The sequence below is a fragment of the Xenopus laevis genome, chromosome 9_10L (assembly GCF_017654675.1).
Source record: "Xenopus laevis strain J_2021 chromosome 9_10L, Xenopus_laevis_v10.1, whole genome shotgun sequence".
Classification (NCBI taxonomy): domain Eukaryota; kingdom Metazoa; phylum Chordata; class Amphibia; order Anura; family Pipidae; genus Xenopus; species Xenopus laevis.
Genome location: NC_054387.1, coordinates 117,384,265 through 117,493,603, shown reverse-complemented (window position 1 = coordinate 117,493,603; position 109,339 = coordinate 117,384,265). Strand labels below are relative to the sequence as shown.

The 109,339-nt window shown below is 41.3% G+C and overlaps 2 protein-coding genes across 5 annotated transcripts; one reads left to right on the top strand and one right to left on the bottom strand.

Annotated features, from left to right (window-relative positions):
- Positions 1-8,000: 8,000 nt before the first annotated feature.
- Positions 8,001-94,000, top strand: arhgap17.L (Rho GTPase activating protein 17 L homeolog). Of its 4 annotated transcripts, XR_001933206.2 has the most exons (22): positions 8,001-8,259; positions 49,996-50,035; positions 62,149-62,253; positions 63,967-64,043; positions 64,572-64,683; positions 67,741-67,817; positions 69,041-69,149; positions 70,188-70,256; positions 71,079-71,160; positions 72,030-72,157; positions 72,379-72,490; positions 73,394-73,475; positions 75,047-75,127; positions 75,572-75,685; positions 80,471-80,562; positions 81,210-81,372; positions 81,952-82,173; positions 82,921-83,060; positions 83,323-83,925; positions 84,323-84,346; positions 87,268-87,316; positions 91,018-94,000. XR_001933206.2 is itself a non-coding variant. In XM_018236561.2 (21 exons), the coding sequence occupies exons 1-20, from the start codon at positions 8,207-8,209 to the stop codon at positions 87,273-87,275; spliced, it is 2,469 nt and encodes an 822-aa protein (XP_018092050.1). In that variant the 5' UTR covers positions 8,002-8,206; the 3' UTR covers positions 87,276-87,316; positions 91,018-94,000. The 4 variants fall into 4 exon arrangements, 3 of the variants coding, with proteins under 3 accessions (XP_018092050.1, XP_018092048.1, XP_018092047.1); XM_018236561.2 differs by lacking the exon at positions 84,323-84,346 and having other exon boundaries at positions 8,002-8,259; XM_018236559.2 differs by lacking the exon at positions 87,268-87,316 and having other exon boundaries at positions 8,002-8,259.
- A 228-nt stretch (positions 94,001-94,228) lies between these two features.
- tex47.L (testis expressed 47 L homeolog) lies at positions 94,229-104,196 on the bottom strand. Its single transcript, XM_018236564.2, has 7 exons — positions 103,919-104,196; positions 102,274-102,346; positions 100,287-100,390; positions 99,834-99,898; positions 98,249-98,450; positions 96,900-97,053; positions 94,229-94,390 (listed from the first exon to the last, which is right to left on the bottom strand). Exons 1-7 carry the CDS (start codon positions 104,045-104,047, stop codon positions 94,353-94,355), a joined length of 765 nt encoding a protein of 254 aa, XP_018092053.1. The 5' UTR covers positions 104,048-104,196; the 3' UTR covers positions 94,229-94,352.
- Between the last annotated feature and the right edge of the window lie 5,143 nt (positions 104,197-109,339).

Below are 109,339 nucleotides of genomic sequence, written 5' to 3'. Positions count from 1 at the left end.
TTCTTTTTTTTTTATTCAAGGCTGAGCTTTGTCTATTTAGTAACTACTGGTGTGAAAGCTTTTTTTTTTTTATTAGTATTGGTTATTCCTGGTCCGTGGATAGCGCGTCGTAAATATAATGAGGGGAGAGGAAGGCTGGAGCCCCCATTTGTTGAGTGGGAGTATTAACCTGTAGCGCCTCCATTTGTTCTACAGCTTTAATATCATAGGTGTTTTAGTTCAACAATAGTTTAGCTAAAGGGCGGACTTAAATTTTAATCCACAATAATACCTCCCAACTGTCCCTTTTTCGGAGGGACAGTCCCTCTTTTGACTGCTCAACCTGCAGTCCCTCATTTGTACTGGAAAGTCCCTCTTTTCTCTGCACTGAACAGCCAGAAAAAGAAACAAAGTTTCTCACTTAATTGGCTTTTAGCAGAGAGCCCAGAACAGGTACCAGGTGCAAATAATATACTTTGTAACAATTTTGAGACACAAAAACACAGTTTAGATAAGGAGAAATATTTTCAAACTATCATAACCTGCCAAATTTTGTAAAACAAACATGGTAATTAGGGGGTGTGGCCACAGAAAGGGGTGTGGTCAAAAAATTGCTGCGCTACGTGCGGGAAAAAATTTTTTGTCCCTCTTTTTACTTCCAAAATGTTGGGAGGTATGGATAAAAAAGAGGGGCAGAAAAGTATGTGCTGCGAATTTCTTGACCACAGCCGTTTTTGTGGCCACACCCCCTAATTACCATGTTTATTTTACAAAATTAGGAAGGTGATGAAAGTTTGAACATATTTCTGTGTTTTTTGTTTCAGGTATTACAGTTTTGCTAATGAAGGCGAATTGCTCTTTACACTGCAAGTCACAGTTTCCCCAAGAGATCTGTATTTGCTTATCTCGAAATTGTTACAAAAATATCTGCAGCTGTGGCTGTTCTGGGCTGTCTGCCAAAAGCCAATCAAGTTAGAAACTTTGTTTCTTTTTCTGGCTGTTCTGTGCAGAGAAAAGCGGGACTTTCCAGTACAAACGAGGGACTGCGGGTCGAGCTGTGAAAAGTAGGGATGCACCAAATGCAGGATTCGGTTCAGGATTCGGCCAGGATTCGGCCGTATCCTTCTGCCCGGCCGAACCAAATCCTAATTTGCATATTTAAATTAGGGGTGGGGAGGGAAATCGTGTGACTTTTTGTCACAAAACAAGGAAGTAAAGAATTTTTCCCCTTCCCACCCCTAATTTGCATATGTAAATTAGGATTCGGTTCGGTTTTCGGCCGAATCTTTCGCGAAGGATTCGGGGGTTCGGTCGAATCCAAAATAGTGGATTCGGTGCATCCCTAGTCAAAAGAGGGACTGTCCCTCTGAAAACGAGACAGTTGGGAGGTATGAATATATGAAGCAGACTACAAAATCTGGACTTATAATATGTCCCCCCCTCTTCACTGCCAGGGCCCTATTTCATGTTGGGGACTCAAGAAAAAATATTTTCTGCTCTACCCATGCCCAATCTCCATTGATTTGAATAAGATGTGCTTGCATGAAGTCACATGCAGAGGTCAGCCTGAAAATGCCTGCTTTCACATATTTGGCCTGATCTCCACTCCGCTGAATGTGATTTTATGCAAGCAAATCTTATTCAAATAAATGAAGATGAGGCACAGAGTGGATTCGCTTCTCTCAGCCTGAAAAAAATACAAAGGCTGCACACACTGCTCTGTATAACACTGATACAGATCATAGAGCTTCTGATGATACAAATGTTTGTTGTGATGACCTGTCACTGCATCAACTGCTATATGCACTCCCCGGCCCAAAAACAAGTTACAAATGAGTTTCCAACCTGTCATTTGTATATTGTCCTAATGCTCTACATGGCTGGGACATTTCTTATTTAAAATATTCCCTTTATCCTCTAGATGGCGCTTATCCCACATTCATTTTTTCCACCTACTGCACTATGCTACTGCAGTCTGTATGAATATTTTTATTTGCTTGAGAGCAAAGCACTGTACATCAGAACAATAAATTAGTAGAACAAACAAGGGGGACATTGCAATAATAAGTACAAAAATACAATATACATAGATATAAAGTATCGTTACAATACCGTTTAAGTACTCCGTGTCAAGCACAGAGGTCCCTGCCCCATAGAGCTTACAGTCTAAATGGAAGGGTAACTTATAGACACAAGAAGAGGGATATTAAGTGCTGTAGGTTACAGTGGGCGACACTGCCATATATGTGCCAGTTCCTAGTTCATGGGTTATGCAGGTGCTCCAAGAAGTAATCTTTGAGTGTAGATCTGAAGACATTAAGGAAGTTTTCTCTCAGCAGAAATTCAGGAATGAGATTCAAATATAAGGAACAGCAAGACAGAATGGTTTGATGCGGGAAACGGCAGCAGTAGTGGGAGGTGCAACCAGTGGTTGCTCTGAGAGGAGCAGAGGATTCGGCCAGGAACATATAGAGAGACAAGAGATGAGATGTAGTTACGTGCAGAGGAGCGCAGGGCTTTGAAGGTTATGAGGAAGATTTTGTAATTTATTCTTTGCTTAATGGGAAGCCATGATAAGGACTTCGCCAGGGGAGGGGCCTGTACCCTTTTGGATGAGAGCAGGGCCAGATTTACATAGCGAGCACCCCTAGGTCCACTGCCATTCGTCGCCCCCCTCCCCTTTATTCGGGCAATTTTTTGTCATCTGGACCTGAGCAATTGGGATTGACGTACGGGAAATTAAAAAAACTATCTCCTGCTCATCCCCAGTGTTTCTGAACCAATGTGGGTGTGATTGGGCAGCATGCCGCCCACTGAAATCCTGCCACCCTAGGCCTGGGCCTTGGTGGCCTCTCTACAAATCCAGGCCTGGATAAGAGGAGTAGAATTCCGACAGCAGTATTTAATATAGACTGTAGATAGGGTTGCCAACTGGCCAGTAAAAATGATGGTTGATCCCAATGTTATTAATAGGAAAAAAAGATAAATATATAGGAAGGCCTGTATTTTTTCCCAGAAAAGGTGGCAACCCTAACTGTAGAGGGGAGAGATTGGAGTTAGGGAGGCCAGTAAGTAGAAGATTACAGTAATCTAGTCGGGATAGGATGAGAGCACCCATGAGCGTTTTGGCTGTAGCTGGTGAAAGAAAGGGACGGATGCTAATCATAAATTCTAATTTCTAAATAAACTGTACAAACCAATGAGAAGCTGAAAGGTGTTTTATATTAAAGCAGCATCAGTCAGGTAAAAATAACACACAAATATTCACGTAATACATAACATGGACAAGAGTGTTCAGTCTCACTATATCACCAAAAGCATCAGGGTACCCCTGCTGACCCTAGCAACCAAGCATTGATTTGAATAAGAGACTGGAATATGAATAGAGGGCCTTAGAGAGCATTTGTTTTTTAGATGGAGTCAGTGACCCCCCATTTTAAAGCTGGGAAGAGTCAGAAATAACTAAAAATCTATCAAAAATAAACAATGGAGACCAATTAAAAAGTTGCCTAGAATTGGCCATTATATAACACACTAAAAGTTAACTTTAAAGGAAAACTATACCCCCCAAACAATGTAGGTCTCTATAAAAAGATATTGCATAAAACAGCTCATATGTAAAATCCTGCTTCATGTTAATAAACCATTTTCATAATAATATACTTTTCTAGTAGTATGTGCCATTGGGTAATCATAAATAGAAAATTGCCATTTTAAAAAATAAGGGCCGCCCCCTGGGATCGTAGGATTCACTGTACTCACAAACATACCAACAAACCATACGTGTTAGGTCACATGAGCCAATTAACAGACAGAGTTGTGTCTTTTGCTTCCATACTTCTTCCTGTTACAGTTAGAGTTGTAGTATTTCTGGTCAGGTGATCTCTGAGACAGCACAGAAACCATCACGAAATGGTGGTTCAAGGCAAGAGATGTAAAAGGGCAATATCTACTTAAATATAAATTCCAGTTTGGTAAGATTCTTTAATATGCCACTTAATATGATATGAACTATCCATACCTCCCAACTGTCCCTTTTTCGGAGGGACAGTCCCTCTTTTGACTGCTCAACCCGCAGTCCCTCATTTGTACTGGAAAGTCCCTCTTTTCTCTGCACTGAACAGCCAGAAAAAGAAACAAAGTTTCTCACTTAATTGGCTTTTAGCAGAGAGCCCAGAACAACTAACAGGTGCAAATAAGATACTTTGTAACAATTTTGAGACACAAAAACACAGTTTAGATAAGGAGAAATATTTTAAAACTTTAATAACCTGCCAAATTTTGTAAAACAAACATGGTAATTAGGGGGTGTGGCCACAGAAAGGGGTGTGGTCAAACAATTGCTGCGCTACGTGTGGAAAAAAAAATTTTGTCCCTCTTTTTACTTCCAAAATGTTGGGAAGTATGCCTATCTGTTGCTTAAGTGTTCATTTTGGGGGTATAGTTTTCCTTTAAGGTGAACCACCCCATTAAAATGTGATTAGTAAGAAACATATTTTTTCGATCATTACGTATCCCCAATAAACTGAATACAAGTCAGCTTCTAATTGTGATAATGACTGCAATTGCAGCACCTCTGTGGTGATATAGGAATGATGTGGCACTGGCTGGTGTGTGTGACACTGGTTCCGCACATGTAGATGATTAATCACACGCGCACAAGTATATTACATTACACACATCACCATGTGTTTATTCTGTTTATAGGCCCTGTATGCAAGTCAGCACTCTGAGTCACCATGTGTTTAGGCTTAGTAACCTGCTGCTGTCACAGGCCAGGTCTGCTCCACCTCCCGTGTCACCCAGCCCTATGCCATTGGGTGCTCCAGTCACTTCCTGAATGGGAAAGGACACCAGTGTTCACAGGCTGAACATGTAGGAGTGCAGGGCCCAGGGAGAACAGACGTTAAAACTCTTAATTCAACATTTATTCCCTTTTTGCACCAAAGTGTAACTGTATTCTCCATAGGAATGGCATGTGGCTCGTCTCTTTTATATTAGCTTCCACCAATAAGATCTCATGACTTCTCCAGTAGTGTAACTAGACTTTGGACCTTAGCCCCAGCAACAAAAATGTTTTAATAGCCCCCCAAAACTACATAAAGGGAAACTGTACATCGGACAAATGGGGGTCACTGACCCCATCTAAAAACAAATGCTCTGTAAGCAGGGGCGCTTCGCTAATGAGGCGAGTTGAGGCTCTCGCCTCAGGCGGCAGCGGCCCACTAGGTACCAGGGGTGACAAAAATGCTGCTCCTGGTACTTTAAGAGCCGAATTACTGGTTTTCAAACCGGACATTTGGCTCTTCTAGCGCAAAGAGCGCTTTGCCACCCTTGTGGACCCCCCTGGACCCCCTTAGGTGCAAAAATGTAAGCGCATGGGGGAGGGGGGGTGGAAGCAACTGTTCCCTCAGGCGGCGGATGGGCCACGATCGCCCCTGTCTGTAAGGCTACACATTTATTGTTATTTCTACTTTTTATTAATCGTCTTTCTATTCAGGCCTCTCCTATCCATATTCCAGTCTCTTATTTAAATCAATGCATGGTTGATAGGGTAACTTGGACCCTAGCAACCAGATGGCTGAAATAGCAAACTGGAACATCTGCTAAATAAAAAGCTAAATAACTCAAAAACCACAAATAATAAAAAATTAAATCCAATTGCAAATTGTCTCAGATTATCCCTCTCTACTACATACTAAAAGTTAATTCAAAGGCAAACAGCCCATTTAAGTAAAAGCATAACACATTTCTGCCATGTGGCACTATGTATGTAAGGTCATGGTTGTCTCACCCCTAGCCCACCCACTTGCGGCCCCAATCCCGGCTCCAGCTGACCCACTATCTCTAAGACCATTATTTATGTTTGATCTGTCTGTTGCAGAATTGTGAAAGCAAATCTCTGGTTGCTACGGTTTAAGATGGCCATAGACGCAAAGATCCGATAGTACAAATTGAGGATTCGTACGGTTTTCGGACCGTGTGGGGAGAGTCCAGACATTGATCATCCAGGGGAGATTGTTTGTTTGGTCGATCGGACAGGTTAAAAGATTTCTGTCCGCTGCCGATAATATCTCTGCATGTATTGCCGATCGTGCGATTTTCAGTGGGAGACTGTCACCAGCTTTTGTCGGACATTACTTTCGTGCAATTGCTGTCAGGGGCAGAACATCAGCTGATCTGTTCTTTTACTACTTTTTTTGATCTGAATGGTTAGTGGCATGTTGGGAGATGGGGAAGTCCTCTAACGATCGGATCTTTGCATCTATGGCCAGCTTTATTGTACTAAGGCATTGGTAGATTTGTCCACGAGCCCCACTGTGTGTTATAGTCATGTGAGGAGCAAAGGAGTCCGGGGACAGACAGATTCAAAAAATATCCTGGCATTTTAAGTACACAGAGCCCCAATAAATAGTGACTGTCTAACTATGGTGTTTTACAGCAGCCTAGGCCTGATTTGGAGGTTTCCAGATTTGCTCAGAATTTTACAGGCCGGACTGGCCTCACAGTCTGAGAAACACTTATCTATGGGCAGTGGTATATGAGGCTATCGCCAGTGTCATGCTGCACACCTGATCTCCAACTAAGTAGGTGGGCGGTAAAACACTTCCAATTGCTACTCCATTGACCTGAATGGCAATTGCTGGGAGCAACAGTCCAGGCACAAATGCTGGGATTGCCCCAACTGACACTGCTAGGGTTGCCACCTGTTATTAATGTTATTAATAGGGGAAAAAAGATAAATATATAGGAAGTAGCGATGCACCCATTCCAGGATTTGGCTTTCTTCAGCAGGATTTGGCCGAATCCTTCTGCCTGGCTGAACCAAATCAGAATCATAATTGGCATATGCAAATAAGGGGCAGGAAGGGAAATCGCATGACTTTTTGTGACAAAACAAGGCAGTAAAAATTGTTTTCCTTTTCCCACCCCTTATTTGCATATGCAAATAGGATTTGGTTTGGCATTCAGCCGAACCTTTCGCAAATGATTCGGCCGAATCCTTCCCTAACAGGAAGGCCGATATTTTCTTCCAGGTGGCAACCCTAGACACTGCCGTTATTCCCACTAGAGGGTAAATAAACAACTACAGTAGAACCCCCATTTAGCATCCCCTGATTTAAATTTTTCTTTCATTTTACATTGTTGTTTTGTGTTCCCACCTATATACATTTTCCTGGAATTTACACTATATTTTTTTGGTCCCCTGAAAAACGTTAAATGGGGGTTCTACTGTATATAAAAAGCACTGTTCAATGGAAAAACGGGGGGGCGCTTCAGCTCTCCTTCATTCCCCCTAGCCAGGTGCTCATTGAGACAATACAACTAGGGTTGCCACCTTTTCTGGAAAAAAATACCGGCCTTCTTATATATTTATCTTTTGTCCCTATTAATAACATTGGGATCAACCATAATATTTACCGGCCAGATCTGTAAACTACCGGCCAGGTGGCAACCCTAAATACAACAAACTCCACAAATGGACGGCACTTCTGGACAAGGATTTATTAGCAGGTCGCTGTACAATGCCTAACGCGTTTCGGGAGTGTACCCCTTTATCATAGCCTATGTCCGAAACGCGTTAGGCGTTGTACCTGCTTATAAACCCTTGTCCAGAAGTGCCGTCCATTTGTGGAGTTTGTTATATAATAAGCAAAACAGAAAAGAAATCCTGTCACAAAGCTTACAATCTACTAAAAAACAGTAAGAAATGTTTTATTTTTCTTTGAGTGTGAAGGGTCTGAGGCAGGGACACCATTTTGTTTGCTTTATGTATAGGGTATTTTATTTCCTGTATAAACACAGACTGTACCACAGGGGGTAGGGGGGGGACGTTTTAGTCCAACAACATCTGGAGGGTCACACAGCAGGGCTTCTGTCTGTACCTGTGACAGCTCGCCCCTCCGCCCTAGGCTGTGTCTGACTGTCCTGTGGCCCAGGCTTTGCCCGCTGAGGTGCATGCTGGGAGTAGTAGTTTAGCCGCAGCTGGAGGGCCACAGGTTGGGAAGTTGAGAGCAGTAGGTAGGGAAGGAGAAAGAGGGAGGAGTGCGGGGAGGGAGGAGGCAGTTACAGGACTGGGAGGTGCCGCCTTCTCCCACTCACCGGGCTCGGGACGTAGAACCTAAAGTGTTGGGGGCTCCCTGAGTTCGAGCCTATGGATTAGCCGGAGGGGGAGGCGCCGGTTCCGAGTCGGTTGTCTGGCAGTGCGGGCACAGCACGAGGCGCCATGAAGAAGCAGTTTAATCGCATGAAGGTTCTGGCGAACCAGACAGTAGGGAGGTGAGTGTGCGGCTCCAGCGGCGGAACTTACTGGCTGCTGTGTCTGCGGCTGGGCCGGTGGGGGGCTGGGGAACTTTACAGTTCCTGACTCTGGGGCAAGTTCGGGGCTTGAGACTCAGACTTTGGAAGCAGTTGGGCGGGAGCCTGACTCTGGGGGAGTTGCTCGCTCCTGGCTGCCAAGTCTGGGACATGAGTAAATAAATCCTGGCCTGGGCCCCCGACTCTGGGGTCTCAACTCGGGAATATGTTGGGAATGTAGGGACATGTTTCTTGGGGCTCCTGAGGGCACAGTCTCGTTAGTATAGTGGGCTAGTCACTGTGTCCATGACTGGGGGGCCGATTATATATATAGAGAGAGTACAGTAGCAACTATATGGCAGTGATACACCGTAGTACTATATATAGTGGATAAAGTACCCCCTCTTGTGAAATATAAGGATATTATAAGTTACCGAGGAGTTGCATGAGCATGTTTTTATACAGACCATGGAACTCCGAGGTGACTTCTAATATCATGCAACTGGGGGTACTTTTTTTTTATATTTTATTTATTATAATACACAAGTTTCAGTGAGTCATGTGACAGAAGTGACATCAGAACTCACCGTTTATAAAGGATGACGTCAGAACTCACCGACCGTTTATAAGGATTTAATTTACAGGATATTCATGGCTTTTGTGTGTTACATGTTATTACTTGCATTCTATTAGACTTCACTGCTTGGGGGTAACCCTGAGGGCCCAGTGTGAGTACAGTGGATATCATTGGAGGGGTGGGGGTGGGGTCAGTGCAAAGTATTCTAAACTTAAAATTCCCTGGGGGCAGGTGCGGACTAAGAATTAAAATAGGCCCTGGTATTGCAGGTAAACAGAGGCCCAAAACAGTCCCTACCAGCCCACTAAATAGTAACTTTCTATGGCACCTTATAGCAGCCCCTCTGGCATTTGCCAGAACCCACAGATTGCCAGTCCGGGCCTGCCTGGGGGGCTGTGCATTTGTCGGTGATTAGGAATGTAGTGCTGGTTTAGTCACTGTGACCAGGTCCAGACTGAGAATTAAAATAGGCCCCGCCATTTCAGGTACACAGAGGCCCAAACAGCCCCCATCAGCCCACTAAATACTGACTTTCTATGGCACCGTATAGCAACTCCACTGACATTTGCCTGAACCCACAGATTGCCAGTCCGGGCCTGTGACTGTGACTTTGCTGAGAATGAATTATAGTTGGAGGTTGCACCAAGCATTGGCGTTAAAGGAGACATTTTGTGTAAAAAAAAAATAAGAATGTACCAGTGCGTTGTACTCATTTAGATATAGAAGAATTGTGCTTTAAAAATTAGTATTTCAGGCTGATTTATTGAATATTTCTGCAAAACCCTAATAATCCCTCCCTTCTCTTCCACTTCTTGCTCCCTGAATTCCCAGGCTGTGCAGGGGAGCCGGCAGCACTCGGCTCACTGCACTGTAGGACAGGAACCAATCAGCAGCTAGCAGGACCTGATAGGGAACTGAAGTCTGTCTATGCTTGTGTGACTGCAGGTCTCTGATTGGCTGTCCCCCTCCTACTGTGCTTCTGGCAGGGACCTTAGGACACACCCACCCCTCATTTGAAACACAGACAGGGACCAGAGAACATCTATAAGGGGGCAATTTTTTTTAAAGATAATATTAATTTTTAACACTATGTAAAAGCAACACCATATATTACTCATAATTGCCTACAAAATGAGGATTTTTTCATGTTTCCTATATGTCTCCTTTAAACTGGTTATATAGTTCCATACAAGGCTCGGAGGGTCACTTATGTCAAGGGTATTCCAACTCAGGCTTTGTGCTTTGATTCAGGACAGAATACAGAATCTCTGGTGGATTTCAGGCACAGAACTCCAAGTGACATCTGTATTTCAATCGGAGGGCTTGATCAGGGCGTGTATTATGCAGCTTCTGTCCATATTACTCAGTCAAGCCCCATCTTATGTTTGCTTGTCCCCCCCATGCTCTACAATGTATTCACATTTACCCACACGGCATCATCTTTACTGTGGGAAACCCTCAGCCTTTTGTCAGTCTTCATTTCTATGATATTGCCCCCTCTTTCCGCTGTGTGTATTGGCTGCAGTTATCTACTCATCCTGTTCTCGGATCATTTACACTTCTTTGGCTTCTCTTTGTATTGATGCTCTGAGGGCACATTATAAAGATCAGAGGGTCATATACCTGTCAGCTGGCTTCCAGGCTGTTCCTGCCTAACGCAACCATCATCATCCCTTAACATTTGGGGAATGCTGCTGTCCAGCTGTTAGCCTTTAGTGGATTGACCACAGTCCCCTGGCATTCAGTGGTGGAGAGCAAGATTGGCCTCCAGCCCTTGGAACAGCTTAGCCAACCTCTGTGACCATTTGTAAATACAGAGAAACCCTGAGACTCCTTAATGTTTCTGCCAGAATTCCAAATAGTAGCTGTATCCATAGAACTCTCTGCATATTCCAAATATTTGGTCTGGCCTTTCTGCAGTGTTTTGAATTGTGTTGGACATTTATTTAATATGTTTAGCCTGAGGTAGCTGCTGTTTTCATACCAAACAACAGAAAAACAGCCAGTTTCATAGCATTTTGTGGTGCACTCTTAAAGAGCCAGGATCTGCTATGTACTGTCACTCTTTCAGGCAGAAATAGCAGAGCTTGCAAAGTAATTCACCCTCAAATATTAAGCATAGTGGGCTGTCTATGGTTTGGTTGTATACTATTGTCAGTTATATGAATTGGCTAAAATCATATGGGTTGATACTGGATTGATGCTGGAACCCTGTTCAGGGTATGCGGTTGGATTGACTATTTCCAGTATTAAAGTGGCCATACACAATAACATCCACTCATTTGGCAAAGTTGCCAAACAAGAGGAACTTGACCACCAAAGACAGGGCTATGTCAGGTTAATCCGATAGTTCTGCCCTAGGGCCAATGATTAGATTGGAACAAAGAAAATGGTCTCCAATGGGAGCTAACCGAACACATATGAAATACACAGACTGCATGGCTAATTAGCAATTCATTTAGATGCATGCTGCAGACTTATTATGCATTATGCATTTATGTGCAGCCATGCATCTAAATTAATTGCTAATTAGCCATGCAGGCTGTGTATTCCATATGTGTTCAGTTTAAAAGGGGTGAGGTGGCAACACTATAACTAGCCAATGCAGTCCTCGAATCACCAAGAAACAAATTAAACCTGCCCATTTGATTTTTGGCCTATCAATCAGGGAGACCCATCGGGACGCCCCATACATGGGCAACTTTAATCTGCCCATCTATGACCACCCTAAAGGTGGCCATAGACTCCAAGATCTGCTCGTTTGGCGACATCGCCAAACGAGCGGATCTTTCCCCGATATGCCAATAAACTGCATGGCTATATCGGGGGTAATTCGAACGTTCGGCCGTATGGCCGAACGATCGAATTACGATGCGCCAAGCGGCTCCAACGGGTCGGTCGGGTAAAAATCCAACCTTCCCGATCGATATCGTGGCCAGATATCGATCGGAAGACCCGTCGAAAGCCCCAATACACGGGCAGATAAGCTGTCAAATCGGTCCAAACGACCGATATCGGCAGCTTTATCTGCCCGTGTATGGCCACCATTAGACTGTGTCTCCTAGAGCCCACCAAAGATGGTGCAAGATTGTGTACATTTTATTTAGAGGCCCATGTTGGAAATAAGAGTGGGCTTATGGGGATTGTCCTAAAGGGGAACTATTGCGAAAATGGAAAATGTACTGTAAACTCCCTTATTCTGAAGTAAGAAACTTTCTAAATACAATTAAATATAAAAATTGGGTGTCAGATGAATGATCCAATATATCTTATAGGGGGGCTCCCTTTCCTAGCAGATGTATTAGAGCTCATACAGATAACTGCCTTTTGCACAAATCGTGCATGTAGACATGATGTCTGGTGATTTTAATAGAATGAGCTTTAATACATATTCTAGGCAAAAGGAGCCCCCCTATAAGATATATTGGATCATTCATCTGACAACCAACTCCTGAATGAAGACAGATTGAGGAGAAACAGATGCTGAGAGAGGAATAGTGAAAATAAAGTTGATTAATTCGGAAACGGTACATACTTTTTAATAGGTTGTATATAGAAAGTTTCTTATATCAGTATGCTGAAGCTAATATTACATTTTAATTTTCGTGATAGTTCCCCTTAAGCTTGGGCCAGCTATGGCCAGGCCACCCCTGGCCCTTACGCATGGGTGTTTGGCATGTTGGGTGCTTTGTCTGCAGATGCTGTTGAATGAAATGCACCCTATCGGATGGAACCAGTGACAGGTGAACATTGGTGCCAAATCTTCTGGTGGTGAGGGGTGTCTTTCACAGGCAAAGAGGGGTATATATCAAATAGGGATGCACCAAATCCACTATTTTGGATTCAGCCGAACCCCCGAATCCTTAGCGGAACTTTTGGCCGAATACCAATCCGAATCCTAATTAGCATGTGCAAATTAGGGGTGGTTAGGGAAAACATTTTTTTAATTAGGATTCAGATTCGGTTCGGCCGGGCAGAAGGATGCGGCCGAATCCGAATCCTGCTGAGAAAGCCAGAATCCCGAACCGAATGGTGGATTCAGTGCATCCCTAATATCAAACACTGTTGTTCTCAACTGGAGGACAGAAGCAGTCAAAATGCCCCATGTGCTATTACCCTAAAGTGGAATTTCATATAAGAATCAAACTTTCTACAGTTCTGTCAACCAATCAGCAGGAAGCATTTACTGATCACCTTTTTCACAAGCAAACCTCTGGTTGGTTACTATGGGTCATCCATGCCTAGAGACCTATAGGGGAAATCAATCAACTCTAACCTATGTAATAAAAGGCATAACGTTCATAATAACTTTTATCACATGGGGGGGCAAGCGTTGACTGATTTCAGCCTCCCTTATAGGTCTCTAGGCTTGGACTGGGATTCAATATAGGCCATAGGCTCCTCAAAGGCCCATGTAATAGGCCCAATATACGTGCATTTCTTCTGTAACAATCCAAGTGGATTTATCTGAATAATTCCGACCATCAATCCCATGTATGTGTATATATAACTTTATTTGTATAGCACTGTACATTATATAAGTATACACGGGGAAGACAAATCACACAATAAATAATTATAGACAGTATTCATAGTCCTGGAACAGGGTGAACAGATATTTATTGGCATATTTAATCGCTAGATGCTGCTTAACACTGTTGTAGTGTTGGCTTACTTTCCACAGAATCCACGTGGGTTTCTTTATTACATATTACCTTGACCGAAATTGTTTAGGAATAGCCGAACATCATAAGTCCTGCGGCTTGCTAACAGCAGCTGCCCCTGACCACATTCCATTCTGGCAGCTGGAGAGTTAACTAGGCTTTCTATTGCACTTAAAGCTCATAAAAAAGGGCGTAAATATACATCTTCTCACGCCTCTCCCTATTAACCCCAGAATCACATTCTTTATGAAGTGTTATTCCAGGACTGTCACCAATTGTCGTTCTCTGGTATAGATCCCTGCAAGTTGAACTTCTTTGAGTGGTTTCTTATATGAGTCACATGACAGTAGGAAGGAACAGTAACAGCAAAAAATGACATTGCTTTAAAGTAATAGAAATATAATGCAGTGTTGCCCTGCACTGGTAAAACTGATCTGTTTGCTTCAAAAACACTACTATTGTTCATATAAACAAGCTGCTGTGGAGCAATGGTAGAAAACCAGTGGACCCTAGCAGCCAGATTGCTGAAATTGAAAACTGGAGAGCTGCTAAATAAAAAGCTAAATAACTCAAAAATCACAAATTATAAAAAATGAAAACCGATTGTCTCAGAATATCACTACTAAAAGTTTTAAAGGTGAACAACCCCTTTAAAGAAGACATTTTGTGTAAAAAATAAGAACGTACTAGTGCGTTATACTCATTTAGATATAGAAGAATTGTGCTCAAAAAAGTAGTGTCTCAGGCTGATTTATTGAATATTTCTGCAAAAACCCTAATAATCCCTTCCTTCTCTTCCACTTCCTGCTCCCTGAATTCCCAGGCTGTGCAGGGGAGCCGGCGGCTCTCAACTCACTGCACTGTAGGACAGGAACCAATCAGCAGCTAGCAGGACCTGATAGGAAACTGAAGCCTGTCTGTGCGTGTGTGTGACTGCAGGTCTGTGATTGGCTGTCCCCTCCTACTGTTCTTCTTGCAGGGACCATTAGGACACGCCCACCCCTCATGTGAAACACAGACAGGGACCAGAGAACATCTACAGGGAGCTCTAATAAAGGGACTATTTTTAAAAATAATATAAATTTTTAGCACCATGTAAAAGCAACACCATATATTACTTATAATTGCCTACAAAATTAGGGGTTTTTCATTTATCCTATATGTCTCCTTTAAGGCTTGTGTCACACAGGGCTGTTGGCTTGCAGATATATACAGGGCAAGAATTAGCCCCTCTGCTGGCATCAACCTTCTCCTGATATTGCTCTTGGAGCCATTTCATCATCATCATTATACACAGGCAGCATCCAATGTCAGCCCCTGCATGGCCACTTTCATACAGGAATCTGCCATTTACAGTTAAAAAACAAACAAACAGTTAAATGGTCATGCACTTCCCCATTCAGTCAAAAATATACTTAGAACTAAATTTTTACAAAAATATACCGCTTTACATAAAGTAACACAGATTTCATGTAGTAGTAAACCACAGTATCCTCCTTATTGTTCTTTGTGCAGATGTGAGACCTGTTATCCAGAATGCTTGGGCCCTGGGGATTTCCGGATAACTGATCTTGCCTTAATATGGATCTCCATACCTTAAGTCTAGGGTAGGGATGGGCGAATTTGACCTGTTTAGTTTTGCCAAAAATTTGCCGCCGGCGAAACATCGACAACGCCCATTAAAGTCTATGGGCGTCAAAAAAAAAAAATTGTTGCGCAGAGAAAAAATTTTGGCGCACGCCTTTTTATTTTGACGCACAAAGCCATACAAGTCTATGGGCGTTATTTTTTTGGCGAAAGAAGGCGAAAAAATTCGCCCATTCCTATCTACTAGAAAATCATGTAAACATTAAATAAACCCAATAGGCTTGTTTTTGCCTCTAAGAAGAATGAATTATTTCTTAGTTTGGATCAAGTACAAGGTACTGTTTTAATATTACAGAGAAAAAAAATTGGATTATTTGGAGTCCGTGGCCTTTCTGTAATTCGGAGCTTTCTGGATAATGGGTTTCTGGATAACGGATCCTATTCCTATACTAATATACAGTTTGATTATAAAGACTCGCATATGTTATGTATATGTTGGCTGCAGATTTTATTTGCATTCAAGATGGATAAATCATTGTGTGCCCGTGAAGTTTCAGCAGCCTCAGTGTTAACCTTTGCACCTCCACAGCTGCCAAGTCTGCATTCTGGCCACTTTCTGTGGAATGTGCAGCATCCTAGCAAGTATTCCAAATCTTTCCTCCCAAAAGACTCATACAGCTGAGAGAACATGTTTTAACATTCAGAGATGAAACTGTAATTTGCTAGTGAACACCAAGAAGAATCTTTGTTTCCAAGCCTATAGGGCGGTGATCCCCTCAAGCTCACTAGCATTGTGGTTGTCGCTGCCTCTTTAAATGTTGTGCTTCTAGGAGATAATCATCCTTAAAGTGGAATGTGGTCATAAATGAAGCATTGCCAATGCAAAGAAACGAGTGTGCAGCCATTCAGAAGATTCTCCAGACTTGTAGGTCACAAGGTCCGTTCATAGTGCTGATCTGACAACCCCCTCGGTTCTTCATTCCATTTTTTGTTACTCCTATTCTGAGTTTGAGTCACATGGCTAGAAAAGGTTGCATCCACAAAAAGGTTTGGCTATATTCAAACCCTAATTTGCTTCATTAGAATTTTAGAAAAATCTAAAAACTTCCAATGCCTGTTAAAGTGATACTGACACTAAAAAAAATATTAATCTACATTAAAAGTTACCTATAGGTCATGTTGTAAGTAATTGCTATTTGAAGTTCCTAAACCTGACAGTTTTGCCAACCTGACTGTCCCTTCTTAACCTGTCAGTTAGAGTTTCTCATGCTGACGGACTACTGCTGCACAAATAAGGCACAGGGTAGTAAGAAAGGTCATGTAAAAGCATCAGGCAAATACTTTTATGGCAAAGTTATAAATAGCATTCAAGGATAATGTTATGATAGATAATAAAAGTTATTTTCTGATGTAGGTATCTCTTTAAGAAATAGTCATTCAGAGCTTTTCAAGTCACATGCCTTTTATCGTTTCGGATTTGCTTCTGCTAGGCCTTCCTGATTGATAAAAGCCAATACTGGATTTGGTACATTCCTATTATATGATATTCAATTTGCATTGTTATTGGTTTAGTGTTATTTCGCTTTTTACCACAGCAACCGTGCATTGATTTGAATAAGAGACTGGAATATGAATAGGAGAGGGACTGAATAGAAAGACGAGTAATAAAAAGTAGCACTAACTATAAATGCGTAGCCTTACAGAGCATTTGTTTTTAGATGGGGTCAGTGACCCCCATTTGAGGCAGGAGAAGAAAGCAAATAATTCAAAAACTATAGAACATAAAAAATGAAGGCCCATTGAAAAGTTGGCTAGAATTATCCATTCTATAACATACTAAAAGTTAACTGAAAGGTGAACCACCCCTTTAAAAGACTTGGAAGAACACGGGGCAAACTCATCTTTGTTCAATAACGGAAGCCATAGCTTTGCTATGTTCATATGAATAGTACATTTCAAGGAACAGTAACACTATAAAATAAAATCGATTAAAAGTAGTTAAAATATAATGTACTGTTGCCCTGTACTGGTAAAACTGTTGTGTTTGCTTCAGAAAGACTACTATAGTTTATATAAACAAGCTGCTGTGTAGCCATGGGGGCAGCTATTCAAGCTGAAAAAGGAGAAAAGGCACAGGATACACAGCAGATAACATACACTCTGTAATAGAATACAAACGGATTCTGCAGATTGCAACTGTTTTCTGCTATGTAACCTGTGCCTTGAATGGCTGCCCCCATGGCTACACTGCAGCTTGTTAATATAAACTATAGTTGTGTTTCTGAAGCAAACACGTCAAATGTATCAGTACAGGAAAACCTTACATTGTATTTTAATTACTTTAAAACACTTTTTGGTGTTACTGTTCCTTTAAAAACAATTCTTACACAATTCTTTCTTATTTTAACAGATATATTATGTATTATATTAGTAATAATAGCCTATCGCAACCAGTTCAAAACCTTACCAGTGCAAGTATACTATAATGCAGCTCTTGCCAAGTTTTAGTCATTGCTATCCTGCTGTTGCTGAACTTGAAAAACAAGTTGTTAAGCAGTAACTAGATAGTCAAGAGTTCCACAGACTCATGACTTAAGGGCTTGTTCACATTGGGGATATTTTAGCCGCCCCCATGTGGCCTTCTGCACTGAGGAGAATGGCCTTGTCATTATTTGGCCATTTTTGTTGTTGTTTATCTAGTAAACACTCCACCCAGCACCATTCAACATTTTAAGTCAGGATTCCGTACCAGATTTTGTCAACACATTTTGGATGATGTGTGTGCCCTGACCCATAAGGGGGTTCTTCACTTTTAAATGAACTTTTAGGGCTCTTACTGACGAGCGGTTGAACCTGTGCTCCCCTGCGTTCCATTTTTCTGCGGTCAGCCGCAGGCGAGCGCAGGAATAGACGCATTAAGTTCTTTTCAATGGGGCTGTACTCACACAGGCGTGTGTAGGCACCGAACGCAGGAAAAATGCAGCATGTTGCATCTCAACCTGCGTTCGGTGCCTACACGCGCCTGTGTGAGTGCAGCCCCATTGAAAAGAACTTAATGCGTCTATTCCTGCGCTCCCCTGCGGCAGAACGCAGAAAAACGGAACGCAGGGGAGCGCAGCGTCAACCGCTCGTCAGTAAGAGCCCTTAGTATGATGCAGATAGTGATATCCTGAGACAATTTGCAATTGTTTTTTATATGTTGTGGTTTTTGAGTTATTTAGCTTTTTATCCAGCATCTCTCCAGTTTGAATGGTCTGCAATCTAGTTTATAGGGTCCAAATTACCCTAGCAACCTTAATAAAAAGCTGAGTAATAAAAAAAATAGCAATAACAATACATTTGTAGCCTTACAGAGCATTTGTTTTTAGATGGGGTCAGTGACTCCCATTTGAAAGCTGGAACGAGTCAGAAGAAGGCAAATAATTCGAAATCTATGAAAAATAAAAAAGGCCAATTGAAAAGTTGCTGAGAATTAGCCATTCTATAACGTACTAAAGGTTAACTTAAAGGTGAATCACCCCTTTAAGCTGAACCAAAACTGAAAGAGAGTCTGTTCCCGCACTACATGCTTTCATTGTTGGTGCAGCCCACAGTCCCACACATTAGTAACAAAGTTGCACCAAATCAAGTGTTTGGCTGGTGAGACTTGGTCCTAACTTGATCAGATTAAATCTGTTTCGGGTTTAGTAATCAGTGGTTCCTTTTTGAACCACCATCCTTTTAAGTAAGTCCTTTATGCAAAATGTCATTTCACTTGTTAGCACCTGCTTTCCTGTAAGAATAGCATAAAAAATAAGGCAACGTGTTTTAACAATTAATTGTCCATTAATAGAACTGCTATGCATGACTGCTCACATATACTTCATCTTGCCTGAACTTTTTGGAGCATTTTGGCCACGTACCTATTAAACCCCTATATGCCCCAGTTACCCTCAGTCATGTTACTAGTTCTGCACAATGTTACCTTTATCTCTCTTAAAGGTAAAGTAACGTCAAAAAATGTAAGTGTTTTAAAGAAATAAAAATATAATGCAGTGTTGTCCTGCACTGGCTAAACCGGTGTGTTTGCTTCAGAAACACTTCTATTGTTTAAATAAGCTGCTTTGTAGCAATGGGGGCAGCCATTCAAAGGAGAAAAGGCTCAGGTTAAACAGCAGATAGCAGATTAGCTCTGTAGAACATAATGGTGTTATCTGTTATCCACTATTTAACCTGTGCCATATAGCCTTTTTCAATTTCCACTATTGCTACACAGCAGCTTGTTTATATGAACTATAGTAGTGTTTCTGAAGCAAACACATCAGTTTTACCAGTGCAGGGCAACACTACATGATATTTTCATTACTTTAAAACACTTATTTTTTTAGTGTTATTGTTCCTTTAAGATGTCATAGGCAGTAACTATTTAGTGGGCCAGTGGGGGACTGGTCCACTAAATTGTTATTGCCTATGGCATCTTATAGTAGCCCCACTGGTCTTTGCCTTAATCCAACCCAGTCCGGGCCTGGAAAAACATAAACTGCTTTATTTGGAGCAATCAAGCCTAGGACAGCACTTCTAAAATTTAACTTAATATACACAATTGTGTTTGTGTCAGAGGCTGTGCTGAGGTTTATATAAATATTTACTTGGGATCTAAATAAGTCTGTTTCTGTGCAGTCTCTGCATCAAGCACAGATGGTGTTACTGTTCCTTTAAATTAGCTTTTTACACCTATTCAATGGCGGGTGTAAGTTTTGGTGCAAGTTGAGGGAGAGAGAGGAAAGACCAGGATAGTTGAAATGTCTGCACACATGAAGGCATAAGAATGCTTGTCTCATTGACACTTATTAGCCTGGGGACCCTGCCAAATTCCATAGACACCTTTCTCACATGCCTACTGGCCCTGCCTTTAAAACCTTTACTCTCTGGCTTCTCCTTCCATAGGGGAATATCATTCCATTCTATGTGTGGTGCTAAATCCTCCTTATCTGTAAACAGATCAAGCAGCATTAAGGCTGAGTGCAAACATAGTGATTTGTTTGACAATTGCAGCTTTCACCTGCTCGAAACACCACATTCTGGCTGCAACTGCTTTCTGCTGATTTCAATATGAAAGTGCCAGCAGAGGTGAATTTTTACAAGATTCTTTTTTCTGCTTGTTGCAGTGGAGCCAGTCTGTGAGTATTCTACCCTGCAGTGATCAAAAAGACCAAACACATTTTTTTTGGGAGTTCTGATGAAATACCTGGAAACATTGTGTGCAACTGTAGATACAATTGTTTACCTGCACAAAACTAATTATTTACAGATCCACCACTGCATTGTGATTGGCACATGAATGCAAGAAAATAATTTCAGACAAGGCTAACTGATAAAATGAAGCTACAACTAGGGATGCTCTGAATCCACTATTTTGGATTCGGCCGAACCCCTGAATCCTTTGCGAAAGATTCGGCCGAATACCGAACCAAATCCTAATTTGCATATGCAAACTAGGGGTGGGAAGGAGAAAAAATGTTGTCACGTTTGTCACGTCACGTGATTCACAAATTAGGCTTTGGTTGGCGACTTGTCCTTTTTTTAAGCGGTATTGCCTGCAAAAGTGCTAACTATAAAACATTTTTCCCCAGACATTTGATGGGCATGGCACATATGTTTTAGGGTGGGCTCATGTGTAGGGCATTAAAGGATCTCTTTTGTCTTTATTCAGGTTCCTTGGACATTAGTAATAAAAAGTGGCCACTTTAAGCATTTGCACCAACATCTCTAATAAAGACGTCCAAAGACACTATTTAGGATTCGTCTGAACCCCCGAATCCTTTGCGAAAGATTTGGCCGAATACCGAACCGAATCCTAATTTGCATATGCAAATTACTGGTGGGAAGGGGAAAACATTTTTACTTCCTTGTTTTGTGACAAAAAAGTCACGAGATTCCACTCTACCTCCCTAATTCGCATATGCAAATTAGGATTCAGTTCGGCCCGCCAGAAGGATTCGGCCGGATCCTGCTGAAAAAGGCTGAATCCCGAACCGAATCCTGCATTTGGTGCATCCCTAGTGAAAAGTCGCCATTGTTTGGCGCCCAGGATGCAACTTTGCATCTTAGTGAATTAGCGCAGTGGTAATGAATTCTCGCCTGGCGAAGTGTGTTGAAGCGTTCCTGTCGATAATTCACTATTTAGTGAATTTGCCCCATGCCCTTTGGCACCTTCCAGTATAGGGGGCATAGCCTGCACTTCTGGTGGGGGGAACGATTTTCCTACGATACGTGCCCTTTAACACACATTATAGAAAAATGAAAACCATACGTTAACCATAAGGCCCCTGCAATGATAGCCTCCCTTCTTCCCAATGGCATCAAGGAGATCCCCAGAAAACACTGTCCCCATATGGGTATTGAAAGGGCAAAATTAGAAGTCACGTAATGAATTTCCATGATCTGTTTTAAAAACTCTTCGACGGTGCCCTAACAGCTGTACAGAGATCATTCACATCAGTCCATTCCACCCGGCAGAGCTTGTAATCAAAGCTTCCTATCACATTCACACACGCTAAGAGGCCCATTTATCAAAGGTCGAATTTTGAATTCATTTGAATTTTTTTTCTTACACTGATAAATTTGAATATGCTCACAATTCGACTGGGAGGTTAAGAAAAAATTAGAACGTCTAAAACTCCAATCGAGTTTTTTTCTCCGAAAAAAAAAACAAAAAAAAACAAACTTGAATGTCAGGTTCACTGGACCTCTCTCATTGACTTATACATGAACTCAGCAGGTTTTAGATGGCGAATTGTCAAATTTGAATTGTTCCCAGGGTCCAGGTATGATAAATCTCGAATTTGAGTTTGGCTTATTTCCAACTCGAATTTGTAAGTTTTGACCAATAATCTAACTCGAAAATTAAAATTTTCAATTCGAAATCTATTAACCTGCCTGCATGTTCTTGGAGTGGAAGAATCCCAAACACATGCAGTAGTTGTATATGACAGCTGGAAAGCCACAGGCTGATGATAGCTGTTTTACATAGTGTAGAAAAAATGACTCTAGATCATATTGTAAGTGGCTGCCATATTGCTCCCTTATTAGAGATGATTTACCAGCAAGGAGCCTGGCCTAGAAACCTCAAGCAACCCAATGTGCAGAGCAGATGTATTGCTTACTGGAAAAACACCCTCTTACTGCTGCTTTCACTTTTATTTTCCTGTAAGTCACCTTGGTCCCATTGAATTCTCTGAATATTTTTTATTTTTCAGGTTATGTCCAGTTTTACACTCAGCTAAGGGCATTCCCAGAGGGACCTTTAGGTGCCAGGGGACCAGTGCCATTTGAAAAGTAGAATGTGCCTTAATTATCTTCAAACCCTACTTAAAGGGTTTGTTCACCTTTGAGTTAAAGGGGTTGTTCACCTTTAAATTAACGATTAGTATGACGTAGAGAGCGATATTCTGAGACAATTTGCAATTGGTTTTAATTTTTTATCATTTGTGGTTTTTGACTTATTTAGAGTTTTATTCAGCAGCTCTCCAGTTTGCAAATTCGGCAGTCTGGTTTCTAGGGTCCAAACTGCCCTAGCAACCATGCATTGATTTGAATAAGAGACTAGAATATGAATAGGCGAGGCCTGAGTAGAAAGATGAGTTATAAAAAGTAACAATAACAACACATTTGTAGCCTTACAGAGCATTTGTTTTTAGATGGGTTCAGTGACATCCCATTCAAAAGCTGGTTACAATCTACAAATTAAGTTAAATGTGAACCACCCCTTTAACCTGTTGTGTATTGCAACTAAGTACAGCAGCTTGTTTTGGTGGATTGTTTTTGAAGAATGGTCTTCTGGTTTTTGTTCCCTAATACAGACTTATTTCAGGTTTCATGTGTTGCTTGCTGGGCAGTATACTTAGTCATATAGTGCAGCTAATTGCTTCCGCTTTGTATCATAGTACAACTAGTATGTGATCCGTTATCCAGAAACCCGTCAGCTGGAAAGCTCCGAATTATGGAAAGACTGTTTCCCATAGCCTGCATTTTTATCCAAATAATCCAGATTTTTTAAAAATTATTTCCTTTTTGTCTGTAATAATAAAACTTGTATTTGATCCAAACTAAGATATAATTAATCCTTACTGGAAGCAAAACCAGCCTATTGGGTTTATTTAATGTTTATATGATTTTCTAGTAGACATAAGGTATGAAGATCCAAATTACGAAAAGACCCATTATCCGGAAAACCCCAGGTCCCGAGCATTCTGGATAACAGGTCCCCTACCTGTAATAATAAAACAGTAGCTTGTACTTGATCCAAACTAAGATATAATTAATCCTTATTGGAAGCAAAACCATTCCATTGGGTTTAGTTAATGTTTACATGATTTTCTAGTAGACTTAAGGTATGAAGATCCAAATTGTGGAAAGATCCGTTTCCTGGAAAACCCCAGGTCCTGAGCATTCTGGATAACAGGTCCCTTACCTGTACTTTTTTAGGCACTATGAATATCTTAAAGGAGAAGGAAAGGCTAAAATTAAGTAAGCTTTATTAGAAAGGTCTATATAAATACACCAGTAAACCCTCAAAGTAATGTTGCTCTGAGTCCTCCACATTTCTTTCCTTCTATTGTGTACACATGGGCTTCTGTATCAGACTTCCTGTTTTCATCTTAAACCTCCAGGACACAGGACACTTGAGCCCAGAGCTATGAGTGAGCAGGGAGAGGCTCAGGCAGGAAGTGATGTCACACCAAGCCAATATGGCAGCTGCTAGCCTAAACAAATATATAGAGCTTCTAGAGCTGTTTAATCAAGTATGGTAAAGCATTCTGCAGAATAAATATAGTCTTATAGCTTGCACTATTGTGACTAATCTATTGGCAACAAACTGCGTCAGTAGCTTTCCTTCTCCTTTAAAGAGCATACACTCTGTTGTGGTGATTGAAGGAGCACAGGGAGAGGAAACCAAGTGTTTAACAGAGGAACTGAGCTTGGCCACAGATAGCCGTTGGAAGAAACCAGCTGTGCTCCAGCTGCTCTTCTACTGCAACTCCTGTTATCCTCAGGCAGGTGGGGGACCGAAGGTCTCCAAGAAGTTTGAAGAATTAAAAAAACGTCCTAAAACTTCAGGGAATACTGTGGCCTTCTAAGAATTCTACATCTGTATGGCTTGCAACGTGTACAACAGGGTCAGCTGCATTTCAATGCAGCAAATACCCGTGGCCCTTCTGCAGAGGTGTGGGCTTTCCTTCAGAGCACTGAACTTTAACGGCAAGGAATCATCGATGTAGGTAGTTCATTGCATATGGAGTTCATATATTCCCATATAGTGTGAGGGACCGACATAAATGCACACGTTTACATTTTGGGGAAGGTCTGGACTGGGTTCCAAAATAGGCCCTGGCATTTCAAGTACAGGTATGGGATCTGTTATCCGGAAATCCATTATCCAGAGTTCCGAATTATGGAAAGTTTATCACCCATAGACTCCATTTTATTCAAATAGCTCAAATTGTTAAAAATTATTTTCTTTTTCTTTGTAGTAATAAAACAGTAACTTGTACTTGATCCCAACTAAGATATAATTAATTCTTATTGGAAGCAAAACCAGCCTATTGGGTTTATTTCATGTTTGCATGATTTTCTAGTAGACTTATGGTATGAAGATCCAAATAACAGAAAGACCGTTGTCTGGAAAACCCCAGGTCCCGAGCATTCTGGATAACTAGTCCCATACCTGTAGCCTAAACAGCCCCCCCAACCAGCCCACTAAATAGTCACTGTCTATGGCATCTTACAGCAGCCCCTCTGGCATTTGTCAGAATCCACAGTCCAGACCTCTTTTTGGGTCAAATAAAGGCACTTATATGTATGTTGTAAACATGCAAGAATTCAGTTATGACAGCGCTTGGTAATGAAACATTAGGCCAGAATTCTCCCCGAGGCTGCGGCTTCATGATGCTGGGTCACAGAACCCTCTTGAATGCCCGGCAGCATTTTGTTTTGATTCTAACACAAAAGGTCTCTTTAATGGACAAACAAGCCCGGCCTGTGCTTGTTGCCATTTCGGCGAAATTGCTGACTAAAGACATTTTCTCCTGAAACACTAACCAGAGAACTTTAATCTGCAGAGCCTGTTTCTTCCCTCCGAGGAATAGGGTTGCCACTTTGGCACAAAGTTACTATGTAAGCACCCATTTTACCGTAGAAATGGGGGATATTGTGTTTTTTGTTTTGTTTTGTTTTTTTTTTTTGCAGTATCCAGAATCCCTAATTGAAGCCAAATTATATAATTTTTGCTGAATAATGTTTTTTTTTTAATCTTGTTAGAAATGCCTCAGGTAATTTACGGGCTGCTGCTGCCTGAGGCAAGTTCCTCAACTCGGCTCATGGCAGCAACGCCCCTGAAAGGCCTACTTAGACTAAAAAAGACCCTGTCATTTCAGGTACACAGAGGTGAAAACAGCCCCCCACAAGCCTACTGTCTATATGGCATCTTACAGCCTATGAGTAAGTTCCCATTCAGGCACAAAACGCGTTAGGCTAATGTATGTCCTAATAAAGTCCTTTAAACTTTATAAATACTTGGGCTACTGTTTCACTAGTAGTGGATCTCTACCTACTTGAATTTTCCCGTACTTACAGCAGCCCCTCTGGTATTTGCCAGAACCTACAGATAGCCAGTCAATGGGCTATAATGGACATGCTGGTGCAGAAACCTTCTCTGATGACCCAAAGAAGAACTTAGGTACAGTGGGCCCATGGGAGCCATGGCCACTGCCGCTATACAGGCAAAGGTCAGAACATTCTGGTCAGTGTCATTCTGTGGCCACTAAAGCAAATAAAGTGCTGACTTTATGGCATAAAAAAGGGCATTAACTCAAGGGATGAAAACATAATTAAGTCTCTTTATAGGTCCCTGGTAAGGCCTCACCTTGAGTAAGCAGTGCAGTTTTGGCTGGCAGGGAGGCAGTTTGGGGAGATTAGTCGCTCGAAGAAGAGGCGATTTGTCGTCGAGGGTGACTAATCTTCCCGAATCTTCTCGTCTGTCTCTGCCCTAAGAGTGGCTTGGATGGTTTCTTGAACATACATGGTATCAAAGGCTATTGTCATACTAAACTCTATAGTTAGTTTAAGTATGGAGGGGTGTGTGTATGGATGCTGGGTTTTCATTTGGAGGGGTTGAACCTGATGGACTTTTTCAACCCGATTTAACTATGTAACTATCCTTTTAAATGTCCTTATTTTAAAGTATGGGGTGACCACTAAATGCTTGGCTATGAGTGACAGGACATGATCAGTCATTTTAGAGATGGGAATTCGATGTTTGTGCTCACATTTATTTATAGCATAGCTTCCCAAGCCCTGGAAGTGGCTCCCATGGGACAGGGGGCCCAACTTTGGGTGAATTACTTATTCACAGTCCTGATTATTTCTGATATTAATTCTGCTGTTTCTGTTACATTATTTTGTCCCCTTCGCAGTTGTCATAATAGTAACAGTGCTGGATATGGAAACTAGGAATCATTTTGCTTATTTCCTGGCGTTGATTGCAATGGAAAACATTGGAGCTTTGTTTAAAATACACATAAACACAATTACAGTAGAGGAAATCAGGAAAATCATCTGAAAAATCAAGATGTTTTGCTTTATATAATGTAGAAATGCACTCATTGGATTTCAGGTGTTATTTAAAATTAAAAAGCCTCTTTGGCTTGGTATGAGAAGTGGAAAGTGGGGTTTCCCTCTCTTTGCTGCCTACGGGTGCTGCATAGCTCTTGCAGCCAGGAGACCTCCTCGTTGTGAGATTAATGATCTGCAGCATGCAAAGGGAATTTGCGTCATAGTTCTCAGTGGGTCTCCAAAAGATTGAGAAATTACAGTAATTCAATTGTGTGCACTTTTCTAATGAGGTATCCCCCCCCCCCCAAATTAAGGAGCCTATTTATCATGCTGTGTAAAAAGAGGAGTGAAGCAATACCGGTGATGTTGCCCAGAGCAACGATTCAGCAATTAGATTTCAACACTGAAGTGGGCGATATCGGGCTAAACCGATACAGGGCCCTAAAGCCCAACGATCGGATCATAATGCATCCAATATGGGCGGTTGGATCACGGGACCGCATAAACGCACAGATGCGGCCGCCATCTGACAGGATTTTTTAACCTGCCGGCCAACTTTCAGCCAGATATTGATCGGAGAAGCCCGTTGGACGGGCCAATAAGCTGCCAACTCGGTCTGTCAGCAAGTTTTATTGGCCCTAGTATGGGGGCCTTTAGAAAACAAAAGCAAAGTTCTGATTGGTTGCTATGAGTACATCACCGGTAATGTTTGTCTTTTTAAACAGCATGATAAATAGACCCCTAAATGTCTGGTTAAGAGTGGGTAGAGAAACATAGCTTGGCTATATGTTATACAGGTTCTACAGTTCATATTGCCTGTAATGACCAACCAGCAGGTAGCACCTGTTTAAAAGCAAACATCTTATTGGTCGGTATGGGTTACTACATCTGGACCAACTCTGTGCCTTTTATTACACATCAGGACTGTTGAGCAGCTACCCCTGCCATCATTTCACAAGATAAATCTTTATAGATACAGTATATCTTTATGTATGAGACCTATATCCATACACTATGATTATTAATTCGTTTGGGGATTGGACAGTTTTTAAAAATGTCATCTCCTGATACAACATGAAGACTGGTCTGTTGACAGATGAAGAAGTGAAGGGGATCTGCAGTTCCTGTTTACTTGTCTGTGTTCGTTATCCAAACTGCAGACGCACACCCTGGCCCTCCTGAAAAAGATGGATCCCTGGTGATCAGCAAATAGGGTATCGGCAACCCAACGGCAAAACAGAGCAAAAAAGTTCACTGGCACACAGGTAATGCTGGCTGTGTGCCAGTGAACTTTTTTTACTTGTCTTTGTTCTCATTAGTTGGGCTCTTTGCTCAAACAATTGTTATAGTGATGTGTGGGCCAGGCTGAAACCCGTGAGTTTGGGCCGTCTTTCGCACATGATTTCCAGGTTGTGGGCAGGTTCGGGTTGAGCTCTTTATTCCACTCTCCCCATCTGAGACCTTACTGTGGCAACTGTCACATCCAGTGAGCTCTTTAAAGTCTTTAAATACGGAGGCGCTTTGGGTTAGGGTCGGGTGTGGGTCGACTTTTTGTCAACCTGCACATCACTAGAGTCTAACATTAGAAAGTTGGCCGTATCATCTGTGGCTTTTGGTATGTTCTCTCCATGTGGTTCGTCTCCATTGTCTCTTTGCACTAATGATCGAAACATTAGAAAGGTGACCATTCTGTATCCGAGTTCTCTCCAGGTCCAGTTTGTGTGCAGTCTTTTTAAGTTTCCTGTCCATTTGGCACGTCAGTAAATTGGTTGGAGAGCACACCAGATTGGCCTGTATATGGCTGCCATTAGATGGAGTTTCTTGTCCATGGCATCTGAAGAGCAGAAATCTGTGAATTTAAAATTTGTACACGATTTATAATCTGCTGTGTTCATAGTCTGGCAGTCTTGTTAGTAGGGGAGAGGATGCAGAAGTGTCTCATGCCCCCCCCCCCCAAGAAAAACAGGAGAAAGAAGGTTCCATTGTGTACTTGCACCAGTTCCTATCACCTCTCCAGTACTGGTTCATGTCACTGTTCCACAATGCGTGCCTTATCAGTAGGGAATGGGGCAGGCTCCACTGGCCCAGAATAAATGATTTGTGGCTTCAGGAAAGGAAAGTAGCACTAAAGGAAAGGGTGTCAGTTCCTGACCTTGTTGTATGCGATTTCTGGGCTGTTGGCAAAAGAACATTGCTGAGCTTTATTGTACATATGTTTTATTTTGCCACTTTCTTATACTTTGGAGATTAGAAGAAGGACGTTTTAAGGGGTTTTGGGAAATATCTAATTTTTTTTCATTCGTTTTCTACAGACTCTAAGGTGGCCATAGATGCACAGATAATATCGTACGAAACAATTTTCGTAAGGGTGTTATGCTCTTAATCTAATAGTGTCCTTGGGCTGTAGCTGTAGAGCAAGCAGACCCTGTGGCTGCTAGGCACATTTCTCAATTCCAGAGTGGGACCTAAAGTGATTTTACTGAATGTGCTGGTGACTTTCTCTGCAAGAGGAGGATGTGTGAGCCTTTCCAGATTGGTGGCAGATCTTGAGTAGTTAGTCTGTATGATGTCAGGACATCTCACTAATCGGAGGTTTCAAAAGGGAAAGTTGCACTCATTCTGGCTATTATTGAACAATAACACAGGAGGTTCAAAGAGGATGGGATAATCATTCATACAGACGGAAAATAGATAGATCAAATCGAAATATTAAATTTAATTATGGGACTTTGTGCACAATATCTTTAAGGAGAACTAAAGCTTAACAGAGACTTACGGCTGGAATGTCGCACATGTTTTGAGATTTTTGTACCAGCCCAAGGTGATCAGACCTTTAGCAGTAAAGATCAGTGAATCCAAAGGTGCCCCAGTAGCTCCCCATCTTCCTTTCTTCTTATTCATAGCACATGCTCTGGACTGCTGTCACTTACCTGCGCTTAGTGACCCACTCACAATATACTGTACAAAATAATAAAAAGCTGATTATATTGCAGCTCAGAAACCATTGCCTTCTGCGTCAGAATTTAATAGTCAGCCCGGTAGCATCAGGTTCTATAAAAGATAGACCTCATTTTCTGCTTGATGATTTGCAGCGACCCCCTAAGCTGCCCAGACCACACTGAGCATGTGCAGTGCATCTTTGAAGGCACCCAAACATCGGCCATTGTTAGTGCTGAATCGGTAGAATGTCATAAGCACGACAACAGTGCACAAAGCAGCCCCCATAGATTTTCATGTAAATTACCTGACAAGCCTACTGTCTTCTAGCCTCAGGCTCCCAGGTATCCCATGTGTGAGTTCAGACTTGGTACATGCACAGTACAGAGTATTTTCAAAAATATTCCACCTAGTCCAGAGAGCAACACCAGAAAACATAAGATATTAGTCACTAGTGGGTGCCACAACAAACTGGCACCTGAATGTTATTGATACATGCATGCCCTTTAAACTCTCTGGGCTACAAATAAAATTAATGAAAATAAAGGCACAGGAGAAATATCACTTTATGCCTTTACGTAGTGCTGTTCTGCTTGGATACGTACAGTTGACATACTTATTGTGCCTTTTGCAAAATGCTCTGCCAAAAGGAAACCGTGACTACGTTACATATAGTAGCCACTTATTGAAAGAAATCTTTCAAGTTCCGTCAGGGGATTTTATTTTTGTAATTTTGCATGTAACTCAGTAGTGTTTATTTTAAGCGATCATGTGAATGGTGCTGCTTCCTCCTCATGAAAACTTTTTAAAATGGTGTGTGGCAGATGTTTACTCTGTTTAAAGGGGCAGTTACATCATAAGAAAGAAAACCTCTGTATGTTATGGCTGAGATCTGCTGTAAAGCAATGTTATCTGGTAACGGCCGATCACCATCATCGACCAAATGGTCGTCTGAATTACAAACTCGATCAAAAAAAGCTATAGTCAAATTTTTGGCAAATCCAGAAAATTGTTCATTCTGGTGAATCTTTCAAAAAGTGCTGAGGTTTGCACAAATTCCCAAAATCTTGGATTCTAGGCATTGCAGCATGAAAAGGCAAATACCTCAACTACCATAGCCCTAAAGGTAATGACACAACATTTGTCACCCACTGTAAATCTGCACTACAATGGGCGACAACGTCCCTAATTTTCATCCCAACAAAGATTCGCATTACTGCCGGTAGGAAGGAAACTAGGGAGGTTTTGTCACCCGCTTCCACTTTCCAAAGTTGCCTCACGAGGAAACGATGGACTACTTTGTGACACATATGTTTGTTTCTTCTTTAAAGCTCCATGTTGTGCATGAGGCCTACAGATGAGGATATTTTGTTTCCTTTGGTTTTTTCATTTTCTCTCTCGGCGCCCAGTTAAACCCTCCCTCCGATCAGAGGTGCGCAAAGCAGTTGAAGTCATGAAGGCGGAATCAAGCTACTGTGTTTCTGAGAAACCTTTTGCTTTAGGACATTTTGACATTTTTCACCCTAGTACATTTCTTCCTTACAATTCTGGATTCCGCAGCTTGCCTTAGTTTTCCTTCCTCAGGAGAGTCTAATTAATGGCCCATGACGGTAATGTGAACCATGTGGCTGTGTCCTTTCTGCATGTTTTTTAGGGAATCCCATTTTCCACTATGCACTCAGGCAAACAGTAATACCATATAAGGCATTATATGTTTCTCCAGTTATCCTTCTTGCAGATGTTCTTTATCCTGCGCAACAGGCCGAAGGGCACTCCCACCATATTAAATGCTTGCCTTCGCCGCCATTCAAGGTCAGGCCATGCACTTGAGATTCTTATGAACACCAAAGCCTGTAAACACACTAAAGGGGTTAGGAGCCCCAGGCCAAGGGCTGGCGTGCTTTGTGCCTTTTTCTTTATTTCACCAAAAATCTGAACTATGAGAGAAGTCTTCAGAGGCTTGAGCATAACACAGATGGTTGTGGTTGATGTATAACTTTCAGCCTGGTTTAACTCAGGGAGGCAAAAGGAATACTTGTGTTAAGTAGTGGGCTGGCACAAACCGGACTTCACTCCAATACTTGATGCAGTTAAAAAGTAATCTATTTAACAAAAAAAACCCTCAAAAAGTAGCCATTGGCGTTTTGTGCCTTGTGGGGTGCCTTGTAGGCACTTCGTCGTTAGCCTATGATTAAGTGCCCACAAGGCATGAATCGCGTAAGGCTACTTTTTGAGATGTTTTTTGTTAAATAAATTACTTTGTTACTGCATTGAAGTAAAGTCAGGTTTGTGCCAGCCCCCGCTTGACTAAATCACCCTCCTGTTTCATGCTTTTCATTCAGATATTTATAATGTTAACGTAACATAACAAATAATTGTTTGTGAAATATAACAATATACATTTTCCCATAAATCAATGTTTAGGTAATATTTTTCATGGACCAGAATGCTAAGAATGCTTTTATGGATGTGGATCATCACTAAAAGTAGACTTCTCGATAGTAAAGTATGGGCACTCCTGCTGTAGCCTGTGCCCACATACATTGCTTTTGGCCTATCGCATAGTATGGAAAACTGTTCACTCACACAGTCTTTTTATGTGATGTTCTTAAAGGGGACCTGTCACCCAAAAAACTATTTAAAATCCTATTTTATCACATTAGTCAAGCAAAATGAATTTTAATTACACTATATCAATTATTTGAATCTTGTTTCCTTCATTCTGGGAATTCATAATTATAGCAAGGAGGCAGGAGCCATTTTGTGGATTTTAAGACAAGCCTTGTATCATCTCAGAATCTTGTTTGTGCACCAGAATGGGGGACCTGATGTCCAACCCCATGCCCTGGTTACACAATTAAACGGTGGAGAGCAGTGACATCGAGGAAGTGCTGTTTGGAAAATGAAAGTAATTGTCTGCCCTGCCTCTATGCCTAAGGCATAGAAGAGGGGCAGACAAAATTTGATTGACAGCTGAGATGTTTAAATAAGCTTACAACAGCTATGAATGCTTTAATAAAAAATAGAAATGGGATTCCATTTTTAATTTGAAAAGGACTTTTATTATGCAGATTCTTGTGTTTGGGTGACAGGTCCACTTAAAATGAAATTCAGATGGAAAGGGATGATCACACACAGCACTTTTTGATCACTGCATTTTAACTGGGAGATGGTTGGGCTTTGAAAGCAGTCTGTGACAAAAGGCTCTGCACAAACCCATTCATATGATCTGTTGATCCAGAGGCTCAGTTCTCCCACCACTTTAACTAGCCTTATGCATACGGATGTTATGTTTCAGTTTTGGTGTAGACGGTTCTGACTGACATCTATGTACCCTGGTTCATAGGGTAAACTACAACTGTGACCTGTCTGTTTATGGGGAGGCCTGAGGAAAGGTGTGCAGTTAGTACCTTTGATCCTTGAACAAAATTGAAAAATGCATCCCCTCCCTTGATTTTGGGCCAAATTCTGGTAAAAAAACATACTTATAAATGGTGCTTAGTTGTATCACGTTCTCATGAAAGTTTGCCTATTACAATTTGAGACTTAGTAGCGGACTCCTATTTGAGGTATCGGTTCCTTCAACATATAGGGACCCTATAGAGGAAGTCTGACCCTCTTGGTTGTTGCTTTTGATAATGGCTTTGGTTTGAAAGACACTGTGTGAGTTTCCAGCTTCTCCTTTTTTATTATTACTTTCTTGGTCCAAATCAGGAAATGCCTTGGAACCGAAATCACCCTAATCAGCTCTTAGGCTTTCCCATCAGCTGACTCATGCATTAGCTGTTGATGTGTTGAGTGGAAAATAGCCAGGGGAAATTCAAATATTTCAAACTACTAGTGCATTATGTCTGCCATACTGACTATCACCTAGTGTGTGGTCAGTTTTTGAGTCAAATTCTTCTTTAACCGAGCCACAGGTTGAAGTTCCACTCTCCTAACCTAACTTAGAAGGCTTTAAGGTGCCAAAAGGGCTCAGGCTCTGCCCCTAAACTGGATTTTGTGTATTATTTTGTGCTGTCTTTAGCCAAAGGAAGGCATCAGTGTAGGCACACATTTCATTCTGAGTTCAGAAAACCAGTCTGAAAGGAGAAGCACCTTGTATGAATATCCAGTATTCCAGTAAAAAACAATATCACTGGTCCTTTTACTTTGCAAAAGGGTTTGGGAGATCCCTGCTATGCTTCTTGTAAGCTACATTTTGTTCAGTCGAAGCCTAGCGATCATACAAGCTAATGGTGGCCATACACGGGCAGATAAAGCTGCCGATATCGGTCGTTTGGACCGATTTGACAGCTTATCTGCCCGTGTATGGGGGCTTCCGACGGGTCTTCCTGATCGATATCTGGCCACGACATCGATCGGGAAGGTTTGATTTTTAACCGACCGACCCGTCGGAGCCCCTTAGCGCATCGTAATTCGATCGTTCGAATTACCCCCGATATAGCCATGCCGTTAGTGGCATATCGGGGAAAGATCCGCTCATTTGGCGATGTCGCCAAACGAGCGGATCTTTGAGTCTATGGCCAGCTTAAGACTATAATGAAGTAGTTCCCAAACTGTTGTGCTGGTCCCCCAAAGGGACCAAAAGCAGTGGCTGTGGTTCAGTTAGGGTGAGATTTAGGGAGAATTCTTATTTGAAATAGTAGATAGTATTTTAAGCCCAGTTTGAATGTCATTTTTGGCCTGCTTGCAAACATTTGGACAATGGATACATTTCACCGATGTTGGACGAAAATCGATAGTTGCACGATTGTTTGGTACTCCACTAACCTCACAATAATTTGGACTTGTCAGATTGCATGAAAATTGGTCGAATCTTAATGTCAATGGCCACCCCCCCCCCCTGGGGCCCATACATAGGCAGATAAACTGACAGATTGGTCTGAAGGGGCTGAATATGTCCATTTATGGTCAGCTTTAGATATTATTGGATCAAACGGTTGCCAGAACATTTAGACTACATGCATTTAGTGTGGTTTTTAAACATAATTAGTTGTGTATAGATTTTTATGAAATCTCATGATAAATGGTATAATTTTAGTTGCCAAATGGGTAGTTAATTGCCCCGTTTATGGGGCCAAAACAACGGCCTACCTGACCATTATCTGCTGGAGTATTGACTGTATATTTATCAGGGAGGTTTAGAATTGGTGAAGTCCTCTCCAAACAGCCCATAATGACTTGCCAGTGTGCTTGGGGAGCCAAACATTCGGATGAGCCAGATTCAACCCACCACGTGCAGATTTGGTCATTTGGTAATCTCACCAAATGAGCATATATATTAAGATGGCCATAGACGCAAAGATCTGATCATTCGAATCCTCGTACGATCGGACTTCCCCATCTCCCAACCTGTCACTAACCTTCAGTTTAACTAAAGTAGTAAAAGAACAGATCAGCCAATGTTCTGCCCCTGACAGCAATCGCACAAAAGTTTATGTCCGACAAAGCTGGTAAGTCTCCCACTGAAAATAGCCAGATCAGCAATACATGCAGAGATATTATCGGCAGCCGACAGAAATCTTTTAACCTGGCTAATTGATTGACCGATCTCCATGGGACGAAAAATGTCGGGACTATTGTACGAATCGAGGGTTCGTATGATCTGATCTTTGCGTCTATGCCCAGCTTAAGTGTAAAGCCAAATTTACTTCTGATCTTCACTTAATACCCATTGTGACACTCTCTGTTAGCTGACATAATGTGATTCTGGGTAGGTCTGCAAGGGATTTGCATGCCTTGGTTTCTTGGTTGGAACATGAGTCTCCTTCATTTCATCCCTCCTATTCCTTGACTAGAGTTGGCAGCGAGTCTATACAAATATTTAACCTACAGTCTTCGTTGGTTTGCTTCCAGTATCATATTAGGGCAGTGATATGGGAATCTCTAGAACAACCTTCTCATACCATTTTGTTTGGAATCATGGAACAGCCGTGTTGACATAGCGTTCAAGTACCTTGGACTTTAATGAATGTTTTTTATTTTATTTTGGAACAGTCACCCTGTCATCAGGTGATATTGATGTGAACAAACGCGTTTTGTGCATATAGGCTTGTAGGCTGCTACAGTGTTATTTGCAGTAATTGAGGTAAGCAGTTGAGACATGCCCGTAGCACTCAAACAGCATGGAATTTTTCATTGGTGATGACTGATAACAGGGCTCATATAAATAAAAATAGACATAGGAAAAAAAACCCAGACTGCTTTGCTTTAAGAACCCATTTTTTTAACTGATAGGAGGAAATTTTCTGATTATTGTAGAACTGGTAAAAACTGTGCAGTTGGTAATTTTCCCTTTACCATTAGCATCTCCGAGATTTAAGGTTTTAGCTTTGTGATTTTTGCCTCGTAGACATTCACTGAAGGATCGATCTCGGCCTATATTGCTGCGAGATACTAAACCAATTTTAAAATGCGTTATGGATTCTATTTCCTGACTTCATACAAGTGCACTGAATTGTGGGCGGGGTGAAAGTGTATTGACTATTGCTTGGATAATTAGAGAAGTATAAAATTAGTTGTAGCGTGGGCATTTAAGGCTGGTGGCACATGGTAAAATTCAGGAGAGATTAGTCTACAACAAATGTCCTCTTCTTCGGGTGACTAATCTCCCCAAATGCCTTCCCGCCGGCAAGGATGTGAATAGCCGGCGGGATGGCATACGTAGCTTCATTTTCTGAAGTTGCCTCATGAGCATGTGCAGTGAATCCACAGAAAAGAAGATGGGGAGCTACTGGGGCATCTTTGGAGACACAGATCTTTACTGCTAAAGGGCTGTGGTTGCCTTGGGCTGGTACAGAAGCCCAATAACATTTCTAGCTACTTCTTTAGTTAAGCTTTAGTTCTCCTGTAACTGCGGCCTGGCTACAAGCTGCAGACTATATTTAGCGTGTTCCCTTGGGTTGCTAGCAGAGATGGTGGCTAAGAGCCTGAATCGCAGCACATTACATTGATGGATCCGGGCGTGCCCTTAACAGCAGTTCCTCAAAACAAAAACATTACAGCTGAGAGAATTGCATTGAACAGCTGCCCCTGCCTAAGGGATTCAGCTACACACACATAGTCAGCTTATGCATACATATGCAGGTTTTAGCATAAACGTGCAATAAAACTTATCTAAAAACTCATCAACCCTTTCATCTGTGTATACTAGCCTTAAGGGCTCTTACTCACGAGCGGTTGTAGCTGCGCTCCCCTGCATTCCGCTTTTCTGCGTTCAGCCGCAGGGGAGCGCAGGAATAGACGCATTACATTTTTTCCCAATGGGGCTGTACTCACACATGAGCGTGTAGGAGCCGTAATACAGCATGTTGCGTCTCAACCTGCGTTCGGCGCCTACACGCGCCTGTGTGAGTACAGCCCCATTGGAAAAAATGTAATGCGTCTATTCCTGCGCTCCCCTGTGGCTGAACGCAGAAAAACGGAACGCAGGCGTGCGCAGCTACAACTGCTCATGAGTAAGAGCCCTTAATCAAGTGCACCCCCAGGACCCATGATATTATAGCAGAGTCCCTTTTACATTTATTTTGCTATAGGTCCCTATTTTTGGACTGTGCAGCCTTGTTGTCAAAAGAGCTGCACGTTAGCAGACCTGGATATTTTCAGCAGGGAAAAAAAGTTTTTTTCGTAGTTTTGTGGTTCCTGAGAATTCAGTAGATCTCTGGACCCTTGGTAGAGTAGAGTAGAGTTCAGTTCAAGGTGAACATTGCACTTGCAGGATCTATGTCACCAAGGCAGTAATCTTTCAAATACAGACTCTCCTAAGTGTCAAACAAGCTTCCTTTCAGGTCTGGCCAAAAGGGCCCAGCAACTTCAGACACAAAATGAAAAAGGAAATGTGTTTTGTTTCACATCCCAAAACATGGAGAAAAATAAATAAATAAGATATATTGTTTCAAAGTCTTGGTTCCAAGATTAAAGGCTAAACATGGTTGTTCCAAAGCACCAAGTGCTGTGAGCATATTTGGAGCAGATGTACAGTATTGCTCAGATGTACAGTAATATGCACATATATGTTATATATATATATATGTTATATATATATATATATATATATATATATATATATATATATATATATATATATATATATATATATATATATATATATACTGATGTACAGTATGGCTCAGATTTACAGTAATATGCATATGTACAGTGGCTCAGATGTACAGTACTATACAGATATACAGTATGACTCAGAAGTACAGTATGGCTCATATGTAAAGATACAGATATACAGTATGGCTCAGATTTACACATATATGCATATGTACAAGATGGCTATGTATAGTAATATGCCTAGGTACAGTATGGCTCAGATGTGCAGTAATATACAGTATGGCTCATGTAAAGTGATATACAGTATGGTTCAGATGTACAGTATGCCTCACACATGCAGTATGGCTCCTGTGTACAGTATCAAGTCAAGTCAAGTGGATTTTATTGTCATTTCAGCCATATACAGTAAATAAAGTACATAGTAGAAACGAAATGACGTTCCTCCAGAACCCCCCGGTGCTATACAACAACTCTAGTACACGGTCATGCTGGGCAAAGTGGACATTTCAGTTCCTTATGAATATATTCAGTTCAGTCCTTGGGAGTTGAGATACCTGATGGCTTGTGGAAATAGACTGTTTTGCATTCTGGAGGTCAGCGCTCGAATATTGTGGTGTCTTTATCAGTATAGCTCATATGCACTGTAAGATACCAATATACATTATGACTTAGATGAACAGTTATGTGCAATAATATACAGTATGGCTCAGATGTTCAGTAATTTGCATATGCGCAGTATGACTCAGATGGACTGCTTCTGTTTTTACTTCACCCCCCCCCCCCCAATCAATAGTTGGCCCAGGGCAAAATTTCATTGGGGTGTGATCAGTTATAGCCCAGCTTGCTGCAGCATCTCTGGAATGTAGATAGTCACCAGCTAGAGACTACAGGTTGATTCGCCCTTATATAAAGTGTTACTGACCCTATCTTGCCTTACTATACACAAGATTACGATGCTGCAGCTGTGGAATCCAGCGGCGTTTCTTTATATTCCCTCTGGATGCAAATGCTTCATGGTGGGGCCCGACAATATTGAAATCAGATGCGAGTTCTGACTGTGCAGTTCCCTTCACACTGGCAGATGCTGCAAGGCAGTTCCCTCTTATCCTCATGTTTTAGTCAGTATTTTGAATGACATTTTTGTATGTAATCTCTGTCTTTGAATTCTACAGCTTTTAAATGCTTTATAATAATATGTGATTACATACAGTAGTCCAAACTGTGTTTACACACTCCATGTTTATGAACAGTAGGCTTTAGTAGCAGTGATTGGGGGTTCTAACGTACCAATCGGTGCACCCACCCTTTCCCAATTGCAGTCTGCCGAGAAGCGCTGCTGTGGCCCTTCATTTTACGTAGTTTCGCCAGAGATTTACATTTGCAATGTTCCAGTTGTTGACACCTGAAGGCAGGCTACCTTTTAAAAGTTCTGTTACCGAAATATCTTTGTTAAATTGCCTTAGACCTAGCCGTGCGGCACCTCTCACTTTTACGTATGAATGCAAATATGCAGGGAAGGCACGCAGTGCTCTTGTCTGTGTTTCAATGATAATAAATGGCAGCAAAATCCCACTTATAAATAGGTTATATTTGCCCTTTAAACAGCAATACAGAAGGCAGATTTGACTATGCACTGGTGTCAGATCACCTAAAATACCAAAGACTAATTAGAAATGTAACAGAATCTAAGGCCTTGGGATGAATGCCGCGCTTGTTCCTGGCCTCGTTCAGTGTTGACATACCGCTCTATAAACCTTTGCCCTATTAACTCTTTCATGATTGCAGCTGTGGTCATTTTCCACTGTGTGTGTTCACTCAAACTGTGTGTATGCGAATTCCTGACCAATGTAAATGGTTACATTCTCAAGGGTTTGGTGGTTTCACCTTGGTTTATAAGATCCCAAACACTTTGGTACAGTGCCACCTAACCTCACAATTTATTCAATCAGCTATGTTGAAGGATTGGCTGACTGCCTGCCAAATTCCTAGTATTCCAGCAGAAAAGTATAAACACTTTAAAGGGAAACTGCTCTTATTATAAAAAAAATTCAACTGTAGTAGACACTTAATCATTTGGTATTATTTTATAGTTTTTGAGCAATAAATGGGTTGTTAATGTGTCAATTCAACCTCCCTTTTTACCTACAACCAAACCATGCTGTCTGTCCGTTAGAATTGCAAACTTGCTGACTCCGCCAATTAGAGCAGGTGAAATCTGCCAGAGACTCCCCTGCATGAATGTGTTGGTTGCAGCCACAAAAAAAGTTTGGTTGAGGAACTCATTAAATATATAAACATCTCTAAGAAAGAAATAATACAGACTAGCCGTAAAACATATTTAACACCCACTGTAGTGAAATGTAGAGTTGTATATCTTTCAATGTAAATTCCCTTTAATTAAAGAGGTAGGCATGGTTCTAATGGGTGTTTGTGTTTACCGTTACTTTTTGTTATTGTCAAATGTTTGTATGCAATTTGGCACCCACCAGGACCCCTAAGCACAGATACATTTGTAAACACAGGGGGCAGTCTGGCACGTGTCCCCCATCTGTGTACCAACATCTTATTTATCGATGCCTACAGCCTCTGTCCAACTTGTAAATGGGGGTCACAAAAAGTGATTGCTCCGTGAGGCTACAATTTTATGATTTTACTTTTCTTTCTGGAAGTAATACAGAATGAATGTTATTCATTTTCCAGTCTTTCATTTAAGACCACTGTCTGGTTGCTAGGGAAAATTTGACCCTAGCAACCAGATCACAGCTGTATTGCCAAACTTGTGAGCTCCTAAATAAAAAGTTACAATATATATAATAATTCAAAACCCATAAACAAGAAGACCAGTTGCAAATTGCACCATGTCACAGACTACGATTGATCTAAGCCTGCCCAAATCTTTATTATTCTCTGATATCAGCTGATATTATTTTAACTGTAATAAAGTGTGGACCCCCCTCCCTTTCTGATAATTACATACAATATCTAGAATTGTTTTTCTGTGTTTCTGTTGATATGAAACACTTCTTTATGTATACAACGCTGCTGTATACCGGGACGGGTATTACAAAACTGCCTGCCATTGCTACTTATACCCAAGGGCTGATGTATGTGCACAAAGGTATACCAGCCCTTTAAGAACAGAAACCCCTCCTATAATCTCTGCTTCCCCCTCCCTCCGACCCTGCCCTCCCCTCTATTTCATGGCTTCTTAGGACAGTGGCCTAAAATAGCTATGAAACTGAAGAGGTACCAATATCCTTATTTGCTTTGCTTTGTTGCTATGGTTACATGCACAGGTTGCGGCCTAGTGCAGCTCCTGAAGCCTGAAAGCATTTCTCCACCCTTTATGTCAACATTTATCTGTAACAGGAACACTGAAGTCATTCTGGCACATACCTTCTAAGGTGGAGCAGGGAAAAAAAAGGGCAGAGGAGAGAGAAACATGTTTTGTATGTTGGGTATGTGCTGAATTGTTTTGTTCCAGTCTCTGACATATCCTGTGCTACGGTATAATGTGAGTCACCGATTAATAAAATAACATCATTAGAAACGTACTGTACTTTGTATATTTTCCTGGTTAGTCAGTGCTGTGTCCTCCCTTGTTCTGGTACCAATGAGAGTACAACATCATTTACTGTGGGGAAAAAATGTTTATCAGACAGAAATGTTGACACCCATGGTAGGGCAGAATCACTGATCCAATCATACAGCTGCTGATTTGTCAGGCCAGATGGATTCTTTAAGAATCACCCTGTTTCCACCTCTTCCCCACCCCAGTCACCCTCTCCTTGTGATCATATAGGCACCTGTGGGCCCATGTCTTGGGTGTCAAATTTGAAGTGGGATTGGGGGGCACAGTAGAGATGGCAACTAAGACAGCACCAAGCCTAAATACAACCCCGAATTATTAATACCTCACTGGAAAGCTGAATGGGTTGTGGCTAAGATACACCCAAAATATAAAACTGATGCCTTAGCATCTCTTGATGTTTGGTGGAAGCCAGAGGCACTTATACACTAGTGAGTTGTTCCGGTTTTTGTTTTGGGGAATCAAAGCTGATGTCATTTTACTAGAATCTGATGAATCAGATTGTTCATTATGGAATTTTCTTAACCATATGGTCGTCATCTGACTAAATTGTAGGCAGGATATGTGTATATAATAAGCAAAGTACAGCACGAGCCTGAACAATCTTCTTTATAGATGCTGTGATGTCACATCCTCTAAACATGTGTATTATATACTTTCTAGTGTAAAATATGGCAATATTAGTCAACCTCATGTTCTATTGTCTGTATAATAGTACTCACCCGGCAGCAAGGCGTTTTTATATGTTGGGTAACTCCTTGGTGACTTCCAATATACTTATATTTTACAAATGGGGGGGGGGGGTGTTTTTTTTTTTTCTGTGTGTATTTTGAACTAGTAAGTAATTCCTTATGTACCTGTAGATCCGTAAGAAAAGTGCGCCACTCTATGATCTACATAACAGATACATGACAGATACATTCTGCACATAGGTGCACGTTTCTCAGGCTAGGGCCTAGACTCACACTTAAGTGCCAGGTTGGACTATAGGGTCAGCAGTGTATTTAGGGACAAAAAGCACAGTTTGCTAGCAGCTCTAAAATAACATATTCATGTGACCAAAGCTAATGTAATTTTAGAACTGAACATTAGCTGGTATGCCGATATGCTCATCAAGCAGGCCCTCTCTCTGCTCTCCACATTCCCGAGCACTCATTAGTGCAGCCATTTCAATGGGAATATTAATTTTTAAAGAGCTTTGATGCCAGCATATTCTACTGAATAGCAAGCCAGAGAAAACACAGGCACAATACTCGGCAAGGCAATGAGTAGACAGAAACAAAAGCATTTTAAAGGGGTATAGACATCAAGTTTAAAGGTCAGTAACCCTCATCTAAAAGTTGGAATACAGGTTAATACAGGTATAGGACATGTTATCCAGAATGCTCTGTACTTGGGGTCTTCTTTATATACCTCCCAACTGTCCCGTTTTTTGCGGACAGTTCCGATTTTGACATCTCAACCTCCATTCCCGAATTGTTACTGAAATGTCCTGACTTTCTCTTTGATCTCATGCACTGAACCACCAGAAAAAAATACAAAGTTTCTAACTTAATTGGATTTTGGCAGAGGGCCCAGAATTCTGTATGTGGCAAGTGCACTTGGATACTTTTATAACAATTTAAGATAAGCAAAGAAGCAATTGTAACAATTTAAGATAAGCATGTTTCTGGGGCATACTGACTTGCAGCTTAAAGGGCAAGTCACCTTCATTAGTAAAACTGTAGTAACATAAAAACCACAGAACTTTCATAACCTGCCAAATTTTGTAAAATGAACATGGTAATTAGGGGTTGTAGCAAAACAATATTTTTGTCCCCCTTTCTATTTCTAAAATGTTGGAAGGTATGTTCTGTATAAGGCGGTCAGTAAATATTTATTATACCTTAGTTTGAATCAAGTACAAGGTACTGTTTTATTATTACAGAAAAAGGAAACATTTTTAAAAATTAATTATTTAAATTAAAATGGAGTCTATGGGAGATGGCCTTCCCATAGTTCAGAGCTTTCTGGATAGTGGGTTTCCTGACAAAGGATCCTATACCTGTTATGCAAGAACTGTTGAAAATGAGACCAGTTGAACGGTTGTTAAAAGCATGCCATTATGTTACATACTAAAAGTTAACTTAAAGTGCTTTTTGGCATTTCAGATTGTGTATATGCACCCTGTTTTACATAAACCCGAATGAACGAGTTGTTAGCTGGGCAATGATAAAGCTTTTTGTTTTCAAACAAATTATTGTAAAATACAGATGATTAAAATGGATTAAGAAATGATGTAATATATGAAAAATGTCAGAAAGTGACTTCCCAGCAACCAGGTAACATTTTAAATTGCGGAAAGAGGCAGAGGAATAAGGCGAATAAGGCAAATCATTCAAAAACTATACAAAATGAAGTTATACAAAACTATACAAGATAAAGGGTAGGGCTTTTTTATAACTTATTGTTAAAAGTTATCTTTCTTTACGGGTTTTGAGCTGATTAACAGTTGTCTTGCCCTAAGATCACATACCCAGTGATAACAATCAGGTCTCTGATACTGCTAGGCCTCATACATTGACTGTATTTTTGTAAGGAAGGATATTAGGAAGTTTGTGGTTGAGAAACAGTCAACAATGGAGTTTTATGCAAAGCTGAAAATGCAAGTGTTAATGACACATTATATCAAGATAATGGATCATTCTATTATTTTGATCCTGTAGCATTGTCACATTCTACGACTTCAAATTATGTGAGTATCACACAAGCCCTCCCAGGTCATTGTGATGGGGGGACATGCGGCTTCAGCATATAGACAGTCATTGTTTTGGGAACAAAATGATCTCTGCTCTCAGGGGCTGGGGGGAATAGCAAGGAAAGTGTTGCCATTACTTCTTGATTGTTTTTTTTTTTTTTTATAATGTTTGAAACTTTGTATTGTCCTTAAAACTTGGCGCTCGATATAACAAAGACCCATTCTCTGTAGAACCCCAGGTTTTCAGCAGTCTGGGTAATAATCTCAAACCTGTGGTAGTAACTAAATACAACATGTAGCTGTAAATCTGTTCACACTCTTAACATGGGTGAAAAGCTCTACGCGTCGTCATTTTCTTTTTGTGTTCTATTCTAGTCTTTAACTCTTTCCCTGCCAGTGACGTACATTTCCATGCTTGCAAGAGAGCTGGAGTGCCAGCGACGTGGTTTTTCCCATCCTCATTCTATTCCAGTGAATCGTTAATGCGTGGTTCTAGAGCACAAGCAGCTGCTGTCAAATAAATTGTTAAAGTGCACTAATTAAACCCTGTGTAACCAAATGGTAGGAATTACCTAGGGGCCTAAGGACCTGTTGCAAATCGCCCAGGGCCAAGGTATTTAGCATTAACTCTATTGCACCAGTTGCAGATGTCTTCTCATCTTTTTGCCACCAACACTGCTTCTTAGCGCAATCTATAACCTGTCTTTTAAAGCTATTGCTGAACTACAGCTATCACCATCTTCCTGTAACTGTTGCTGTGTTTAATGCAACAAGCACCATCACAACAGCTCTGTTTCATATACAGTACTATGGGAATAATCATCAGAGCCTGTGGGAAATACACAAACCTCCTGGCTGGATACACAAGCTACGACATAGGAAGGTGTCAGGAGTATAACAGAAAGGTAGGGGGCTGCTGGGGTTCCCAGGGGTACACGCTGCTTAGCATTGTGCCTCTGACCTGGGCAATAACTACGCACGTTCTCCCTGTGTCTGCATAGGTTTCCTCCCACACTTCAAAAACATACAGGCAGGGTAATCAGATCCTGATAAAACTGATTGTGCTTGAATGTAATTAGGACCTTAAATTTTAAGTTCCCCCTCCCCGACAGAGATGGATGGATGACTATAAAACACTTTGGACTATGTTAGCCATATATAAAGAATAGGATAAGGAATAATGTACTTCCTATTTTAAAATATAAGGATATTATCACCAATGAGTTCTATGACCACATAAAATCACAAGGCTATATACTGAGTATATTTATTCAAGTCATGGAACGGAAAGGCGACTTCTTATATCCACATTGTACTGACTCATGCTACAAATGATATCACTTAGCACCGATTATAACTGATGCCAGTGTTAAGCTCCGCTTACGTGAATATAAATTACAGGAAATTGATGGCTCTTATGACAATTTACAATTTAAACAAACTCCAAGTAGTCAGCACAACAACACTTTAGTTCTCAACGTAGTGCAGGTTTTATATTATGGACATCCCAGCTAACATCCGTTGGAGCCGTAACACCAGTAGCCCTAAATAAAGTTATTAGTTGTGAAAATAATTGATGGAAATCCCATTATGGATCCAAGGCCCAGACTAAACATCCTCCTCCTAATCCAATAAGGACATACTTCGCGTCTCTCCTTTAGCACAATCAAATAAAGCAATATAGTAGCCTAATACCGCCTGGAGATATTTCATCCTGAAAATGGCTCAGCCATTCCATTTCATTATGCTGATATTTTTTTACATGGATGTGTCAGAATATAGACACCTTGCTTTGCCATTTCTAAGGAGTGGGGGACTAACTCATCTTTGGTTCCTTAATAAATTTGTAAAAATAAAACTAATAATAACAAATAAGAACTGGATACTCTGCTCCATTGCCAAACTGTAGTTTGCAGTATGGTGGCAGAAAAACCAATAAATGCCCCCTTCTTACAACTTTGATTGCCTTGGGCAAAAAAAATGCCCATGAATTGGTACAGGATCAAGTCGGCCTGATGCAATTGTGTTGGCCCAGAGGCCAACGATTGGGTCATACTTCAGTCCTACGGGGACTTTACTTATATGCTTATGTGGTTTTCTCTTGATGGGATTTTCAAACCTGCCCTATATTTAGCCATATTTCTGCCCAGTATCAGTTGTGTTGGCCCTTCCAAGGGCCCATAAAATGCCAATTCAGATTAGAGAGGGCCAATATGGGCCAATAAAAGCGGACAACTCTTGTATGGGGCGCTTCTAGGGTTACCAGCCTGGCCGGAAAAAATGATGGTTGATCCCAATGTTATTAAAAGGGGAAAAAAGATAAATATATAGGAAGGCCAGTATTTTTTTCCAGAAAAGGTAGCAACCCTAGGCCCTTCTGATGGCCTTGCCCAACCAATATCTAGGTAAAAATTGTCCCTCTTTCACAACAGCTGCCATTTTGATCCAAGTGTTGACCAGGGAGCTGAACAAATAGGATCTTCCCAATTTAACAGCTAAATTGGATAAAAATGTGCTCATTTGGCTTTGTTGCCTCTGGGAGAAAATTCCAGGGGTATTTTGTTTACTGCTGCCGTCTGGTTAAATACCCCCATCAGTCATTGCTCCTAATACTAGTGAATGAACATGCACTGAAAGTCATTTTGTCTGACAGTTTTTGCACAGGATGGCTGCGGCAGATAAAATGTCCCGTGATCCGTTAGCCTTCATGGGTATGTATCTCAGCTGATGCTAGTGTGATTTGCCTGATAGTGGACTGTTATCTTTGTTTTGCATGGCAATTAAATGCCATAAATAATAAAGTCGCCTGTCCGTCCCTACTTACCTTAGATCTGATTTGGCCGAACAAAGCGGCAAACCGAAATTAGCTAGGCTAAAGTAACAAGTCCACCACTGTTTTTCAAAGTATGAACTTTTATGAGAACTGGAAATATTTCGTCACGGAACACTGCCCAGCACTACTGAAATACAAGTATTTTAAAAAGGGGAAATTTGGGGCTGATAGTATCATTTCATGTATTACAGGTTTAGATTGTGTAAGAAGATAGTGGGAAGCTATTCCAGGCCTTGCAGGGCTTCTCATAGCATCAGCTGGGGTTAGACTGTAAAGCTGCCCATCCGCTCGATTGGTGCCCAGCTTTGTTAGCCACTTGCAATTGCGTTCTCTTTATCCTCATTTTCTGCATAAGCAGAGGCCTCTGTTGCTTTATCTGACTGCTCGAAAGGAACAGAACACAGCTCTGTGGATTAAATATGATCCCTGTGTACAGAGGTTCCAACTTTGCCTTTACGCCCACCCTCCCTGGTCCTTTTGTTTCCAGTTTTGCTTTGACTTCTGCCAAGTGAGACCCCAAAACCCCCTGGTTTTTCCATTGTAAAGAGAAGCTGCTACATACACCTCAGCCTGTTTCACACAGGGGATGTGTAACAGGTTCCCAGCCCAGGGCTGAGGAAGCATAGAATTCCTTACTAGTGAGTCACCATTTGAAATTGGCAGGGGGCGGACATTTATACTGCGTGTAAAACTTTACACAGGGAGACGAAAGGACAGGCTTAAAGGGGCAGCAACAGTAAAACAAAACAAACAGGACATAAACTTTGGCCAACTTCAGCAGCACATTAGCCACATTTTGGTTTTGTATCTCTGTCATGGGGTTGGTGGAGACTGATTTCATCCTGGCTTCCAGTGCACATACTTCTAGTTACCTGACAAACATGCCGTCCACCAACCCCACTGCACTACTCTGCATGTTCCAAACAAACATGGGGGAAAGTTGACAATACTGATTATGTGTTTTTAGAAGGGGATAACGCCGGCAGCCTGAATGTAAATAAATATTTGGGCCTACAGTAGACTGCAGCTTCTTTCCCTCACGCTGCCAGTTTCAGCGCACTGAGGTACGACAGAGCAAATATAGCAGATGGGTGTGGCGTATTTATGGACTGATCTTCCAGCAAAGGTAATTAAAGGCAATTAAAGTTAAAGAGGAAAGAGAGAGACCTAAATATCATACACTAGCCCAGTTGCCATGGCTTGTATATGGCTGGGGACTTTATGACAGACTGCGTTTGTGACTGGAAATTTGTGTTTCTGAGAGAATTTTGCAGCTTGTTTATAGTACATGAAGGTGGTTGTCTGGGCTTGTTATCTAAGTATGGGAAGGGAGGCCACACATTCCTGGTTTTCCTGTGAGATTGGGACAAACACGGGAAAGATCACTCCCCCTGTCACACCTGAGTTCCTCACAGACAGCTGGTTGCCTTGCCATACCGCCAATTCATTATATATTAATGCCTCTCAGCCCCCACAGCTTGTGAGAAGCACAATATCTGTGTGAGAATTTCGAAAAGGAACCAGGTACCAGCACTCAAGGCAGTGCAAACAAGGGCCAGCCCCGGAGTCTTTAAGAAACGTACAATGTTTCATGGCGCACCACATCATCATCAGTCGTCAGAATCACAGTTTGGTCAGTGTGGCTCCCAGAGAGAGAAAGTGAGAGAATATTCTCTGTTGGGTTAAATTTAAAATAATTTTTTTTAGTAGACTTAAGGAATGATTATCTAAATTATGGACAGATCCCTTATTCAGAAAATCCCAGGTCCCGAGCATTCTGGATAACAGGTTCCATACCTGTACCTTACAACCCAGCAGAAATTTTTTTTTTTTTAAGATGTATGGCAGCTTTTTCATACGTTATGTGTTACAAGCAAATCTTCCTTGAGAAAATACATTTTTACTTCAGGGCCAGCTACCAATATATAATTTTGGACATTGTGTGACACTATATGCTATACTAAACAACTGCTTTTGAATTTTCCCCAGTCAGGCCCAGATTTGTGGGAATCCCACAAAACAGGGCAGTCACCAGCCGGCCTTGGGCCCCACAAATAAAAATCTGGCCTAGTTTTTAAATTTTTTCCCAGATTTTGTTGTCTTCTCAGAATTTTGACACAATATCTCAGCAAACATAAACTTGAGGTTTAATCTACTGTTTATGTATATTTTTAAATTTATAGCATTACTTGTATGCACAGTGCTGTACATTAAAACAATTAAGAACAGATTGGTCAGTACAATAATAAGATATAAATGAATGCAAAATACAGTTAAAGATATTGTGCAAAGTGTTAGCGATCGAAAAAGGAGGTCCCTGCCCCCCTAGAGCTTACACTTTAATGACTGTTCAGCAACCAGGTCATTGAGTTGGGTCGTTTGTAACCTAATTGGATGATTTTGTGGCTATGCCCAAGCGAGCCAGTAACCATCTCATCATGCATGACTTTATTGCTCATTCACACAGTGTCTCTACCAATCAGCCCATAAAGTCAATAAGCTGGATCTGTGCATTTTGGTAGTCCACCTGTGTGACCAAATTGAATGTCTAAACGGTTTGTTAGACAATAAGTGAGCAGTTTGTATGGCAGACAGAGGTTATCCAGTGTGTCGACCCTAGGCCTAGTATAAGCGTACAAAAGGATCACCTTACATGACATCACTTAGCACCAATTATAACTTGTGTCATCACCATTTATAATGATCTTATTTACAGGAAATGCATACCTCGTATGTATTATATAGTGAATAATGTACCCCCTGTTGTCACCAATGCAGAGTGCTTTTATACAAGTCATGTAACTCCCAAGGTGACTTTTAATATCCTCATATTTTGCGTAATTGCTAAATATTCTAAGTTGTGCCCTAATGCAAGTTCATTTTTATGCAGAGCATTTTACATGTAAACCCATAATGCAGTACTTTTCATTCAAGGGCATCATTTTAGGTAGGCGTGTATAGACCGAAAATGCCTTTGTGTGTTCTTACTCCTAATGTTCAGATTGTATAGTGCAGCAGATGGGCTGGATATTATGCATGTAAATGAAGTCAGCATTTCATTACCAGTGAATAGCTCCCGGCTCTGTGATTCTATTGTCCCGCCTCATTGTGTTTTTTCTTTCTTTCTGTCTCTTACAGAGCGGAAAAGACTGAGGTACTAAGTGAAGACCTGCTTCAGGTAAGAGCCGAATGCTGACCTGACACAGCACCTGTATATACGCAGAATGCTATTGGCCACTGTTGGTTTGGAAATCCATTTTACAGCAGTGTTAATGATGATTTTGGTCATAGGACATGCCCATTCACAAAAGTTCCCACTTTAGTCTGCACCATGATGGCAGTTTTAGGGCAAGGGTCCACAGAGCATACGCTCTGCTGCTTCATATTCTTTGTAGGCTGAGAGAAGCGGGTCTGCTCTGTGCCTCATCTCAATTTATTTGAATTGAGATGGGTGCAGGTCAGCCCAAATATGCCTACAGGCAGAGGCAACTCGGATAAATGGTGCAGATGCATGGAGCATATCAGGCAGAGAGCAGTACGTGTTGCCCATATATATACACACACACACCCACACACCCACACACCCACACACCCCACACACCCACACACCCCCACACACACACACCCCCTTGAAAAAGGTCCTCAAGTGGGACCGAAACGTCGGATCTAATGTTGTGTATTCAATAAAACAACACTTCATTCACTAAACTAATGGGAGAGTGCTGATCCTTCACACCATTATATATTATTTATATTATATATATATATATATATATATATATATATATATATATATATATATATATAAATAAACAAAAAGAGTCCGCACTCAAAGGTCTTTTGAAGAAAAAAAGTGAGTTTAATCTATTTTTTCTTCACAAGACCTTTGAGTGCGGACTCTTTTTGTTTTTTTGTATACATGACCCTGTTCCTGCACCAAGGCTTCAACCAGGTATTCTGAGTGCACCAATCCTTTTTGTTTTATTGGCTTCAACTTCCCATGTTCTTGGTCAGCCATTGACAGCTAGGGAAGGAAGTCAAGTGGCCAGACATGGTGGTGGCTCACCCCACTGCACTAATTTGGATTTAAACACCAGGAAGAACAGGCCATATTGGGGGTATGGTGAAATTTGGGGGGGGGGGGTCTAAGTTGAATCGTGCTGGTTTCTGACAAGCCATGCAGCATGTTTCCAAGCTGATTTTAGAGCTAAACTACACAGGAGATTTTGATTAGACTTTAATCTGATTTTGTCACACAACACCACCAGATTTTGCTGGATCCTACAAAATCTGATCCCCATAGCTATAATGTAAAATCGGATCAGATAATGGGCCTGATTCAATTCAGTGAGAAAAAGGTTTATCACGTGAAAGGTCATGGACGAGATTCAAGTCAGAAAAACATCTCACGGTTTATCACATGAAAACTAAGATAAAAAGAATTTCAATGAGAAAATAAAATGTCAAAGATTTTATCTTATTGGATGAAGATACATTGTCTCGTCAGGTGGCAAATTTTCCATGTCATTTACACATCAGATTTTATGTTTCAGTCCCATTATATTTCGACCCATGCTACTGCGTCCGACTTGTAGGATGCGTTTTGTTCATCTGACACCATACTACAAAATCTCCCTTGGAGTTTAGCCCTAATAATCGGTCATGCAGCATGTGCAATTCAAATAACATTTACCATCATAAAGGAATGAGTCTGCAATCCTTTAAATTACTCCCATCACAAGCAAGTTGCAAAGAATCTGACCCCAAGCATCCCAGGCAGCTTGCTCCACAGTAGAACAGGGTTCATCAGACAGAACCACATTGCCTGTGTGGCCTGGTCTTGCTACTTTGTATTAAAGGGGTTGTTCACCTTCCAAACACTTTTTCAGTTCAATTATTTTCAGATTGTTCTCCAGAAATAAAGACTTTTTTCATTTACTTTTCATTATTTATTTTTTTACCGTTTTTTCAAAATCTAAGTTTAAGGGAGAAACAAACCCCTTATTTAAAAAAAACCCTACCCTCCTACCCACATAGACCCCCCTCCCTACTCCCCCCCAGCCTAGCCGCCACCCCGGTCTAATGCCCCTAACTTTTTATTTACCCTTGGTGCAGATTCAGGGATCGGCGTTCACGGCAGCCATCTTCCGGGTCTTCTTCTGGTGATTCGGCAATTTCCGTCAAATTGTCACGAACCAGGAAATTGCTTTAACTGCACATGCCCCGCCACACTTGTCTTGTCAGATTACAGAAGACCAGAAGATTGCTGCCATGAACTCCTGTCCCTGAATGCACCAAGGGGTAAGTAAAAAGGTAGGGGCATTTGCCCGGGATAGCAGCTAGACAGCTAGAGGGAGGGGTAGGGGGTAGGATTTTTTTTAAATAAGGGATTTGTTTCTCCTTTAAAGTTTAATGTCCCTGTTAGTGATGTGCGGGTCGTGATTTCCCCGACCCTAACCCGCCCTCCCTTGGTGCATGCGCGTCCGCATCCGAATCCCACGTTGCTTTTATAGGCCCGCGATGACGTCATAAAAGGGGCAGGGTGAGCAGGCGCAGCATCTATAAAAGACAAAGTCGGAAGCCACCACCTGCGTGGAAAAGTGTGAGGTCAGCCCAGAACCGCACATCACTAGTCCCTGTCTCTGGTGTTTTAGTCTGGCAGCTCAGTAATTCAGGTCGCAGACTCTGAACTGTTACAATTTTGCAACATTTAGTTGATACATTTCTAAGCAGCATCTCTGGAGTATTAGCAACTATTGTATCAATTCTAACAGCTGCCTTTAATGAAACTCAGGGATTCTGCTCAGCACGGACAAAGATAACAAATGTATCAACTAAATGTAGAAGGTCGGCGACCCCCATCCCAGAGCTGCTTTAGAAGGTGAAAAATGATACTTTACACTTCAATATCACACATAGAAAATAGAATAATTGGAAAAGGTCATATTTCTGGTGAACGATCTGAAAACAACTAGGTGTTTGAAGTTGAACAACCCCTTTTACAGAAGTTGGATTGCTACAGATGCACCTTTATCTATTTGCAGTACAAAATAAAATTATATAAATAATATATCTTAGTTTGGATCAAGTTTTATTATGGATAAAATTAAGTCTATGGGAGGCAGCCTTTCCGTAATTCGGAGCTTTCTGGATAATGGGTTTCTGGATAATGGATCCCATACCTGTACTAAATGATTTTGAAGGTGACAATGTGCTGATTATCATTGGGCTTGTACGCAGGTCGCAGGTATCCCCTGTGCATTTGGAGACTATTTTGCTTCTGAGATGTTTTGGGTTGCGAGAGAGAGAAAAAGGCTTTTCCACTGGTCTTTTCCCAAACCGGTGACTAACAGGAGCAGCATGAGAACACTGAACAATAGCTAGACTTTCCTACAATTCATGAAGCAGCCAGGGAGTGGGGGGCAGCAGCTGTATCATCATGTACTTGGCCAGGGTTTGGGATTTACCAGCACATTGTGTGATTGTTTATCCACATTCTGCTTCTTATTCTGTACATCCTTCTGTTATGGCAAGCTGCAGCGTGTAGCAAAGGCTGCTGGGAGTACTACCCTGCTGCTTTGTGTAACTGCTGAGCATTTTCAGATTCAGTTTTCCCCCATTTGTGTGAGAAGGAGTTGGCTAGTACTCCTACACAAGGTTACATTCTTGGCATAAGTACACGGTACCGAATGTTACCTGGCACATCAGGAGAAAATCATCAGTAAATGAGCTGGTCTGCTGCAGAACTGCTGTTTGGGGCATGTTCTTAAGGCTTAGCCCACACCAGGCGATTCGGGGAGATTTAGCACCTGGCGACTAATCTCCCCGAACCGCTTCCTCTTCTCCTGCGCCGGCTGTAATGAGAGTCGCCTGCGTTATGACACACGTGGCGCTTTGTTTTCTGAAGTTGCCTCACAAGTAAACTTCGAGCAACTTCGGAAAACGAATCACCGCGTCTGTCATAACGCAGACGACTCTCATTACAGCCGGCGCAGGAGAAAAGGAAGCGGTTCGGGGAGATTAGTCGCCTCAAAGAAGAGGCGATTAGTTGCCAGGCGCTAAATCTCCCCGAATCGCCTGGTGTGGACATGTTTATGCAAATATAAAATGTTGCCTAATTAAAGAAAATATAACTCTAAGCAACTTTCCAATATATATACATTAAGGGTCGAATTGAAAACTAGAATTCAAATTTTCATTAGTTTTTTTTTTGTTTTGTTTTTTTAATGGTCAAAACTGTCAAATTCGACTAGAGATATTTAGAATTAGAATTTTTTTAAAAATGCTAATTTGATTTCGAGATTTATCGTACTCTGGTCCTTTAAGAATTCGAATTTGACTATTCGCCACCTAAAACCTGCCAAATTACTGTTTAAGTGGGACAGCTGCAGGGATCAATTTGGAGATGTTTGCAGCCGTCCTGACATTCAAGTTTTTTTCGGAGAAAAAACTCGAATCGAGTTTGATTGAATTCAAATCAAATTTTGGGTTGTTTGAATTCTTCCGAGTATAAACAATTCTATTTTATGAATAAATTTAGACTTGTCGAATTTATGGGCGTTTTAAAAAAAAAACTCACACGAATTCGCAATTTAATTATTTTTTTGCTTGTGTTTGCAGTGTGTTTGTCCAAACAATGTAACAATTCTGCCTTGGGTGCTTTTAGGCAGGTCTGGTAAAGGGCACCTGTCACCTGAAAATGATTCCCCACCAGGCTTGGATAATAATGCCCACAGTCCATTTGTTTAAATGGCCCCTGCCTGCACTAAGCGACCCGCACCAGGAAGGCACTCAGGAGGGAGGGTGACCATGCTAAGAATAATGTCACCTCTTTCAGTAGTTATAGACATGTGTGTGACATCACACTCATCCGTATAACAAGCACCCTTAGTGAATAGCTCATTATGTGCATGTGCACCCATAGGCAAGGGCCCACGTGTGGTCCGAAATCCACTGGTTAATATCAGCCCTACAGTGGGCAGTAGCCTCCTCTCTTTTCTGCATTCAGAAATATTGAATTTGAAGTGGCACAAATTGACTTTGGATTTGGTCTCAAAATGCACAAACTCGCGGCTAAAATCCGCCGAGTCTGTTCGCGACAAAGTTGATTGATCACTTCCGAATTCGGAAAAGAGAAGAGGCTACTGCCAGCGTTAGGATTGATATCAGCAAGGGGATTTCGGCCCCATGTAGCCCTAGCCTTAAAGGGGTGGTTCACTTTTTAGATAACGTATAGTATATTATAAAATGGCTAATTCTAAGCACCTTTTCAATTGGCCTTCATATTTTATTTGTTATAGTTCAATTATTTTTCTTCTTCTGACTTTTTCCTGCTTTCAAATAGGGGTCACTCCCCCCATCTAAGAGGCTGTAAGGCTACACATTTATTGTTATTGCTACTTTTTATTGCTCCTCTTTCTATTCAGGCCTCTCCTATTCATATTCCAGTCTCTAGGGTAATTTGGACACTAGATTGCAAACTGCATTGCTGCTAGATGAAAAGCTAAATAACTAAAAATAACAAAGAAAAAATGAAAACCCAGTTGCAAATTGTCTCAGAATATCACTCTCTACATCATACTAAAAGTTAATTTAAAGGGTAACAACCCCTTTAAAGGAGAAGGAAATCATAAAAATTAATATATACTGAACTTCTTGCACCAGCCAAAAGTTTCATCTCTGCTGCCACTTTGCAGAGTGATTTTTCTAAACTGGAAAACTGGGCAGAAAACTGGAAAATGAGGTTCAATGTTGATAAATGCATGTTATGCACTTTGGCAAAAATAATATAAATGCAAGTTATACACTAAATGGCAGTGTGTTGGGAGTTTCCTTAAATGAGAAGGATCTAGGGGTCTTTGTAGATAACACGTTGTCTAATTCTGGGCAGTGTCATTCTGTGGTTACTAAAGCAAATAAAGTTCTGTCTTGCATAAAAAAGGCCATTAACTCAAGGGATGAAAACATAATTCTGCCTCTTTATAGGTCCCTGGTGAGGCCTCATCTGGAGTATGCAGTTCAGTTTTGGACTCCAGTCCTTAAGAGGGATATAAATGAGCTGGAGAGAGTGCAGAGACTAAGTGCAACTAAACTGGTTAGAGGGACGGAAGAGTTAAATTATGAGGGGAGACTGTCAAGGTTGGGGTTGTTTTCTCTGGAAAAAAGGCGCTTGCGAGGGGACATGATTACACTTTACAAGTACATTAGAGGACATTATAGACAAATAGCAGGGGACCTTTTTACCCATAAAGTGGATCACCGTACCAGAGGCCTCCCCTTCAGACTAGAAGAAAAGAACTTTCATTTGAAGCAATGTAGGGGGTTCTTCACAGTCAGGACAGTGAGGTTGTGGAATGCACTGCCGGGTGATGTTGTGATGCTGATTCAGTTAATGACTATAAGAATGGCTTGGATGATTTCTTGGACAGACATAATATCAAAGGCTATTGTGATACTAAACTCTATAGTTAGTATAGATATGGGTATATAGAATTTAATTAAGAGTAGAGAGGGGTGTATGTATGGATGCTGGGTTTTCATTTGTAGGGGTTGAACTTGATTGACTTTGTCTTTTTTCAACCCAATTTAACTATGTTACTATGTAATAGCAGCAATGATCCAGGACTTCAAACTTGTCACAGGGGGTCACCATCTTGGAAAGTGTCTGTGACTCTCACATGCTCAGTGGGCTCTGAGCAGCTGTTGATAACTAAGCTTAGGGCTCGTCACTAATTATCCAGCAGAAAATGAGGTTGGCCTGTCATACAAGCTGATGCTACAGGGCTGATTATTAAATTCTGATGCTAGTTGTACTGGTTTCTGAGCTGCTATGTAGTAATTATCCATGTTAATTACTAATCAGCCTTATACTGTGACCTTTATATTCTATGTGTACTGTATATTTTGAGTCTGTCCCTAAGCTCAGTAACAGACAGCAGCACAGATCATGTGCAGTGAATCAATAGAAAGGAAGATGGGCATCTTTTGAGGCACAGATATTTACTGCTAAAGGTCTGTGGTTGCCTGGGGTTGGTACAGAAGCCCAAAACATAACATACAACATTTCTAGCTACTTCTTTAGTTTAACTTTCCTTGTCCTTTAAACATGGTAACCCCCTCCCAGTGCAGTCAAAATACTATTTCCCCCAACTGTAGTGTGGGCCCAATTAACCTGCACCTCTGGAAGGGGATATATTTTAGGGCAGAGACACACGGTCAGATTTGGGGAGATTAGTCGCCCGGCGACAAATCTCTTCTTCGAGTAGACTAAACTCCCTGAACTGCCTTCCCGCTGGCTAGAATGTAAATCGCCGGCGGGATGGCACTCAAAGTGCTTTGTTTTCCGAAGTCGCTCGAAATTGCCCCATGAGGAAAGTTCAGGCGACTTTGGAAAATTAAGCAATCCAAGTACCATCCCGCCGGCGGTTCAGGGAGATTAGTCGCCCCAAAGAAAAGGAGATTTGACACTGGGCGACTAATATCCCTGAATCTGACCGTGTGTCTTCTGCCCTTGGGTGACAGTTGCCCTTTAAGTAACTTGCTACATTGTTTCAAGCTTTTAGAACCAGACAATAGAAAGGGATGGACAGACACTTCTTTCAGTAATAATTATATTTACACATGTCTTTAAAGCCATTGACATTTTGTAAATACTGTTTATTGGAAGGCTCCTCAGAATGTCTTTCTTTCATTAGGCGATTGTTTGGGATTCCCAGGGAATCCAATTAGAACCTCATGCAGGCGTTCCATCCTTCCTTACACACGTGATTACAATGCTGGTAAAACAATAGAATCTGCTGGATGCAAACAGAGCATGGAAAGTGAAAACATTTGTCTCGGTGCAAAGAATGTACTTAATATGAAGCTGCCATGGCTGATGCCTTTATTTGGGGACAATGTTTATTGTGATGCACTTATACATTATTATAGCCGTGATTCCGTCAGACAATAGAGCAGCGAGGCTTTGTGTCAAATGAATTAAAAGTACTACTTACACCCAACAATGTGCTGCTCTGAATGGCTTGATATTTACTTACTTTCTATGTACTTATATTGAGAGAATGCGATATAATACATACAGGTGTGTAATGCATTGATTTCCCAGAGGCTGGGCCTTCATTTCTTTTTCTGAATGTCAAACTTAGGCTAGTGGCACACATAACGTTTGTTCCGGCTTGCAATTAAATGCAGTATAAAGTGCAGCTTCCATTCACTGCATACCTGTGTTTATATATAGCATCTATACCTCAGCTGAGTTTCAAGGCTGGGAATCCGGATTGCATTTCTCACATCTATTCTTTATTCTCTCATATTGGCTTTAGGGTTTCCACCTGGCCAGTATTTTACCGGCCTGGCCGGTAAAAATTATGGCTGACCCCAATGGTATTAATAGGGAAAAAAGATAAAATATAGGAAGGCGGTATTTTTTTCCAGAAAAGGTGGCAACCCTAATTGGCCTACATGGATAATGCACCAGCCAAAGCAAGCAGTATGGCAGCGAATAGCTGCAGAGATTCACAGAATGTTCCTAGCCCCATAGCATTCTGTGCCTTTAAAGTAGAGGTATGGGACCTGTTATTCAGAATGCTCAGGACCTGGGGGTTTCTGGATAAGGGATCTTTCCATAAATTGGATCTGCATTCCTTAAAGGGGTTTTTCATCTTTGAGTTAACTTTTAGTATAATGTAGAGAGTGATATTCTGAGACAATTTGCAATTGATTTTCATTTGTGGTTGTTGTTGTTTTATTCGGCTTTTAATTCAGCAGCTCTCCAGTTTGCAATTTCAGCAGTCTGGTTGCTAGGGTCCAAATTTCCCTAGCAACCATGAATTGATTTAAGTAAGAGAGTGGACTATGAATAGGAGAGGTCTGAAAAGAAAGATGAGTAATACATATTAATAATAACAATACATTTGTAACTTTAAAGAACATTTGTCAGTGACTCCTATTTGAAAGCTGGAAAGAGTCAGAAGAAGAAGGCAAACAGTTAAAAAACTATAACAAAAAAATAGAAAAGTGTATTGGAATTGTCCATTCCTTAAAGAGATACAGAAATTAAAATATAGAAATTATAATATTGCCTTTGAAAGCAATTTTGCCATAAAGTATTTGCCCAATGCTTTTACATTACCTGTCTGATGCCCCATGTTCCTGTATAAGGGGGCTGCCATATTTGTGCAGCAGGAGTCCATTAGCATTAGAAACTTTAACTTTCAGGCTGAGGTGGGACAGTCAGGTTGACCAAACTGTCAGGTTTAGAAACTTCAACTGACAATTACTTACAGAAACAAACCTCTCAGCAAAAAATGATCAACCTGACCTATAGGTAACTTTAAAAGGAGAATTCAACCTGTGGGGAAAAAAACCCTGTACCCCCCACCCCACGTAGACCCTCCTCCCCCCAGGTTAACTACCCCCTCTGGGGAAATGCCCCATACTCCATACTTACCCCTCGTGGCAGATTCTTCCAGCCGAGTTCCACGCATCCATCTTCCGCATCCTCGGTGCGCTAACTGGGAGATCTGCAATTTCCGTGTAATTCCCAGCATGCGCAGAAATACCGATCTCCCTGTCAGCGCACCGAGGACCCGGAAGATGGATGCGTGGAACTCCGCTGAAAGAATCTGCACCGAGGGGTAAGTATGGAGTATGGGACATTTCCCCGGGGGGGGGGCAGTAGTTAGCCTGGAGGGAGGAGGGTCTACGTGGGGTGGGGGGTACAGGGTTTTTTGCCCACAGGTTGAATTCTCCTTTAATGTACATTCATATTTTAAAAAGTCGTATTTTAGTGTCAGTATCACTTTAACATATTAAAAGTTAACTTAACGGTAGTTAACTTAAAGGTGAACCACCCCTTTAAGTGTACCGATATGGGATCCATTATCTGAAATCCCATTATCCAGAAAGCACTGAATTACAGAAAGTGCCTACTTGCTAGAGTAATTTGGGCCCTAGCAACCATATTGCTGAAATTGCAAACTGGAGAGCTACTAATTAAAAAGCTAAATAATTTAAAAACCACAAATAATAAAAAATTAAAACCAATTGCAAAATTGTCAGAATATCACTCTCTACATCATGCTAAAAATTAAAGGTGAACCACCCCTTTAAAGCTTATGGTAGGAACCCTGTTTGTGAAGATCATTCCCTTCTCATACACTGGAAACGGCTACGGCTGGGTGATCCCTGCAACTGTGTTATACAGATCTTACTGTTCATTCTCACAGTGCTGCTGCCAAGTCTGACTCACTATCACTGGGTGACACGAGTAGAAATGGCCGGCAGGTGCTGCTGAAGAGCTGACTCACGTTAAAGAAATTTCCCAGGCTAGCAAAGAATTCCCTTTTCCTTGGCCTCTCTTATCGTCCAATGGCTGCTGATAGATAATCGCTTTATCCAGCAGCTCCATAAATACGAGGCAGCCACCAGCACGCAGAAGTACAAATGTTTTAAATGGATACTGTCATGGGAAAAAATTTTATTTTCATGTTATTTAATTTTGAAATCTGACATGGGGCTAGACATATTGTCAGTTTCCCAGGTGCCCCCAGTCATGTGACATGTGCTCAGTCACTCTTTACTGCTGTACTGCAAGTTGGAGTGACATCACCCCTCCCCCCCAAGCAGTCCATCAGCAGAACAATGGGAAGGTAACCAGATAGCTGCCTAGATAAAAGAACAGCACTCAAAAGTAAAAGTCCACGTCCCACTGAGATTCCTTCAGTTAAGCTGGCCACAGACGCAAAGATGTACGATCGGACTTCCCCCATCTCCCGACCTGCCACTAACCATAAAGATAAAAGTCTTACCATTCAGATCAAATATAAAGTTGTAAGAACAAATCAGCCGATGTTCTGCCCCTGACAGCAATCGTACGATAGTTAAATCTAGTGACAGTCTCCCTCTGAAAATTGTACGATCGGCAATACATGCAGAGATATTACCCGCAGCCGACAGAAATTTTCTAACCTGTCCGATCGACCAAACGACTGATCTCCACCGTACGAAAAATGACGGGACTCTCCACACACGGTCCGAATATCGTACGAATCCTCAATTCGTACGGTCGGATCTCTGCGTCTATGGCCAGCTGTACATTGAGTAGGAGAAACAACAGCCTGCCAGAAAGCAGTTCCATCCTAAGGGCAGAGACACACGTGGAGATTCAGGGAAATTAGTCGCCCGTCGACAAATCGCCTCTTCTTCAGGCGACTAATCTCCCAAAACTGCCTTTCAGCCGGCTAGAATTGAAATCACCGGCAGGATGGCGCTCGGAGCACTTTGTTTTCCAAAGTCGCCCGAAGTTTCCTCGAAGTTTTCTCCAAATCTTCATGTCTGTCTCTGCCCTAGAGTGCTGGCTCTTTCTGAAAGCACATGACCAGGAAAAATGACCTGAGATATCGCCTACACACCAATATTAAAACTAAAACAAATACACTTATTACATTAGGAATTCAATTATATATGGTAGTGAATGGTTTGCGGTGTAAACAGTGTAATTTAGGAATAAAAACTACTCCACAAAAATCATGGCAGAATCCCTTTAAACAGATGACCCCTGGAAAAAAAATGGGAGAGTGCTTAGAAACAAAGCAAGTCTTTCCAGGTCTGCATTTGATTGGAATCCTAAGGATTTAGCTGAGGTTTTGGGCCCCCAAGCAGTGTGATATGCTTTAATGGAAACTAGGGCTGCAACATTCCATTCTGATATCTATTCTGTACACAGTTACAATGCTAAACAACTTTCCAATATAAAAACATTTGTATCAGGGGTCAGAGCCAGCAGTGTAGAGAATATAAGTAGCCAGACAATTTTTTTTATTAGCAATCACATTTGCAAATACCTTTGAAAAACAGTGAACATTTCATAAATGTATATTGAAAAGTTGTTTAAACCTTTTTTATTTCATTGTTTTACACTTTTTGGTGGAAATCCCCTTTAACTTTGCTCATGCTGTAATTGTAGTGAGTTGCCTCACGAGGAACCTTCGGGCGACTTTGGAAAACGAATCGCCGCGTGTGATTAGCGCTGGCGGTTTTTTCATTTTAGCCGGCGCATGAACAGGGAAGGCGTTTGGGGAGATTGGTCGCCGCAAAAACTAGGCGATTAGTGACCAGGTGACCAAATCTCCCCAAAATGCTCTGTGTGGACTTACCCTAAACCCCTGCCCCACATACATTTTCTGTGGCAGCTGGGCTGGTGGGGTTTGGATGCATATATATATAATTTGTATATACGAACGAAGACCACGTTTGACTCAAGTAACTTGTAATTTTCTTGTCTGTTTACAGATTGAAAGACGTCTTGACAGCGTCCGTCTGATTTGTCACAATGCACATAAGAAGCTGCTGGGTTGCTTGCAGGGACAGCCGGGCACAGAGGCGGAGAGGAGATATGTAAGTTGTGGAGGCAGCTCACTTTATCACCATAGTGCAATGTGGACTAAGGTCCAAAGCTCTCCTGTTGCATCAATAATGAATCCTGGAAGTAATACACCGAGGAGCCCAAGGCTTGTATCTTTTAGAGCAATTAAAGAAAGGTGACAGTTGTGCCAGGCAGCTGTGTGTATGCTGGTACTGCTCTGCAAGATATTCTGAGGATGTGTAAACAATGCTCACTGAGCATTAATATGAAAACGTGAATGCACATTTGCCTTTGTTCTAATAACCCATAGCCAAAACCAGTCAGCAGATTCGTGGTCTGATGTCTGAAAATAATTGTTTTTGGTTTCTATGGGTTACTAGACTTGGAGCAAATATTGCACATTAAGGGGCAGGTTTATTAAGGTTCGAGTTGCGTTTTCAATGAAAAATTCGAGTTTTCGAGGTTATTTTCAAGTTAAAAATCATATTTATTTTTTTTTGGTTTAAAAAAATGGACAAAATACAAAGTTTTTAATATTTATTATACCCGACCCTGGAAATAGCTTGAATCCGAAAATACACCATCTAAAACCTGTCGAGGTCATGTAGGAGTCAATGGCAGAGGTTCCTGGAACCATTTGAAGATGTTAACAACCTGCATGATGATCGGATGATTTTTTGCCCGAAAACGCCAAATAGTTTGAGCGATTTGAGTTTTTACCCTTGGAAAACGCGATTAATTCGAACCCGCAGAATCAAGTTTTTTTCCATTCGAGTTTTTTCTTAAAGGGGTTGTTCACCTTCAAACAACTAGTTGTTTTCAGGTAGATAACCAGAAATAACGACTTTTTCTAATTACTTTCTATTTTCTGTGTGTCACCGTTTTTCTAATATTGAAGTGTAAAAGTCATTTTTTTTACCTTGTGAAGCAGCTCTGGGAGGAGGGTCGCTGACCCTGGAAACTGTTCTAAATGGACACATTTAGTTGATACATTTCTTATCTTTGTCCCTGCTGAGCAGAATCCCCAAGTTTCATTAAAGGCAGCTGTTAGAATTGATACAATAGTTGCTAATACTCCAGAGATGCTGCTGAGAAATGTATCAACTAAATGTTGCAAAATTGTAACCGTTACTGAGACACGAACATTCAGCTGCATATTTTTGCACTTGCACTTTTTGTCTGTTGTCCGGTGCATCTATGTTGTGTGTAGCACCATAGTCCTAGAGGAAGGTTGTTTTGTTTCACTGTGTACTGTACAAACGTATATAGATGAAATGACAATAAACTCACTCTTGACTCTTGATTTTGGAAAAACAGTAAAGCATAAATAATGCAAAGTAATTGAAAAACGTCTTTATTACTGGGGAACAATCTGAAAACAACTGAACTGAAAAAAGTGTTTGGGAGGTGAACAACCCCTTTAAATAAGAAACCATTCGAGTTGTGAGTTGATTCGAGGTATAAAAAAAATCTAACATTCGACCTTTGATAAATAACCCCCTATATGTGTATTAGATATATTAAAGCATGCAGACAGGTTCATTGGCTTCTTATAAAACTGACCCTAGTGTGTGTGAATGTGATGGGGACCTTAGATTTTAAATTCCACTATGGCAGGTTCTGATGGGAATGATGTATAGTCTCTAATGAAGGGAATGATGTATAATCTCTAATGGGCTGCTGAATATGTTGGCGCTGTATCATTAGTTATGACAATTTTATATTTATTTTTAATCCTTTTGTAGAGAAAACTCTCTCTCATGGGCGTGTCGCAATCCATGGTGGAGGGGTCCTCGCTACTTGGCGATGATACACTATTAGCGTAAGTTCTTACCATTTTAATTTTGTAAAGAATTGGTACATTATATATGTTGTATTTTACATGGTAAATGTCTTTATTCAGGGACAAAACAGGCATTTGTTATTTTATGCTGAATTTCTTCACTGCTTTATATCGGCATATTTGTCCTTGCATTAGTCAACCACCTCCTCTCTGTTCCTAAACTTCAGTTTGTTCTCATTCACAACTCTCGTCTGTTGTGCTCACCGGATGAAATCAACAGAGACCGTCTTCCACCTTAATCTGTGACTTTATTTATGCACACATTGTGATATCATGGCAAACATTGGGTAGACAGTTTACACGTTTCATTCCTATACAGAGCCCAGTTCAGTTTGTTTTGCCTCAGTAGGAACAGACACACAAGATGACAAAGTTGTTAATCAATGTGAAAACGATCTATTGTATGCACTATTCTGTAACAATTACAGAATCCACAGTGGATGATGTGTGCTGCAATAATCTTTGCCCAACTCCAGTATTCATGTCATGAATCCATTTCCATTGCAGGAAAACCTTGTATTCGTGCGCAGATGCAGAGCAACAGCTGGCCGTGGAGCTGTCTATGCACGAGATTGCAATAGAAAAGGACATCATGGAACCTTTAAACCAACTAGCAGAGGTATGGCTGAAATAATTCTGCTACACTTTCAACTGTGACTACCACATACATACAAGTACTATAAGTCCACATCATAAAATAAATGGTGTTGATGAAATGGTGAGGGTAAAATGGCCCAAGTATGCCCAACACTGTGGTGCCTCTATTTGAGTGACTGTTGTTTTGACTGATTTGCCTATTTGGGCATGCCAGCAAGCAAGGCAGAACATTTTTTCTAAAGCAAAAAAGAAGAAATTGCACTATCAATTAATTTTAAATCGTTAGGCAGGGGTGTAGTGAGGCTGTGAGCACACAATTCATACAGATTAAGACGAGATCCTCTACACTCAAGTGCAGTCCTGTCTAGCTCAAGCCCTGATGATAAGCGTCATTGCATATAGATCCATTGAGTTAGTACATAGAAATACCCATCAGGCACCTCTCCCTGACAAAGACCCAAGACCCTTGTGCATGTGCAGTAGTTTGACTCAGCAGGGAGCACATGCACATTACAGTAACACCAAAACTGAATGTGCTTTTGAAGTAATCAGAATTTAATGTGCTGTAGTGCTGCACTGGTAAAACTGTTGTGTTTGCTTCAGAAAGACTACTATAGTTTATATAAACAAGCTGTTGTGTAGCCATGGGGGCAGCCATTCAAAGCCGAAAAAGGTGAAAAGGCACAGCATACACAGCAGATAAACTCTGTAGTATACAATGGGATTCTTCAGAATGTATCTGTTATCTACTATGTATCCTGTACTTGAATGACTGCCCCCATGGCTACACAGCAGCTTGTTATATAAACTATAGTAGTCTTTCTGACACAAACACACCAGTTTTACCAGTGCAGGGCAACATTACATTATTGCCATTCCATTAAAAGACTTTCATTTTTTTGGTGTTACTGTTCCTTTAAGAAGCTATTGTGAGCGTGCTTTGATGTGCTCCTACCAACAATGACCTGCTAAAGCCCTCCCACCAGTAAGCGCACACCAATAGCAAACCACCAAATAGTTAGTATGATGGCTTGCGAACCAAGCTGGAACAGTTACACACACTTGCTAGCGCTTATTAGTTATTAGACTTCTGAGCTGATGGTGCTGTGTCCTTCTTCATTTGCTTGCAATCTACCAGTGCTGTGTATCCTCAGCCTCTGTCTGCTTGTATTTGCCAGCACTGCAAATCCTCATCAACTTGTCATTTGCACGAGATTCAGTGACATGCTCGGGTCGGGGTGGTTTCATTTTGACACACGTTCACATTGTTAGGAGGAAGTGTCTGAAAAATGGTGGCGCAATCAAAGATGAATGGGCAAAGTTATCCAAGGGTGCAGGAGGGTTTCTGGAAACATTTTTACAAGAATAAATTAGCGGTTAGGCACACCAAGGGGTGTGCTACAACATGGTAAAGAGTTGGGATAAAGCCTTTCCTTGTACTTTAAGGGCCAGGGCACACAGGCAGATTCGAGGAGATTAGTCGCCCGGCGACAAGTCTCCTCTTTGGGGCAACTAATCTCCCCGAACTGCCTTCACACTGGCTAAAATGTAGAACGCCGGCGGGATGGCACACTGAGCAATTCATTTTCCGAAGTTGCCTCACTAGGAAACTTCGGGCGACTTCAGAAAAGAATCACTCTGAGTGCCATCCTGGCGGTGATTTACCTTTTACCCAGCAGGGGAGGCAGTTCGGGGAAATTAGTCGCCCAGAAGAAGAGATTTGTTGCCTACTTATCTCCCCCAATCTGCCTGTGTGCCCTGACCCTAAATGACAGATAAAGCCTTTGCTTTATATATAATATTTGCTTTTCACTGTTGCCCGAACACCTGTCTCCGGCATCAGATTCTGTTCCTATGCACACTTTAATACATTCATGCATAGACATCCAGGATCTTTCTAGTCTGTTGCATTACATTAGTATATACTTGGCTGCACCTTTTTTTTACATCTTTACCTATGACCATAGTAGTCACGTCACTGTTTGCATGCGAGTTTCCTGCTTCCGTTGTAATTGTGTAAATATGCAAGCATGACTGGTTGTAGGAAGCAGAGGCAGTGCAACTACATTTTGCTTTATCATAGGGTGGCTCTGCCTCTTTACATCCTTGTGTCATGGTAATGCCTTAGGCATATTTTCCTTCTGGATCTCTATTTCTTCTTTAAATATGATTTATTTGAATGCCTTTTTTAAGACAGCTAGGCATTGCCAGACATGTTTCGGTGGGCAGGACTTGACTTGTATTGGGTCCCCGTCAAACCGTATACATAAAAGGCCACAGTTACATGTAGATATCTTGGTTCATTTAAGGAGAACTAAACCCTAAAAATGGTTATGGCTAAAAATGCCATATTTACAATACTGCACTTACTGCACCAGCCTAAAGTTTCAGCTTGTCAATAGCAGCAATGATCCAGGACTTCAAACTTGTCACGGGGGGTCACCATCTTGGAAAGTGTCTGTGATACTCACATGCTCAGTGGGCTCTGAGCAACTGTTGAGAAGCTAAACTTAGGGGTCATTGCAAATTATCAAGCAGAAAATGAGGTTGGTCTGTAATATAAGCTGATGCTACAGGGCTAATTATTAAATTCTGATGCTAATTGCACTGGTTTCTGTGTTGCCATGTAGTAATTATCTGTATTAATTACTAATCAGCCTTATATTGTGACATTTCTATTCTATGTGTACTGTATATTGTGAGTGGGTCCCTAAGCTCAGTAAGTGACAGCAGCACAGAGCATGTGCAGTGAATCAGCAGAAAAGAAGATGGGGAGCTACTGGGGCGTTTTTGGAGGCACAAAAAGGGCTGTGGTTGCTTTGGGCTGGTACAGAAAACCCAAAACATAATGTACAACATTTCTAGCTACTTCTTCAGTTAAGCTTTAGTTCTTATTTAAATGTATGATAAGTTTGCTAAATATCTGACCCATTATCCCAAAAGCTGCTTGGTAAGGCAACACAGACACAAACCCATATGTTGCCAGATTTAAACTATGCTAGAAACTCCTCATGTTTTCCAAAATACATGATCTTGCTAACCACAGCCATGCCTTCTTCTCCATAAAATTTATCTGCAGGTGGAGATCCCCAACATACAGAAGCAGAGGAAGCAGTTGAGTAAGCTGGTACTGGACTGGGATTCGGCACGTGCCAGGTGAGACCTACAGATGAGGCCAAGCCAAGATGGGTTGGTCCCTATCAGCATAGGCACAGACAGCAACTATTAAAAGAGAACTAGGCTGAAAATGAAACTTTAATTTTTAAATGCTGCAGAATTTTTAATTGATTGTATTTAGAAAGTCTCTTAATTCGGTATGAGGAAGCTTATGCTAAATTTTAGTTTCTGCGACAGTTCCCTTTAACCCTAGGCAAGCACAATCACTATAGAGAAATCCTTGGGGCCAATGATCCCTTTAAACCACACACAAGTGAAGACACCAGCATGGACAATGATTTGTGGGGTGCACAAAAAGATTTGTATGCAAAGACATATCACACAAGTCCATGTAACTGTAATAGAATGAGAAAAAATGATTGTTTGCTATGGGTTACTAGGTGGGTCAGTATAGAACCATAGTGTTGCTCCCATAAAAACTTTGTAATATTTATGCCTCAGCCAATGTGACAGTGATTAATGTATATTTGTTATACTATATATGTGAGATACTGTACTCATAATAGGGCTAATGTAATCCAAGTTGCAAAGTCTGCACCAGTTCTTGTAACTCTTCACATGTGATTGGCTACTAGTCGTATCAACTTACTGATAGGTGACAGGTATTTAATTACCCCAGTGGAGCTATTAAGAGAATAAGAACCTGAAGGTAACGATTACCTATTAATACAATATATTTTTTAAGCAGTGTAATAATGTAACTGACGTCTCTGTGGATCAAAGGCAGGTCAGAAAGGCAGTTAAACCTGTTTTATGATCGGAAATAGGCTGACTAGTGTCATTATATAGTTATCATTTTAGTATGTTGTTATACATATATGTCAGCACTGTGCTAAACCTGTACTACAGGTAACCACAAAACAAATTACTTGACTTCATGGAAAATTTAGACGGTTAAAATTTGCCGATTAAGTGAATAGTTCCCATTCTTTAAACAGTCAGCACTTTACTACTATGACTCTCAACAACCGGTGCCAGGGAAAAGGCAAGATTTTCATTGGGAAGAAGTTGATGGCACACTATGTGCGTCTCACTGTGTTATTCTTCAATTTATGAGCCATAAAGCATCACTGGGCTCTCCTATAAAGAGTAAATACTTTGAAGTACAACAGTAAATGATTGTCTAAGCCGTAGAATCAATGGATGGGATTTAAGTACAACTATAATTACATTTCATGTATCATACCACCTTATCGCTTTAGGTTTAAACTGGCACAGAAGTCCGGGACAAACTTCCAGATGCAGCCAGGAAAGATGGACTCCCTGAAAGAGGAGATGGATGAAGCTATGAACAAAGTGGAACAGTGCAGGGTACTTGAGACATGGGAGTGGGAATCTGGACTGAGATTAAAAAGGCATTTCAAATACACAAACAGCATTAAAAGAACATTAACATAAAAAATAAGTGTTTTAAAATAATACAAATATAATGCATTGTTTCCCTGCACTGGTAAAAATGCTGTTTGCTTCAGAAACACTACTATTGTTTAAATAAATAAGCTGCTGTGTAGCAATTGGGCGGCCATTCAAAGGAGAAAAGGATCAGGTTACACAGCAGATAGCAGATAAGCTCTGTAGAACATAATGGTGTTATCCACTATTTAACCTGTGCCATATAGACTTTTTCAATTTCTGCCACTGCTACACAGCAGCTTGTTTATATGAACTATAGTAGAGTTTCTGAAGCAAACAGATCAGTTTTACCAGTACATGGCAACAGTACATGATATTTTCCTTACTTTAAAACACTTATTTTTTAGTGTTACTGTTCCTTTAAGATGCCATAGGCATTAACTATTTAGTTGGCCAGTTGGAGACTGGGCCACTAAATAGTTATTGCCTATAGCATCTTATAGTAGCCCCACTGGTCTTTGCCTTAATCCAACCCAGTCCGGGCCTGGAAAAACATAAACTGCTTTATTTGGAGCAATCAAGCCTTAGGACAGCACTTCTTAAAGTTAACTTAATATACACAATTGTGTTTGTGTCAGAGGCTGTGCTGAGGTTTATATAAATATTTACTTGGGATCTAAATAAATCTGTTTCTGTGAGGTCTCTGTATCAAGCACTAAAGGTACTTCATAACAATATATGTACCAAAAGTCCCCTTAACCAACTCTCATGTTACTAAATCATGCATTGCAGTTGACCGTAAGGGGACCTCAGATTGTAAGCTTCTCTGTAACAGGGACTGATGTCAATAATGGGCAATCTTTGTAAAGTGCTGCAGAATATGTTGATGCTGTATAAATAATGGATAATAATAGATTTGTTATTCAGTAATATGTGGGAAGAGGAATGTTTTAGACGAATGCCTGATGGGCTTTTTATTGTCTTTATTCAACGCAGGACCAGCTTGCAGCCGACATGTACAACTTTGTTTCAAAGGAAGGAGAATATGGAAAATATTTTGTCACAGTAAGTCTTCTTTTGTTTTTGCTGAAAATCTTTCTTGTCATTAAACACAAGGTTGAGAACATTTGCTGCCAACTTTATATTCCATTACATCTAGGAGCCTCTTGTAAGATGCTGGCAGAGATAGATTATAGGATCAAGATGAAAGAAGTTAGTGATATCCATTGTGGCTGGGCATCCTTACTGTCTGCATCTTGTCTTTCACGTAGGCATGCACTAAATCCAGTACTGGTACTGTTATCCAGATTGCTTAGGACCAGGGGTTTTCCAGATAAGGAATATTTCTGTAATTTAGATCTTCATACCTTAAGTCAGCTAAAAAAATAATTTAGCCATTAATTAAACTGAATAGGATTGTTTTGTCTTCAATAAGGATTTATTATATCTTCTTTAGGATCCAGTATAAGGTATTGTTTTCACATTACAGAGATGTTTAAACATTTGAATTATTTGATTAAAATGTTGTCTATGGGAGATGTCCTTCCCATAATTCGGAGATAATTGATTTCCGGATAATGGTTCCCATACCTATATTCCATTTAGGATTCAGACAAACGCAGGTTTTTACAGAGGCCCCTTAGTATTTACTTAAACTTAATCCAAATTCTTACTCACATAAGAATTTTAAGGTTGATCCATTTTTCTTCACATATGATTCAGTTATACCGACTGTGCGCCTCAGTCGGCAAAATACCTTTTGGTCAAGAATTTGTCTGAAACTTTTCTTGGGGAAACGATATCCAGCCAAACTAAATATTATGGATTCTGCTTTTTACCATTCTTGTATTTATTATTAAGTGTCCTTTGTGTACATTCTGTCTGCAGATGTTAGAGACACAAGCTGAATACCATAGGAAAGCATTAGCTGCCTTAGAAAAGGCACTCCCCGAAATCCAAGCTCAGCAAGGTAATATTTCCCTGCTTTCCTGCCCCCCCCCCCCCCCAACTCTTTCCTGCTTCCGTCTGTCTGGTGTCCTTCTGTGTTTCCAGCTGGTAATAAACTTGGGATAATGTTGAGTCTGAGCTTTTGTCTTTTCTGATCACTCCAAAGCCTCTGGTATTAACTGACTGTTCTTCTGTTATCTTTCACTTATCATCTCCTCATCTACATCCCTTTAATTTCCATTTGCTCTTGCACACTGTTTTTGTTCTCCTTTAAGGCTCATGGAACACGTGGCATAGTCTCACCCAGTGGAGAAGCACCCTAACCCATCTGTGCAGCCTGTCATTTGTTTAAATTGAAACATCAACGCTGGTTTTAGGCAGCTTTCACCCCCAAATACATTTTCAGGCTTTAAATTATGGGGTATATTTATCAAAGATTGCAGTTATAGATCACTACATTGTGCTAGAGTGAAATTCCGCCACTCTCCATTAATTTCTATTGGATTTTGAAAGGCATATTGATCAAAGGATGAACTTTCACCCATTGATAAATACTCTTTTAAAAATCCCATAGAAATGAATGGAGAGTGGCGGAATTTCACTCTAGAGGACTGTGGTGATCTTAAACTTCACTCTTTGATAAATATACCCCCACGTTTCACAAAAGGGTTCAGGCACTTTTTTGCAAGGATCAATACACCACCTGTGTCATGAACTTATATTATTTCTTTATTTCCCACCCTTGCATCAGTCGTCTGACTTCTGCCATTTGTATGTACTTTCCCTGCAATACTATGTTTTTCATCTCCTTACATCTGTCTCCCCCCTGTGGACCCACCCACAAAACCCTCATGGTGGTTCGTTCTGTGGATTGCTTTCCCTACACTTCAGATAAGTGGACAGAAAAGCCAGCGTTTGGCACACCACTAGAGGAGCACTTGAAACGGAGTGGGAGAGAGATAGCTCTACCCATTGAAGCCTGTGTAATGATGCTGCTGGAGACCGGCATGAAAGAAGAGGTATGTAGCCAACGCAATGAAAATTCTTTTTTTTTTTCTTGGCCAATTTGCAGTATGTTCACATTGATGTTATGTGGCTGTAGTTAGCATCAACCTACAACATAAACTGTAGGGCCATTTGGAGAGCTATGCATTGAAGGTGGCCTTCTCTTATATAAATCTGAGTTTGTGTCTGTTCGGTACGACACTGACATTTTACCCGTCTCCAATTCGTTACACAGGGCTTGTTCAGAATTGCAGCAGGGGCCTCCAAACTCAAGAAGCTTAAAGCCGCACTGGACTGTTCCACGTCTCAGCTAGAGGAGTTTTACTCAGACCCACATGCAGTGGCAGGTATGGTTGGAATAGACATGAGAAAGTCTTCACTGGTGGATGGGACCCAAAAAAGGGGTCCATATCTTGTTTAGGGTGGATCACCATTAGGGATACACTGAATCCACTATTTTGGATTCGGCCGAACCCCCAGATCCTTCGCAAGAGATTTGGCCGAATATCGGTAAAAAACATTTTTTACTTCCTTGTTTTGTGACAAAAAGTCACGCAATTTCCCCTTCCAACCCTAATTTGCATATGCAAATTAGGATTCAGATTCAGTTTGGCTGGGCAGAAGGATTCGGCCGAATCCGAATCCTGCTGAAAAAGGCAGAATCCTGGATTCGGTGCATCCCTAGTCAACATGTTGCATTGTGTTTAAAGTTTTTAAAATAGATTTTTCCTTTGAACAAGTCTGTACTCTGAAAAGGAAAAATGAATGTATGTGGTGATTGTCAAAGGACAAATAAAGCATAGTAATAAGGCTCATTTCAGGAATAAAAGCAAAATCGATTCCAAAGAAAAAAAATGCCCATCATATGAGATGGTTTTAGGCCATGAATTAGAATATTATGGACTGGTTGCAAATATCATTCTTTTTCTCCATATACTGTAAGTTATTCTTATTGTCATTCTGTTTAAACTCCAGTGTAAATAGCATTACCTAAAGGCTGTTGCTATTCATTATTATTTTTATCAACTTTTTATTTTTTAAGTCACATCATATTGAGCAGCATGGTCCACTAGGGAAATGTATACATTCAACATACAAATCCACAATGCAACACATATTCCACTCTGGTTTTCTGCATTGATTGAAAGCATTTGATTTGTTAATACAATTTATCTGTTTTTCCCTATGTAGTTATATAATTTTGGATTTGAGTTTGGTCAATGAATATTTGTCAAAATTGTACTTCACAGGGGCACTAAAATCGTATCTGCGTGAACTGCCGGAGCCTCTAATGACCTTTAATTTGTATGAGGAATGGATCCATGCTGGAAAGTAAGGACAAGGGGGGCTGTATACCAAGAGAGACAGTAGTTAGTCACGGGAATGTCCAGAATGAGTTGGAAGCCTTCCTTGCAAGGAATGGCATTAAAATGATACGGGTATGGGATCTATTTTCCAGAATGATCGGGATAAAGGCTCTTTCTCAAATTTGGATTTCCATCTAAAAAATCATTTAAGCATTCATTAGACCCAATAGGATTGTTTTGCCTCCAATAAGAATTCAGTTTACCTTATAGCTAAGATAAAGTACATGGTATTGTTTTGTTATTACAGAGAAAAAAAGAATTAATGTAAAAAAACAGTTTTTTGGAATTATTTGATTAAAATGCAGTCTATGGGATATGGCCTTCCCTTAATTTGGAGGTTTCCAGATAACGGATCAGTATATCAGATTGCCTCACTTATAAGAAGCTAGAACTGTGTATTCTTAGCTGTCACAGTGTTGTGTGATGCCTTTGCAAACAACATAACAGAGCTGTAAATGGACCTTTCACTGAGAGATACCATAAATCTACGCCACCATAAGGCTCATAGTTTTTTTTGCTATAATTATATTGGTGGAGTAACACCTTTCACTGCTCACACTATCTGGCATAGTCTTGAATTGCACTCAGACCAAAATATACCTGTTAGGACTAGTGACTGGTATTTGATTAAACTGGAGACTCAGAGCTTTGCTGGTATAATTCTGTTGGTGGAGTAACACCTTCCACTGCTCAGACACAAGTGGCATACTGACCATCTAATTTACATGTATAAACTTTGTAAAAAAAATCTATGATCATCCGTCTTCATATGTGCCCCTAATGGGCATTTTGGCCAGTGTAATGCTGATGTAATTATACCACAACTGATAATCCAATGTGGAAAATCAATTTGGTCACTGACCTCTGCCCACAGGAAAATAAGTTTGTGGACCAGCCCAAAACTGGATGGAACTGCCCGTTTTACATAGAAACTGGCATAAAGCCAACCAATGTGTATAAATATGATATACTGAACCCATGTGTAGCCAACACATGATCCTTGGAATTAGGGAACCTTGGATATTGGTTTGGGAAAATACTCAACCAAAATTGAACCCTCGTGAAGGGCAGAATAGGCTGTTGTGTGCACAGCAAATTTTCCATTCCAGTCTCTTGGATTCAACAAAATCCTGCTAAAAATGGCTCTGATTCGGCTAAATCCTGCTAAAAATGACTCTAATTCTGCCAAATCCTGCTAAAAATGGCTCTGATTTGGCCGAATCCTGCTAAAAATGGCTCTGATTCGGCTAAATCCTGCTAAAAATGACTCTAATTCTGCCAAATCCTGCTAAAAATGGCTCTGATTTGGCCGAATCCTGCTAAAAATGGCTCTGATTTGGCTGAATCCGGTTCATCCATACTTCTTTTTGCCATGAAACATTTAGCACATTTGTATTACCAGACACCCACCTTCATAATAAAGTAGGCAGCTACTGCAATATTATTATCTGTGTTTGGTATGAAAGTGTTTGTACTATAAATAAGTGCTTCTCTTCTGCTTCTACCTGACTTATGTCCTCTTTTCCACCTGTGAAGCATTCCAGACCAGAACACAAAGCTGCAGTCCTTATGGGTAGTGTGCCAGAAACTTCCCAAACCAAATCTGGAAAACTTCAGGTAGAGTTAATCTGACAAACAGCTGTTTTTTTTTTTTTTTTTTTTATTGTGACAGTTACAAATATAGGGGAAAATATAGATATAGAAGGAACATATCAGAGACAGGTAAAAGCAAGTGGGAAAAGGGAAAGTGTATCTTCAGTTGTAAGCCATTATGAGTGGTTCATGGGGTTCACATAACATAAAGAGGAATACAAATTGGTCATTTTGTGCAGGCAGATATATCATTCATTTACATAATTCTCACAGTGGCCAAATTATCATTAACATATGCTTCTGCATGCAATGATGCAATGTAGTTTGAGTTAAGATCATTATAATGTGATTTCCAATTAACAGCTGATATGGGGTAAACAGCCACCTTTCCTGTTTGTCTGGAACCACTAGTGTTATCACAAATCCAAAACATTGCACCCACTGAGACACAGCCTCCTTGTCTTTCAGGTATCTTGTGAAATTCATGGCCAAGCTGAGTCACCTCAGTGACATCAACAAGATGACTCCCAGCAACATCGCAATTGTGTTGGGTCCCAACCTCCTATGGTCAAGGCATGAAGGGTGAGTTTGATAATGAACTGATCTGAGATATACATGCTACCTTATTGGAATATACCAGTGGGTCAATGCTGTCATTGCCCAATGGAAAATTTTAAACCTGTTTGTAGAGCGAGAACTGCATTAGCCTGATGATTTGTCTCTCTCCCAATTGGTCAGTATAGTTCGTTATTAAGAGCTTACTATTAACCCAGTAACCAAACCATTAAAGGAAGTGTTCAGTGTAAAAATAAAAACTGGGTAAATAGATAGGCTGTGCAAAATAAAAAATGTTTCTAATATAGTTAGTTAGCCAAAAATGTAATTATAAAGGCTTCCTGATTTGCAGCTCTCTTGGTTTCCACTGATTGGTTACCAGGCAGTAACCAATCAGAGACTTGGGGGGGCCACATGGGCCGTTACGGTTGCTTTTTAATCTGATCTGAATGCTGAGGATCAATTGCAAACTCACTGAACAGTTATGTCCCATGTGCCCCCCCTCTTAAAGTCACTGACTAACTCAGAGTTAGAGAGCTGAAAAGCAGAAAGTTCTGTTCTGTGAGACATACGCTCATTCCAGACTTTATACATTACATTTTTGGCTAACTAACTATATTAGAAATAGTTTTTTATTCTGCACGGCCTATCTTTTTACCCAGTTTTTATTTTTACACTGAACTATTCGTTTAGAGAATAAGTAAACCTTCATTTTTTTTGTCTTTCTAAAATTTCTCTAAACAGCCCCCAAAATAACGTACCTTTCTCCCTCCATTTAGTTTTATTTAGTTTCTCTGATACAAGCAGCTGAGCTGCAGCTCTTTTAGCTACTTCCTTGTGCAGTGTGAAGCTCCGCCTCTTGAGTGCTCCTTCCTTAAAGGGAATCTGTCGTCATTTTAAACTTTTTTTTTTTTTTGCATTTTTATAAAAAACACACATCCATAAACACTGTCTGGCAAATAAAATGTTAATCCACAAATCCATGCATAAGTTATTTTAGTTTGTATTTTGTCATGGGGGCTTCCATTTCTGCTCATTACACATTCATCCTGTGCAGCTCTAAGGGTAAGGCCAGACGAGGAGATTCGGGGAGATTTTGTCGCCTGGCGACTTATCGCCACGTCTTTTGCGCGACTATCTCCCCGAACTGCCTCAGCGTTTTTTCCCCATAGGCTAGAATGAATAGTCGCCTGCGCTAATGCACACGCGGCGATGCGTTTTCAATAGTCGCCCAAAGTTGCCTCACTGAGGCAACTTTAGGCGACTATTGAAAACGCATCGCCGCGTGTGCATTAGCGCAGGCGATTTTGCGCTGTAACCTATGGGGAAAGGACGCTGAGGCAGTTCGGGGAGATAGTCGCGCAAAAGACGTGGCGATAAGTCGCCAGGCGACAAAATCTCCCCGAATCTCCTCGTCTGGCCTTACCCTAACAGCAGGCACAGCATTACCTGTATGCTTGGAGGCAGCCACTCTGTAATGAAAAGCCAAGTCGCACTACGACATGAGAATCTAGCTGTACACTCCCCCTCCCCTCTCTGCCCATGCGTGTGATGTTTGGAGGAGAGAGGTCACATGGTTGCAGGGAACCAATTACTTTCACTTTCCTACGTTCTGCTCTACAGCTGCACTAGCAGCCCCTCCTCCCACAGACACTATCAAAGCTCCTGCCGTTCTGTAAGTTTGATCTCTGCTTTCCTTTGGAGGGGGGAACTTTCTCTCCTTGCTGCCTTCCTAGTATGTTTTACTGGTTACTAGATGAGGTAAAGGAGCTGTGAGTTCCCTCTGCTTATCCACCTCACACACACCTTGCTCCTTTCCTGCCTGCAATACTTCTTTTTTCATTAACTACTTACTGCCTCCTTTCTCCTGAGCTATTTTAACCCTTCCTAGACTTCCTCCTAAGTTTCCCTGGTTTTCAAGTATTTGCTCCTTATTTTATCCTTTTTTCTATTCCTTGTCATCAGTCCTGGGAGTGTACTCCTGTGTTTCATTTTTGTGTAAACAAATATAATAAACTTTCTATATAAAATATTTTTTCCAGTGTCCAAAATGAATTGTGTGTGTATATATATATATATATATATATATATATATTTATTTATTTTTGAAACGTAAGTGGGGGCAGTGATCACAGGACTATCTTATTTCAGTCCTTCTGAAGTGGTGTCAGTGGGAGCTTATCTTGATTCCTGCCTATTGTTCAATTGACAGGCTCAGCAGACAAGGCTCTATTTACATTACAGCAGCTTGTAGGAGGGATGGGTAATGACATCACTCCAACTTGCAGTGCAGCAGTAAAGTGTGACTGAAGTTTATCAGAGCACAAGTCACATGACCTGAGGGCAGCTGGGAAATGTCAAAATGTCTAGCCCCATAGCAAATTTTAAAATTAGATATAAAAAAATCCATTTCTTGTTTTGAAAAACGGATTTCAATGCAGGATTCTTCTGTAGTAGCACTATTAACTGATACATTTTGTAAAAAAAAAATTTTTTCCACGACAGTATCCCTTTAAAGGCTTACTTATTCTTTGTTGTTGAGCAGTTTATGCCTTTTGATAAGTGTACTTGATCCTGCACTTTGCCATAGACAAGTATTGTGATCCTTAGATTATATCTAGGATCCCTACTACAAAGCAAGACGTCCTGAGACAATATCATTTATCTGAGAGGCGTATTTAGTTTTACTGCCTTGTAAGCTCTTTAATAATAGACAGTATGAAATCTCCGGCTAAATGCAGAAAAATCAACCCACTAAACCTTTAACTTGTATATAAATGCAGGAGGGCTCAACCACTAGTTTAACACAAACTGCCTTGTTTGTCATTGATTTGTAAGCACCCTCAGAGTTTAAGGGGTTAAAGTAAAGTCCGTCATTTTTATTTAGGAAAATGCAGGTTCTCTTAACTCATCTATATAAAGAGTTCAGTATCCCAAGATTCCAAGGCTGATTCTCGTGGATTCTGCATGAGAGTACTGTGGTTTGGGGAGGAATGTGCGGTGCTGCGGTTTCATTTAGACTTCCCAAGCTTGGGCTTTTCATGTTCTCCTCAGCTCTGTACTCTCTCTAATTCCGAGCCAGCCTTCTAGCTTCCCTGTGTGTCAAGTTACCCCAAAGCACTTGGTTAATCATAATCCACTTCCTTGACTCAGCAGCTTTTTTATGGGTTATGTGCACTGTGTGGCTGGCAGCCGAGGAGATACACTTGTATTAAAACAAATAAACCTTCCAATATTTTAGTTTTATTTCATGTTCATTATTGAGTTGTTAAACTTTTTCTGTGTTTCAAACAGTTCTACTGTCAAAGGGGACCTGTCACCATACAAAATACAAACTCCAAATTGCTTTCTTTTGGGGTTTTCTAGCAAAACAAACTTCATTTACATAAATTAGTTAAATCTTGATTTCTCCAGTCTTGGAATTCACAATCACAACAAGCAGGCAGGTACCATTTTGTAAACATTGTTATTAAGAGAAGCTTTGCATCATGCCTAAATTTTGTTTATGGGGGACCTGGTGCCCTACCTATGCACTGGCTACACAATTAGATGGTGAAGAGGATGGGAGAATGTCAGGAGTACAATTAGATCTAGGAAGTTCAGAATGGAAAGTGAAAGTTATTGCCTACCCCATCCCTATGCCTAAAGCTGGCCATAGATGCAAAGATTCGTACGATTTTCGGACTGTGTGTGGAGAGTCCGGACATTTTTCGTCCGGCGGAGATCGTTCGTTTGGTCGATCGGACAGGTTAAAAGATTTCTGTCGGCTGCCGATAATATCTCTGCATGTATTGCCGATCGTACGATTTTCAGAGGGAGACTGTCACTAGCTTTGGTCGGACATAACTTTCGTACGATTGCTGTCAGGGGCAGAACATCGGCTGATCTGTTCTTTTCTACTTTATTTGATCGGAATGGTTAGTGGCAGGTCTGGAGATGGGAAAGTCCGATCGTATGATGATTCATACGATCGGATCTTTGCGTCTATGACCAGCTTAAGGCATAGAGGCAGGGCAGGCAATATATGATTGACAGTGACAGGTCCCCTTTAGGGTCAGGGCACACAGACAGATTCGGGGCGATTATTCGCCCGGCGACAAATCTCCTCTTCTTCGGGGGGCAACTAATCTCCCCAAACTGCCTTCCCGCCGGCGAGATTGCACTCCGCGCAATTCGTTTTCTGAAGTCGCCTGTGTTCCCTGACCCTTAAAGGAAAATGATACCTCCGAACAATGTAGGTCTCTATAAACAGATATTGCATAAAACAGCTCATATGAAAACCCTTGCTTCATGTAAATAAACCATTTTCATAATACTACTTTTTTTTTTTTGTAGTATGTGCCATTGGGTAATTATAAATAGAAAATTGCCATTTAAAAAAAATAAGGACCGCCTCCTGGGATCGTAGTATTCACTTTGTATTTGGATTTAAGTGTCCCAGTTTTTCACATGATCTGTTAATTGTATGCTAGTCTGGCCAACCGCTTGAGTAAAGGTGAGCAAAACAGGCCCCTCCAGACCTGGTTGGCAGCTTAGTGCATTGTGTATGAGGACCAGACCTGGACTGGCGATCTGTGGATTCTGGCAAATGCCAGAGGGGCTGCTGTAAGATGCCATAGACAGTCACTATTTATTGTGCTGGTGGGCGGCTGTTTAAGCCTCTGTGTACTTGAAATGCCAGGGCCTATTTTGAATCCCAGTCCAGACCTGATGAGGGCCTTCCCTATTTAACCATAAAACTCTGAACCCTTATTTATGTCAGGACTCTCATATTAATTTTCATGTAACCAAGCAAGATTTATGTTTTCCCAGAACCCTCGCAGAAATAGCGGCTGCAACATCTGTCCACGTGATGACAATCATCGAACCAATCATTCAGCACGCAGACTGGTTCTTTCCAGATGGTAAGTTAGTTCTTGGAAAGGGGATTGGCCTGTACTGGATTCTTGGAAATTAATGTTGGGGGGGGGGTGGTATTGTTTCATTTTGAGCTGTCATAACTGTAATGGTCTTAAAGGAACAGTTCAGTGTAAAAATAAAAACTGGGTAAATAGACAGTGTGCGAGATAAATAATGTTTCTAATATAGTTAGTTAGGCAAAAATGTTATGTATAAAGGCTAGAGTGACTGGATTTTACAGAACAGAACACTACTTCCTGCTTTTCAGCTCTATAACTCTGAATTAGTCGGCGACTATAAGGGGGGTCACATGGGACATAACTGTTTAGTGAGTTTACAATTGTTACTTAGCATTCAGCTCAGATTCAAAAGCAACAGTTATGACCCATGTGCCCCCTCAAGTCACTGCCTGGTAACCAATCAGTGGAAACCAAGAGAGCTGCAAAGCAGGAAGTAGTGTTCTGTTATGTCAGACATTCAGTCACTCCAGCCTTTATACATTACATTTGTGACTAACTATATTGAAATTTTTTATTTTGCACAGCTTATCCATTTACCGAGTTTTTATTTTTATACTGGACAATTCCTTTTTAGATTACTGTAGGGATTTGTATGCATCTTTGTTTTCACTTTTTAACTCCTCTTCCTTCAGACCTGGACTTTAATGTTTCTGGTGCCTTTGTCCCCGTTGTGCCCACACCGCATTCCAACAATGTGCCTTATACCGGGAACGATGTGGCTTATGAGTTTGGGCCACTGGAGAAGAAAAGGCCTTTCAGTATGGTGATGGATGGAGAGCTGTCGAAGAGGGACAGGTGAGTGATAGGACATTATTTAGCTCACATTAAAGACATAGTTGACTGATCTAAAGGTGGAACAGTGTAAGGTCCCTGGAGTCCTTCCCCCCTAAAAACACTTCTATATCAAATATTTATTGCAAATGCTAGGCATTGGAAGTGTATGGCAGGATTGGGCAGGGTCTCAAGAGTGGTTTCAGGCCATTGAAAATAATGTAAATGGGATGGCTCACATGAGCCAGAGTTTGCTATAGAGCAACTGGGATTTCAAGGCAAGGTGATACAAAATCATAAAGTAAAAGCAGTTCATTATATAGAAGCAATAGAACCGGGGTGCACAGTGAAACTAAATTATAAATTTGAAGGATTTCATTACATAGAGGCTATTGAACTGGCAGGTGAGTGGAAATTAAACTTAGAGGCATTCTTTATATAGGAGAGAGTGAGAGGTACTGTTTGACTAAATCATAAAACTAGGATGTGTTTGTGATATGGAGGTAATAAAACAAGGATGCTGTAAATCATTCTCCACTCGGAGGAAGGGCATTAGTGTAATGGGAGCAAATTAGCATAATAAGATAACGTTTCTCCCAACAGCTCAGGTCTGAAAGTGATGGACTACCATCTGAACACTCGGAGAGGTGGAACCTTAAATCGAAAACATGCAGCACCAGCTTGCCAACCTCCACTGCCTCCCAGTGAAAGTGGAAACCATCCGGATTATTCTGCATCCTCAGATGTTGGTTCCACGGTTGCTATATCTGCGCAGTCCACGACTTCTGCAGACCCTATGCCAACCCACAGCAATGATGACTTTAGGTACTGTCTTACATGCTGTGAGAAAATTCTAGGGAGATGTCCCTAATTTAAAACTATATATAATTATGACCCTATTCAGTTGGACACACCTGGTCTGCTAGGCTATTTACCATTTGGCACATTAAAGGGGTTGTTCACCTTTGAAATAACTTTTAGTATGATGTAGAGAGGGATATGCTGAGATAATTTGCAATTGGTTTTCATTATTGAAGGATTTTGAGTTATTTAGCTTTTTATTCAGCAGCTCTTCAATTTGCATTTTAAGCAGTCTGGCATGCATGGATTTGAATAAAAGACTGGAATATGAACAGGAAAGGGCCAGAATTGAGATGAGTAATCAAAAGTAGCAATAACAATACATTTGTAGCCTTACAGAGCATTTGTTTTTTAGACGGGGTCAGCAACGCCCATTTGAAAGCTTCAAAGAGTCAGAAGAAAAAGGCAAATATTTATAAAACTATAAAAAAATAAATAATGAAAACCAATTGAAAACATTCTATAACATAACTAAAATGTACCTTAAAGGTAAACCACCCCTTTAAACCATTAACATTAGCAAGGGGAAGCAAAAAGACCATAATTGCTTATTTACATCTTAATATTTCCATCAAATAAGTTGAATCTATTTTGATTTACACAGTAATACCTCTTTTTTTCTTTACTGTGCAACATATATTTTATTTTTATGCAGATATGTGAGTAGCAAATATTTACAATTTTTTATTTACATTTTTTTTAACACCACAGTACATTCAAGCCTAAAGATCTGACTACTGCAACCACCCCGCCATCGCTTCGGAACGGAACTCATCAGCCCTCTGGTGGTGGAAATGCAATGGCTCCTGCACAGGGCACTGCCAACCCAAGTCCTCTGTCCTCCAGGCGAGGTAAATTCTTCCTCTTTTACTACAAGCAAGGTCAATAGAAATCTTTCTCTAGTTTAGAGTTTTAAATGGAAGTATACACCTAAAAAACACGTTATAATTAGCACAGAAAGGGATTTGCACAGAAGGATTGCTCTGTGTACTCCATAAGCTATGCCTTTCTACTATACATTTACGGAATATAAAAGTTAAGCCTTACTTTGAAATTCTAGAATGATCAAGCTATCTATATATAGTCTCAGTATATTGCTGTTTTTCCTTACAGGTACAAAGAAGCCTGCACCCGCTCCTCCAAAGCCAGTTGTTCCCCATTCGGGGCAGCTCGCTCATTCAGGTTCAACCATTTCTGCAAATGTCCCACCCTTTGTCTTGCCCAAGCCCACCAATACTGCCCACAATCCTTCTCCACCAAGTAGTATTACCGGCCAGGGAGTTGCTCCAGCCACCTCTACACACTCTCATGGCACCCTCCCTCGTAGGCATTCAGGAAGCCAGCCATTCTTCCAGGCACCCAGTCATCCTCCTCCACAGCCACCCACTCAGTCAGCAGCTCTGTCACTGTCTAAACCTAATGTCCAGCCAGTGACATTCTCCAACGAATCCTCTACAGATCAATCCTCCAGTCCCCCGCACACACCATCTCCTCCAGATACTCCCCCACTGGGTGTAGAACATCCAGGATCCCAGCCAGCTGCCCCTGAAGCTACCCAGACGCAGCCATCACCCCCACAGACTGGGACTCTACCCCGACCTAGACCCGTCCCCAAGCCACGTGTTCGGCCTACAGTCCCTCCTCCGCCTCAGCCTCCAGCCTCTCCAACGGTCCAGGAGCACCCAGAACCATCATCCGCTTCAAAGATCATCACTGGTGAGTATGGGAATGTGAATTGTATTCAGAACCCCAGTTGTGTGTAGAACAGCCTTACTCCTGTGAACTATAATGTAACCCAGATGGATGGAATATGGTGATATACACTTTCACCAACTAGGTGACGGCTGCTGGATGCCTTACATCGCCTACCCATAAGACTTTCCTTTCACAAAGCAATCCTTCATTTTGGCTTATGGCTTTAATATGGAGGCTTTGCCATATGCCTACAATGTTACTGGCTTGGCATTTCTCATTGGCTGCCACTTAAACCAACACTCATGGCTGCTGCCTTAAGTACAGCACTAAGTACACTAGGAATGGTTGTGTAATGCTGCCTAATAGCAATCAGAAGCACAGCTGCCTAATACATTTTGTCTTGTGATGCCTTCAACAGGTTGGGAAAGTTACCGGTTCTAAGGTTTGTAAACTGCTGATACATGCACTTGCCTCTGTTGTGTTAATGGCTTTGCCTGGCGCACCATATGGTTTGTGCCCATCACACCTCATTCCATACCCTGCCATATTATCCCATCCCCCACCATCTCTGCCAACAGAATCTGTTCCACACCCCCTCACAGATTCACTCACTCCATCATTTCTCTTAACAAGACACTCACACGTGTTGTGGCCTGTGGTCTCACAATGCCGTCAGATTTCCCTGGCTAAATTAGCATTTGTCTCCATCATGAATCAAAGGGTTGAATCTAAACAACATTTTGTGTTAACTTAACCTTGAGTCCAAAAATGTCGGTAGAGTGCAACTCCCAGCATGCTTTACATGTTGGTTATAGGTTTAAAGGAGTGGTTCACCTTTAAAGGGGTTGTTCACCTTCAAACACTTTTTTTTCAATTCCGTTGGTTTCAGAAAGATCACCAGAAATAGACTTTTTTAATTACTTTCTATTTTCTACCTGAGACCTAATTTTCACACCAGAGACATTCAACTTTAAACTTAAATTTTGGGAAAAAGGTAAAAGATGGAAAGCAATTGAAAAAAGTATTTGTTTATGGTGAACAATCTAAAAACAACTGTACTGAAATAAGTGTTTGAAAGGTGAACAACCCCCTTTACGTTTACTTTTGGTATGTTACAGAATGGAAACTTTTAAATTGGCCTTCAATTTTATAGTTTTTTTTATTTTTTTGCCTTCTTCTGACAGCTTTCAAATGGTAGTCACTAACCCCATCTAAAAAAAAAACAAATGCTCTGTAAGGCTACAAATGTATTGTTATTGCTACTTTTTATTACTCATCTATCAATCCAGGCCTTCTCCTATACATATTCCAGTCTCTTATTAAAATCAATGCATGGTTGCTAGGGTAATTTGGACCCTAGCAACCAGATTGCTGAAATTGCAAACTAGAGAGCTGCTGAATAAAAAGCTAAATAACTCAAAAACCACAAATAATTAAAAAAAAATGAAAGCCAATAGCAGATTGGCTCAGAATATCACTCTCTACCTCATACTAAAAGTTAACTTAAAGGTGAACAACCTCTTTAAGAATGCTGTAAATTGATGTCCGGAGAACCTAAATTTTAGAAACATGTGACTTGTCAGCCTAATCTCTTTGTTGTCTTGCACATGAATGGTCATTGTCCAATCAATTCATTGTAAAATAGAACTATATAATGTTTGCATGGCTAAAAAATGATTTACCTCTTTTTAATTAAATATTATAACTGCACCCAAGCTTACTTTAGCATTATTATAAGTCCTTGGGGCTCATTTATAAACACTAGGCAAATTTGCACCTGGGCAGTAACCCATAGCAACCATTCAGTGATCAGCTGCTGCCGGGTGAACCCTGAAAGTAATCATCTGATTGGTTGCCACGGGTTACTGCCCAGGTGCAAATTTGCCCAGTGTTTATAAATGACCCCCCTTGTGTCTTAAACTTGGGACCCCAGATGTTGCTGTACTACAACTCCCAGCATTCTTTAACATATCTAGGATTAAAGCATTCAGGAAGCTATAGTGCAACAACATCTGTGAACCCAGCAGGGTTAGAAGTGCACTGCTGCCATGGATTTGTCAGAAGTAGGAGCATGTCGTGTTCTTCACCTGATACCCTTGCCCTTGTTTGTGAGCAGCCGCCTGTAGAATGAGCAGCTAATGTAGTTTTGCCTATCTATTGCATGGCACAGGCATTGTTTGTAGCTCCCAGTGTCCTTCTCCACCGGTGCATGTTTGTGCTGCGCATCTTCAAAGAGCCTTAGTATATTATTAAGGTCCTTAGCATTTGCCGCCCAGTATTGGAAATAGCACCACCAAAATTTCTAGCATTAAAGGAGAAGGAAAGCTACCAAAGCAGTTTATTGCCAATAAATTAGCCACAATAGTGCAAGCTATAACACTATCTATTTTGTAGAATGTTTTACCGTAGTAAACAGCTCTAGAAACTCTCTTTCTTTCTTTAGGATAGCAGCTGCCATATTAGCTGCCTTAGTCTCTACCCACTCACTCATAGCTCTGGGCTCAGATTACAGGAGGGAGGGGGGAGCAAACTGAGCATGCTCAAGCCCTAGCCCTGGAGGTTTAAGATGAAAACAGGAAGTATGATACAGAATCCCATGAGTACACAATAGAAGGAAAGAAGTGCTGTGTTTCTTTTGACAGAGGACTCAGAGTAACATTACTTTGAGGGTTTACTGGTGTATGTATATAGACCTTTTTGATAAATCTTACTTAATTTTAGCCTTTCCTTCTCCTTGAAGGCTAGGGCCACACAGGGGCCAAAATCCGCTGTCTGATATCCGCTCTACCGCGGGCAGTGGCCCTCCTCTCTTTGCCACATTCATAAGTACTGAGTCGGCTTTGACGCAAACAGACTCGGTGGATTTAGTTGAAGAACCGCAAGTCTTTGCATTCTGAGCAGAAATCCGCCAAAGTCCGATTTAATATTTCTGAATGCAGAAAAGCGATGAGGAGGCTATTGCCTGCAGTAGGGGTGATATTAGCCAGCGGATTTCAAAACCCCCCCCCCCCCCCCCGGTGTGGCCGTACCCTAAGGGTACTTAGGGCGACTTCGGGAAACAAATCACCGCATGTGCTTTAGCGCAGACGATTTTTCATTTTAGCCAGCGCAAGAGAAAGGGAGATTGGGAGCCGCAAAGACGAGACGATTATTCGCCAGGCTACTAAATCTCCCCGAATCGCCCAGTGTGCCCCTACCCTAAAACGGCAGCAATTGTGCCTGTATTCAACTCCCTGTGCCCCGAGCTTTAACTCATCCGCTGTATTAATTTAAGGTGCATAAGTGAGATTTGCATTCTGTAATTTGTAATTTGCCTCCTTGTAGCACAATTCTAACTGTAAATAATCTCATTAAACAATTCAGATGTATGATGTGCCTTTATCAGTAGCCAGTGAAACTTCAAGGTTTTATGGTAAGGATCCAGGCATTTGATTGGCCAAAACAAAAAGCACACTGACTCATTTCCCCCCTCCAATCATTTTCTTGTTCACGTGTGCCAGTTACTAACTATGTGTGTGTGGCCCTAACCAGGCTTCTGTTTGCACTAACACAGCATGTGGGCTGTGGGATTTTGAGGGGGGGTGTGGCTTGCTTCTGTTTAACAGATTGTTGCCTGGAACACGACTGCACAACCAATGCTGTTGCTTAAACGTTCCCGAGTTTGGGTAAGAAAGTACACTTACATACCCATGTGCCATATCCAGTGTAATAGTTCCACAGCACCAATTATAATGTAATATCTCCCAGGACCTCCAGCATGGTGTCTCCTCCATGGGGCTTCCTAAAACAACAGTAGCCTTAAAAATACGTGTTTTAAAGTAGGTATGCATCGAATCCAGGATTCGGTTCGGGATTTGACCAGGATACAGCCTTTTTCAGCAGGAATCAAATTTGGCCGAATCTTTCTGCCCATCTGAACTGAATCCGAATTTGCATATGCAAATTAGGTGCAGGGAGGGAAAATCATGTGACTTTGTAACAAAACAAAGAAGTAAAAAATGTTTCACCTTCCCACCCCTAATTGCATATGCAAATTAGGATTTGGTTCGGTATTGGGCCAAATCTTTTGCGACGGTTCGGTCGAATCCAAAATAGTGGATTTGGTGCATCAGTATTTTAAAGTAATACAAATATAATGCAGTGTTGCCCTGTACTGGAAAAACTGGTGTGTTTGCTTCAGAAACACTACTATAGTTTATATAAACAAGCTGCTGTGTAGCAATGGGGGCAGCCATTCAAAGGAGAAAATGCTCAGGTTACACAGCAGATAAGCTCTGTTGAACATAATGGTGTTATCTGTTATCCACTATTTTACCTGTGCCATATAGCCTTTCAATTTCCGCCATTGCTACACAGCAGCTTGTTTATATGAACTATAGTAGTGTTTCTGAAGCAAACGCATCAGTTTTACCAGTGCAGGAAAACTGCATTATATTTTCATGACTTTTTTGGGTGTTACAGTTCCTTTAAATACAGGAGCTGTGCCCACTCTGTGGCTGCTCATAAATGGGCTATCTACTAAATGTAGTGCTGCTCTTCTGTGCTTCAGTACAAGGCACTGCTGTGATAGAAACAATAGCTTAAAGAGGTGGTTCACCTTTAAGTTAACTTTTAGTATGTTATATAATGGACAATTCTAAGCAACCTTTCAATTGGTCTTCTGGGTTTTTTTTTTATATATAGTTTTTGAATGATTTGTCGCCTTATTCTGACTCTTTCCAACTTTCAAATACCCCATCTGCAAAGTGTCAGAAGAAAAAGGCAAATAACTATAAAAAATAAATGAAAACCAATTGAAAATCTGCTTAGAATTGGTTATTCTATAACATATTCAAAGTTAATTTAAAAGTAAACCACCCCTTTCAACATCTGTTTCTTGATGTAGCTTTAAAATAAGGGTGACTTTGGTAACTGTTGACTTTATAGATACTGTCATTGTTTATTACCCAGTCCTCGTATAGTTACTTCTTCTAACAGAAGTAACCGAAGAGTTACCAAGCTGCCCACCCAAAATAGGCCCCGGCATTTCAGGTACACAGAGGCCCAAACAGCCACCCACCAGCCCACTAAATGGTCTTACAGCAGCCCCTCTGCTATTATCCAGATTACACAGTATATCAGTTCGTTCCCGTGCCCACCCCTAGGCCTGGATTTTTTTGGGCGAGGCCACAAAGGCCCGGGCCTAGGGCGGCGACATTTTAGGGGCAGCATGCCGCCCAGCTGCATTAGCAACTCACCGTTCCTGCGCTGCTATTGCAGGGGGCTGCGGCGCTAGGAGCGCGAGGCATCGGACCGCCGCGGATGCAAATCTGGCCTTGCCCACCCCACAATGATGTCAAGGACAGAAAGTCAGCCTGGATAGCTGGTTAGGTAGGCTTAGGCATGTCTGCATTCCTGCAATGAAAAGTAGGATGTTTTAGAGTAGACCATACACCCAATCTGCTGTGGCCACTTCCCCGATTTCCCAATTCCTCCAGAATCCCTGTTTTTGGTCAATAAGCCTTTTTGGGAGTCAGTGCTACAGGGTCTACCACACAGGCAACCCATAAAAAAAAGAACACCTCCACCTCTTACATAGACAGCTCATAATATATATATATCAACTACTAATGAATTCCATATGTCCTTACGTTATACAAAATTCATGTTAAATGGCAAATCAACCCCAAAATAAAAATTTGCCTAATGAAAAAAAATGTAATTCTAAGCAACTTTCCAATATAAGGTATTAAAAAAAATTCAGTGCTTTTAAAGTTATTTGCAAGAACAATTACTATTGAAAGCAGAATTTGCTGTTGGTTACTTTTTAAACAATGTTGCAAAAGTCTTGGTTCCCCAGCAAAGACAGGTCTGTTAATCAGCTGCCTTGTCTTACATTGTATTAAAGAAGTAAAGCTTAAGTAAAGAAGTAGGTAGAAATGTTGTACATTATGTTTTGTGCTTCTGTACCAGCCCAAGGCAACCACAGCCAGTGTCTCCAAAGATGCCCCAGTAGCTCCCCATCTTCTTTTCTGCTGATTCACTGCACATGCTCTGTGCTGCTGTCACTTGCTGAGCTTAGGGACCCACTCACAATATACAGTACACATAGAATAGAAATGTCACAATATAAGGCTGATTAGTAATTAATACAGATAATTACTACATGGCAGCACAGAAACCAGTGCAATTAGCATCAGAATTTAATAATCAGCCCTGTAGCATCCGCTTATATTACAGGCCAACCTCATTTTCTGCTTGATAATTAGTGACGACCCCTAAGCTTAGCTTCTCAACAGCTGCTCAGAGCCCACTGAGCATGTGAGTGTCACAGACACTTTCCAAGATGGTGACCCCCTGTGACAAGTTTGAAGTCCTGGATCATTGCTGCTATTGACAAGCTGAAACTTTAAGCTGGTGCAATAAGTTCACTATATAAAATATGGCATTTTTAGCCATATTTATTTTTAGGGTTTGGTTCTCCTTTAACTGTCTGAGCCATCAGGGCTGAGAATAGAAAGGGACAAACACTACTTTCATAGCAATACATATACAAATACCTTAAAAACCATAGCACATTTGTAATGAATTTATGTTGCAAAGTTGCTTAGAATGAGGTTTTCTTTTATTCAGCAAAACATTATTTTTGGGGTTGAAATTCCCTTTAAGCTGTCTGTGTTACAATACATTCAGTCATACAGGTACAATTTTGCTTTGGGCCTCTTTGGTTTTATTCTGGTGCACTGGGTTGCCAGCCGGACTGTTAGTGCACTTGCAACTCAGGCAACTGTCAGTTGGAAACATGACAATGAGCATTTTCAGCCGATAATCACTTGGCTCATAAACTTGCAGGAAAACTCAGGGAAAAGCCCTGTGTGCCGTTGCCCATATCTTGTGTGAGCACCTATTGTAATCACTTTTATGCCTCTGGGTCCTCTGCTTTTGAATGGGCAGGGCTACAAGAAACCAGTATCCAATCAGAGCTTTATACAGGCACATGGCTTCAGCAAACAGCCAATAAGAACGTTAGAAAGTTACCATTCTCCAGCCTAGCCAGCTGGGAGCAGCAAGAAAAATGTTCTCTATATGAAACATAACTCATACGTCAATCTTTACCCCCTCCTGAATTTTTAGATCCTCTTGTACAAGTTCGGTCTGCAGCAGAATCGGTGCCTCCGGCTTTCCTCACTGAGCCTTCCCCACAATCCTCGGTCAACTCAGAAGCTGACATTGAGAGCACAGCTCTGTGACAAGGTCAAGGAACCTGCACTCCAAAACTACGGACTTCTCACTCTACAAGCCGACCAAGGGCTCCGTGTCAAGACTCAGCAGTGAAAAGCTTTCTACTCTTATTCATATATATGAATATTTTCTCTTGCGAGAGAAAGACTTCTTGAGGTTTGAATGACCTGGTGTGTCTTGCCATTATAACACGGACGTGGCCTTAGCCTTGGGAGGCAGTTCCTTTGCCTATAGGGAATATACCAAGCTGCTGTTTCCTCTCTCCTTTGTACCACATCAGACAGATACATCTGCCAAACCCCCCCCCTAATTTGGTGGTGCAGAGGTGGAACACGCTGAAGACATTCCATTGCAGTCCCTTTATTGCTCCTCTCTGCACCCCAATATCTGCCAGGTAAACCAGCAGTCACCCATATTGCTTTGATGCACTCTTCTACAGTGTACAGACACATCTAACAGCTCATATTTTAGGATCATGGATAAATAAACATGCATTTGTTGGCACTTTACCTGGAACATAGGAATGAGTGAGTGGATGATATTGCTGCATTGTGGGGTGTAATCCAATATATCCTGTAATTTAGAAACCTCTAGCAGGTACGAGGTGAAATATATATTTAAAACTGCAGGATTTCAGTTACTGACTGGTTATAACCTTGTGCTATTGCATTCATACATCTGTGTGTGTATTACATATGCTGCATACATATACAGCACCAAGCATATCCACAGGAAAAGCAGAGTAAGGCTAAAGTGCCATGATTAGTGTGTGGCTGTAATGCTCAGGCATCAGGGCCATCTTTAACAAAGCATTATTTGTTAGAACACACAATAAGGAACAGGACAGTCCCACCTCCAACAAGTGAAGGGCAGCAGATTGGGCTGTATTCTTGCTACCATTCTCTTGCCCTGTTCTTTACACCTTTTCCAAATATACCTGTCCTCTTGAGTCACCTTCTTACCCTACTGACTCCATCCTTTTTAACTACATGACCATTGACTCCTCCCAGTCACCATCTTACCCTGTCATCTCCATCTCTTCCCTACTATACCTATCCCCTAACTCTTCCTAGTCACCATCTTCCACTACCATCTCCATCCTTTCCTACTATACCTTTCCTTTAACTCTTCCCAGTCATCATCTTACCCTACCGTCTCCATCTCTTCCCTACTATACCTATCCCCGAACTCTTCCTAGTCACCATCTTACCCTATCATCTACTTACATCCCTTCTTACTATACAAATCCATTGACTCTTCCTATTCACCCGTGCCTTCTCCATACTTTTATTTTCACTATACCTATACCCTGACTCGGGGCACCCATGAGCCACATTTAAATGCAAAAAGAGTTGGGGAGCAACACAAGCATGCATAAAGTTCCTGCAGGTGGCAATTAAGGGCTGTGATTGGCTTGCCTCCAAGCCAGGAACTAGAATGTAATCACCTGCTTTGAGGCCATTGGGAGCAACATCCAAAGGGTTTGGTGTGCAACTTGTTGCTCAAGAGCCACTGGTTGGGGATCACTGCCCTGGTTTCTCCTAGTCACCATCTTACCCTATCATCTACACCCTTCTCTACCATAGATATATACAGTATATGACTCCTCCTTGTCACCATCTTCCCTATCATCTACATCCTTTCTTACTATACCTATAGTCTAATTCTTCCTAGTCACCCTCATACCCTACCATCTCTGTCCTTTCTTACTATACCATATACTCACCTTAACAGTATATCTCCCAGTTAAGTAAGGGAGATGACACCAATTACAATAGAGCAGTACAGCACATAGATGTTTCCAGTGTGAGCATGAAGAGACTCTGCCATTCTCTGAAGAAAAGTTTCAATAGGAGAATGGCTTTCCATTTCACCTGGCCTTCTCTAGAGTGGCACTTTAAGTGGCATTATACTAATATAGTAATTATTCTACCTGTAGTATCTGACCAAAGCTTACTGCTGATTGGTTACTGCCCTGGTGCAAACTGGCCCCGTGTTAATAAGTAATCATCACTGTGTCTGCTGTGGTTAATGATAGAGTGCATTTCTCAAGCAATTCCTAGGCCAGGGGTCCCCAACCTTTTTTTACCTGTGAGCCACATTCAAATGTAAGAAGAGATGGAGAGCAACACAAGCATAAAATAGTCCCATGGGGTGCCAAATAAGGGCTGTGATTGGCCATTTGGTTGCCCCTATGTGGACTGGAAGCCTACAAGAGGCTCTACTTGGTACTATACTTAGTTTTTATGCAATTAAATTCAAAAATAAGCATCTGCTCTGAGGACACAGAGAGCAACATTCAAGTAGTTGGAGAGCAACATGTTGCTCGCGAGCTACTGGTTGGGGATCACTGTCCTAGGCTATTAAATATATTTCCAGCTTGTTCCAGTAGAGTTTGCTAAATCTGTTACACCCCCACTGCTGTTTAACTACATTTCTCATCATCCTAATGGGAGATACAGAATTACCAAGGGTTGAACCCTAATTTAATTTTCGAGAGTGGCTGGTCTACCAGTCGTGCTGTTTGACTTTACAACGGTGCCTTGCACAATAAAATAATTCCACTCTCTGCCTTCTAATCACAAGGCACAAAACTCTCTGGGTAGCATTCAATTTGCAGTTTTTGTAGCCTTTTTAGTCCGCACAATCCGCTCACTTATATAGATGTTTTTCTGCTGATATTTTCCCCCGGTTTCTATACCAGTGAATTGCTGACGGTTCTGTAAGATTTTCTTTCCCTTACCACGTGTGAGACAGACTCATCTGCTTTGGATAAAGCTCAGCAATGGGACTTAAATTATATATTTTTGCCACACAATAAAAATGCTGATGTCTATTTCCTCTTCCCAAGGAAATAAAAAAAGGTTATGAGGTTCCTTTTCTTGCGTTTGTTGATTTAATTTAGACTGCAAGTCGTTCTGTATTGTTATGCATCTTTCCGATTAGTCCTGCCCCAGTGGAGCTTACAATCTAATGGCCCTATTACATTCACACACACCCAAGGGTCCGTTTCATCAGAAGCCAATTAACACGGGCTCTCCAGCTCTTTACCTCTACTTTTATCACATACATTACAGGCAAAGTAACCGGAACAACAATCATGCACATTTAACAATTTTTTTTTTTTAATTTACAGTGCAGAGATATTCATTGGCTACCACATGGCTGGGGCATTTCATTGATCAACTTGGCCAACTCAAGGTCAGGAAACAAGAGCTTCTCTTCTGCTACAGATGGGAATGCTCAGCCATTGGCCACACTTGATCTAGGAAGAGGGAGTTGGGGTTATTTTGTGTGCAATCTTATATCAGTCTAACTTTATACTCTTAAAGGGAAAGTAAGGTTTAAAAATGGAAGTCGGTTAAGTCACTGTGCATCTTATTGAATGTTGCTTCCTTCCATTGTGCCCAGTATCAAAAAATGAGACTTTACTCGTTGTTCAGGGTCATCTCATTGCCCATCACTTTTCTCTCATCCACAGACACAAGTGCTATTAAAGGAACAGTAACACCAAAAAAATTAAAGTGTTTAAAGTAATTACCATATAATATACTGTTAGGGCTTTTTACGGATCAATTTTCAAAAAGGCTGACCATTGCGTAAATACGCAAGAAGACCCATATGTCGGCGGCAGTAAGCGCTTTTCAGCCCGGTGTATTGTTGTGCCCCATGCTGCAATGCGCTGTATCTGGTTTCCCACAACCTCCCATGCCTTGTCCAACCAGATTTGCTGCTGTTTTGGAAACCGCAGCACCTATCCACCTTCTTGTGGATTCCATACAGTGCAATGGGTGACAGATGTGAGTATTTGCGAGACAGAAATAGTGCAAAAATGTGCGGTCACTGACGTTTGTACACCTCATAATACTACGGTCATGTGTTTTCAAGCTTTGGCAATTGTGCAGTTGTTGTAGCGTATTTACACTGTGATCAGATTTTGAAAACACCACCCTAAAAACACGAGTGTCTGTAGCCTTAGCATGCACTAGTAAAAACTGGTGTGTTTACTTCAGAAAGACAATTACAGTTTATATAAACAAGCTGCTGTGTAGCCATCCGAGCTGGACAAATGACACAGGTTACACAGCACATAACAGATAAGCCCTGTCCAATACAATGGTGTTTTATCTGCTGTGTAACCTGTGCCTTTTTTCCATCTTGAATGGCTGCCCCCATGGCTACACAGCAGCTTGTTTATATCAACTATAGTAGTCTTGCTGAAGCAAACACGACTTTTACCAGTGCAGGGCAACAGTACATTATATTTTAATTACTTTGATACACTTTCATTTTTCATGTTACTGTTCCTTTAAAGGAGAATTCAACCCTTTAACAAAAACCCCAGCCTAACTTCCCCTAACTTTTTACTTACCCCTTGGTGCAGATTCAGGCATCGGACTTCACAGCAGCCATCTTGCGGGTCTTTGGTAAGCTGAGACGGAGACCAGCGAAGCGGTGCATGCATAGTTGAAGCAGTTTACCGGTTTACGGCAACTGCACATGCGCCGAAATGGATAAAAATTGCCGAAGCGCCGGAAGAAGACGCGTAGACTCAGACGTTGGCTGTGGTGAACTCCGATGCCTGAATCTGCGCAGAGGGGTAAGTAAAAAGTGGGGGGTAGGGTTTTTTTGCTAAACAGTTGAATTCTCCTTTAAGTGACGCTGTTCTAGTAATGGAAAGCTCACAAAGCCTATTTCAGTCTCTTATTATCAATGTTGGACACAAAGGAGGGCAATTTCCTAAGTCTAGATCTTGTCCTGATGAATATAATAGATTGAGAGATTGGTTTTTGCATGAATCAAGCCCAATGTATATTGTATGAAAGAGTTGGTTTAAGCTGGCCATAGACGCAAAGATCCGATCGTACGAATCATCGAACGATCTGACTTCCCTATCTCCCGACGACCTGCCATTAACCATTCTGATTAAATAAAGTAGAAACAGATCAGCCGATGTTCTTCCCCTGACAGCAATTGTTCCAAGTATAACAGGAGGCAGATGCAAGTGGGACTGGTTGCTATTTCCATAGGATTTGAAGGCGCATGTGGATCACAGCTAACAATGGCCGACTCCCAGTAAGAGCTGTGCCAGCATGTGACTGGAACACTAGAGGAAACACATGACTTCCTCTACTACAATCTGCTTCCCATAGTCCTTTGTACCATTGTCCAAGCTGATGGGAGAGGCATGGATTCCACCTGTCTTTTTGCAAGTGCCATTCTCTCCTGAAATGTCATTGGAGGTTCCCAAACTGCATGCCAGACCTCACCCAAAGAAGAGGATCAGTCTGAACAGCAATTAAGGTAAAATAGTGGCTATTCATTGCCAAAAGTCATCCAGATATCGATCGGGCAGGTTGATGCTTTGGCTCATTTTTTATTACTGATAGCCTGCATTATCAGTGTTGTGATTTTATCACTGATAGCCTGCATTCTCAGTGTTATGATTTGAACAGTTGCCCCTATCATCCACCTCAATGTGGACATATCATGGAAAGATTGTTAAATAAGTGGATGGCCAGTTTTATACTCCTAGTACCATCATTCATATTGTAACAGAAGTACCCCTCCCTGCAGCTGCTGCTGCTTTCTACAGTCAGATGGACCGATTTCCAGAAATGTAAGTTACTTATGTAGGAGGCATCTCTTGATGCTTTTTTGCTCAGTTCTATTGCTCAATGTCTCCTGCATCAGTAACAGCAGGGGGTGCTCATGTTAAAGGCAAGCAAAGTGGTGTAAATTCTGCAACAAATCAGCACAAGGAGTATTCTTACCCGTCTCATTGGAGATATGGAAAGGGCTGCTGAACAGCTGGAGGAACTCAGCTGGAGTCTGCAGATCAGGGGAATGGAGGAGCGCACTGACTATTTCCTCTCTGACCAAAAGTTGCTGCATGTCCCTGTCCACATCTTGGCTCGTGTTGTTGTTCTGTGAAGAGAGAGATTTAAAGGAACGGTAACACCAAAAAATGAAAGTATTTTTAAAGGAAAAGGAAAGCTATGGAGGCATTTTATTGCCAATAGATTAGCTGCAATAGTGCAAGCTATAATACTATATTTATTCTGTAGAATGTTTTACGATACCGGAGTAAACAAGTCTAGAAGCTGTCTGTTTGTTTAAGATAGCAGCTGCAGTATTAGCTTGGTGTGACATCACTTCCTGCCTGAGTCTCTCCCTGCTCACTTATAGCTCTGGGCTCAGATTACAGAAGGGAGAAAGGAGCAAACTGAGCATGCTCAAGCCCTAGCCCTGGAGGTTTAAGCTGAAAACAGGAAGTCTGATACAGAAGCCCATGAGTACACAATAGAAGGAAAGAAATGCTGTGTTTCTTTTGACAGAGGTTTACTGGTATATTTAGGTGGACCTTTCTCATAAGGCTTACTTTGTTTTAAACTTTCCGTCTACTTTATTTAATAAAAATATCATGTACTGTTGCCCTGCACTGGTAAAACTGATCTGTTTTCTTCAGAAACACTACTATAGTTCATATAAACAAGCTGCTTTGTAGCAATGGCGGAAATTGAAAAAAAGTCTATATGGCACAGGTTAAAAAGTGGATAACGGATAACACCATTATGTTCTACAGAGCTCATCTGCTATCTGCTGTGTAACCTGAGCATTTTTCTCCTTTGAATGGCTGCCCCCATTGCTACACAGCAGCTTATTTATATAAACTATAGTAGTGTTTCTCAAGCAAACACACCAGTTTTACCAGTGCAGGGTAACGCTGCATTAAATTTTTATTACTTAAAAACACGTTCATTTTTCGATCTTACTGTTCCTTTAATGAGTGTCATGTAATAAAATATGCAAAGTTTACAACAGGCCTAATAACCCAGAGCAACCAATCTAGCCGGAAGAATTTACCATATACCTGTTTGAAAGAGAAAAATAAATGAATGGTTGCTATGGGTTACTAGAACCAGGCAAATGCTGCTCTTTTGAGTACATTAACCTATTTGCTTCACTCTCCCTCCTATGCACCCTCATCCTGTTTCATAATTGAAACCGCAAACTGATAACACCGTTACAATGCCCTGTAGCTGAACTGATTGTGGCGTCATAACGAAATGAAAAGAATGATTGTGGAATCAGCTGGTAATGAAGTTGCTGCAGATCTCACCGTCTGGGCGTTGGACAAATACACGGCCAGCTTCAGCAGTAGCGAGAGACCCTCTTCCAGCAGGGTCAGCAGTGTTTTATTCAGTGCAATGTTGTCCAGGTAAGTCATGGGCAGGTTGACAACGAGAAAATTCCATTGCAGGAACAGCCGACCGGGGATGTCACGTGACATTACAAGGATCTTGGAGTCCTGCAGAAGTGAGCTAGAGAGTCCAGAGAAATAATACCAGTGATAACACATAAAGCCCAATTCCATTACAGTAAATGACAATGGCCCCAGGGCCAAACTTGCTCATCTGCTGATGTCCCATATTCACCCTCAACCTGGGTGTAGACAGAATTCATATTCAGTTTGTGCTGTGATCCAACAGTCCCTAAACTGACCTCTGACCTTGAATATACTGTATGCCTAAATGAGAGGGCATCACCAAATCTTGGCTTTAGGGGAATAGCAGATGTGGAGATTTCTAAGGCTTTTGTTCTAGAAATGAATAAGGGGGTTAATTGGTCTCAGTGGGGCCCAATACCAATTATGTTATTGTGTATAATATTACTGGTACATATATGGGCAGCTTTAATGAGCCATTCAAATAAAGGGTAATTGATACTGCTTTCTCTCATGGGACACTGACTGATCCTGAGTGTGTCTACTATCCCTGCCATAAGGCAAAACTGTGCTGCTGTTGGTTTGTCAAAAGTTCACGCCCTGTTGGCAGTAACTTTAAAAAAAAAAAAGGGGTTGTTCGCCTTTAAATTAACTTTTAGTATGACGTAGAGAGTGATATTCTGAGACAATTTGCAATTGGTTTTCATTTTTTATTATTTGTGGTGTTTGAGTTATTTAGCTTTTTATTCAGCAGCTCTCCAGTTTGCAATTTCAGCAGTCTGGTTGCTAGGATCCTAATTGCCCTAGCAACCATGCACTGATTTGAATAAGACTGGAATATGAATAGGAGAGGGACTGAATAGAAAGAGGAGTAATAAAGAGTAATGATAACAATACATTTGCAGCTTTGCAGAGCATTAATTTTTAGATGGGGTCAGTGACCCCCCACTTGAAAGCTGGAAAGCGTCAGAAGAAGAAGGCCAATTATTCAAAAACTAAAAAAAATTAAGGCCAGTTGAAAAATTGCTTAGAATTATTCTATAACATACTAAAAGTTAACTTAAAGGTGAACTACCCCCTTTAAAGGAGAAGAGAAAGGCTTTTTGCACTTGGGGGTGCCAAATGTTAGGCACCCCCAAGTGATTGTATTGACTTACCTGAAACCCTGGGCCGGTGCTCCTGTCAGCAGAAAACTGCACCAGCCCAGGGTTATACCAGTGAGCATCACGGAGTGATCCACTTCCGTCTTCCGCATGCGCAGTAGAACTAAAAGCCGATGCATTTGCATCTGGAAATTTGAAGAAGCCAGAAGAAGATTGCTCCGGGCCGGTGGAGTTTTCTGCACCAGCCCGGGGTTTCAGGTAAATAAATACAATCACTTGGGGGTGCCTAACATTTGGCACCCCCAAGTGCAGGATGACTTTCCTTCTCCTGTAATGCTAAGTGCATTGACCCTGAGATGAGATAGAAGTACACCTACTGGACTCCAGGCTGCTCCATTTGCTCAAGGTCTTGAATAATCGCATACAGAGCTTCACTAGATGACTGCAAAGAAAAGAGAGAATGAGGAGCGAGTGCAATCACTGAAAAATATCCATTTCTTTCTGCACTGCTGTGTCTGCCTTGTGAAACAAAGTACCAGTCAGTTTTCCTATCGGTCTATTAATTAGCCAGAACCACCAGTGGGGCAGATGCTGCTACCTATAACAATTACATTGACATCTGTAAAACCAGTGAAAGTGTGCAATGAAGGTAAATCGGGAAATTATTAGAATTACACTTTTTTTCATTAGGCAAAATTTTTGGGTGCAGTTCCCCTATAGATTAATATCTCCTGTAAGTGTAGCTGTCACACTGGATCCCCTGAATCCCACTATTGGCCCTCAGTGTGATGGAAAGGAACATTAATCAGCCGCTCAGTACTGCCACCTACCTCTATAATATGGACGGTGCAGTGAGGGTAAATCAGCAGCAAGCCGGACACTGGTTCTGCAAGGCGGGATTTGACCATCGCATGGAACAGCGCTTCATAGTGTTCTTTATGCGTATTGGAAAAGGGAAAGTATGTCAGTTAATGGAAGTACACACTTAAAGGGATTGTTCGCTTTTAAATGATCTTTTAGTATGATGTAGAAAGGGATATTCTGAGGCAATTTGCTGTTGGTTTTCATTTTTTATTACTTAGCTTTTTATTCGGCGGCTCTCCAGTTTGCAATTTCTGCCATCTGGTTGCTAGGGTCCAAATTACCATAGCAATTTATGAATAGGAGAGGCCTGAATAGAAAGATAAGAAATAAAAGAAAACAATAAACGTGTAGCCTTACAGAGTATTTGGGGTCAGTGACCACCACCTGGAAGCTGGAAAGAGTTAGAAGAAAAAGTCAAATAAAAAAAAACTATAAAATAAATAAATAATGATCAATTGAAAGGCTGCTTAGAATTGGCGGTTCTGTAACATACTAAAAGTTACCATAAAGGAGAAACAAACCCTTATTAAAAAAAAACCCTATCCCACATAGAACCCCTCTCTCCTCACCCCCAGCCTAGCTGCTACACCGGGCAAATGCCCCTAACTTTTTCCACTTAGGGATCGGAGTTCACTGCAGCCATCTTCTGGGTCTTTGTGTCTTCTTTCAGAGCTTCGGCAATTTCTGTCCATTTCGGCGCATGCGCAGTTGTCACAAACTGGCAAATTGCTCCAACTGAAAAACTGAAATTGCTGCAGTGAATTGTGATCCCTGAATCTGCACCGAGGGGGTAAGTAAAAAGATAGGGACATTTGCCCGGGGTAGCAGCTAGGCTGGGGGGAGGGGGGGTCTATAAGGGGTTTGTTTCTCCTTTAAACTTCTCAATGAGCTTAACTACCAATCCCATATGGGACAAGAGCTCCACCTTATGGAGTAGTATTGCAGCATTATAAAAGTCAGCATCATCAGTATAGACAGCATTTCTCAAGAAGGTAGGGGCCCATTTAATTCGTTCGAGTGAAGAAATAGAATAAAAAAAAACTTCGAATTTCGACCATCGAATTGGCTACTTCAACCTTCGACTACGACTTTGAATCGAATGATTCGAACTAAAAATCAGACTATTCGACCATTCGATAATCGAAGTACTGTCTCTTTAAAAAAAACTTCAACCCCCCTACTTCGCCACCTAAAACCTACCGAAGTCAATGTTAGCCTATGGGGAAGGTCCCCATAGGCTTCCTAGCAATTTTTTGGTCGAAGAAAAATCGTTTGATCGATGGATTAAAATCCTTCGAATCGAAACGATTCAAAGGATTTAATCGTTCGATCGAACAATTATTCGTTCGATCTAACGACTTCGAAGTCGAAGGATTTACATTCAGCAGTCGAATATCGAGGGTTAATTAACCCTCAATATTCGACCATATGTAATCTGCCCCTAAGTATTGTGCCATACGGGTGCTATTATGCTAATGATTGGTTATTGACCAAGGAGACCTGCTGTAAGGACAGCAGACAAGCATTGTTTATGTGATTAATAAAGAGTAATTATAATTAAACTTGAACTAGAAGCCTTCAACATCATATAATTAAAAGCACAATGTTTGCCCAAGTCTAGTAACCTATAGGCTAATATATATGTATGTATCTATATGTAACAGTTAATAGTGTGAACTCCATTTAATAAGGTTACATGCCTGGGTGCAGGAGTCTAGAGATGATAAAACATCATATTACATGGCACTCACGGGTCTTTAGTGATGAACAAAAAACGTTTCGCTTAATTTATTGAACAGACGTTCTTGATAAAGGTCTCTGCTGAGACCGAAACGTTGGTTCAATAAAATAATTTTTTGTTCATCCTGCAAGGGCGGTGTAATATGATGTTATATCAAGTGCCTTTCCAGCTGTTGGGCATCTTAGCCAACAATTGTATGGTTGAGGTTTTACCTGTTATATCCCTGGGATCGACTTGGTCTGGGGACCTCTTGGCTACTAAAAACAGTCTGTGAAGGACAAATTTCTGTGATAGAAAAAAAAAAAACAAAGGTCACAAGAACACTAAAAGGGTTGGACTGGCGTCCCAGAATACCAGATCTCCCTGAATACTAGGGATGCACCGAATCCAGGAATCGGCCATGATTTTCAGCAGGATTCGGATTCGGCCGAATCCTTCTGCCTGGCCAAACCAAATATGAATTCTAATTTCCATATGCAAATTAGGGACAGGGAAGGAAATCACATGACTTTTTGTCAGAAAACAAGGAAGTAAAAAATGTTTCCCCTTCCCACCCCTAATTTGCATATGCAAATTTGGATCCGGGTTCGGTATTCGGGCTTATTTTTCATGAAGGATTCCGGGGTTCAGCCAAATCCAAAATAGTGGATTCGGTGCATCCCTACTGACTACCATTTAGTACTGTCTCCATCTAATTGTTGGGAGAAAGAGCCCTTGATTACAGGTCCTCTAGTGGACCCTAGTTGGCCCAGTCCAATACCACATGGAAATATTGACCCAAAATAATTCAATTAAAGAGGGTTTTGTTCCCAGTGTGTAGGGCCATGGAATGAATTAGGCCCATCCATGACCCAACAGAGGAGTAATATGTTTTCCTCAACCATGAACTTTAAGGCAAAGTCACACAAACATTTTTATGAACTTTTGGATTTATATTAAGTACATACTGTATATACATATAATCCTAGTTATGTCCCTATACCTGATGCAACTGTTTCACTGTTCCACCCAGCGGTGCACCCTGACAAGTAAAAAGCACTACAATATCTGTATATTATATAAGGTATGTTTATATAATCATATTTACTGCCTACTGCACCAAAATGAGAATTTGTAGGGCCTGTAGCCAAGGGTACAACTTAGCTGCCATTAAAGGGGTTGTTTACCTTTATATTACATTTAAGTCTGCTATAGAGAGTGATATTCTGAGACAATTAGCACTTGGCTTTCATTTTTTTATTATTTGTGGTTTTTGAGTTATTTAGTAGTTCTCCGGTTTGCAATTTCAGCAATCTGGTTGCTAGGGTCCAAACGATACTGGACTATGAATAGGAGAGGCCTGTATAGAAAGGTGAATAATAACAAGTAGCAACAACAATACGTTTGTAGCCTTACAGAGCATTTGTTTTTTTTAGATGGGGTCAGTGAGGCCCATTTAAAAGCTGGAAATAGTCAGAAGAAGTAGGCAAATACTGCAATAGCAAAAACAAATATAAAATGTAGGCCAATTTCAAAATTACTTAGAATTAGCCATTTTATAACATACTAAGGGTGAACCGTCCCTTTAACCTACACTCGATCCATATTGTCATAAAATGGGGAACCCCACCCAAAACTGATGAAAGGAAATGGAACATTCCAAAAATACATTCATTACACAGTTTTTCAGCTGTTTATATTTTCTGATTGCTGAAGTTTTTTCAAAGGATTTTGGGTGGTGTTCCCCTTACTCTAAATACTGACAAATCGTTCTGTATGAAAGTGCCCCTGGCTTAGTAAAGGCAAAACACACCTAGTACAAAACTGTCCCTCCCAAGGAGTTCACTCCCCCCCCAACAGCCTCCCGAGGTGTCCCACCTTGTGCTGTATGTCCATGAGAAGAGCGAGGGCGTTGCTATGGGGGAGACCTGGGGCTGGAGAGCAGGGTCTGCGTGATGCCATGTTTGCTGGATCTCCAGAGCCTGAGGGAAGATGCTGACTGTACATGTGGCTCTATAGCAACCGAGGAAGGAGGGGCCGTAACAACAACAGGGAGAAACATGGGAGAAGGAAAAACAAACCCTCTATAGTGATGTCTATTAATCCTTATCATCTGGTGGATGATGTATGGACAAAAGATGTGGAGTAATGCAATTTTAGCCACCCCTTGATCACTTTGGCAGCACCCAGGATACACAGGATCTTACAGTGCTGTATATTGGAAGAGGTGTCACGTGGCTTTGCTCAAACAATAAGGGGACCAGTGATTCTTAGCCAATGTAGCAATGGTTTATAACCAGGTCTAGAACAGCCCAGGTACAGCAGTGAAATCAGATCTTATGCATCACATACTGTTACATGGGCCACAACAGCCTCATTAGACAGCCAACAGTTGCACTCACATGGGGGTACCACCTTCAGCATCACAGAACCCTCCCTGATGAACGTGGAACTTCAAACTACTAAGGCTAGGGATGTAGCGAACGTCGGAAAAAATGTTCGCGAACATATTCGCGAACCTGTGTCAAAAATGCGAACGGTTCGCGAACGTCGCGAACCCCATAGACTTCAATGGGAAGGCGAATTTTAAAAGTTAGAAAAGACATTTCTGGCCAGAAAAATGATTTTAAAGTTGTTTAAAGGGTGCAACGACCTGGACAGTGGCATGCCAGAGGGGGATCAAGGGCAAAAATGTATCTGAAAAATACATTGTTGACACAGCGCTGCGTTTTGTGCTGTAAAGGGCAGAAATCACACTACGTCACTCAGGTGATGTTTCTGGACACGGAATGTGACAAAGCTCACACAGCTAGGTGGCACTTGGTTAAAGACTGGGCAAACAATGCCTGCAAGGGCAACGTATACAGTAGTGGATACGGAATATATTATTGCTGCTGTAAAAACATCACTCAGGTGATGTTTACGGACACGGAATTATTATTGTTATTTAGACAGAATGTGAAAAAGCTCACACAGCTAGGTGGCACTTGCATACCTCCTAACTGTCCCTCTTTTGACCACTCAACCCCCTGTCCCTCTTTTGTACTGGAAAGTCCCTCTTTTCTCTGCACTGAACAGCCAGAAAAAAACCAGTTTCTAACTTAATTGGCTTTTGGCAGAGAGCTCAGAACAGCTAACAGGTGCAAATAAGATACTTTGTAACAATTTTGACTCTGGTTGGTGCTGGTAGTGGTGAACTACTAGGAGGAGCAGCACACCAGTCCCACTCCCCAACACAGCTAGACTAATAGCACTGGGCTCTTATAGTAGCAAAGTAAAAAAACAAAAAAGAAAATAAAAGCAGTCCTTACAAGGACTATTGGGTTACAGGCAGCAGTCAGCAGATGAGAGATCAGCAGCAGGACAGCTGCCCACAGCAGCTACATACAGAGCACTGCAGTAGAAGGTAGATTACTAGCCAGCAAAGCTACCTAACCTAAAATGTCCCTCAAATCCCTGCAGAGTTCTGTCCCTACAATACAGAGCAGTATCAAGTAGATTACTAGCCAGCAAAGTTACTATCAACTGTCCCTCAAATCACTAACAGCTCTCTCCCTACACTAGCTCTTCCAAGCACACACAGGCAGAATGAAAAAACGCTGCAGGGCTTCAGTTTATATATGGAAGGGGAGTGGTCCAGGGGGTATGGGGGTGGTCCAGGAGGGAGAGCTTCCTGATTGGCTGCCATGTATCTGCTGGTCTGGGGTGAGAGGTCAAAAATAAGCGCCAGCTAAGGCGAACCCAAATTGGCGAACGTCGCGCGACGTTCGCAAACATTCGGCGGACGCGAACGGTCGATGTTCGCGCGAATTAGTTCGCGGGCGAACAGTCCGCGACATCCCTACTCTGGGCATCGCTTCATGGTCCTTCAGGTGACAGTTACTAGAGAGCAAATATGGTGCCTTCTCTACCTTTTATTCCACTAGGGGGAGACCCCTAACTTTCCTGTAGCAACAGGAACCTGCCAACAGAACCTACCTTCACTTGGTAAAGGTATATTTCTAGTCCAGGTTCTGGGCATCTAACCACTTCCCTCCAATAGCAAGAATCAAATATGCACATATAGAATCTCACCTAACTTGTATACCACTAGTGGAAACCACCCAACATTGTTGCTATGGAAACTCACCCAAAGTGTATCCCTTTGCTTGATGAAGTTAAGTGAAGCTTAACCAATATGTACATTTCTGAGAGTCATTTACAGTGTTTTAAGTACTGGGGGAGTGGGGGGAGCAATTGTACCACGGCCCACTCCCGTTCTGGGCCTGCCGTAGACCACTCCACATTGAACACGGTAAGGAAAATGCAAGTATGGAGGGGTTGGGGGGCCCAGCAGCACAACATGCACCCGGGTCAGAAAGAGATTAATTACGTTACTGGTCATTTACTTGAGCTGATGAAGTGAGTTTTACATTGGCCACAGTTAATATCAGGTTCAACACAAATGTATCCAGTGACCACCCAAAACACAACAAAATATTGGCAATCTGGACAAAATCATAACCATAGAACTTGGGAGGTAATCAATGAAAATAACATTAACGTCTAAAGTTTCATTTTGGACTGGGTCTCTAGGGCCCACCAGAGGATCTGACACCCTTGGATTACTTTGACAGCAATTAGAGTGCCATTATAGGTTATTATAACGCCCCCCCCCTGTGGAAATAATCATGGACTGGTGGAAATTCTCCTAGGCTGGGATCCACTAGGGCTTGGGCCCATTGGGAGATTCTCTGATGCTTGGATAGGCCAGACCCAGCTACATTTAATGGAAGAGATGGTTGACAGATAGGGCTGGACGTGCCAATGTGAATGCAAGAAAGAAGTAATTGGATAGGCCTGAATTTGAAAGGAATGGGCTGTTATATGTAAGCTGAAACATTGAATGGCCACCTAGGATCCAGTGTCTCATTTGGGTTCCATTCTCTTGCTGTGCAAACAGTAAAACACTCAGGGTTCATGAATATTTGATTTCTTTGCACCCGTCAAGTAGCATTGTATTACTCCAAGAAGACCAGTAAAATTAGGGTGGCCCAAATGATTCTGTAATAATGGGAACCCATGAAAAATGCATGCTGCAGGTATACACATAATAATGGTCTCGCTGCCTCATACATTCTTCATAAGCTTCTTGTACTACAGGCATGTACTTATAAAATAGTATATCAGAGACTAGACTACACCTTATTCCTCATTTAGGTTTGATATTTATAGTTTTGATATAATTTTGGTGCTCCTTTTTACGCCCCTATCGAGTCCACCCCGAGTGGAGGGGTATCATCCCCGTTTTCTTCTTCAACAGAGAGCGACGTCCTATTCCTGAATGGGGTCAGGATAATCTCCCCACCTGCCTATACAGTGGTTGCCTATCGGTAACCCTGGTTTGTGAGTATTAACTTGTTTACTCTACCATTGCTCCTTGTAAAAACATATTACACTATTGGGGCTCTTGGTGTTCCCTTTTGTCTCCATTAAATATAAATAGAGTTGGAGAGCAACACATGAAAAAAGTTCCTGGGGGTGCCAAATAATAGCGCGAAACGCATCAGGAGGGAGTGGCTAACAGACCGGGGGTGGGGAGACACTGCAGGCTAGCAATCGCTATCCTGTTGATCCTGTGTTCACCACTAGGGGGTGCAATAGGAGCAGTTACCTGAGTAATGTTTAGATTTCTTTTTCCATGTTACCTATTTGTCTATGTGGCCTTTAAATGTTTCCTGGATATGAATTATTTCCACGCTTTGTGCACTTGTGAGTAGCAGCAGAGTGTGCCAATGTCCCTGACCAGCTTCTGATAAACTATTGCAGCTAACACTGTATTCGTGAGGCAAGAGACAGATCTCTCTTCCAAAATGGATATTTCCAAACAATACATTTTCCACCATTTAAGCCTGGTGCCTTCTCTCATTATAATGAGAATTTCCAGCAAGCCAGCCTGTATAAAATGAGCCCCGGTTAAGAAAATAATGAATATACAAATAACCTCTTATCATATCTTTGCATAATGCCCCTGCTGAATATTTGGATCATTTTGTAGCTTTGTCATTTCCAGTGGGCGCCTGTGTGTCATGTGTATAACAAATCCGCAGTAACAAAAAGTACCAATCACAATACATTTGTAGCCTTTCAGAGCATTTGTCTTTTAGATGGGGTCAGTGACCCACATTTGAAAGCTGGAAAGAGTCAGAAGAAAAAGCCAAAATAATTCAAAAACTATAAAAAAAGAAAATATGAAGACCAGTAAAAAAAAAAGTTGCCTATAATTAGCCGTTCTATAACATACTAAAAGTTAAAGGGATCCTGTCATCGGAAAACATGTTTTTTTCAAAACGCATCAGTTAATAGTGCTACTCCAGCAGAATTCTGCACTGAAATCCATTTCTCAAAAGAGCAAACAGATTTTTTTATATTCAATTTTGAAATCTGACATGGGGCTAGACATTTTGTCAATTTCCCAGCTGCCCCTGGTCATGTGACTAGTGTGCTAAAGTGCTTAGCTAGGTTGTATCCCCCCCCCCCGCTGATGATTCCAGAAACTACATTTGATCTTAGCCACAAGGCCCAGCTCCTCTATTGAAATACCTGCGCCCGCCCTGCAGTGATGTCATGAATGGGGCAGGTGCAAATCTATAAATGGAGAAGCCGGACTTGTTAGGTCGTGGGTGGGGAGAGCTGAAGGAACCGCTGAACCCGACCATGGTAAATCCACGGGTTTCGGGGGGCCTGCACATCACTACTACACGCGACAGATCTTTTTGTCCCTCTTTGTATTTTCCAAATGTTGGGATGTATTAAGTATTCATTTTAGGGGTAGAGTTTACTTTTAAGGGGGTTGCCCTTGGGTAAATAAAAATTTGCTCTGAAGACCAGATCTCCCCAGCCGCCACCGCATACTTTAAAATAAGAAAACTTATCAAGACTAAAGGTGGCCATAGACGTAACAATTACGATCTTTCTTCGAAAAGATCTTTCCAAGAAAGATCGTTTGTTTCAATACACACGTGTAGAGCTGGGTCGTCAGATATACAGGTAGATATACAGGAAGAAACAATAAAATTCTCTCTGTATCTGACGATTCAGCACTAACAATGGCCGTTGTTTGGGTTCCTTCAAAGGCACCCGATCAAAATTTTCCATCCAGCCCGATCGGCGAGCCGACCGATATCCAAGTTTTCTGCCGATATCGATCGGCTCTTTTTCCACCATACACGCACCGAATATTGGACGAAAATTAGTTTTGTATGATATTATCTGTGCGTCTATGGCCACCTTAAGTAAACATCACCACACAGATATTTG

Excerpts from the sequence above, each read along its gene's own strand:
- tex47.L (XM_018236564.2), bottom strand. The coding sequence starts at position 104,047 with ATGTACAGTCAGCATCTTCCCTCAGGCTCTGGAGATCCAGCAAACATG. Across the intron at positions 102,347-103,918 it reads TCATGGACATACAGCACAAG|AAATTTGTCCTTCACAGACT; the intron begins GTGGGACACCTC and ends TTTCTATCACAG. Across the intron at positions 100,391-102,273 it reads CGATCCCAGGGATATAACAG|AACACTATGAAGCGCTGTTC; the intron begins GTAAAACCTCAA and ends ATACGCATAAAG.
- arhgap17.L (XM_018236558.2), top strand. The coding sequence starts at position 8,207 with ATGAAGAAGCAGTTTAATCGCATGAAGGTTCTGGCGAACCAGACAGTA. Across the intron at positions 50,036-62,148 it reads TAAGTGAAGACCTGCTTCAG|ATTGAAAGACGTCTTGACAG; the intron begins GTAAGAGCCGAA and ends GTCTGTTTACAG. Across the intron at positions 82,174-82,920 it reads CACAGCAATGATGACTTTAG|TACATTCAAGCCTAAAGATC; the intron begins GTACTGTCTTAC and ends TTAACACCACAG.